At 40.9% G+C, this 143833-nt stretch overlaps 6 protein-coding genes and 4 pseudogenes across 17 annotated transcripts; 6 read left to right on the top strand and 4 right to left on the bottom strand.

Moving 5' to 3' along the window:
• Positions 1-19772: 19772 nt before the first annotated feature.
• On the bottom strand, positions 19773-33458 carry LOC143335258 (ubiquitin-conjugating enzyme E2 Q2-like). The gene is made up of 13 exons (XM_076754586.1): positions 32760-33458; positions 32261-32365; positions 30008-30130; positions 29609-29662; positions 29036-29176; positions 28249-28333; positions 27546-27606; positions 27366-27456; positions 27211-27269; positions 27001-27049; positions 26756-26851; positions 24369-24435; positions 19773-23053 (listed from the first exon to the last, which is right to left on the bottom strand). The coding sequence occupies exons 1-13, from the start codon at positions 32916-32918 to the stop codon at positions 23022-23024; spliced, it is 1122 nt and encodes a 373-aa protein (XP_076610701.1). The 5' UTR covers positions 32919-33458; the 3' UTR covers positions 19773-23021.
• Positions 33459-51289: 17831 nt separating this feature from the next.
• Positions 51290-60798, top strand: chrnb4 (cholinergic receptor, nicotinic, beta 4 (neuronal)). Of its 2 annotated transcripts, none has more exons than XM_076753972.1 (6): positions 51290-51649; positions 54121-54266; positions 55545-55589; positions 55831-55940; positions 56344-57397; positions 60013-60798. In XM_076753972.1, the coding sequence occupies exons 1-6, from the start codon at positions 51601-51603 to the stop codon at positions 60175-60177; spliced, it is 1569 nt and encodes a 522-aa protein (XP_076610087.1). In that variant the 5' UTR covers positions 51290-51600; the 3' UTR covers positions 60178-60798. The 2 variants fall into 2 exon arrangements, with proteins under 2 accessions (XP_076610087.1, XP_076610174.1); XM_076754059.1 differs by lacking the exon at positions 51290-51649 and adding an exon at positions 53040-53049.
• Positions 60799-63374: 2576 nt separating this feature from the next.
• Positions 63375-71411, top strand: chrna3 (cholinergic receptor, nicotinic, alpha 3). Of its 4 annotated transcripts, XM_076737215.1 has the most exons (7): positions 63439-63518; positions 64004-64143; positions 66680-66724; positions 67363-67395; positions 68590-68699; positions 68964-70164; positions 70286-70804. In XM_076737215.1, the coding sequence occupies exons 1-7, from the start codon at positions 63458-63460 to the stop codon at positions 70412-70414; spliced, it is 1719 nt and encodes a 572-aa protein (XP_076593330.1). In that variant the 5' UTR covers positions 63439-63457; the 3' UTR covers positions 70415-70804. The 4 variants fall into 4 exon arrangements, with proteins under 4 accessions (XP_076593337.1, XP_076593330.1, XP_076593346.1 ...); XM_076737222.1 differs by lacking the exon at positions 67363-67395 and having other exon boundaries at positions 63375-63518; positions 70286-71411; XM_076737231.1 differs by lacking the exons at positions 63439-63518; positions 67363-67395 and having other exon boundaries at positions 64080-64143; positions 68969-70164.
• Positions 71412-78348: 6937 nt separating this feature from the next.
• LOC143334676 (UDP-glucuronosyltransferase 2B17 pseudogene) lies at positions 78349-80174 on the bottom strand (annotated as a pseudogene). Its single transcript, XR_013078347.1, has 2 exons — positions 80137-80174; positions 78349-79964 (listed from the first exon to the last, which is right to left on the bottom strand). The product of XR_013078347.1 is annotated as a UDP-glucuronosyltransferase 2B17 pseudogene (transcript).
• A 495-nt stretch (positions 80175-80669) lies between these two features.
• chrna5 (cholinergic receptor, nicotinic, alpha 5) lies at positions 80670-89276 on the bottom strand. The gene is made up of 8 exons (XM_076753833.1): positions 88932-89276; positions 88421-88561; positions 84767-84918; positions 84551-84595; positions 83586-83695; positions 83151-83328; positions 82389-83066; positions 80670-82204 (listed from the first exon to the last, which is right to left on the bottom strand). Exons 2-8 carry the CDS (start codon positions 88506-88508, stop codon positions 82046-82048), a joined length of 1410 nt encoding a protein of 469 aa, XP_076609948.1. The 5' UTR covers positions 88509-88561; positions 88932-89276; the 3' UTR covers positions 80670-82045.
• A 1422-nt stretch (positions 89277-90698) lies between these two features.
• Positions 90699-93389, top strand: LOC143334759 (UDP-glucuronosyltransferase 2C1 pseudogene; annotated as a pseudogene). The gene is made up of 2 exons (XR_013078368.1): positions 90699-90784; positions 91374-93389. The product of XR_013078368.1 is annotated as a UDP-glucuronosyltransferase 2C1 pseudogene (transcript).
• A 917-nt stretch (positions 93390-94306) lies between these two features.
• On the top strand, positions 94307-97788 carry LOC143334480 (UDP-glucuronosyltransferase 2A2 pseudogene; annotated as a pseudogene). 3 transcript variants are annotated; one of them, XR_013078340.1, is made up of 2 exons: positions 94307-94334; positions 95720-97788. The product of XR_013078340.1 is annotated as a UDP-glucuronosyltransferase 2A2 pseudogene, transcript variant X2 (transcript). The 3 variants fall into 3 exon arrangements; XR_013078342.1 differs by lacking the exon at positions 94307-94334 and adding an exon at positions 95109-95167; XR_013078337.1 differs by lacking the exon at positions 94307-94334 and adding an exon at positions 95140-95324.
• Positions 97789-98809: 1021 nt separating this feature from the next.
• Positions 98810-100384, top strand: LOC143324573 (UDP-glucuronosyltransferase 2A1 pseudogene; annotated as a pseudogene).
• A 5935-nt stretch (positions 100385-106319) lies between these two features.
• Positions 106320-133570, top strand: LOC143335032 (neuroplastin-like). Of its 3 annotated transcripts, XM_076754254.1 has the most exons (9): positions 106324-106977; positions 117857-118204; positions 122712-122886; positions 123914-124008; positions 127102-127235; positions 127424-127697; positions 132153-132174; positions 132290-132363; positions 132456-133570. In XM_076754254.1, exons 1-8 carry the CDS (start codon positions 106902-106904, stop codon positions 132348-132350), a joined length of 1185 nt encoding a protein of 394 aa, XP_076610369.1. In that variant the 5' UTR covers positions 106324-106901; the 3' UTR covers positions 132351-132363; positions 132456-133570. The 3 variants fall into 3 exon arrangements, with proteins under 3 accessions (XP_076610283.1, XP_076610369.1, XP_076610458.1); XM_076754168.1 differs by lacking the exon at positions 132153-132174 and having other exon boundaries at positions 106320-106977; XM_076754343.1 differs by lacking the exon at positions 117857-118204 and having other exon boundaries at positions 106349-106977.
• Positions 133571-133799: 229 nt separating this feature from the next.
• Positions 133800-141404, bottom strand: rec114 (REC114 meiotic recombination protein). Its single transcript, XM_076754473.1, has 6 exons — positions 141321-141404; positions 138777-138866; positions 135961-136044; positions 135391-135564; positions 134182-134262; positions 133800-133964 (listed from the first exon to the last, which is right to left on the bottom strand). The coding sequence occupies exons 1-6, from the start codon at positions 141402-141404 to the stop codon at positions 133800-133802; spliced, it is 678 nt and encodes a 225-aa protein (XP_076610588.1).
• Between the last annotated feature and the right edge of the window lie 2429 nt (positions 141405-143833).

Raw genomic sequence — 143833 nt, 5'->3', positions numbered from 1 at the left:
AGGACTGTGGTACATAGCCTGTTGATAAAGGCAGATTGATCATATATAAAGAACTGTCAATTACGGGTAGAACTTCTTTAAGCAGCCTAGTTGGGATGGGGTCTAAGAGAAAGGTTGATTGCACAGATGAAGAAATTGTTGTAATTATTTGGTGAAGGTTGATGGGAGAAAGGCAGACAAAATAGATACCAGGTTTAACAGCTGTTTCTGAGGTTCTTGTGTTTGAAGATAAATCAGTACCACCTGAGGGCATGTGATGGCTACAGGATTACATGGTTCAATATGGAAATGAATCTAAGGCTTTGAGTTGGGTCTCAACTAGAAAACCAAATGGAGTCCAGAAAACTGTCCATCAAGCCTGTGGCCTAATGGCTCCATGTCTGTCTACCCATGTTGATCACTAAAGGAGCCAAGGTGGGTTCAGCCATGGACTGAAAAAGGACACAAAATACCTATTTGGGACCTGAAGGTTATTGCTCATGGGCCCAACTTACAGGTCTCCTTGGTCAAGTCATTACCATTATTCTCACCGCAAGGGACCCTTGTGGGGCTTGAGGATGACTCCTCGTATAGGCCCCGCTTGTATCCTACTGCTGCAATCCACAAGGTTAGACACACATGGGGGTTTTAAAGGACAGATGCTCAATTTTTTTTGTTGTTCCTGAAATGGACCCAAATGTCAGCCCATTGCTGACCTATGTGATATAAACAGGGACATGTTTGCTAGGCAGCACATATTTCTTTCCTGAAAAGATGTACCGAACATTGAGTGATAAATCAAATTTAATGGTGCCCTGTAGAGTTTATTTTTTGTAAATAAATGAATAAAGACTGTCATTTTATATATCAAATGATATGAAATATTCATTGTTTCTGACTAAAACACATATATATGTATGTGTGTATCTTTGAGGTCTAACAAACATTTGGACTGCATTTCCTTCCTGGTCATCTTCTTCACTTGGTGCATTGCTGCCACCAACTTTTGATCAGAATAGCATTAATTTGACGTGTGCATCCTCATGTGTGTGCACAATAAGAAAAAAATAGGGACCCATTCTTAAAAGCATTTCTCCATACAATGAGTGGTCAAAAACTCGGCCTTTCTTTCACTGGTTGAATCATTAATGTGCTGTATCATTCAGCTATAGACAACAAAAGAAAGAATGAACACATAATAATATAAAAATGTTAGAGTTCACTGCTTTAACCTGCCATCTTTCCCCACTGACTCCTAATCAGAATGAATAACTGCAATTAATAGTGTTCGAGAATCTCAAGCTTGAATGCCAATTCTGTGAAACCAGGAGTGGGTGGAGAGATTTACATGTCACTGCACAAGGGAGGATATTAGTGAAGAGGAAGTTATATAAGGGCTGGGTGTGTTCTGTTCAGATCCTTTGTTCCTTTGTCTGAGACCATGCTGTCACACCAGTAAGTTTCATTGAAGTGAATACCAATTTGTTCTAGATGACTTACTGTATGTCCTTTGAATTGTGTCTACATGCTATGCACCCTAATATGTGTATGTTATGTTTGGGTAGGATTAGGACTCAAAAGCTGACACGCAGACAGGGAGTAAGGGTAAAAAATAGAAATATTGAATGAGCAATGAATGGAGACTCCAGGTACACAGGAAACTCGTAGTTGGGAAGTCCTGAGAACAGCAGGTGAGGCACGAGGTACTGAGGTAGTGAGCAGCTCATAGATTCGCTGGAATTCACAGCGCTCAGGTGGTGTGAGTGCTTGCATTGAGGGCATGTGGTGACACAAGTGAAGCAAGGTGGTGGTGGTTGAGGGCTTGAGGCTTGAGGCCAGAGGCTGGGTGGCGTGGTCGCAGAGACACTGGAGCTGGAGATCAGTGCTCACTGATCACAAAAAGGAAAACAGACACAGGAGATCAGACTCAGGGGATAGACTCAAGAGAACACAAAACCAGATAATTACTACAACTTGTAACACTGGTTAACAGCCAACAATGCCACTAAGCAGCAAAAACAACCTGACAATGAGTCTTCAGCAGTCCACAGTCTTTATGCTGTGCTTGATTGTGATGAGTGCCAGCTGTGTGGCAGCCAGCTCCCAGCCACCTGGAGAACCACACCCAGCCTCTGCCAAAAAAAAGGAAACACAGGAAACACAGCGCCACGCCTCCACAGTAGATCATGAATGTGTTCAAACCACATAGTATATGTACCTGCGAGCTAAAGTTTAAATCAGTAAGTAAGGTAAACTGTTCAGAAGAGAAAGTTATATTTCGCTATCCTGTATTTACTTATGTTTTCTCCGAATGAGGGCTTGAAAGATTGCTTCTTAAACTTATGAGATGCATCAATGATGTAGCTTAAGCACTTTCATTTACTATTCTTAGTTATGGTATGCCGCTATTATATTGAGTTATGTTTGCTTATTGTACAGAAAATCATCCATTCAGCCATTCCTACATTTTTTCATCTAGTCACTGCTTCACTCAATAAATGGCTAAAAGGTTCTTCGATCCTTGTGTGCACACCAGTCAGGGGCTCTATGGTCCAGTCATCTGTCTACTGCTAAACAGGAAATAACAATCTAATTTACATCACATGTCAAGTTTGATAGTACCGTAGTGGTAGGTAGATGGAGTAGAGGTAGACTCAGGCAGATAGAAACCGTAGATCTGGAGGTAATACATCCTATCATTCTTGATCCCAAACATCCCACAACCTGCCTCCTGATTAAACATTATGATGAACAACTCCTTCATCCTGGACCAGAAAGAGTCTTTGCAGCCATCTGCCATACTTATTGGATTTTCTGTGGTAGGCAAGCTGTGAAAAAGTGGGAAAGTGATTTGGCTCGTATCACCTTTTGTATCATTTGCAGTCACAAAGAGAGGATTTCATATTTTGTGACATTTCAGAGAAGGCATACAGTTCAGTGACATATCTGAAGGTACAGATGGACAAAGATGGACAGATCCATGTTTCCTTTGTGATGGCTAGATCACGAGTAGCTCCGTGAAATCTCTGTCCATACATTGTCTTGAGCAGCAAAGGGAATGAATGCTCCATCTCCATCAGACGATTCTGTGGACAGACTCAATTGGCTGCATTCAGAATCATGTCAATAAAAAGTCTTTGTAGCAGCAGATGACATTGATATGATGACATCCATATTACATAATATCCATGTGCTTCAAAGCCCGTCAGTTTCTATTGACCACTGGTACTGTTGTCAAACATGCAATTCCATGCCAGTAAGCCAAATCACATGTGCTGAAATCAACTGATTTGGCGAAAATCCGCATCTTCAAAGCACCCAGAGAAAAAGTCTTTCATTCGGCAGCCTTCACGCTCAGTGCACCAGTCAGGCCCACGCAGACCTGTTCAGAGTGCTGGTCTCCTCTTCCTGTTATCTAATTTGTGAATCATATGAACTGAATGCCTGACTAATGTACAAACTGTTGGCTTGCTGTCTCATTCTGGATATTATCTGGATACGTTGCACAGCCCGGAAATGATAACAGCTCTCAGTGTGTGTGTGTGTTTGTGGGAGACGTACTAGGAGAGACTTTAATTGTCCCTTGCTCCGAACACAATTATTAATGAGGCAGGACAGTGGTCTTTTATGCCATCTGTTTCCTCAGTGCTGATGGAATAGAGTTTAGTCATTCTTCTATGTCAAGCTATGCCGCTTCACTCTTGCCTCCTATGAGCCACTGTGCTGTCACAGAAAACCAAAGCCTCCATCGAACAGCGGAGTGTTTGTCATTCCTGTCACCTTTATTTACTCATATTTATAACTGTCTGTCTCTCTGTCATATCATTTATTTATGTAAGCTTAGATTTTAAATATGTGAATAATTTATCGATTCCTGAAACACTCTAAATCAGCTGCTGAATGGCATACATGTACAGTTACTAGCTCCTACTTTCATGCTCCCTCAAGCACAGCGGTGCATCTTTGTGAGTAAGTAATGCTTCATCATTTCATGACTGCGTTATTAGTCTTGTGTCCTCTTAATTAAAGTAAGGCATCATCTTACCCAACTGACAAGCAGTTTTTACCGGGAATCTACTGGTCCTGGTTTGCAGTTATGGTCCCCTAATGACATATAAAAGATTTGTAATCAATCGATTCATCACATATTACACTCAATTTCTCGCGCTCATCTTCTTTTCTGCTTCTTTTTTCGTGTCCCTATCACTTGCCCTTTCTCTCACTGCCCTTCTCTCTATATTTATCTCATATCCCTTTAAGCTCACTCATCTGTCTCTACACTTTCCTCTTTCTCCCCTTTTTTCGTTTTCTTTTTTTCTTTCATCCTCCCTTTTACTCTTTCTCTCTGTTTTTCCCTCCATTGTTATCACACAGCCTCACTGATGTAAACTGACATATGAAATATAGCTAATTAGACGGTCTGGCGCTACTTAATCCCATCTGACAAAAAATCCATTTCTCCCTTCGCAACATTCATCAACTCAGAAACAAACTTGTTGCTTGAGGCACTGTATGGATCAATCATAAACGAGTCAGGGGCTTCCTCTTTCAAAAGGAGAACGACAGTATATTTCCTACAGTATTTTTGAGAGTCAGACCACATTCGTGCTGACATGTGTGACGGATGACCAGGAATGTGTTGTTATTGATGTGAGGTAAAAATAAACCACTTTATTTGTGGATATAATGGAAGTATTGAATACCATCTGAGAGGACGATGGTCCATTATCTTAGGGGGAGGAGAGTGCAGCAACCGTAAAGGTGACGTGTGAAGTTCTCGTGGAAACAGTCAGATTTTTTTTATAGCATTTAGTGTTACTCTCCAAAACTCAATGTGTATAACCTTGAAGTCTAATTAAACTGCTGAATGCGCTTCCTTCCTCAGAAAACATTTGCAAAGCAGATAAATTCATGTTTATTCATTTTAGCTGGTGCATTGCTGCATTTCTTGGCATGTTATCTCCACCTGCAGTGAAATCATGTGAAACCACTGGCAGACACACGCATGTGTCGTACACACACAAGGACATTCTTGTCCTTGTGTGTGTACATGAGAATTAGAAAAAAACAAGGATCCACTTATTTTTCTATGATGCACTTAACAGTGCTCCATGAAGAAAGAAAAATACATCCTGTAAAACATTATTGAACAAATAGATTTGAATCGGAAACATGTCTACATTTTTTTTGTTTCATTTAACTTTTGATATCTGGACATTTTGCTGATAATGCAAAATTTTTTAATGTTAGCATCATTATTTTTATTTTAGAAATACATCTGAATACTTCTGCCACGACTGCATTTTTCTGTACTGCTTCCTGAGCTAATGTCCATGCATTGCTGTCACCTTATGTCAAAAAAATCTGAACTATCCTTTTACCATATTAATGTTTACCCCTTTGACCTTAACTTTTAAGATAATGTGACTGGTGGGAGAATTCCTTCGTGTAATCAGAGCAAAGGCACTTCCAAGCTCCTCTTAGCATGTCATTTTGTCATCCACCATTGTATAATCCTTCTGTATCTCCACAGAACGGGCCAGGGCAGTGAATTAATAATACTCTCTGAGGGCTGCGGCTCAAACCTCTCTCAAAAATGAGGTCTGACAAAGTCTCCGCTCTAATTGTATAAGCATTGCCACTTTTTGTCCGCTTCCAGGCACATCAGTGGAAGTGATGCTTGCAAGAGCTGCCCTCTTGGCCTTGGCGCTGCTGTCATATCTCTGCCCTGCCAGCTACCCCCTCAGCGGGAAATCAAATACACTTAATGGAGAGAGGAAACATTACGACTGTAATCGAAGCTGGAACGAGATAAGTGTGTCACCAATCACCACCTTCCTGCATATCTTTGCTGTTGTGGAAAAACCTTTTACGGTAAATCCAGTGTCAGCGGTCTTCATCATTTCTCTTGAATGGTAGGATGACCTTCAGGGACATGAAACCCATAATAGAATTTAACCAATGTGCAGCAGGGAATCCTGGAAGTCAGAAAAATTACTATTAAAAAAATCTATGGTTTTAATGTCTCAGTCGCTAGAACAGTGTGGCTACAGAATATGTGAAGTAACTGTTTTCACCGAATACATGCTTTTTATTCTTGTGTTTCATATGTTTGTGTCACACACACACACACACACACACACACATTGAGCCATGCATCCATCCACTGATGGACTAAGCAGCTCCTGCTGGGCTACAGAGTGCATGGCCAGTGGATCAAGTTCCCCTTTTGATGGAGGTCAGTGTTCCTGAGAGCAGAGGCTTGGTGGTGCTCAGCTCACCACAATCCAGCTCCTGTTTCAGGGGAAATGGGCAGACCTCAAAGGACAACCTCAAGGTGAAAGACATGATAAGTGTTGGGGAGCACTGGAGGACTGATGCTGTGTCCACATCAAAGATGCAGATTGTTTCTGTTGAGTCAGAGGACTGAGGTTTCTGAGAGATGCTGACAGACCTTGAATATAAAGTTACTAAGAGTAAAAATGCTTTGCATCAAAGCAGTTCAGAAGGTTTGTATCTTAGGGTTTTCCAGATGAGATGTGCTACTGGGTTGAAGACGGAGGGAAAAAACAGGCAAACTATTGCTTTTTCACATTAGTTAGAAGAGGGGTTTCTGTCCAGATTGATCGTGTTTTGTTCGATGGAACCCTCCTTCATCTCATCCATACAAATCTTCAGCCATTGCTCTTCATCACTTCGCCACATGTTGTGCAATATGTAAGAAAAAAAAATCATTGTTGTAGACATGTCTAAAAAGTTCATTTAAACAAGTATTGTAGTTAAAGGGATAGCAGTCGTTTTTCTTCTTCTGATCTCTCTTGTGTTTCTTCTTGAAACTTTTAAGTCAAGGCGCTTAGTCAGTTCTTTGTGAAAATAATACAGCCGATGCTTAATCCCCCATCTTGGATGGAAGCTGGCAAATGGGTCAAAACAAATCTGCAGAACACGGTGAGCAATGAGGACCTCAATTACCCTGATAAAGAACAATTGCACGGAAATATTCGTGGTCCCTTGTTTTCACTTCAAAGTCTTTGACAGAATCTTCTTCCCACATCATCCTCATTTGTAATGATTAATTGTTCTCTAAATATTGTGAATGTTCCTCACATACTGCACATCATCCGGTAGTTTTCTATCTACTACACCCAATGATAATTTCAGATCCTAATCTGTGATGCAGTATTTTATTGATACTGATGACATATTTTGCTTGTACTTGTTTATACAAACTAACAATTAGAGGTTATTCATAATAGTGTATCATACTTTCAGAAATAACATCATTATAATGTGGTATTTTTCAGTAATTACTTATCATAATTATTTACCCCGCAGTACTGCCTCACATCTGCGTCACAGTCTAAAGCTGCCTTGTAGTTTGCTCTATTCAAACTGTCTCACGCTCTCACAAGGCAATGCGGTGCAGAACCAACAGCCTTCTCTCCTCATCATGGCGATACAGTAATACATTAACAATAAATAATGAAGAAATTCATCAGAAGAGACTTTGCATATAGATAGCCTACTTAAGGAGGAAGCGACCATTAACATAACTTGCGGGGAGTGGTGGATAATTAGAGTGGCTCTCCTTCTTTCCCTCCCTTTCTGTGACTAATAGAGAGGCCATGGTGACAGAAGGAGGACACGGTTCTCTCAAGACTGTGGTTCATCCAGCAGTTACCAAACTCTCTACAAAGTGGAGAGACCCCAGAAAGGCTGCAGACCTGCACATTGCATTAACCAGTCTTAAAACCCAGAGAAAGGATTAAAAAGAAGAAGATAGAAGTTTGATTGCCGTATGTTTTAATGCTTTCTTATGGACACATTTAATGGATCTTCCTATGAGGTGGTTCTGGTAGATCTCATGTGGTTTCTGCTATGAACTGTGGACTATGATGAAAAACTATCTGAGTTAGGAATTCTTTTAATAGAGATAAGAGAAGTAGAGGAGTTAGATGTGTTGAGAGTCATCATCCCTGTTCCACCCTGAGGATTTTAATTTTCCTCCAGGTTCAAGCAACTTGCCCTTTTCTTTTTATCTATTGAGCCCTCCTTAACTCAACCTTTAAGCCACTGCCCCTCTGGCCAGGCTCAAGTTCCGGTTCACCCAGGTGTCCCTGTGGTTTGATTTTAGGCCAAACATTCACCGTAATCCTTAACCTGCATGTAAAAAGGGTATGGCGGAGTGATTAGATGTAGCTGTGACAGTTTCATGTCCACCCATGGGCTCCTGACTCCACCTGTGGACCTACAAATCCTAACCTGATAGATGGAGTGCTTATCCCTGCTAGATCCCTGCCAGCACTCACCTAATTATACAAATCTCTGGGAACAGGTCATTAAATACAGGACATATTAAATATCATCAGGATTTGGACCCCATCCATCAAACATCCTGTCTTTACTCCCTTCGGCAGGATGGATCTTATGCACATCAATCAGAGCAGGACTATATTATTTATATGAAGCAGGTGGAGGGGTTGGGAGGATATGCTGATGACTTGGACTGAGTTCCAGAGTTGTAGTGTGGACTGCAAACATTGCCCTTTGTGTAATTAATGTTGGCAGCATGATAGCATTTTTTTAAAATATGCATGCAACTGCCTGCCTCCTTTCCAATCTGCTGTTTCCTGCTGTCAAAAGCCTCTCACTGGCATTAACAGCCTCAGTTGTTATGGAAACTCTGGCTTGTTAGGGATGTTAATGCTCTAAAGCCTGGTGTTTTAACAATCGCTCCTGGTAACATATGACTCTTTTTTTTCTTGCTATTTACTGCAACACACATGAACCCCCCCTCCCAAAAAAAAGGCCAAATGGCGCTTGGCTTAAATTCGGATGATGCTGCAAATTAAGGGATGCAATACACACCATAAATCTGCTGAGGCATTGTTATTATGATGCATGAAACTTTCTTAAGGGCACCACCCGCAGTGACAAGTGATATTTAAACAGCTGGAGATACCGCTGCTATTATTTCACAACATTTTTTCATAACTTTGGATGGCAGTTGCAAAATAACACATTTTCCCAGGATTCCCATAACTGTGAAACAACCTGCAGGTGTTCTCTGGGACATTCGAAAGAAAAATGCTGTGCCTATACTTTCTCACTGGCATTTAGGCTACTATAACATTAATCAGAAACAAAGAAAGAATTGGGCTCTTTGTCAACAAATTATGTTTTTGGTAGCGAGGAGTAGAATGAATGTGTAAATATTCCTTTTTTTTCCCCCATAAATCTTCACTGGACACTTGCATCATTTCCTCACCTTAACAGTGGGAAAATCCCTCAGAAATTTGACATCACCGCCGTAGCATGAGCCGTATGTTAGCAGTGCAGCCCATTGATTTGAAAAGTGTCGTGTCAGGGACCTGAAAATTGATTCAAGGACACAGCAGAGCCCTGAAGTGCATTACTCATGAGCTTGACTGCTGCTCTCGAAAGGTCTGCTCAAGGCTGCCACTCATGCATGTCAGGCTGCGAGTGAGACATCAGGCTGTGAAAGTAACACATTAAGACAGAAATAATCTATATTTAGTCCTTACATACAGTCTTACCCTGACATGACATGACATGACACCGCCAGCTAATTGTTGAGTCATCACTATCATGTATGGGAATGTGTGAGTGCGTGCGTGCATATGTGTATGTGTATATGTGTGGCATGCAAATGCAAATTTAATCTTCAGTTGATGTAAATCCGTGACAATTTTGCTGTTAACAAATAGCAAATTTGACATGACATGACAAATGTAACGTTCCTTGTGAAACAAACTATTTGGCTGCATTGTTTTCACATATTCTGGTACTGATTGTACAGAGAAGAGGAGACGGATGAGGATATTACTCTGATGTCTTTCTGTTAAATCTGCCTTTATCCAAAGCTTGCAGAATCCGTCCAGCAGCACCTCTGAAACTCACTGATTAACCTGTTTGTTTAGTCTGTACAGAAGTAGAGTAGACTACGCTAGCTGTTTCCACCTGTTCCCAGTCTTCAGGCTCAGCTAAGCTAACCATGGCTGTGGCTTGATGAGGACGAGGCAGGAGACCGGAAATAAGGTGGATCGTCAGCAGCGTTCATTCCCTCCTCTCTCAGTTGACGATGGATGGCTGTACCACTCTCATTGCTGTTGGCCTCTGATAAGCCCCCTTTTTTGAGGCCCACGGTGGAGGACCCTCTTAATGGAATTGCTCTCATCCGGGTAGCAGTGGTCTATCGACTGCTCTCACCAGTGAAAGAAGACCCCCTTTGTGAACCGAATGAACTGGGAGATTGATGAGGCTTGACTGTGTGAAATCTGCCCAACCCCATCTCCTATCTAGCCCGAAGGCTCCAAAGGACGTCTATTTAGGGGGCATAATTCATGTGTATGTGAAAATGAAATGCCTCTACTGGGTTGTTGGAACAGCAATGAAATTCCAACATATGTCACGCTCAAGTGAAACAGCCTGGAGATCCTCCATGCAATTGGCAACAGAAAACACAACTTAATGCATGTCTCTGTCTCAGCATTGTGCCTTATAAGCCTCTAAAAATATAACATAGACAGTAGAACAGTGGAAAAGGATGAGAAGTGGTTATGTAATAGTACAATAATAAATGGCACTGTATAAACTTTAAACATGACCCACTTTTCCTGAGAGAAATGATTCATGAGTTAAGGGATTCACTGCCAAAGGTATGTTTTTTTCCTAAATCTATGCTGTGCAAAGGTACAAAAAACAGAAGTGTCCTTTGTCTGCATGTAAAAGCAGCTGTCTAACACTGTAATACAACAGGTATCCTCTGAGAGTTCAGGAGACAGGCGACAGGCTGATAAGATACTTATCACGCCAAGGCTCTACAGCCTTATCTCTCTTATGGAGGCTCTTACCTTTTGGCTCTCACACACCCAGACGATGATCCATTCTCAACAGGAATTTCAGCTCTGTGTGGAGGAAACAATGTGTTTTCTTGATTTCTTTCTCAGTTTTCTGTGGTTTCTTAGAAACTGTCTGAAGTGTCTGTTACTTCACATATGTGTACAAAGAGGTGGAAAAATGTGAAAATTGTAAATGAATATGAATGGGTCAGGAGCGTGTAGTCTTTCAATTGTAAAAACCTGTTTCTAAGTTCTGTTTTTACTCATGTCTGCAGAAAATAGAGCTGTCTCTATGTTTTGGCCATGATTAACACCAGCCTTAATCCTGAAGATGCACTATACTCTCGTGCAAATAGCAATTCAAATATTACCCCATGGCAAAAAGCCCATTTTGTTAATGCAATTGTCCGCCAGTAATGAGGAGTCCTTTGTCTTTTCTGTTGGCCGCTGTCACTCCCATGGTGACGTAACCATTTAGCCAATATAGAGATCCAATTCATCAAGTCTGTGAGTGCCCTCATGTCTGATCATCCGTCACCGGCTTCCTTACACCGTCGCCATCCCTCCTGCTGCTTCTCAAAATAGAGCAGGAGATTAGGAGGAGAGGAGCATTTTAGCCAAGTCCCAGGTGTTCCGTCATCCCCTTCATCCCTCCTTCCTGCCTACTCTCCACCCCCTCCTTCCCCAGACCCTCCTTTAAACATCCACATTCTCCACCCCGCCTCCTCTTCCTCCTTCTCCTCCCCATTTCCTCCAGCATCTTCACCTGATGGAGCCATCAAGGGAAATCATTGTCCAGAAGATGTGCTGCGTGCTTCGGGGGGCCACCATCAGTCATGGGCAGACACACTAGTTCAGACATGGACACACACTGGTGGGGCAGAGAGGATAAATATTGACTAGCATCAGAGACAAAATGCACTGCCAATCAAACGTTGCCGAGCAGCCTTTATTTTAGAATTACTGGTCAAATTTTAAGCAGAGTAAATGTGAATTCACTGGAAATGGTCTAAAATGAAAAAAATAATGTGTAGATGAGGTGAACTGCTTGTAATATTGATTGTGTGAAAGTGGGCTGGAGCTTGGGTGATTTCTGTATGCTGCAGTTTGTCACTAATTAGAGTAACGTAGTGTTCCATCCAAACACATCATTTTTTTGCATTATTGACTCTTCAAGTTTTAAGAAGTTCCCCAGATAATAAACTCTGCCTTAACGAACAACATTAATATGACTACGACTGCTAAAAGGCCTTTTTCACAACAGACATTTTGACTCGTTATAGCAACAAAAGCACAGGTGTAATTAATAATAACAATGGCTCTGACCCATTAAGAGTCACAGTTAGTCGTGAATGGGACATCTCCATGGCGTGCAGACACAATTAATGATATTAATTACATCTGGGTGACATCACATGTCAAAAGGTCTGCTGTGGAAAATTGACAGCGCGTTGAAAGTATTGATGGTCAGGAGGTGGCCAAATCATATTAACACCAATAGCAGGACAAATATTCAGTGAGATCGCTGGCGGAGACTGGACCTCTCAATCAGTGTCTTATTGAATGCAGGTACACTCTGTGAATTCAGATTTATACATCTCTGTGCATAAGTTCACACTGAAGTACAAACTGATGTTGTGAATGCAAATCTTCATTTGTACGTATGTGGATTTTCATGTGTGTGTGTGTTTGCCAGGTTGTTATGCAAGGTTGTTGTTGATGTGGCTTGTAAGTGTAGTATAGTGTTGGAGTGCAGGTCAGCACAGAGATCACTGGAATCAATGTTGGATGGACAGTAAGTTTCACAGAAGTTCATTGTTTCTGATAATTGTTGGATCAAGTATATAAAGAGTGCACAGCCTACACAAAGTTCCATTTATATTGTAAAGTATATTGTATACATGACCAAATACGCTCAGTATCTGATTGATTAAACTGTGTGTCCATTGTGGAATCTATAGTCTATGAGGCTCACCACAGCTTCAAGGTGGACACCCAAGATTAGTCACCAATTGTGAAATATGGTCACAATCTGCCCTCCTGTTCCTGAGTCGTGGTGTTGAATAATGGACAAAATCATGCAAACAGTCAAAGCAAAAAATTGTTTGTCTAGTTTGATGCGACACTAACCAAATCTAATTTAATGCACTAATTTAATCACTTGGGATTGTTTGACAAAAGGCAACCTGCAATCTGATTTGTACATTTTAAAATATTAAAACTATTAATGTTACAAATTTGACCTTCACACACAGCGCTGATCATTGTGAAATGTTACAATACTCCTCTTCACCAGAGATGATACTTTGAGCTAGTCTTTGTCTTAAGAAATGTGGCCTTGCTCTATGCCCTGCAGAGGTACTCACACTGCAAGAATACTATTAAAGAGGCACCATACAGAGCTGCAAGACTGTGCATGATAATAACTGTTGTGGAGGTATCTACAGCAACAACAAACAAACAAAAGATTATCCTGCTTAGTGTAACATAATGAAAAAAAAAACTAACTAGACTTTGCATTCATCAGTCTGTGCCTGCAAAACTCTGCACAGGTCAGGGAAATCTGATATCAGGCCAGGACATCCACGCCAGCTGTCTTCAAATGTAGACTCAAAATGACAAAAGTTGGATTTTCAGTTTAGATGGCTTCATCCCTGCAGCAGAGGACGTTTTTGGGCCTTACAGCTGGCTGTTTCACCACCATATGTCACAGTATGCACTCATCACAGGGGGTGGTGGAGCTTGTTAACTGTAGGCAGCTGCAAGGAGTGGTGCAGCTCCAGCTATAGTGGAGGTCCCATATCAATAAACTGAGCTTAATGCAGCTGACAAAAAAACAAAACAAAACAAAACAAAACTAAAATATTAATGAATTAAGCCATTAATCCAACCACCATATATTCTGAGCTACAGAGCAAATTGCAGGTTTAAAAAGATGTGTACCAACTCTAATTCCCAATTATTCGTATCTACTTATCTTTGCTAAATTCTAATTGATATTAAGATGCCACAGAACTTCTGACGAGAGATGAGAGTGCTGCTTCTATAGACAGCTTTCAATCGATGCTTAGACAATAATTCAGTTCCATCTCTTGTCTAGTAAGGGGGGGGGGGGGTTATATATGGGAATCACAATAAGATGGATGGTCCATTTCACTGAGATTATTGCTTTTCCTATTGATCGTCCAATGCAGGTCTTGCCTCAGTCCAGACATGGTGCTGAGGAGATATATACATAGGAGGAGAGGAACATAACATGCACTCACTGCCCTGAGCTCTCTCTCTCTCTCTCTCTCTCACACACACACACACACACGCATAAATAAACAGATGTTGATACAATGGGTAATTTCAGCTAAGCAAGCTGATGGCTCATGGAACTTCGCCATCCGTCTTGTTTTTGGTGTGTTTTTCTTCTTGTGTGTGATGCTTCTTGTTCTCTTCTTGGTCTACACACCACAATTCTTGTGACAAGCCTCTGTGCTGTCATAACTGGCACACTAGTTAAGCACAATGTATGAAACACAGCCCTCTCCGGACACTATCTCATACAAGAAGGTTTGGTTTTGTTGTCCTTTTTGTTCTGTCTGGAGGAAACTTTCTGCTACAGTGCCCACACAGTATTGAGTAAGCATCTGGAATGAGTCATAGCCCCTCTAATGGAAATCCATTTAGCTTGGTCTGAAGTATAAGTCTGCGCAGGGAAGCATATCGTCACGCTGAACTGAACCCCTGGCTATCTTTCAGCAAAGGGAGGACAAGCCGGCAACAGTCAAGGTGAAAAGACCGAAACAATCAACAAAGAAAGGTATTATGTGCTCATTTTGAGACCAAACAAAGAAACAGAGCAGACGTGTTCGCATCTTTTTCAAGCAATTTTCTACTTTTAACAATTTTCTCCCCTTACTGGAGCGAGCTGATGATCATATTCTTATGCAGTCAATGGTAAGCACCAAGCCTTGGGTGATTGCAAAGTGAGTGTCCTCTGTGGACAAATTATCTGATCTGAATGACAAGAGCCATGAAAGCTCCAGAATATGAGGCAAAATACAGATCCATGGATCATTAATATTTACATATACTTCAAGCCAGGGAGAATTGGATTGTGAGGCAGGCCTTTTAGTGTAATGTATGCGCTCTGGCTCTTGATTGTGACGTTGCCGCAGCCTGAGAGGCAAACTGTGAATACATTTGAAGTGAATCTTTTAATGGAGACATGAAAGAAGGCCTGTGAAGGTCAGGCTCTCGGTGGTGCTGCGAGCAGTTGTGCTCTCTGAAAGTGTTTGGGCCACTCAAAATTAAAGACTGGCTTCCGGTCCGAAGTGGAAGCACTGTGCTGTATTTTTGTGCATTCTTCTTCTTTACCAATGGAAATATAAAGCTTAGTGTTGATCAGCGTTGTAATGTAGCACTGCTGCTGGGGGATAAATGCGCTGAATCTCTAAAAGCTCTTTTCATAAATTAAAAAATAAAAGCACTGATATTCTGTGTGTTATGACAAATAAAGAATGGTTTTACACTCATGGACTCACTATTCCGGATGCATGAGACTTGTGCGAGATACAAAACCAATCAAGTAAAACACCAGAAGTGAAGTTACAAGGTGATGTACACTATCATCTTAATATTCCATTTGCTCCTGCAGAGGTGCTGTGAGTGTCCCTATTAAACGACAATGCAGCCACTGAATGAGTAATGAGCTCCGTCACTTTTTTCATCTCTTTGCTCATCCCTCTCCTCAACTTTAGCATTTTGTTTTCTGTGTGTGTGTTGCTTCAAAAGATGTTATGATTCATTTGCAATTCTGTGCCCCATCTCAGCCAGCAATTTATTTTCAAGTCCTTGAAGGTGGATCTGTCACTGTCTGGTGATGTGCACCGAGACTTTCACTCCCAAGGACAGAGTGGCAATTAGAGAAATTTAACAGAAAGATCAAACTTTGCCAATTCGGATCTCGTATCTGTTCGATCCAGCTGCCATTCTGTGATGATGTGTACCTTTTTGGAGAAACTACGGTGTGTAGGATTCTGGGGCTCTTACTGTAAAACCCCCAAACAGTCCACTGTGCAAATTCAGTTTGCTGTTGATTCGAGTGGGCAGGCCTACTCATCCCTCTCGGAAAGCTCCTCTGAAATACTTAAAGGATAAACGAGTTCCTCACATATACAGCATATTTTATTCAGCAGCCATTCACAGCGCTCTCCCCGTGAAAATTATTATACTCCACACATTGCCATTCACCACCAATGGAGAATCTGAATATATTATAACTTCTTTATTCACTATCTCTGCTGATTACACATTTTCCCATCCTTTTCCCAGTTTCTGAAAAGGTTTCAACCTCTGCTATTGTGAGTTACCCTCTTAACTCCAATTTCAACTATTTCCTTTTTTGTTTCGACTGAATATAAGTTTTACAGTCGGTGTAAAGTATCATCTTGGATCTACGTTAAAAAAAAAAGACTGGCCGGCAATGTCAGAAGAAGCTGCACTGTTTTGATCCAACAAACAGCCACAAAGTGTGAGCTGGCTGTGGAGACTTTACGGCTGTGTAGTAACAGAGTCTGCGGGGGACGACACCTGTCTTATTGCTCTCCAGATGCTCTGCTCTAACATCAGGTCATTCAATGGGATTGTTTTTTCTTCAGCCACTGATTCTGCCTCGTCTTTCAAAGCCAGACGTCATTACGGCAGCTCTGCGCCTGTGCTCCCTATATACTCTAACAAGGCTCACACAGACCACTATAAAAGGGCTGGCTGTCTATTAATATCAGGAATCACCTGCTGTCTGTAAAAGCATCTGGTTTTGTCTCTGTGCTGCAGCAGTATTTAAAGCATCGCTGGGACGCTGACCAGAGGAGCTGGAAGGAACAGACTGCATTAATTAAATTAATCCGGTGAAAAAAACAGATATCTGCAGGCTCTTGCAGTAAGTTACATACTAATGAGACTATATAGTGCAGATTCCTTCTTACTCCAAGCATCCACACAGTTTAAGATCATAACAAAGCTATTCATAAAACACACAGCTAAATGCTGGAAAAGTGGAAATGGCTTTTTCTTCTCAGTTGTGCATTGGATGGATATCTTAGTGGTTTAGGACTTCAAGCTACTTATTACAAGCCTTTTAACAGCTGGTCAGCTTAGTTTAGCACAATAAGTAGAATATGGGGCGAATGTCCAGCCAAAATCAGCACCTCTACAGCTCACTCATTAGCATGTTATGACAAGTATGGATCTTTATCGAGTATGTATGTGCAGAAGCCTTCTGTTTTTTGGCTGGGATCAGTTGAGACTCCAGGAAGAGAATCCTCCCGCCAAGAAACAGAAGCCCTTAAAATGGCTAACAAAAAAAAAATAAATAAAAATACTATTATTATGATATGTATTGTGTTTAGTGAGTTTAGAGGTGCTGGTAGGTGGATCTTGTTGCCTTTGGATGGAGCCAGGTGAGTGATTTCCCCGTTTCCAGTCTGTATGCTAAGCTTAGCTGGCTGTAGCCTTAAATTTAACAAATATGAGAGTGGTGTCAGTTTTCTCATCTAACCTCCAGCATGCAAGTGATCAACTGTATTTAACAAAATGTTGATCAGTCCGTTCAATATAACTGCAAAATTAGCGGAAGTGGAATCCGTCTGTATCACATCCTTGCAAATGAAAATGAGGAATGTCAGTTTCACACGTATTAACTCATTTATCTGTAATGTCAGACTGGTCGGTGAGAGGAGGATGATCAGCAAAGCAAAAGGTTAAAACCCTTGCGGCTTCTCTGATGCATTCAGTCTGAATCTGGGTTTACGCTATATGTTATTCATGGAAGGCAATGAAAGTCAAGCTCTGATGGACGCAGTTAACCGCAGGCTATCAATCAACTCCAGCTGATTCTGAATGCGGCCCCACCGTGTGCTGTGCTCTGGCCCAGGGTGAGGGAGGAAAAGTCAGCTACTTCTTGCTGTCTCAGTGTGGGCACCAGCAAGTTAATCACAGAGATGCACAGCCTCTTTCCTCAGGCCCGGAGCCTCAACAGTCTCCTCGCAGTGTTGTGTCTGAGGCGAGCGACAGGCTGGACAGACAGATTGGCTGGAGCTGGATAATGAGGCCTGCTCCTCTCTGGCCAAAAGGCCAGCCAAACCCACACATAAACAAAAATAAAAAAAGGCTGCAATAATAGGCAATTAGCTTTTCATTGGCAAGCTGCTGAGTTCCACTTGTCGCTCCCCTCCTCCTTACTACAATCTGCCCTTTGACTTGACTCATTTTCCTGATCTCATGAAAAAATACTTTCTGGTTCTTGGTTCTAGTGATTTCTGATATGCTTAACTATCCAGGCTGCATCCACACGATCGACCACAGACTCAATAGGTCACCCTGCTATCTACTGCGAGCCTCCTGCTTCTCAGTGATGGGGATTGATTCAGCTATTTATCACAAACATGTCATCTATGAGAGCGGCGCTTGCCATCCCACCATAACAGTATCTGACTCCAACACACTGATGGGAGAATATGAGCATGTCCATATCAGATTGTGTCCCATCAATAGCAGCCCTCTCACGGAAATAAATGACCTTATTATTCATTCATACGACCTTGAAGGAAATGAACCACAGAGATGGTAAGAGGAGGGATGAGTGCAATAATGGAGCATCAACTGGTGACTGACATTAGAAGCAGAGAGAAGTTCTAGACTGGCACCAGTGACTTCAAAATAATAATAATAGCCTGGAGATACAAGAGTGCTGCCATACCATCTAGTGGTGGCACACACACAGTCATGTTTCTGTCACTCCTGGAGGCATAAGACAGATGAACATTCATTTCCTGGAGATTTACCTTAACCTTAAACCAAGTCTTCACCCTAAAATGTAATGATTTACATCATGGGGACTTGTGTTTTGAGGAAGGTGAGTCCCTGCACTGGGGCTGTGCAAACAGATACAGGCACACACGCAAGACGCCAACAAACCTCGAGGAAGTGGTGGAAATGTTGAAAGGAAATTTGTTGAAAACCTTGGTAGGATAAAATCTGTCCATCCCACTCACAAAGGTCAGCACTCTTCCTGGGGGTAACCCAGCAGTTACCCCCAGGAAGCTGCCATAAATCACTGGCCGCCAAGTCAAACCTGTTCAAAACAGATTTTAGCTCCACAATGTTGATGTTTGGTTTCAATGGTCATACATGAGTCGTAAGGCTTTGGCTTCAAGCAGTTAGTCAACAGCTGGTATAATTTGAGCCACAAAGATCCTTGAATATTTACACAGTTTAAGTCAAAATCAGGCAGAGTAATACATATCAGCAGCGAGAACAGGCTCAGGGTCGGTGGGAAAAAATGGAAAAGTGAATCAAAGTTTCACCCTCAAGTCAAAGAGGCAAGTCAGAGGGGCACTGCCTCCAGTGCATTAGCTCAGTTCGTGGGTAAAACAAGCAGGCAGCTGTCCACCTGGATGTTGATGGCAGCACTGGACAAACACTGATGTCTCAATCTTTTGGCAAAGAACACCATCTACTGGAAGACACAAGAAATGCACCATCTGGAGAGGCAGGACTCACATTGGGCTCTGTGCTTTACAGTGTAGGTTGGTGGTGCAATTCCAGGCGCCTCCTGCCCATACTGATGTGTCCTTGAGCAAAACAGTGAACCTGGAGTAGCTTCCTATGTGGGAGGAAAAAATGTATGTTGCTTTGAATAAAAGCCTCTCCCAAATGAAGGTAACATGATGCATGAATGAGATGCATTTCACTGCCAAAGGTCCAGTTTCACCCATTTATGAGTTTTAGTGCCAAAGTCAGTTTACTTATCAATACTTTCCACTGTTCCTATTTAGGAGTGATACATTTTCAGTCAATACCAGGGAGATCTGGATGTATTGCAGGAAACAGTTTTCCATTGGCCACTGATGAACATTTTCATTTGAACAGAATAAAAACCTATTTCATAAAATTCTTTATTCATAAACTTGATGCAAGTTTACAAATTATTTTACATGGTCAAAATCACCCTTGCAATGGAAAAAAAATGAAACCAAACCAAAGCATGCTAATAGTGCATAACTTTATAACCCGGCCACTGCAGTTAACAAAGCAAGGTAAAGAACCCAGAATCAGGCTAATTCAGACCTCAAACCCGATAGGTCGCTCGCCAAAGCAGAGAAGAAATTTGTGAGCCAGACAAACACGAGTTTGTGTCAGAGAAGCTGTTATTCAGTGCACAACAGACTTCTGTACACCATTATTCCAAAGGTCAGGTTAAAGATGTGGGCTTACAATTGTTCTGATGGCACGCAAATCTGAACTGCTACTTTTGTGGGGTGTCCTGGCATCTTTGAAAGGTAATCCAAGCAGGTAGGATGTCTTCGTAAGTCCATGTGTCTCATATAGGGTCCGACCTGGTTCAATAGGTACTAAGCGGCACACAGGGAGAAATTATCCTGTGCACTAATGTAAGGAAGTTAAGTAAACGTGTCATGAAAAATGGATACATCTAGTCTTTTAAACCGCACTACCCGACCACTCTTTGCCTTCAGTAGCTTGGGGAAAAATACCCATTGATATATTGACATGCAAAATACAGCAATATCAAAGAGACAGGGTAGACGTGTTCTGAACCCCTCATCGAGCGCAGGGTAATGTGGGGACGGGAGCAAAGCCCTGCTCCACGCATCTAATCATTCCAATAACTTGCTTAGTAATTATCAACAGCATTCAGAAAATCTAAGTGTGTGCAAGTGAACAGCAGAACACTCTGCGCTGCTTACTGGTAAAACAGGGATGTCACTTTAAAATGGACCAAAAAAAGATTGACACATTCAATCTTGCATTTCATAATGATATTCTGAAGCAATCCTTTGCAAAGTTGAGTGTGCAGTATGTATTCCTGAGTTTGCTTCTCCAGAGAATGCAGCGGTGGGCTCGACGATGTGACCAGAATGAAGTGATTAGTACGTTACTGATGGCATCACAGCAGCTAACAACCATGCCGATGATCCGTAGGCATGTTGAGATTTTACTTTCGGTGAAACGATAAGGGAGGGTGATGCCGGTGACGCTTGTTCTACACACCCCGCAAGCCTAAAGAAACGTCAGACATATGCTGAATGTGAACGAGCGGCACGTTCTATACCAATCTCTACCTGTTTTGAAGGTACTGGTGTTGTGACTGAGGTTAATATCACTGAGAAAACTCTAAAATCAACTCAAAAATGAGGAATGACTGTATGAATTAGCATAACTAAGCTTTCTATGCTGGTTTTTCAGGACAATATACTTAAAACAATGCAAGTAACCACACAATAGAACACCCACAACAAACGTGTAACTGCATTAATTGGAATGCTCCACACAGTTTTCTGCATATTATTCACATTACATCAAAGACCCAGCACGCTGAGGGGTACAGCAGCGCTGAGAGTGGTTATGAATAGTAACCAGAGAGGTGGAAATGGGAAGAGCTGGGTCCTTCCTGTGGCAAATCTGAACAAATATTTATCAAACCTACGCAAAGCTCCTGGAAACGGAACAGACTCCAGTCGATCTTCCCAGGTGTGAAGCCAGAAGGTACATGGTCAAGACTATTGCTGTGAATTTGAGACTCGGGCTGCACTTGAAAAACCAGCCACGAGGTCAAGGAAAAGTCAGAAGGTAAAGGTCACCCCCCACCCCCGCCCCGACTGTTACGACTGCAGGATTGGCAAAGTGCTCTGGATGTGAACCAGCTACAAGAACTAAGCAGGTGACTACACGGTTAAGCTGTTAAGACTAATTTTCTTCAGTACAACAAAACTCCACAAGACTGTGTCTTCACTGCATAGCCTTACTGAGGTTCATCCGGTTTGAGTGATTAGATATGAAAAGCCAAACCTCTGGAATGCCAGAAAACAGCTGTGTCTACGCCGATACTGTCACGGCCACTGAAGTTAAGAGGTGCCATCAAATAAGGGGAATGGTACTGCCAATGCTGCCAATAACATGAGGATTACAAATCAATATAAAAAAAAGAACAAAACCGCAGTAGTCATTAAGCTTACATAAGAACATGGCGTACTTTTGTTTCCTTCTGCAAGAGTATCCATGAAGCAACATTTTCTTATTCTAAATGGGTCTTGCAGTGCCCCTGCTGTTAATAGTCAAGGGTATATAGTAATACAGTCTCTGCCCAGCCAAAGACCCAGACAAGGTTACATTATAAACAATTAAATCCTTTTGCAGAAATACAAATTTACATGTTTACACGTGGAGTTAAAATCAACTACATTACAGTGTGATCAAATCCAAACCCGCCCGTGCTTCGCCTGGCCATGTGTCCAGCCTAGCCACACACCAAACCTCTGCTGTCCAGTTGCTGGTTGTGACGATGACGACAGTGGTCTCCGACTTTGGAGCTCAGCAGGATGCTGTTCTTCGTTGTGGGCTGTCCCACTCCAGGCTGCAAAAGTCTCTTTATCTTCCTCCCCACCTCAGGGATTCAAGCTTTAAAAGATAAGAGGTTTGAAAGCAAGCTAGCCTCAGAAGCATGTTATTCCAGAGGGGGGATCTTGGCATGACAAAGATAATACATGAGCACAATATTACAGAGGCCGTCCATGGAGAGAAAAGGCAGTGGTTCTTCCCACCGCCAACTTTAAATATCCTTCCCTGCCACCACTGAATCGTATCAGGGAATGTCGCATGCCATTCTCAGATCCAGTCTGTGGTCAGAGAGGCAGTGTCTGGCGACTGGAGCATCAGCCCGCTGGATAAAGCCATGCCGCACCTTTCAACTCACAGCCAGCGAGTAACCTTGGCATGCTCAACGCCAAAACCAAAGGGTGACTTTATATTTAGTCCGCCGTTTTCCTGGAGTATGGGATGACTGTCGCCATGGAAAAATTAGATTGTATAAGACAAGAGATGTACAGAGATAAATATCTGAAGAGAGGACACCCTTGCGAGTAGCTGATGACCTTGGATGAGAATGTCAGGTGGGGGTCTGCGCGTGTGTGTGTGTGTGTGTGTGTGTGATTATGTGCGAGTGTCTGGGTGGTCACTGGATGAGGAATTTGGTTTGGATTTCGAACTCTCACGTAGAGAACACAATGGTTTAGCAGGATAAAAAAAAAGGATTGGTCGCAAGGGGTATTTTTTTAAAAAAAAAAGGAAAAACAAAGACATGTGGTCCCAGTGCAGGAAAGGCATGAGTCTCTTTTAGCCGTCCTCCTTAGGGGGTGTGTACCAGCCTGGAGGGGGGGGGGGACAAAACACAATAGCAAAGAATGACTAAACGGTAAACATCAACAATCTACAGTCACTCGGCATCCACAACCAATAACATGAGGGTTAGATTGATGAATTTTGCATATCGTCGTCGGCCCCACAGGCTTGTACCTGCATTTCTAACCATCTCGGTTTGTGCAAGAACCAAAAGAGCAGGCAGAAAGTGTTCAATGGTGAGACCCAGAGGCACGCGTGGCTCAGAATTTTAAAAAAGGTTCAGCCAGGCTTCCAGCTCTCAACTTTCATATTCTTCCACAATTAAATATAGCTCGATGTAGCCGAGAGTCGAGGGAATTAGCATATTTTCACCTGCACTTCTGGTTTTAAAATGCAGCGTGGTGCTTTCACAGAGGTCAAGGACAACAACAAAAATTTACATTAGTGGTCATCTTTGAGCAACTTAGCGCTGAGCTTCATCTTCTATTGTCAATTTCATGTTCAACTGCATATTATTTGGATTTGACTGGGAATAATATTCATTTATTGTGCCGTGCTTTGAAACAGCCGAATATCAATTATAATGATCAGAGAAACAAAGCCTTTAGCTCCTAAACAGAAATGTGATACATCTGAACTAAAAAGCTTGCTGGGTCTGAACAGGACATTCTCAATGACATGGCGAGTTATATAAATGAATGCAACAGTTGTTCAGACCATTATTTAGGTTGTTTGTCTTCGAGAACAGACCGTGTGTAATCTTCTTTCCTGACACGGCATAACCAACATTTCTACACCATTCTGATGTCCCTTAAGCTTCTACAAAGCATTTACTATCTGAATCTATAACAGGGGATTTAAATAACACGGCACTAAATACTACTAGCAGTTAATCTTCTCGTGGTTCTCATTACAAGTTCATATTAGCAGAAATTTACTGTTAAGATTAAATACACACATGCAGAATCATTTAGACTTTTGCTGTCAAACTCCTACATTACACATAAGGTCAATGCTTTTTCAATACCATGACATGATCCAGGTTAATTACTATGGGTTACTGTTAGTTCAGTAAGCATCCACCTAAGTGTAAATAAGAGCAAATGTGAGATGTGTACATGTACTTACAGTTTGTGTGTGGATTAGTGTTATCTACAGATACCATGTTAGTTTCAATCCCTAACAGCACAAATTAAGCATAACAATACGGGCTACATGTTTGGTACATACACAACACTACAAGTACTAATTGTGCTCAGCTTTGATGTATGGGAGGGATTTGGTTTCAGTAAACAAGGTCAGTAATGCTCCCGGTATGAAACTGGAGACAGAAACACTCACCGTTCTTTTCGTGGATCTGAACCAGGGATTTGTAGGACTGCTGTGCTCTGGCAAGATTGTACTGGTTCTGCATTAAAAGATGAAAATGAAGTCAACCTTAGAGTGTGCGATGGGTTTATGATGACAGTACAGAACAGGAAACAGCAAGGACAGCTGTTTTCTACGTGAGTGGGGGGGTGGGGGTGGGGGGTTATCTTACATCTCCAATTTCAAGAACAAAACCCAGTGTGTGGTGCAGGACAATAAACACACACTCTCCCCTTGTTTAACCATTCATCACACTGCTTTCATGCACACCTGGCCATCACCCTTCACAGCAGACCCGGCTCTTCACCTGCTCGTCTGACCATTAGTTTGATCAAAGCTGCAGTCAGACATCTGAATTCATCTATTGCACAATGCTGTCTAATTTTTGACTACATTGGTTTGAACTCATTTGCCGTGACTTCTGGGTAAATTACAGCCTTTCTCAAACTAATCAACACATCTGACCGCTGAAACCCGCTCATCCCAGTTTGCCTTATGGAAGAATTCAACAGTCAACAGGGCGTTTGACAGGGAAAATTCAGCAAAGAGTGTAACAATAAGAAACACTGAAATAAAACCTCTGCTGTAGCAGAGCTTAGCTGCTGTGGTAGGGCTCATTACCTCCGTTACTCCTCTGTCAGACTTCTTAGGCAAACGACAATGACTCCCGCTGCTCTCACTGGATGTTGCATGTATATTTCATATGTACTATTACAGCCTCTCTTAAAACTTCCCAACCTTAATGACAATTTCTTAGCAAACCATAAATTATGAGAGATTGTTGCTGCTTTTTTGACATTTGGTGCCACTGATCAGCAGCTGTCACCTATGGTTACCTTGGAAACGGGACTGCTAGTTCTGGGGTAGCTCTGGGGGTAGGGGGGCCAACTTTTTAGGCTTATAGGAATTTGGTCGTTATTTTTCTGACACTGTCCTGCAAACATGCATCTGACTAATGTAAGAACTAAGTTTAAACTGGCCTTTATGAAACCATAAAAAAAACACTGATGGCCAACAGGGCTAAAAGTTGCAGAAAACGTCTACAGTAACTGCTTGTCTGCACAAGCCACATTTTCAGTCGTTCTCACGTGTGTGTGAAACAGATACGCTTCTGTTTCAATCAATACATCTGTCTACATATAGGCCATGTGATGGCTCGTTCTCACCAACAAAATACACACAAAACTGCAAACCAAGACGTGTGTTCTATTTTCTTCTGTTTGCATGTGAAATTTCTGTGGTTGTGTGTTACGCTCTAAGCGCTGCAAAATGCAGGTGGCCTACACTCAATACTGTGCCTGAATGCATACTGTGTAGACACAGGAGGGCAGAAGCTGCTCTGCTTCCATGCTCCTTTCACTACCTGGGTCGTGCAGACACTGTAAGACTGTAGAAATTTTATAGTGACCCTCTAGTATCTCCAAATGTTTTTAAACAAGCTGCCTGTTCACCTTTTCATACTCAAGTGAAGTGGTTTCAGATTAAGTCGTGTGTGTACAATATATACATTTTTCCCCTGACAAACTCTCAAAACAAGCATTTTGACCTCGGGCATCACACAGACACATCACTCCTGTTAGACCTTGAGTGAAAGTCAAATTTTAATACATAATGGTTGACAAATAAAACCAGAGACTAATCTCTGAGTAAAAAATAGCTTCAGACGCTCATTATGTTAACATTGCGCAATAAGCGCCTAAAAAAAGCTGTGATCCACGTGCCAATGGTTTCCCCAAGAAAAAAAACAATCATTTTAGTAACTGCTGTGAGAGGCATTCAGAAGTCAGCTGATTAAAATGCCTCCTGCACTGAAAAGATGTTTTAAATGTATGTATGTAAGTATGCTTTCCAAATTATCTTTATACCAGTTGCACATTACGCTAACCCAGCATTTAACAGGAAAGGACGAAATACATAAAACTAGGAAGATGAGAAACTTCAAATGGGATTAGCATCTGTGAGAGCGAGCGTCTGAGAGGGACGTATAAATATTAATGTTTCTTTGATACTTTACTATCAAACTGTGAGAGAAGCCTGTAGCCAGATCAAGTGTCATTAAAAGAACATATTGAGTTCAAGTGACAGCGAATGCAATCTGCAGCATGCTGCACCTCCCACCTCACTCCAACTGGATTAAAAATAAAAAAAAAAAAACAGCCACAGAGCCTGTCTGGCAGCAGAAGAAACAGGAGAGTGTCACACAGCACAACAGGCCAGAGCTACAAGCCAGAGAAGCAGGCCTCTGTGTCAAAGCACTGTCATCATGGTCCACATCATTCATTATGTTCGTTATGTGAGCTCCACGTTATTACAGGACATTTCCTGACTTGAAATGAAACCTCTAGGGTTTCCTCACTTACTTTATTGGCTCCAAACTGCACTCTGGCTTTTCCTTTGACTAAAGTGGCATTGATCTGCATGATGACAGACTCAATGGAATAGGCACTGCTCCAACCCTGCCATCAGGAAAGCCAACGTCAGTGAGAGCAGGTTTTAAAAACACATGTCAATGTAATGCAAAGTATTACAATAATAATAATTATTATTATTATTGAGTGCACATTCAAATTAATTTAAGGCTTTTTTAAAAAAGTGTTTGACATACCTGTTTTGTGAGAAGTTCCATGCACAGGGCACCTCCTCCAAGAACATAACTACAGCAAGGACAGGAAAGAAATGATCAGGGCATCATCAAAATGAAGTCTTCTTCCAAAAGACACTTTTTAATTTAACATTTTGTTCACAAACTCAGCCTCAACTTGGACATGGTCAATGGGGATGGAAGAAAGTATGAGAAGTGGACCAGTGAACTCACCCTCCAGAAAGCACAGGCGAGACCACCCGCACAAACGGAGGATCAAAGGGGAAATTATCCTGTCGAGACGGCCAGCAAAAAAATGTTAATTTACAGGCTTCAAAGACTCCTAAATGGTGTTTCGTTCTCATTAATGCAGAGTCAATTTTACTCACTTTATATGAGAAGTTTAGTAAAATGTAATCCATTCCTTCCTTTTCCTTAAGGACTTGTAAATCACTGTGCAAGGGGCTATCTGGATCCACCCTGTTGGTCAGAAAATGATGCAGTCTGTGTTTATGCGAACATCGAGAAAAAGAAAATAATATGTGACACAAGATCCTTAAGTTACTTACGTCCTTAGTTTGACATGCCATTCATACAGGCTGTCGTTAACAAGCTCGACTGAGTAGATGCCTGCAAAAGAAATTGATTAAATGAGAGTTACTCAGATGTCTCAAAAACCAAGGTCCAGTACAAACTGACAAAACATGTACTGCAACTGGTATCTCAACACTCATGCTGTCAGCAAATTCTGCAACAAATATTCAAAGTGTTGTTCAAAATGTGATGAATTTTTACAAAATGAAAGATTTCAAAATGGGGTTCAGCCTAATCTTTGAAAAAAAAAATTGGTTTGTGCTTCACTTTCTAACAAATATCATTTTCTCTGTTAAGCTGCTGTGGAAAGCATGTCTATGTGCTTTTCTCGCCTGTACAAAAGCATGCAAGAGACATTTGCAAACAGCAAAGGGTGCAGTAACCTACAGTGACGCCTCCACATCCACTGGAGGGTGGAGCTGACCTCAAAAACAGTCTTAAAGAGTTAGGTACCTTTTGAATTCTGCACACTGAACTCACTCTCAGATGTTCATGGTTCTTGTTTTGCAATACTTGATGTTCATCAATACTCATCTATCACATTATAGAGAATAGAACTGATTATTATTGTGTGTGAGGGCTTGTGGGAACATGTGCTAGTTCCCTGGTAGTAGCAGATATTTGTAACTGTTCCTTCCGATCCGCGACAAAGAGTAGACCTTTGTGCAGTGTGCATACCTGTCTTGTAACTCTGAGACCTGTAGATTTCTCTAAGCTCCTTCATCAGGCGGTCAGAGGCTTGCACTGAACCAGACACAGCTCCCTAAAAAATACAAAACAACCACTGTAACAATAAAGACAAACAACACAGTGACTCTGCAATTTTATTGTGAGGGTAAACCTGTCATCTGTACTTAACGTGGGCACTCGAAGAGAAAGGTTTATTCTACTGGACATCAATATTTACCATGTCACAACAGCCCCTTGAGGGAATGTTAAACCAATCCTCAAAATATAAAAAAGTTAAATAAGTGCATGAAAAACATGCAACACTGGTTCCATAGTTGGGTTGTAATTGTATCTGAGGCACTTCAGATACCAAGACAGCCCCACAGCTGAGCCATTGAACAGGATGATGAGCAAGCTGAGAGCCCTTCCCAGAAGAAAAACAAATATTTATACAGGTTTATGCTGCCTTGAAGAGCAGACGCTAAGAGGAACCTGAAGATGAACTGAATATGGGCGCAAACTGAGAAGCAGGTTACATTCCCTATTGTCAGCTATGTGAAGGGAACGCCTCATCGCTGCTTTGTTTCATAGCCTGTGTGTTCAGAACCTTTGTCTGTTTGTGGTTCACAAAAGAAATCACTGCTGACAAAATGAGCAAACAAAAATTCTACGTACATTAAATGAAGGCTTTAACGACATCTACAAAGGTGTGAAGTTGGGTTCTAGATGAGATGTTTTATGAACCATTAGCCCCTCAGCACCTCATAATACATGTGTTTTAATGCGTTAGACTTACATTCAAGTGGTCCTGCCTCTGGTTCTTTCGGATCTTCTCCAGGATGGCTAGATTCTCCTTCTCAATGCCGTCATCCTCTGATTTCTTCCCATCCACAGGCTCCTCCTCTTTCATTTCATAGTGGTCCAGGTCTTCTATGTCCTGTTCGTGCAGATTTGGTATTTTAAAAATCTTTTCTGGTTGACCAGCGATACATTAACAACGTTAACAAACAGCTCAGGGATCAAAGCCAGAGCCAAGTCCAAAGAAGTGATCAAGCTTTCTAGTTCACTAGAACATTGAAAGAAAGAAAACATTAAACATGTCAATATCCAGGATGAGTCGATCAAATTAACTCAAACCTGCATTAATAATCATGTGCATGTGTAATCATGTGTAACATTGGCATCTTTATTAAACAATATGCTTTCCAAAGCCATGTATCATACTAACATGCAATACCAGCAGCATAGACATCACTCTGGATGTGTGACCAAGACGGGAGGCAAATACACAAGTGTTTCATTATTAAGCACTTAGCACAACCTCTTAAGAGCAATACATTAGGAGTTTGGACCAAAGATGATAACTTACTTCTCCCATCTCCTCCTCCTCCTCTTCTTCAGATGTGACCTCCTCTGTCCCATGCTATACACACATACACACACGACAAACATGGCATTTAGTAAAGCTGCATAAAATGATCTGAAAGAGACTCACTGAGCTCCTTTTATTTCACATAAAAACATCTTCCACTGACCACAGGAAGAGTCTACCGATCAGCTTTAAGACAACTACTTCATACAAGGCCTTCTGTAATGGCTCTTTCAACACTGAGCAAAACTGGTCTGGAAAGTGCATAATTAACCATTAGAATTTAAATATGCATGGAATATTCCTTAAAAGTAATCAAATACTGGCCGTGTCCTAGCTGTGCCATTCCATTCCATGCCACAGGGAGGTATTTGACAAGAGCTAACTAGGCAGCCTTGCCTTTCGGTCTTGTCCCGCAGGGCCTGCAGGCAGGGGCTGGTCCAGCATCTCCACATCTGGATGTTGGGGAAGGTTATACAGCCGACAAAGGTCACAAATGAGTTTCTTCAACTGCTGCAAAAGCTAGGAAAGACAACCACAAATAAAAGGAGATATAGAATTAGATAGACCATTTAATACTACAAATGCAGATACACAGTAATGCACAGTAGCAGGTATGTGACAGATGTGGCAGAAACACTGCTGGAAACATGAACAGTAATAGATTATATACATCATGTGGGCATTGTCAAAATGTGATAATTTTTTTTTATACATCACAGACACACACTCTTGAATGCAAAACTAGAAAATCATGACTGTGTGAGACAAAAGACGAGGAATGACAATGTTATTCACCAAGCAGTGTTTTGTTTACAAAATCTGTACCGGTAGCAATAAAGTTAGGACCAATTACTCACATATGATTTCAAACTAAGCATTTCAACATACAACCCTGATTCCCAAAAAGTTGGGACAATGTGTAACACAAAAATAAAACAAAACGTGAGCATTAACTGATCCTTTTTTTATCAATTGAAAATAGAACAAATAATGTATTTTATGTTTTACCTCATCAACATCGTTGATTTTTGCAAATATATATTAATTCTGAATTTGATGCAGCAGCATGTTTCAAACAAGTTGGGACAGGAGCAACTGAAGGCTGGGAAAGCTGTGGAATACGCAACACTTTCCTGGAACATTCCACAGGTAAACAGGTAAATTAGGAACAGGTGATAGTATCATGATTGGGTATGAAAGGGGCATCCTGGAAAGGCTCAGTCGATCACGAGCAAGGATGGAGCAAGGTTCACACATTGTGAGGTGAGCACATGATTGTATGAAGGATATTACTACATGAGCTCAGGAACAGTTTGTTGCAGATCAAGAATCAGGGCCGTAAAACACTGAGTACAGTAACACTGCAAATAAATGCAGGAACACTGACATTGTGTGCACTCATACACAAAGAGGTCGCCGACATAGTTGTTAAGATGCCATCAGCTTGTATGTTCTGTCTGCAAATTTGGTGTGATCCAAACATAACACTAGCACTGAAACATCTGTGCAACAGTAAGAAAATAGATTGATCTTATCTATCCACAGGAAGGCAAGGTTTATACCTTGTAGATAAGGTATAAACCTTCTTTATCTGAATGTAGAATAATGTATGGCACAGACTGCAAACAAACAAAAAAAAATCTTCCTTCTAAAAAAGCTGATAGCACTTCTATAAAAAGCAGATTTTGTGTCCTACAAACAGAGCAGCATGAATAAGTAGGCTAACTAAGCTCAGGATTTCACACCACACGTAGGATTACATAAGAATCTGCCAGTCACAGCCAATTTGCCCTCAAAGGTTGTCCCAATGATCTAATGACATGACCACTTGGTCTGCTGAAAACCTGCATGTCTGTACTTGCCAGTTATACACGGCCAAAGTCACACACATTTATGCAGCACATGCAAGCTGTTTATGTCTGAAAGCCCATCAGACACTCTAAGCCCACTGAGCACTAAAATGGCAAAAACACACCCTTTGACTAATTCAACCTATTAAAAATCTTGCGAGAATGATGGCACAAATGTTTCAAGACAAATACTTTATGAAATGTAGTCTAAATTTTTAATATACAATCCAAGTATTTCACACTACTAAATAATAGCTGTCCAAAATTAAGGAGGAGGGCCAAAAGATCATTTCACACCACGATTATCTGCCAGCTTCTCATGAAGCTGAACACAGCAGGCTGACATTATTGAAGAATGATGCAAAGAAAATGCTCCTGCTCAGAGGCAGTCTGGTCAATACTTGTTTAAACGGCGTGTAGTCTTTTCATTCAGTCCTATGGCACATTCCTGCGACACACTATGAAAGCATATTTGCTGCAGCTACATCAGCTCTGTTTTAACATATCAGGACACTTCAAGAGGAAGTGAGCTGGGCATTAAAATGATCTGCTCATTGTTCATTTTGGTTGACTTGACTGAAGCATCACAAGACAATCTGTCTTGTAGTAAGCTTTTCACACCACCAGCTCCACAAATCCTAGCGTGATGTTATGCATTTTGTCACTTCCAGTAACGCGGGTTTTGAGGTTAACCTTCACTGTGAATAATAAAAATGTCAGCAGATTCTCACAAAGTATAGAGGAATCGTTATGTTTCATTCAGTGTCACGTTGTGAAACAAGCAAGTAAGGACAACTACCAGGGTGCTGCCTTTTCTCACATCTTCCAACCTCTCCAAAACTTGCGCCAAGCTCGGGTCATCAGAGTCCACAAACCATATTGGCGGCGTAGATGGATAAGATTCCTAAAGACAGAAGATGACAACAAAAACAAGACATCACCATATTTGACCTGTTTACTTGCGTGTCGCAGGGTTAAACGGAGTCAATAAATAACGTAAAATCTGGGTTGACTACATTAGCATTCAGAGGCTGCGTTAGCTAACAGCTATGTTTGCTTATCAAAACTGTTTAATAATGGATTGTCAGTCCAACAAACCCCCTACCATGACTGCCTAGCTCCCACTGACATTGGCTTTTGAAAGTACGCATAACCTTTCCCGCATAGCATCAGATTGTACAGTTGTTGAGGTAGCCTGCTACCTGGCTAGCAAGTGAACCAGCTAACTTTAGCTCGCTAACGACCAACAAGGGAAGTGTATAAATCCCGGTCCGGCACTTAAGTTTATGTACCCTTACCGTTATGTTACAGTGGATAATTAACAGCTTCTCCCCAGTTACATTAAACTGGCAGCTCAGCTCGTCGGGCTTCCAGTCAATGATCCTGAAGCGTTCGTGGTTTGGATCAAAAATGGACTCCAAAAACTTCAGTTCGGCCTTCAGCCCCGACACCGACATCTTCCACGCATCTCCGGCTGGGCCGCTGGGGAGGGGGAGAAGTCGGGACTTAGCTTTTAGCTAGCTAAAGCCACAACGCGGATTTCAAGATTAAAATTTGTTTTAAAAAGTGGCAAAGAGATGAAGGACCGCCTCGGTGGATATAGCTGGATACCCAGTGCCAGCTGCAAACGGCGTCCGGTCAAATTTCAACGCAACCGGACAGATTTGCTGATGAAGTAGCTAACGTTAGCTGGCTTTCAGTTAGCATCTGAAAACAGCGCAGCGCTTGGCGAGATGCTAACTAGCGAGTTAGCGAGCTAGTCCGTTGTTGTTGTCTTTCCGTCTATTGTTGTTGCCTGCCTATGATAACAACAGTTTAAGGCTCTCGGGGTATCCCGTGGTCGTCTCCTTACAGTCCCATCGGACAGTTCCTTTTGGGTTACTTAACAACAACAATCACACCATCTCCACGATCTGCACTTAAATCCCGCTGAAGGGACACTGTTTTTCATCCCGGTGTGCAACTGTAGCTGGCCTCTTGTGGGGTTTAAAGATGGCGTTCTGCAATCTCCCCGTTCCCGCAGAATCCCAGCATTCACCGCGTCCTCAATTTATTTGAGGTTAAAGAAAATAAAGGAAAGTTTACAGCATTGGATTATTTTGTCAGACATATATGTGGGACAGTAGCTTCAATATGATTTTTGGTTATTTTTAAGAGAGAAAAACCTATTTCCTGCTCTGTGCTACAGAGTTAAACTGGTGCCCAGAACTTGGCTAAAATTGGCCCTTTGAATCATTTTTGCTTTGGTACCACAAAGATGGCTGAAATGATTTCGATTCCGTTTCCATGGAAATGATGCTTGATGCAGTGTCAATCACAAACTTGGACTTTGTTGGTATTATAACTCAGTAGTAGTGTTCAATAATATCTACAACGCCATCAAACACAGTCCTCATTTAAAAGTGTTTACTCACAGACAAAAAGTACAAACATTGACTTTGTTAGTGGTTGTCTTAAACATCTTAACAGACTGGTATCAAGAAAAGTGTCTGTATCATTTTGTTTTCAATAACCTGGACTAAACAGGTTATTAAAAAGGGGAATGTGTGTGTATGTAAGGGGTCATTTATTTATTTTTTTTTATCAATAGAAATATGTGCAAGATATAGATGCAAGCAAGGATAAAGAGGGTGATGTCCAAGGATGGCCAGATACTACAAAACAGTCTAGTTAGGATGAATACACAGGTGTGATGTGAAGCACATCCACCTGCATGGTTAATTCATCACTTGTGCCAGCCCAGCCATGATTTGTGTGTATAACAAGCATCTGTTCTTCTTTTATCAATAGAAGCCATTTATCAATTATATGCAGAATGTACTGTGTGTGTGTGTGTGTGTGTGTGTGTGTGTGTGTTCTGGTGTTGTGTGTTTTTAACTAAACAGTATAGATCATAATTTATAGAAGACTTTTTGTAAAATATTACATCTTAATGAGCATAGAATGTACAGTAGTTATTAATAAAGAATTAGTCCCTCCTGTAACATTCAAAAGTGATTTTAACGTCCTCCTCCTCGACCTTAAGAGGACCAATGTACATTGCTAACTCCCTACTCACTTTCCCAGCAGCAAAGAAAATCCATCTTATTTTCCATTCATTTTCTATCATTGTTTTTTATGTTCATTCTATGTCTCTTTTTGTGATTTCATTTACTTGTAAAGCACTTCTAGTTTCTTTTCTTGCATGGTGCTATACAAATAATGTTGTTGTTGTTGTTGTTGTTACTTTCTTGTCTGCTCAGCCCATTTCCCCACCACCTGGTGCATACTTGGTTGTAAGAAGAAGAAAAAACTAATCTCATCACAGGGATCCTATTTGTACAATCACCACTGAGGTTATTGGCTGTATCTTCACTGAATTGTTCACCACGTTTATGGCTTTAGACATGGGCATGTGAGCACAGTATTGCTGTTATGTTTATTACACAAGTTACAGTATATATTTTTTAAGATTTCTCTTATTTCTTATTTATATGCCATATTATTGTACTTTACTATTATTCTTCCTCGTATTTGTGTCATAGCACCTTGGCCCCGTGAGGAACGACATTTCATTCAGCTTTGTACTATAAATGTGGATGAATGATAATAAACAAACTTGAAAACCACAAACTGTACAGAGTAGTAAATACTCGCTGTGGTGCCCGGTGACCACTAGGGGGTAGTGTTGGCTCAAGATTTGAACCACTACGGTCAGGGTTAGAGTAAGGTAAGCTTGTGGAAACACCGTTGTTGGTTAGACTGTCCGCAAAGCGGAAGTTACTGTGTTTCAGGTTACATAAATATCTATTCTGTTTCTGTGTATATATTGCAAATGTTGTCATAATTTTAATGGTTGAACAAATGCCAGACGTGTTGAGATTATTTGCATGTTTGCCCGGAAACTACTATTTTGATTTGATTGCTATCTCTGTAAAACTTGGAAATATTTTGACTTTCAGGTTGAGAGCCAGACAGGCTCAATAATAGGAATATGGCAGAAAGTCTTCAGGATGCAGTCCTTTTAGTCTGAAATTCAATTAGACAGATAGTGTGGGTTTCGGGGGGCACACCAAACCTTAAAAGCAAACTTTAAAAGCCATTGCCTTTGTGAGTGAGCCTGTTATCAGGAGAGATTTGGGAGTAGCTGACTGGCCCAGAATAGTGCTGTGCTGTCGCTTCTAATTATGCTATCATAAAGTCTCCCTTTCAACAGGGATAACCTTTCTTTTATTTCGGCCCGTTCCAAATTAGTATTCCGTGATCGACAGTGGAGGACACAGGCAACTCACTTGAACATTGCTGGGAGAGGTTCAGTGCTTAGTGTCTAATTTAGCCGTATGGTATACGTCAGACTTGTCATACCTCTGACATTCAGTGGATTGAGCAGAGGAATGCAAAATGTAGCTAAGTAACCCTTATCAGCGTGTTGACGTTGTTAGCTATAGTGCATTCAGTTATCGAGCTGTGTTGCAGTTTGAGGTTTCAGTGTTGAGGACAACATATTGATTTGCTCTTTTAAGGGCCCATAAACTAAAAGAGCGGGGGAGGTTGACCCTGCTGTCCAAAGCTGTGCATGCCACTGGTGGTGTGTGTGGACCTACAGCTGCAGATCCGCACCCTGCCGCCCATATTTGTCAGCGTTTGCATAATGTGAGTTTACAAACTCTTAAATTCGCTGTGTGAAATATTGCAGCGGTGCAATAAACTCTTACAATCTACCTGAGCTCACTGAGTGTGCAGTGAGGTCAGGGGCTTTGTAATGAAATGGTTCCTCAGGAAAGGTCAAGGTTCCACTCAAGCAAACACTGTAATTCTTTTTTTTTTTCTTTTTTTTGGGCTGGCTAGCAAGAATGGAGGTGGTGGTGTATAATCAACAAGAGTAGATGTCCAGAACACAAACTGCAGCTAACCTGTCTTTCTCTGACCTCACTCTTTGTGTTTTTGTATTGGTCACGTATGCGTCTGTATTAATGTGTGAGGGCTCGTGGCTGCCTCTGTATGTGCACTCCTATGCATTTGTGGTGGTTTGTGCAATGGATAATGACATTCAGAAGTCAGGGTATTAGCCTGACGATGATCACAGTAATTCATTTTGGGTAGGTCACAAAGGTCTCAGTAATTATGAAGGGATGTTATTTAGTTCCCTGTTCAAATTACAATAGCACTGCCTACATCCTGATATGAAGAGAGGCTCGTTGGAAGGGTTGCAAAATTAGGGAAACATGTCATGTGAGCTGAAAGTAATAACAAGCTCAGTGAAATAGATCACTTCTTGATTAAAAGAATCATTTTTTCCACTCATTTTACGAAGAGTAATTCTATAACTAACACACCCGATTATTAAATATGAACAGAACTGTCCCTTTCCGTGTTATGTTTTAAGGGTTACTGTCACACACTTTCAGCTCTTCCACATGGCAGCCTCACTTGGTTTAACTGCTGCTGACCTGTACAACCTCGGCTGACTTGTCACTAGCAGGTTAAATCAATTAGTATGCATTCTTGTTGGTGTGTCATTACCCTGCATTGATTGGTTATTGAGGAGACTGTGTTGAGGGGATTGTCCTTTACGTGTGTCAGCTGTTACTGTGTCATGTTACAGAAGACAGCAGTTGTATAACATCCTGCCAAAGGCAATTAACCCTCCACACTAAATGTGTTGCCTCCTCCCACAACAGGCAGCCACAGAGAGATTTACTTTGTACTCTTAAATCATTAATGACTGATGATGTACTTTGCACATATATGTATTTGCTTGGAAAATGTGATCATATTTCATGTTGTTTTCCATATTCCATGTGCAAATTAGATAGTGCTGCAAGGAACAGATATTTTCTATAGTTCATCATTGACTGGACCTATATGACATCCTTTTCCCTCATGAAGAGGACATGCAAATGAAGCAGAGGACATGGACCTCTGAGAAATGGATTGCAGACCCCAGTGCTCGAATTATGTGTCATACATTTTAGGCTGACTGTATATAAAACATTCCTGGCAGAGCATATCTTCAGGGATGTCTAAAAGGCAAGTGCTAGACTCGTCAAGGGTCACAACAATCTAAAACAAATGTCTTTGGCTGAATCCTGATTGTCTCTTCGGCCTTGTTTTATGATTGAGCAGCTGACGTGTAGTTTGTCACAGCGTGCCTGCGTACGCACTAATAAAGAGGCAGACTGCTGTTGTCCTCTGTGATTTAACCCGCTCTTCTGCCCTCCATCTGCACAAGATGAAAAGTTAATTAAAACCCTGCCTTGTCTCCTCATTCCATCCCAGACAGCAAGAGCAAATCATCTCCCACCATTTACAACATTTTATTATTTGTCCATGAAAAACACCAGAGCTGAAGTCAGAGTGGGCAGCATGAAGGCTCTACATGCCTCCTTTCTTTCAGCTTGAACTTCAACCTCATTATAAGATGTAAATGCACAACTGCTAGCATGCTTTACTCTCGTCATTTCACTTAGATTGTCTCTTGCACATTGTTGCGTGTGAATAATAGGCAGCACTTTCCTAATTAATCGTTTATCTGCCTGGTTTTTCTGTGTACATCGAATTAATAGTACAGCAGAAGCAAAGAAGAAGAGTGTTCAGCTCCTTCGTGCACTAAAACTGTCTTCATCAGCAGTGTTAGTGAGGAGAAGTGTTCAGAAACAGCTGCATCTGAGCCACCGTGGTGTTAAACCATATGTATTGTATATATTTGGAGGTGTTTAGATGTTTAGCTTTGGATACCTGAAGCCATTCCTCAACCGCTCTGCTACTACTGCTGATTCACCACATACAGCAGGGCCGTTTGTCAGACGAGACTGCACCATTCCCGACAAGGAGGAGCGAGATTCAGTTTTCTTCGAGTGTATGTGCAGAGGCAGAGAGGACAGTTCACATCCAGGATACAGAGACTTCATAGTGAGTGCAGCATATGTCCTCGCATCATTAACACAACGGACAGATATTTTAGTTCATTTGGCTTTTAAATGTTCATGCTGCAAGCACTGATGACGTACATCAGCCCAATATACAATAATATGAGAACTGTCTTTAAGACCAAGAGATTAAGCTGCAGTCTGTGCATGGTCCAGTAAATGTCAGTGATTTGAGCAGCTTTATTTTGTGAAGGTAGCAAGCACGAAACTGTAAAAAGATCCCAATTTATGTTTGGTGGAGCAACGGCACCCTGCAATGCTCTTGTTTGTCTCTTTCTAAAATCTCGGATGCGTCATTCCCATAGCTGGAATTGCTGGAACACTCAATATATTTGCCTTGGTGCTTTTTGCTATTTCTGTTGAACGCAATCAAGATAGGCTGCATCGGGACAGCTGGTCATGTGTGTCAAATTGGTGAGAGTAAAGGAGATACATATAAATCATATTCCATATTATCAAATCTTGTCATGCACTTTAACATTATAGACATATATACAGCACAGAGCATCAGCTGCAGTTTTCTGAGTCTACACTGTTTATGGCAGGAGCGATTGGGCCAGCGAGTAACACCTGGGTACAGGCCTTATTTCCAGTATCTAATGGGAGGCGTCCTCCTGATACTGACAAGCATCTTGAGAAATCGTCACCCAGAATACCATGATAGTTTTTCACTGAGGTTATTTCAAGACCCTGCAATAGGACTGCAACACACTGATATGAGACAGCAAGCAACGCGCACAGAAATCATTTTGGGGCAAAAAGTTTCAATCCATGTGCTGCTGTGAGAATCTACTTAAATGAAAAACTCTATTCAATCTTTGTGTCAAGAAAGAAAGAGATACATTAAAGGATCAAGGATATTGTAGATAAGGTATACAGTGTATTATACAAATCGGTTTCATACCCTTTTTACACCAGTGTCTTCCAAAACATAATTACATTAAAAAGGCACTTGTCACTTCCATGGGTCTTAGTCGACTTAAGTGTTTCTCCAACGAGCCCACAGAGGGCCATTACTTTCAAATAGTGCTGAATAAAGAGCAAATGTCACCTTGAACTGCAGTGGTATCACCAGAAGTGTCTCACCAGTCCCTTTACTTTGTCTGTAAGAAAGTTAAAGCTGTAGATGGAGTCAGGTTTGAAGGAGAAACGTACCGCTGTGACACTTTGTATTCAAAAGCATATTTTATGAAAATGTAGGACAGAAACAGACACGTCACATTATTAAGCTGAGAGCATCTACAACACTATCAACTTAAATAATGTAATATATCTCATCGGTGATGCTGTGTGCTGTGTTTGATAGCTTGAGTTCTGATCAGTGTGGTGTTCATACCATGTTCTTTCTATAATAAAGGCATGAATCCAGATTAAAGCCATTACAAATATTCATATATAGAGAAAATGTGCAGGAGGAGGCAGGTTAAAGAAGAACTTTATTGTGAACCAGCAAAATGAAAGCATTAAAGGACGCAAAGAAAAACTGTCTGATGGCAGTCCTAATGTTTTGTAAAGTCATGTATATTTCATAAGTTTTACAGTGTAATGAATAAATGGACTGTGTTGTGCCAATCTAATTGGATAAAGGTTATCTGTGGGGCATCACTGTTCAGTGGGATCTGTTGTTCCTCATTTGGCCTAACCGAGTAAACTGCTGCCTAATCACATTCAAGCCAAAGTCTATTTACTATCTGGGGCACTGCTGCTCTGGCAAGAGGCAAAATGGGCTGGTGGAAGGGGTCTCGTAAACGACCGCACCATTGCCAATCTATCCGTCCTGATGCTAATACAGTTTACAGAGCCAGCGAGAGACCCTGACAGGCTGACAATGGGGGAAGGAGGACCAGCTTAAATCAATTAGCTAAGAGGACAAATATCATCTAAATCATACCCTGCCTGGCCCTGGGCAACAGGCCTGAAATGGAAGGAAGGCACACGCAGGCAGAGAGTAGCACTTACTCAGTCCTGTCCAGAGTTACGATTGAGGCGCAGACAGTTAAGCATATACTTACTGTATCAACTAAGTCAGAGCTGAGCAGGCCCCACAAGTCGAAGTGGAGATCAAACTTTGAAAAAGTCTTTTGAGTCATCAATCAGCTGATCATTTCTGCTGCATCAAGTTAAGGTATAGTGCATCCACTAAACCTTCTGACATTGTGAAAGCAGTTTATAGTTTATATCTGTAAGACTTCAAAATGCTTCGAACAGTGTGTGTCCGATTGTCCAACAGTGTCCAAATCCTCATTTCTGACAGCAGACTTCCAAACAATTTTTGTGACTTTCCACAACAGATAATCTGACAATGGTGCCCCGATTCCACATTGGTTGAAATGAAGCGTGAAAGTACAGTAGGCAAGCTGCCTTTCCGTGCTTTTCTTGTGTTGTGTACAACCGAGTCCAGCACCAGGCTTTGCTTTAGGGACATTTTATATGACATACTAAAGCCTTTATGTGCATCTCGATGAGCTGACACTCAAAATGTCTCACCTGGGCTATGGGGATATTATAGTGGAAATACTATTTGTAAATTTGTGTGGAGAGTTGTGGAACTGCATCTCAGTCTTAATATATGTACTATGTTATTATGATCTCCCTCCAGGAAACTTTGCGAAGAACTTTCAACTGTTTAACAATTTTATAGAAAGGGTCAGAAACCCACCAAATCCTGCTTCGTGACACAGGCTACTTCATCCTATCACTTTCTTTCAAAGGAGAAATGTGAATTAGTAGCAAGACAGTCTGGAAAGTTCCTGTCTTCCACCTGTCTAACTGTCTGCCTGTCTTGTCCTTTGAGTACGGGCGGGTGTGGAGAATAGCGAGGGATATCATACAACGAGGAATGGTGGGGACATATGGTGGCTGTGCTGAGAAGCTGTATGTGGCAGATAACATTTTCCACCAATGATTCTGATCACAGTGGAGACTTCAAGAAGGAGAGGGTCTCAAAGGGAGCAACATACCATCTGGAATCCTTCGAGTTGTGACACATCCAATTTACCTCTACCTGTGGACCAGTCAGTAACCTCTCTGTAGTGCTCACCAGGCCAACGGCCCGAGAGATTAGATGTAGTCTGACCTGACAAGACACACTTTCCCGACAGGTCAAAACACACACACACACACACACACACACACACACACACACACACACACACACGGAAAAAAAAAAAAAAGGGAGAACCAGCTATCTTCTTTTGTTGGTTATCTGCATTGCAGAATGAGTTCATGTACTCTGCAATGTCTTGATTCATCCTGTTAGCCTGTTGGAACTAAATATATGAACAGTGTTTGCTATGGTTTTTATTAGTCCAACATTTCTTTTGAATGTCCTCCACATCACGACCGTGCTATAAATAAACAAGGGCCTAATTAAATTTAAGATTAGTGGTCCAGACTAAGTTATGCAATACTATACAACATACACACCATCAAGCCAAGGACATTGCTCTAACCTCACTTTCCGGTCTGATGCCAAGAAAACGCTCATCCATTCATACCATCACGTCAGCTGGGGATGGCAAGCCATCATTTTGTAGCAGAAATATCTCTATAAATCAATGGGTTTCTTTCAGCAAATGTCTTCATGGCAGACAAACAAAAGGAAACAAAAGCAATAAAATGTCAGACATTGAAAAAATACATCAACTCATACCTTAGACGTCTCAAACATCTACTTAACACTCATACAATTTGTTTTCATGTGATTTCTAGCCAACCTCAGCATGTAATCTGAGGTTGGCAGGCCACTTGTGTTGATTTTGTCCCTCACTTTTCCTATTTCTACAATGCCTTTTTATATAACGGTGGTCCAATACTGCAGCTGAAAATAAAATAGCAAAGACTGGACACGTAATGGATGTTTAAAAAATTGTTTGACATGCTTGAGTATAATCGATACTGATGATACTTCACTTCATTGATTCATTTTCTGGTGGAAACTTAGATGGGAAGATACCACTACCTACCAGTAAGATAAATATGAAGTTTACCACAATGTCTGGAAACAGGGAAACAGCTAGTCTCAAAGGCTAACAAGAGCTGCTTACTAATATCTAGTTTGTTTGGCCTGCCAAAAAAAACAATTTGCCCTTTTAGACAGAATTTATGTGTCAGACTTTTTCTTGCTCATGACCAGTAACTTTCTGGATTCTGCTAGTATCCTGGCAAGTGACTCTGAGCCTAAAAAATAGTAGTTAGTAGTACTTTTCATGCAATCAGATAAGTCACCTTATAAGGTATAATTTGCACAGAATGTTTGCAGAAAATGACAGGTGCTGATAAAAGAATTTCCATGAAATTCACAGAAATTATGTCTTCTATTGCTCTGGCCTTTCATTTCTAATACAGCAGTGGCAGCTGGATGGATGGGTGGGGGAACAATATTCACTTATCATGGACTGCCCAAGCCACACATGCATCATTTGTAGAAACAACCTGTAGTTCCATTTTTCTCTTTCTCATTTTTGACAAAAATGATATTTTCCCCACCGTATCTTCTGCAACATTCAAGACAGACACATCTCATTGTTGTGGGTGAAATTGAAACAGCTCCACCAGTAACGAACTATCCTTCTCTGCATGAGGGTATTTGCTTTCCAGCTAATTGATGGATGGTTGGATTTCCCTGTGTGAAATGCAGCTTCACATCCAATCTGTTTCACTTATTTTGGAGTAACTACCAGCAACGCTGCCTGTGGTTAGTTGATTATCTCTGCCCTGCATCATTAGCAGCCGGTCCAGACAGACAGTCTGCAATCAGTCACTTCACCATCTGAACCCAGCCCCCCAGGATGAGCTTTCCACAATGATGTGGTCTCTTGGGTATCATGGATGACAGAAAGGCTTCATCCTGTCCTTCCTTCTCCCTGGAGAGTTTGTTTGATGGCAACACAGAAACCAAATTGAATCACAGAGACATAATTCGGGCCAAATGTAACAACATCATTAATCCAATACTGTATCCACCGAGCAATGACTCAGAGGATACAGTTGCATCATGAAAGCTCTAGTCACATACAGGTCAGTAACATCAATCACACTCCTGCTCATTCTATAATGAGGTTTTCAGGTGCTCCTTATTACTTCAACTCTCTGTTTTAGTGACTGATGTTTTATGGCGGTCATGCAAATGTTCTCATGGATCCAAGTTTTGAAAATGAATGCACATGAAATTCATGCACAAAAATGCAATTTGTGATGGCAGCTTCAATTTTTTTCTTTAAAACTGGTTCATCTGTCTACCAGTAAGACTCAAGTCATATTTGTTCTTTCCCATCTATGTTGAGCAAACAGATAATGAGTTTCCCACCTCATCCAACAGAGGACAAAATATTCTAATAACAAAGATGCGTCCTTGCACTGGGACCACCCTGATAGTGGTGTATAACCCATCTCACACTCCTGGTCAGGCCCAGGTGGGTCATTTCCATGTCCAGTGTTGATAGGCATTGATTGGATCTGCACAGCTCTGACCCCAATATGAGCCTCAGGAGAGGATTTCAGCTTCCAAGGTTCAATAACACCAGATCTGCACTGTCAGTCCTGCTCCATCATAATTATGTCCAGCCAGGACCAATGTCTCCCGTTCTTCCTGTTCAACACAAATGAGCTCAGAGGATTGAATGGAGCATTAGGATTTTTAATGCTGCAATTTCAATGGCAGACAGGAAATTTGATTTCCAAAATGAACAGAAATAACAACATGATTGCTTGCAATGTATTACTGGAATGTACTGTAGGACAAACATGATAGAATCGTATGCGCTTTTGGAGAACCGGGTAATACATTTTTATGATAAAACTAGATGCCAAAAAGATAAATGATGACTTCAATTTTTTTTCTTTTTTTTTTTTATTTCCACTCTTAATTGAAAATTTTATCTTACTTTTCACCAATATTGGTAACAGGTTATATTTATGGGTAGTCATAAACTACCTCTGCAATTTTGGGTGGAGGTTTTTTTTAATACTTTTGTCAATTTTTGTGCATAAGGTGAGAAACAATCAATACTCTGAATCTGCATCATCAATCAGCATCTCACTCAAATGTCTTACCACTCACTAACATTTTGTTTCCCTGCCTGCCTATTACAGGCAAATATTAAAACAAAAGACTTGCCACATTGACTTGCATAAGAAATATATCACTAGTATTTTCAACCATGGCTGTTATGATGTGTAAATTATGCACCAGATTTGGCCTTATTTTATAATCATGAGACCGTTCTCTTTCAAGGTGTCAGACATTTTCTCTTGCCACGATTTGCCCTTTAACTCACAATGTCTGAGAACTTTGACGGAGAGGCTTTTAAATCATTTGGATTTTATGAGGCACTCACGGTTCCTCAGACAGCTGAGGCTATGCAGTGTTGACCTGGGTTTTTTAGCAGCATCATCTCTCTACCTACCTACCAAGCTAGCTACATTCTTGTTTACTTGTTTTTTAATATTGTTTGCTACTGGCTGCTTCCTTTGTCTGCGTCTGTGCCAGCATTCGTTCTGTTACCGCCGTCTAACTCCTTCCTTGTTGTGGCCAAAGAAGCGGAAAGAAAAGATTTACAGATAGACACAGTTTGCATGGCTTCGCTTCGATCGGGCTCTTGTCTAGGAGCTCTTAGACACACCTTTCTAAGCACATTAAGATCTCATCTAGAGCAGGAAGAATTGATTCCAGTCAGCTGTGATTGTGGGGATCCATGTCAGTAAAGAGTGCTTGTGTAAGAGACTGCAGACTGACAAATGGGATGAACTTTACAGTTCTATTAACACAGTGGTGTCTTGTCCTTTAAATTGCACACATGCAGAAAAGCAGATGCAGTTACACCTGCACAGATACAAACTTGTGTATGTGCACATACTGTTACACACATACACAGACTTTTGGGTGCGCAGCGAGATCTAAGACCCTGTCGCCTTGTCTTCTTTCTCAATGAGTTTTTATTTATTCTGGCTCCAGAGCATCATTTAAAAGTTATAAATTCTTTCAATATAACAGCCAGCAAAGCATGACAGCTCTTTATTCCAGTTCCCGGTCTGTCAGCCTCTCGGTTCCTAATCTGTGACATACAATTTGGTAAGCCAGCCTTTCAGCTTTCAATCCACTTTGTTGAAGGCTTTGATGGCTAAAACGACCACACAAGCTCCTTGACTGTGGACATTAGGAGAAGGCCACCTCTAAATCAGACTTCTGGGAGGAAGAGCAGATCGGGGATGGCCAAGACCAATTAATCCCTTCAGGATTTGTGGGGCTGCGCCTCAAGACAGGTGTGGTTTAATACCCCTCCCTGAGCTGTAAAAAATGGCACTGCAGAGTACATTGAGGAGGTGACATTAAGTCCTGCTCTATCTGCAGGTGTCACGTAAGACCATTTATCTTCCTCACTCTTGCTGTATGACATATTAGACACTGCACTTGGGAGCAGTCTCACCTTCCTGTCTATCACTGAGAAGCTGAATACATTAATGAACAGGCTAATCTGTCTCCTCCAGAGACTATTCATTAACCGCTCAGTCTGCTGCAACAGATGTGGACTGCTAAGATAAAAACCTCCCTCTGGTCAACTATTGCGTTCTTTTGCTCTGCCTTTCTATTTCTTTCATTTTTTTTTTTTATTTTATTTTTTTTTTTTGGAAAAAGCAAAATCTTGGCAAAAATGTTCCCCAAATGTTCCTAAATAGTGCTTGCCATCCTTCAGTAGTACATGGCAAGCGCAGTGAGGATGTGGCATATGCAGGATGTAGCCGAGTTCACCCCATGCGCTACTGCCCCCACCACACTGCCTTTTAAAAAACAGCCTGTGAAAATGGGTTGCTTGCAGAAATATGAATCAATGAACAGTAAGTAATTATTTTTGTACTCGGCGTACGATGCCTTTTTTGCCAAGAAGAAGATGCAAAGTGGAAGTGCTAAACATCAGATGCCTGCCAGTGACACTGACGAGCAGTTCCAGTGACAGATTTCAACTACATTTACATTTGGCTTGTGTGTTAAAGCTCAGAGCGCCACATTTGGATCTCTGTTGAAGCACCATTTGCTCATTTCTGACCAGTGGTGGAAGATGTATTCAGATCCTGAAGGAAGCGAAGCCACAGTGTTAAAACATGACATGCGTACTTATCAAAATGTATATAATGTATGAAAAGAAACAAAATCTGGCATGTGTGTGTATCTTAATCTTAGTAAATGCAGAAAAACAAGTAGTATAGCTTAGAAAATTTAGTGGAGTGTAAGCACAAAGAACCATTAAATGGAAATAGGATTTCGCTGATTTAGTAATTATTTATTTATTTAGTGGGCAGACTGTCTGTAACAGAAAATGCAATGCACGTTAAATCCTGCCAGATGATAAAATATACACCCAAAATATGAGTGGCATACATATATGCTAAACCTAATGTGCTTGAGTGAAGCAAGATTCAGATGAAACATTATAGGAAGCCATAAACCTACACAAACACACACACACACACACACACACACACACACACACGTATATGCATATACACAAAAAAATCTCAGCTGTATCTATAGAATAACATCATAACACTAAATCATCTTGCATGAAGTAACGGAAGGGGTTGGTCCCCCTGCAGGCAGCATGAAGTGAGCGATCGATATCCTCACATGAGGCGTGCAAGTCTCTGGCACAGGAGCCAAGCACTCCAGGTAATGAACTGCCTGCTTGATATATATCCCTCACAGGGCCCGATTGCAGCGGTGCAACATGGTACTGCAACAGCAGCAATTCTTTGATTAGCCATTTCTCCTCCATCACGCTTCTCTGGCCCGCAGAGAAATCGCTCACACACATACGCTAAGTGTCTGTCGATGTGTGAGCGTGTGCCAAGTCAAACTGTCGTGTGGCTCCTGCAGGACGCTCACAGAGGTCATGCCACCTTTCATACTGCAGAGGCAAACAGAAGTCAGTCATTTCATTTCATGCCTGATTTTAAATGACAGCTGCAGGGCTATTTCAACATTTAAAGAAGTTCAGCCCAGGTTGTTGTTATTCTAGTCATTTATCTTGGGGTGAGATGTTTTAAATAAACTTGTTCACTATTTAAATTCATCTAGATAACATCTTGCATGTTTACCTTTGTGTTATGTTCTTTTGTGTGGGCAAATGCACAAATTAATTAAAAACAGAGAATGAAGTTATGTATGTGGAGCCAAAATGAGGGTCTCCAGGGTTTGGGGCTCTCTTTTCATAACGCTGATGCAGACTGTAACCCCAGCCTGGCGTGACACCATACTAGGCTAGTGGTAATGACACTCTTAAATCAACTGCCTGAATCATCAATGGATATAACCAATGAGCAGCTAAATACTTTTGCTTAAGTCTATTCAACTACACTGAAATGTAAAATACTAACTGGTTGTCAGTCTGCCAGATGTGTTTGGATCCTCAGAGCGGTTTCCTGTTTTTATTGTGTCCACTGAGAATCCAGACCGGCTTCCCACTGAAGTGAACTTGATTAAGATGATTCAGGGAAGTAAGCAAAAGGCTGTTTAGACTGATAACAGAACACTTCACGTCCAGAACAAAACAAAAGAGCCTCTACAGACAAGAGAGCTCACCCGCCCAGACATCTGGTCAGCGTACCCTTTAGATACATGCTGTGACCCTGAACTTCTTATTGGCTGCTTGCCATATTGCTGAGCTTCATTCTGCTCTCCTCCATGCACATATGATGGATTAAAGAAGTTGTGTTTAATAAACCTGAAATACATGATATATAATAATAAGTTTGAGAGTCTACAGCCAGCCTATAGGCTCTGTGAGTCTCTGGCTATATGGTCATAATGACAGCGCTAACATGTTTAGCAGGTGGACTGTTTACCATGCTCACCCTTTTAGTTTGGCATATTATCATGCCAAAATTTGCTAACATTATGGGAATGTTATTAGTATTTCGCATTTGGTCATGAAGCAAACTGTTGCATTAATCAAAATTTTGACCTGATGTTGGTGCTACATGAAGAGTCAAAATCTTCAAATTGATTACATTTGAACCTGCAAGGGACATTAATGTCTGCACCAAGTGTCAAAAAGCGTCTAATATATCTTTTGCATAAAAGCCATTTAAGTGCTAAGGCAGTGAATTGTGTGGCGACAAAGCTTTGCTTTTTGTGTCTGGGCTTTTGCTTAGTGGCACTTAATCCTTTAAAATACTGCACCTTCCTGATGAGAAAGGAAAGCTCGCACTTCATGATTCAGAATGACCACAGAGAACTTTTCCCCAGGGCCTCATTACTGGAGTGAATAAAAGAGACACGTCAACATCTCACTTGATTCTCTCATATGTGCGTTCAGATACAACTATTTAGAAGACATTATCAGAGAGGTGAGCAGCTTGGGATTGGGCAATTGAAACATAAAAATCTGTTTCCAGCATCACACTTGTCATCAACAAATAATCAAAAGTACATTTTCAGCTGTTATTCTTCCAAGGATGATCTTACTAAATGTCTTGTTTGACATTTACATGCATTCACACCTGGGAGCTGCTTAGTGCAACCTGCATACTGAGCAGTTACTGAAGCATATCTCCCTTAATTCAACATTTTTATTTTGCCAATCAAGAAGTAAAAAAAAAAAAGAATCAAATTGGTGCCAAAGACCTGTGACGGACCGTCTGCAAACCCCCTCTTTGGAATTAATGAAGTATTTATACATGTGTCCACTGAGATATTAGGGATGCAATTATGGCTTCAATCCAAAGTCCAAACTACCTTCTTGCTCTCCAATCAGAAATCCTATTGTACACATTGAACCTTTCACAGAATGTGTCCCTGTAAATTGTCATCACTGTGTAATATGATGAAGTAGGTGGCCATTTAGGAAATGAACTGGCACATGGTTCATTTCTGAGCCGTCATGTTTCACCACTCATGTCTGTACTGCAGTTCATTGAATATTCAAAGTAGAGAATCAAGGCTGCTTGTAGGATCAACCTTCAAATCTCTGGTTGAATCTAAAAACATTAGAGCTGATGGTGTGTTTCAAGCATTTTTGCACTTTCATTTCAGAAAACATTACATACATTGTCTTTGTACTGTTCTCAATCGACTATATATCCAAAAGGATTAGCAAATGATCACATTCTGTTTTATTTGCTTTATACAGCATCCTGACTTTTTTTTTTGAATCGGGGTTATATTAGAATTTGCCAGCATTGACATTTATTATTTAATCATGAGCAATCTTTTTTTATGTTTAATCAAGCAGTTTTAGTTTTCCAACATTACCCACTGTATACCTTAAAGTCCACATCCACTCTATCCACTGAATCTGTTTTTCTTTTCTTGATTGTTCGCTTGGAAGTTTGAGCTTCACTGTGCAGGTTGATGTATGTGCACAGTCAGAAAGCTGTTTCACATTCATCTGCTGAAAGAGGAACATTTCTCTGTGCTGATCTTTAATCTGACTTCACTCCACACACTTACAATCTTTCAATCTTTAAACATATTAAACAACACTCAGGTAATAAAGTGATTTCTGATGATGACAGTTAACATTCTGTAAATGATACCTTGAAGGGAAACCCTCTCCAGGTTCATTTCCACCAAAACATATTTCACTGATGCAAAACAATGCAGTTGAATACAGTATGACCTTAATTTGTAGGAGCGTGTGCTTTTTTCCATCTTCAAATGAGCCTTCGCTCTGCTTTCATTTCCCTACAGTATGAAAATAAATGTGCGGACACTTGAGACCTGGTATTCAATCACAGTCAGCGTCATGTCTGCTTCCATTGCCCTCAGTGAGAGGCAACTAAAACATCAGTTCAGACCTAATTGAAAAGTCTGCACTGAATAACACTCAACCATAAGGTAGCGCAAAGGTGAAAGAAAAGCAGTGACATAATGTTCACAGTGATGGATCCTCTATAACTCAGTCTAAGTCTCAAGGCTATGCAAGCAGATGTACAGTGATATTAAACAGAGGAAACCAGCTACACTGGAAAATACACATTTATATGATCCTGTCATGTGCTTTGGTGTAATATCAACAAAGTAAAGATAGTTGTATAATCTTCTACAATGTTGCTTTGAATATGTGATTTTTATGCCGTTTTCCAGACAAATGCACAAACTGTGCAGTCCAGAGTTCTGTCCCCTTTGACCTGATTAAAAAGCACAAGTGAGGGTCAAACCTAATCAGCTCCCATTGATCTCCTCTCCATGATCCAGAATAGAAGTCTTTGGACGTCAAATTTATAACCTCAGGCGAGTCCTTGGGGCTGCCCCTCATGTCTGATACAGTTCCTTTACTGGCCATTATAATGAGGCTTTAAGCAGCGTGGAGACTGTAAATCTGCTATGCTTAGATTGCACTGCTCCTGGTCTGACTGGACTTCACCTCACTAAATCTCACTTCCAGGTCCATGGAATAATTTATTGTCCTCTCCCGAGCACGCTCACCAAAGCAGAGTGAAGACAGCAAATGATCAAGTCACCAGGAAAGTCGACTGTTTGTTGGTGGGAAGAGATTTAGGCAAACGTGACTTTATGTGAACATCTATGCTCAGACGTGTGGTGAGGATGCTGTTTGACCACAGCTGTGACGACAGAAGACTTCTGCTGACATGTGACTGATGGTTTCAAGACAATTAACATGACATTCTTTTAAAAACCAGTATGACTATTGTTTATCTTTTCTGTACTTAAGATGCTGAATTTATTCACATCCATAGATCATGTTTAGCTTGCGAGGACAACAGGAGTCAGGGAAGTTAATATGGGCCAAACTAAGTGCACTGACAGCATGTCCTCACCAAACAAAAGTATATATTAAGAAATGAATAAACTCCAGAATAACATGTTCAGTGGCACATACAGCTTAAGTAACCCACCATCTAAAAGAGCTGCTGAGCTGGTGTAAACTTGACTAGCTGATTGCAGACCGGGTACAGGACCTGCGGGGCTTGCTGGGGACGGAGAGAGCAGCGCGCAGAACAGGCTGCTGCGCGCTGGCGGAGCGTAAAGACCGCTTTTCCTGGGGGACACGCTGACTTTCATGGGGCGGACTGTTGTAAAGTAACGACACGATGAGGCAATAGACCTTGTTATTCGGTAAATTATCTATTTTCAGGCATCAACACAGTGTTGGTCAAGTGTCCAAACCGTGAGCGCGCAACAGTCCGGCATGTCCGAGAGGAAGAGCGCTGGACACCGCAGCTCCGAGGCTTCATCATCGACAACTCCCGCGGATCAGATGGTGCCGACAAAATGACTCGGGCTCTCTGCGTTCTCGCTTGCCTTTTCTCTTTGATCCACTGTAAGTGTGTCTTTCTTTACCTTGTGTGACTTCTCCTAATTTAGGCCGTTCTAGCATGTGCGTTAATCTGTGTCAGCTTCAGATTTATTTGGGTTGAAGTTGTGCGCTGAGAAGTGATTGTCTTCCTTTTAGTGTCCCAAAGTTGGACTGCGGTTCAGTTTTCAGTGGCTCAGACGATGATAATGAAAATGCAGATACCCCCCAAATTTTTTGCTTTATTTTTTACCAATAAAACTTGAAATTTTAAAGTACATTTACTGTAAATCAGAAACACATGCATGGATAGCATAGAGGCAATTTGATGAGTCAGCCCTGCAATAAATGTGGCCTGTATTCACCAAATTAGCAATCAGCACTGGTTTGAGATTTTTAGTCACAACCAATAGGCGCTTACACAATTGGTAAGTGTACACACATGTCACAAACAGCTTCCGAAACATATAACATTACAATTTCAGGAAGCCTTCATGTTCACCATCCTTCTCTTAACTTCTTCACTGTCATCACTATTGTGTGTGTTTAGTTGATCAATGAGTTTACTGAGGTTAAAAGGTAAAGCACTTCATACTGTATCACTCCCTGCGTAAGTATTTTGTCAGTCCATTATGGCGTTTATGTGATGAATCCTAATGTGTGTCACAAAGACAAAGCTTTCTACTTTATTCTCCATAGGGACCTTTGCCCTGCGCCTTGGCTCATTCGCACACTTGATTGCACTCATGTCTCCAGATGTATTACATTTTGGTAGAATTATGTTTTTCAGTGTGGAGGGTGCAGAGTGACCTTATCAGCTCCACAGTGGCTGACTAGCATTGTATTAGCACGCCTGACCTCACTCTCAATCAGGGTAATGTCAACGCAACACTTATGAGATGCTGTTCATTTTACACATTAAACCTACACACACAAATGCACGGACACACGCACCAGTGGCAGTTCACAGCAGGTAATCACAAGTTTGGTTGGGCCTTCACCTCTGAGGAAGGCAGAGCTTGTTTGACTCTGGTCTCCGAGGGCTTTGACAACACACCATCTGTTACAGAGCGCTGCGGAGGTTCGACCGTGTTGGGTGGGACCTCAGCCAATTGACTGACAAAGGCACAGTCATGGCAGCATGCGCTGACCCATGGGGCTCGGCTGTCGGTATGCCACGCCCTGCAAAGCTCCAGGAGTTTGTGGGCCAATGATGACGCACATAGTTTGATACTGAAATTGGAAGTCTGACATTTTCTTACTTATAGTACAAGGCATCATCACATAGCTTCACGAAAGGCACATGAGATGCATCTCTGGGGTCCTGCAGCGATGAATATCACTCTGCAGTTTATTGACAACAGCAGCGATTCTTCTTCAGCAGGCCCATCAGTACGAGTCTCACCTCATTGGCGTGTTTCTCTTGAGTAAGTTGACTCAGCTACTCCCAGCCTTGTGGGGGCATCAATAACCAGCTGCATGTAAAGAAAATGGAAGAGGTAGTGCCACATGTATTCATTCTGCTCCAGATGGGAAGCACTGATCATCAGTTTCAATCAGGCTTGTATTCACCCCATGACATGAGCTTCATTTATCAGGAATGGATGTGGAGAAAGAGGTGGGGTGTACGACTTTGTATTCATAGCTTATTCTCAATTGAAAGATGCATCCAGTGGTTTGGCTTTAGGCAAAGACAAAATTATTAACATGCTGTGAAAATATCTGCCCTCATCCCAAATGTAATTACTTATTTGAAAATAACTGTGGGGCCGACGTAACATTTCAGCATAATTTCCACAACACAGCCGTCTCTGGCTTTGTTAACTGACAGCTGCTTGTTCCCCTGAAGACTTGAAAAGTTGTATGAAGCAGTCTGGGAGAAAGCCTGTATTGTATATATCAAGTCTGCAACAGTACATCCAGAAGCTTCAACAACTGTGCCATCCCTGTATTCCCTGTATTCCTACGAACACTGATACTGGACAAGTAAGGGTGTGGTGGATAATTGTCTGGCTTCCAGCTTTTGTGTAGCGCACCGTGAGCTCATGTGTGCTTTTAAATGCCTAACCTTAAAGACACAGTGAAATTAAAAAAAAAAAAAAATGTTCTAATTCTGTGGCTCTCAAGATTCACGTTCATTAATTGTCATGTGCACAACAATCTCATTGAACCAGTCATTGGGAACGAAATTGTCATTCTGAGGCTACCTTCAGCCATTCAAAGTAAATGAGAAATGAGTAAAGAGAATCTAAGACATAAGGCATCATGTCTGGCAATAGCAGTAGATTAAAACAACCCTTTTATTGCACGTTTAGGTAGACCTTGTTTTTAAGTTCTTATCAGGACTTCTCATTTCTGAATGCCCAGATTGGTCAGAGAGCAAAGCAGCAGTAATCTGGACTGTTTGGGTCATAGTAGGAAACCGCTGCAGTACACTTTGTCACTGACAACCCCCTCCGTGATTTAAAAATAAGTATTGAATAAAACTGTGTCACCAGGTAGCAGCGGCGCTGATTCAGAGGAGCGTCTCATGAACTTGTTGCTGGGAAAGAATCGCTACAATCCGCTGATCCGCCCGGCTGTCAACAGGACCGAGAGAGTCACAGTGAAGCTGCAAGTGTCTCTGGCTCAGCTCATCAGTGTGGTAAGTCACCACATAGTCCTGTCCACCAGGAAGATGTGTGTGTGTTTATTTATGTGTATGTGAGGGTGCTGGGGAGACAAAGAGCGAGACAGGGAAAGAAAGACAGAGCAAAAGAAAGAGGATGATAGAAAAGACAGAGGAAGAGCCACAAAGCTTTGAGAAAGCAGTTAATTACAAACCTGCCTGTGTAGAGAGGCTGTAGCTCTAAAAGGATGGATGAAGTGGAAGATAGATGTGGTCAGCTGTGATCTCTGCCTCTGTCATGTCCAGATTGAAACTTCAGCACATTGGATTAAAAGGGGCCATAAAGCTGTTTTAGCCACAGTGATAGAGGCTCTCCTCTGATTTACAGTGGAGGCCACTCCTGGCTGCAGACCAAGGCAGCAAGGCTCATTCACAGCCTCAGTTTATGAGTTTGCATTGTACCATTTGGACTAATTGCCATTTGCTATCAATTTATTGGAAGTGTATGTCATGGTAGTGTGATGACAATGCCACCAACAAACATGTTAACAAGCAGTCTGAGAAGGATTTAAATGCAGCCATTTTTGACCTGTCTTCAAGCTAGTAGCCAGAGCAAAGATGACAGTAAGGTTACAGCAGCTCTGCCCTCGAGTCTCCATGACTTTTGCTTTGCAATGAAAGTGAGAGTCAGAAAGCAGCTGTTTTGATGCTGACACTGTGCAGTCAAAGTGGTAATTCATTGTGTATGCAACAGCTTACTGTGTGGTTGTTACACCAGCAGAGACTACCTTCTTCTGTTGGTCCTCAGGGTCTTCATTGACTTTGACATCATCTGTAATAAGTAGGTCAACAGCGTTGACCTGTGATCGAAGGCCCATTAAGTTTCTCATTTTAAGAAAATATTTTGTGAAAATGTCTTTGGTTAGCTCTAACTACTCACATTAACGCTGTTGATTAAGTAAAAGTTGATATTGTTAATAATCTTTCATACAATTGAATTGTCAGTGTTGGTTTGATCAAGTTTACATTCAAACTTCATCTCCTCAGACTGACCGTTTCAACCATTTACCCATTACTTTTTACTATTTCCGTATTTAAAATAGCAATCTATTTCAACTGTTCACTAGTTACTTTTAGCTATTTAAGATGATAAATGAGCTACCCCACAATCCTTCCACCCCCACATGTACTGAACAATCCACATCTTAAATCAGTGTACAGTAAACACTGTTAAATCTGTTAAACTTTATTATTTAGTATTCTTGCATGGAAACTGCTCTGAATGTAATTCCCACCTCGCTTGTACATTTCCAGAATGAAAGAGAACAGATCATGACTACAAATGTCTGGCTCACTCAGGTAAGTGTGATGAAGCTCAGAGTCATATACTCTCAGTCAGCCTATGGCTTGTTAACTGTCCTTTCCCCTGAACTTGAATTAAACCATATCCCGTCTTCTTCTCTCGATGTGGAACAAACTGCCCCTGTAATTGTGCTGCAGTCGTATTCCACTGATAATGAAGCATGTAATTAGAAATGAGCTGGTCTTGAGAAAGTGTGCAGAAGTCAGACTTGACAGCCTGCTCTCTCCGTTTCTCCAGCACTGGGTGGATTACAGGTTATCATGGGACCCTAAAAAGTACGAAGGTATCGACAAGCTGCGTATTCCCTCCAGACATGTCTGGCTGCCAGATATTGTCCTGTACAACAAGTAAGCATCACTGTCATAGCGTTATGTTACAGAGATTTTATGTCTTAAAATTAAAATGAATGGTTACTCTTTAAAGAAACTGTCCATGTTTTCTCTATATGGCTCAACCTACATTTTTCAGATAGGAAGATGAAACTCTCTCTTGTAGCCAGACATTTGAGAATGAAGATAAATCACTAACTTCCCACGTGATTTATGTATGATGAAGTTTTTAGTCTGTCCTCTGGGATGTTGGATTTTGGTTTGATATTGATTCAACTGTCCTTGGCTGTAGACAAAAAAACAATACAAATTTTCAGTCTGACTGTATCTTCACTATGATTTCAGGACTGATAACACAAATCTCAGAGATTGATTCACAGGCTCTCTAACGTTTTCTTTCTCTTTCCTCCTCTTCTCACAGCGCTGATGGTACCTATGAGGTAACAGTCTTCACCAATGTCATTGTCCTTTTCAACGGCAGCATCAACTGGCTTCCTCCAGCCATCTATAAAAGCGCCTGTAAGATCGAGGTCAAGCATTTTCCCTTCGACCAGCAGAACTGCACCCTCAAGTTCCGCTCTTGGACGTATGACCACACAGAGATCGACCTGATCTTGAAGTCTGAGGTGGCTAGCATGGATGATTTTACTCCCAGTGGTGAGTGGGACATCTTGGCGCTGCCAGGCAGGCGGACTGTCAACCCCTTGGATCCCACCTATGTGGACCTCACGTATGACTTCATCATCAAGAGGAAGCCCCTTTTCTACACCATAAACCTCATCATTCCCTGTGTTTTGATCACCTCTCTGGCCATTCTAGTCTTCTACTTACCTTCAGACTGCGGGGAGAAGATGACCCTCTGCATCTCCGTCCTCCTGGCTCTCACTGTATTCTTGCTTTTAATCTCAAAAATTGTTCCTCCCACCTCACTGGACGTGCCCCTGATTGGCAAGTACCTGATGTTCACCATGGTGCTGGTGACCTTCTCCATCATCACCAGTGTGTGCGTGCTCAACGTGCACCACCGCTCTCCCAGCACCCACACCATGCCCTCCTGGGTCAAGCTGATTTTTCTTGTCAAACTGCCTGCCTTACTCTTCATGAGACGCCCTAACAGTAATTCTGCACGCCAAAGACTTCGCCAACAGAGGTGTCTACGTGCGAGGAGAGCCATTTTGGGCCTAGGTTACCCAGTTGCATCCAAAACAGGTATCAACTTGTCATCCTCTGCCCTGCTGTCCTCCGACTCAGCCTTCTCCACACCAGGACACAAAAATGTAGCTCCTCCACTAAGTTACAGCCACTCCAACAGGAAAGGGGACCTGCGCTCCACTGATTACCTTCCCAGTAATTTGACTTCTACACAGGACCTCCAGCAAAGAAGCAACTCAGACTGGGCTGCTGACGTCCAGGAGGCGGTGAACGGGGTGCGCTTTGTGGCTGAGCACATGATGGGAGATGACGATGATCAGAGTGTATGTATACACATTTAAACCAAATGTTTCACTGCCTCTATATGGTGCTATAAAAACAAAAGTTTTTGCAAAATTCATTGTGGCATTAAGGATTCACATTTGTTAAATTTAAGAATTTACTAACAATGGATGTTTTTGTCTGCGGAGAAAGACTATACTGTTAAGTTTATAAATTTAAATAGATTTAAAAAATATGTCGTACCAAAGCACAGTCCTTGCTTCTTTCGTAAGTGTCAGACAAAATTTCTGCATTTCTGATTTATGCTATTCTACTCAGATCTAATGTTGAGTACATTGTATATTGAATATTATATATATAAACATATTGACAGTGTCAGAAAATGTTTCAGAACTTGACTGAAATTTAAAGAAATAGTTCAGTGATTTGGGGAAAACATATTGACTTTCTTTCTGAGAGATAGATGAAAAGATTGATGCTACTCTTACATCTGCGTATAATAAGGCAGCTCCACCGATCTTACAAACCAAAGTCTGTTTACAGCCTTGAGGAGCACAGTATGTCTACATACGTGAAAAAACTTGTGTAAATCCTTTTGTGACTCCATGGGGATGAAATCTGGGATTGTGGAGTAAGAAAGAAGTGTCAAACTGTCAAAGCTCAAGTTGCATGGTGGATAATTTTTGGTGACAGGCTTTAAGCTAAGAGACAAAGACAAAAAGGCAAAAAGTTAAGGATGCAAAGACGTTGGTAAAGAAACACTATAGTTACTGCACGTAAAGTCTTTCTGTTTGTTTGCACATGGGCTAAACAAAAAAAATGTCTTCATTTGGGAGTTTTAGAGGTGCTGAGAGGTGGATTTTTGAACTTTAGAGAGAGGGAGACCTTTTCCTTTTCCAGCTCTTCCAGTCTTTGTGCTGAGCGAGGAGAATCATTTCCCACGGCAACACAATGAACAAAACAGAAACAGAAACATGGACACATTATCTGTCCAACATCAATCAAATTAGGAGACAATATAATTTGAAACTTCATTCCATGCACTCATGTCATGATAAGGTTCAAAGTTAGCAGTTAGAATAGCAATGACTAAGTTCAGAGTTGATATATTTTGCCACCAAGGCTACATCTGATTAGGTGTTGGCAAAATTTTAACAGGCGCCACTGTCAGCGCCCTGGTCGTCCATCTACCCTGATCCCAGTGAACTGGATCAAAGGTGTTTGTATTGACGCGATAATATTTACTCTACAGTCTGTGACCCCTGAGGTCCACGAAGGAATACCACTAATCTTGAGTATTGGCTGTGACCCACAAAATTGAAGGCTCGGGGTAATCAATTGCTTTCTCTGATAAATCAATAAAATAAGGTGGGAACAAGGAATGAGAAATGACTCATTTCAGAAGCTACCAAGGCCAGCGTTGAAAATGGGGTGAAAGGGTCAATAGCTTTTTCAGTACAGATCTCAGCAATGTGGAAATTGCCCTAACTTTACTACGTTCCCATTCAGATATCACTCAATCGGCATCCTAAGAATAAGCTTTCCGAAACTAAGCAATATTATTGGTATGAAGGGATGGAACACATATGAATAAGTGTGTTACAGAACTCTGTACTTTCCAAACCAGTCCAATTGCAAACAAACACAATGGACTACAAGACATTTAAGATGTGTCATCAGGGTTTAACAGTTTGTTTACATACAAAGAACCTAGATTCAGAAAATGAGAGTACTCTCACACTTATTCACTCATTCGTTCACTCAGTTACACTCTCTGCCTCTAGTGGCTGCACAGAGGCCGTACCTGTCAACACTGGGATTTGAAAAGAAGAGAAATTTTCTGGCGTCCTGCAGAGCCGTCCCACCACCCTTACCACTGTCCACATTCCCCTCACATTTAGACGAGGGTACACACAGTGAATCCTAAACTCACCAATGGGCAACCATTTGCTTTAAAATACAAAAGCACCAAGGACTGGCTTTACTAGTTCCTACAAGAAATAACAACAGATAGGAGTTAAGAATCAGATACATGGTTTAAAGTGAAGTGCTGTGAACATCCCTGCATTATATAGGTGAAAGCAAAGAGGTGCAGATAAATTCAGCACTTCAGTTTATTTATCCATTACTTGAAGCACATGTACACATTATTTAGACATAATGCTTCACTTTGATTTTTGGGAGAGGCCACAGACAGGTGAGACACTTGAGGGTGATCATGAAAATGGATGGAGCGTTAGTATAAATACAGTCATTGGTGGAGCATGTTTCTGAGGCTCTTGGGACTCTTGGTTGAACTTATGCTTGGCAGATTTTTTTTGCAAAGCGTGACTTTGACTGATGTTGCTCTTCATTAAGCCTGAGTAAGCCTTCTCCCATTTGCTGTGAAGACCTCTCGTAACTACTAGCTCATATTCCACATACTGCCTCCTGCTGTACCAGAGGGGAAAATAGCAAACACATAAAACAGGCAGTTATGCCTCCTGTCAACATTACAGACAACCTTTTTTTCCCCCCTTTTTTATTAAATAAAATACGGAGGATTTAAAGAAAAATGTCACTGCTCTCCAATACTGCTAGTTTATTTTAATCAATGCCTGTGTTAAAGTTGTTGCGCATGCTGACTAATTTAAATTTGACCTCTGTGTATTTGCAGGTGATTGAGGACTGGAAGTACGTGGCTATGGTGGTGGATCGAATGTTCCTGTGGATCTTTGTGATAGTGTGTGTGGTGGGCACCCTGGGCTTATTTCTTCAGCCTCTCTTCCAGAATCAGATTCCTAACAACCAGCAGCCCAGCTCAGAAACTCCTCGCATATGATGGGCAACAAAGAAGGCAGGGCAAGTTTTAGGTTTTTCAGCCATTACAGTAAGCTGTTAGGATAAGCATTCTTATAAGCAGATGCTGGCCAGGAGTAGTAGCAAAATCCGGTGTTTGCTGAAAGCCTGTTGTACCATATCGGTGGGCTCAAAAACAGCAACATCATCTGTGCCAAACCGCACCAATAAGGCACCTGAGAGGGTTAAACTAGACCAGAAAGTACTTGCAAAAACTCACTGTGCACAGCAATAGAACAGACAGGATCTTGGTGTGAGATAAACCATGGATGTAATGTCTCCTAATTGTAAAAAACACACTCGGTCTACAGTAATACAACCCTCTACAGCACCCAGTATTTTGAGGAAATGGGACATCTGCATGTGGACTGATGTGGATTCATTACAGGTCATTTCTCTTTGTGTCTAAAAAACAGCTGCACAACTGGACTGCACCTTTCGATTGCAGATTGCAGAAATATAACCAATATGACAGAAATATGAGGAACATCTGTCCGCTGTCAGATGCTGTTGGACTCCTTTCTTGTGTTTAAGTTATATTACCATGTCATTGAAATGTGATGTGTGATTAAAGAATGAGTAATAAAGATAAATCTGTGTCCTCTTTCGGTTTGATTTAATGTGTGAAATCCCCAGTAAAGTCTTAAAATTGTCAAGGTCTTGCCAAAGTGCTTGGTTAATTTACGTTGCTGCCAGTGAGAAAGTTTGTTCTCGGAGCCAATACGTTCGCTGAAGATGTGCCAATGAGAGCATTTCATCACATAGATAAGACAGGTGTCCACTTGAAATGTGAGAATGCCGACCAGGCAAAAAAAAAAATATGTTGATACAACAAAACCATTGGAGATGGACCAGTACTTTTGCTGTGGTTATAGTAACAGACCTGATATATACACACATCTGTACTAAGACTGAAAATGTGTGGAAAAAGAAAAAACAACATGCATTAGCTCCAGGCACTGTAATCTTACAGCCACTCATTTGTGCCTTTACACCAGGGCTGATCTCTGTTAAGTGCTTATTTGCACAGCCGAGCAAGTGCAGACACACACATAAATGATGCTTCATGAAACGCATGCTCAACTGATCCTTCACCCACACACACACACACCCACACACACACACACACACACACACACACACACACACACACACAGAACATTTACTGCTCAATAAACAGTGCTGAGTGGGCTCGTTAGAGATTCTGCAGACTGTTGGTTCTTTTGTGGGACCTTCATTTAAATAAAGAGATAGTAATCAGCGTCTATGTTAATGGCCGGACTTGCTTTGCTTTAATCTCTGTTTACAGTTTTTGAGATCGTTCAACGCTTTTTCATTCACCTGCTCACTCCCTGTCATTAGTTCAGAGAGACAGCGCAGCGCCACAGCATATCCATCAACAGTTCATCATCTGCTTCAAGCCAAACAAAGCAGGGGGAGTCGTCATTCAACGCTCAGTGGAAGGTCCCATAAATCACTCACCATATGTCAGCAGCCTTTTGTCATTAGTCTCCAATAAGATATGCATGGAAAAATCACTCTGAAAATTAAAATTGTCCTGTCACTTATGAACAATGGTTTATACCAACAAATATCTACCCTGAAAATGTGAGGATTAGGATAACCTCTGCAGGATGAGGTGTTTGGAAGCTGTTTGTCACTGAAGATAGTCTTGTTAAATGATTCAAGCATCAGCTGAAGTCTTCAATGTGTTTGTGTACAAACAGCCTAAATTTCCATTCAGTGCTGTCTGAATGAAAACTTTCTAAAGGTCAAATTAACATTTCCTTCCATTCCCATGTGATGTAATCCCATATAACCCTTATGAGAGCGATTGTCTTTTCACCTGTCCCACTTAAAGGAGTTGAGAGTGCGGGGTCAGACACCAAACACCATCTCTTGGCCTTGTGGGGATTTATTTATTATTTGAGGGGCACTTCAGCAGGGATGAAAAGCATTTGGACGTCCCTGTCATCCACCTTCAGGACAGAACTGCCAGCCCACTGGGACACCCTGCTGGCTGAAGGAAAGAAGAATACTGCTCTGAAATGACAATGGAGAGAGAAAGAAAGAGCCAAAGACAGAGCTCTATCCCAAATAGAAGTGGGATTGACAGCAGATATTGACATAAATTTGAAAAAATACTATGTGGAAATTAAAATCGATAAAGAATCAATCAATCCAGAAAAATTTTGTTATGTTCTTAAGGTGAGAGCGAGGGACACCCAAACCCCAACCCAGTGGCAGACAGTGGCTATTGATCTTATTTGATGAACCAGAGGCTATTTGGTGGTTCAATATGGACATCTTCACTGTGAGCGGAAAATTTGCGTGAACACCACCTGGGTCCACATTCACTGCCCATGGGAAATGTGTGTCAAAATGTCTTCATGCAAGAGATTCAAATGGATTAAAGGTAAAGCTGCAAACCTTTCTTTATAACATTATATATGCATGGACAAATACATAACATTTTTAAAAGTAAAGTTTATATGTGGTTCAACACTCAAAAACTTGACTATTTGATTACAATTTGATCAGATTTGAACAACCTTGATCAAACAGCCCACCAACTGTCATCAGATTGCTGGATCCTGATTGGTGCACAAAAGTTCGTGACATCACCTTTTTCCAAGGAAGCCTGATCTTCTTCAGACCAGTGAGATAAAGGAAAAGAAGTACAGAAATCTCTAATGTCAGATGTGCAGATGCTAACCAAAAACTGCTCCAACTTCACTCATATTTAGAAGCAATTTTTGGGTCCTTCAAAAGCACAGATTTTTTTTTTTTCTCATCCTCATACCCCCAGTTTAAGAACATAACGTGGAAAAAAAACGTATAATACAATGTCCTAAAAAAAAAAAAAGAAAAAAGAAAAAAAAGCCTAATCTAGCATCAGTTGGTTTTCAATCCAAACACTGAAAGAGGAAGCTGTGGTGACAGTGAGACCGATCCAACAAAGCAGACATCCTGTCTTGTGTTACTAAAGGATCTAATCAAACTCAGCTACAGGACTGATCTGAAGCCAGTGGAAGCCTGCTGTGATCTCCACCACTTTAACCCTTGTTTTCTTGCACTGGGTCGCTTGCACATTTTTTTTTTTTTTGCAGTGCAGTGTGACTGTGTGTCTCAGTGTGGCTCAGCCTCTCCTCCTCTCACTGGAGCTGCGGACGCGCTTTCACTCTTCCCACTTTCTCCTCCTGTCTGCTCCGCGGAGCTCCGCTGCCACTGACCCTGGATTCGGTTGGGATTCGTCACGCAGGATGAAAGTCAATGTTTGCTTCGTTTTGCGCACATATTCCCTCCTTCTGTTTGTCCTGCCAGGTGAGCAATGACCTCCTACTTGAGCACATCTTGTTACTTGTTGCTTTATATAATGTGATTAATCATTGACGCAATTAATGATGAACATTTTATTGTAAGCTGTACGAAATTGACAAATAGAAATCTTATATATATATTTTATTTTGAAACAACGTCATGCATTTTATATAACTTCAACACTCTTGGAGATCAAGGTAATACATTTTGATTTCAGGCTACTGTTATTCATTTAAAGGAATGCATGTGTGTATTGTCTCAATAATTATTCTTTTCCCTGAGGGAAAAAAAAAAACTGATGAATACAAAATGATAATTTGAAGGCAAGACTGGGAAGAGAAAAAAATGTTTAGGGATTAATAATCAGTTTACTGAAACAGGTGAAATATCGTGCATCTGGCTGTCAGTCACCTTACAACCAAGCTGTGCTGTATAACCATCGAAACCACATTACAGTGACAGATGCCTGACCCTCTGCTCTTATTCAGGAGGCTCCTGCTCAGATGCAGAGCACAAGCTCTTCTCTGTGATATTCTCCAACTACAACCAGTACATACGACCCGTGGAAAATGTGACCGACCCAGTCATTGTACAGTTCGAGGTGTCCATGTCACAGCTGGTCAAGGTGGTAAGTGGTACAAATGTTGTTGTTTTTTTTTTCCTGTTTCTGTGCTGTGAGTTATGGGCTGCTACTTCACACCAGTCAAACATATATCACTGTGCTCAGTGAGCAGAAAACACAGAGGAGAAAAACACCAGGAATAACATAAAGACAGCGTTAAATGCGGAGGCTCTGGGCATGAGGAGAAGCAGCCTGTGTGTCCATCTGTGGACTTTGGACAACAAAGTTTAAGAGAAAGGGACTATTACCATCTGAGACACCTGAGATAGGCTGCTCCATGCCAGTGCACAGGAGCCCCTGATGTACAATCCTGTGGAGGGAACTAGATGAAAAGAGGGGCTGTGTGTCTGGCCAAGACAAGATGGGAAATGTCAGCTGTCTGAGTACCTCTCAGTTTAGGCAGCCTCAATCACTGCCACTTCAGATGAGCTGCTCTAGATTTAGCGGCAGGTTTTGCTGGAGCTTGTTGACTGCAGACTGGCGGGGCAGACAGACGGCTCTCTCCCTTAACTCAGACAGGTCTAGAGTGGATGTCGCTAATTAAGCAAAAAGGCTTGTGCTGGACAGGGAGGACAGTTTCATTCACAAAATGAAAAGGCTTAGATATATTATTGAAGCCTACATGAGTTCTTCTGTCTGTCCTGAATGACAAGAGGAGATGATCAGCAGCTCTTTTATTTTCAGACATTCTGATAGTCTCTTTATGCTATTGACAAGAGAACTTATAGATACTGCGTTACCTCCATGAAACTGATTTACATTAAAAGGAACAGTTAGAAAGGTTTGGAAACCCACTTATTTTCTTTCTGAGACTTAGATGAAACCACTCTGTAGCCTGCAGGAAATAGCCAAGGAGACCTGTTAGTTTAGCTTATCATAAAGAATGAAACCAGGAGGAAAACTGTAGAATAGCAAGGCTGTGTCCAAAGCTATATATAATAATAATAATAATAATAATAATAATAATAATAATAATAATAATAATAATAATTTAGAGGTGCTGGTTGATCCGGGCTAGCTGTTTCCCCACTCTTTATGCTAAGCTAAACGTCTCCTGGCTGTAGCTTCATGTTTAACAGAAAGATAGAGAGTGGAATCAATTTTCTCTTTCTTTAAATTGCTAAATTGCTTTAAAATGCTATCAGCCAACTGCAGCCAATAATATGAAAGTATGCCACTATATGTTTGCAATAGTAGCCTAGATAAGATTCATTATAGACTGTGTAGACAGAATGGGTGATGCCTACACAGTGATGACAAAAAGATAAAGTGTAGTATGTTAGATTCTCCTTAACTCAGTCGATGTAGCTGATGGATGACTATTATTCCCTCCACACACCTGGTGCTCCTAACCCAGATGCAATTGGTATTGGTCAGCCTACACCAATTACAACTGTATGAGCTCATTTAGACCATCAATAGCTCATTGCCAGAGGTGGCTCAGTCATCATCTCACAATTAGGGATCATATCACAACCTCTCTGCTTGAGGGTTTCAGAGCTGGTGGTGGTGTGAATCAGTGGTATCAGAGATCGTTCTTTAAAGAAGCCCTTTGACATTTTGTGCTTATTCACTTTCTTGCAAGATGTAGACAAGAAGCTTGATACCACTCTCATGTCTGTCCATTAAATTCAAAGCTAGTCAGGTTAGCTTAGCTTAGCGTAACGCTTTAGGGCTGTAGCTTCATATTTAAGCACAAACATGAGAGTGGAATCAATTTTCTTGTCTAACTCTGGGCGAGAGAGCAAATAAGCATATTTTCCCAAATTCTGTTCATGAGCGTATGTTCCCAAGAAACAGTCGCTGGTGAAATGGTGTTACTCTTGCATTCTGAGCATTCCAACCATCACGCAGGCAGAGGAAAAAAATACCCAAGCTTTCCTCGTACATCCTGGAGAAAACACCACACTGAATCCTAAATGAATCTCCATCTGATCTGAACCAGAACATTCTGTATTTCCTTTGTGTCTCTGCACCCTGGCTGCTTTGGTGGTAAGATACAGGCTGTGCACCTCAGCTATCAAAGTTCTATAACATCACCTCTCTCTAAGATGTTCCAATTAAGGTTGTGCTGCAGCCTTTTGTACACCTGTGCTGACCAGCCTCGTAGAACCTCTCCTGGATGCTAAATGGTAACATGAATGGTTAATGCTATGCACTGGGTCATGAGATTTGTTCATTCACGGTCCAAGTCACACACAAACCTGACCCCTGCAGTTTGTCCCTCTCCCCTGCTTTAGTCCCTCTGCTCCAGCTTTACCACTCAGTTGTTAGAATAAAAGTTAAGGCTGTGCTGCGACCCCCTGGCTCCAGCCGTCATGTGGGTTATGCTCCAGGCGTGGAGGACTCAGGTGTGCCTTTCTTAATCCTCTTGTCTGGGATGCGCATTGGTCTGACCTTGCAGACAACACATAAGCAATCCTCAGCAGTGAACAGGATGATTGCCTGTGACTGTGTTTTTCCTCTTTTAACTTAAACATGCTAATATATATGGGTTTTCTTTGCTTAAATGTCTTCATTATCAATTCTGCTCTGTTCTCAGGATGAAGTCAATCAGATCATGGAGACAAATCTATGGCTGAGACATGTAAGTTTATGATGCATGACTGTGTAAATGGACCTTGAGCAAGGACATTGAGTATGGATCCAGCCCTCTGTCATATATGATTCTTCAGGGCTAGACTGACAAGTTGAATTATTCATGGAGGAGAGCTTTTTAAACACATTGATCCTTCTAGTTGTTTTTTTTTTTTTTTTTTTAAATCCTAGAAACCAAATGCACTGAGATTTCATGGTCAATTTTATAATGTTTTTGAAATAATTTGACAGTGGTCTGGAATTGATCATACTTGCCAAAGTCCATAATATTCCTTTTGACTGTGTGACAGAAACCTCAGAGCCTCTGCAGTTTACTGAAAATGAAAGATTAAACCAGTTTAACCTCAGCTGTATTTCCTAATCATGCCCTTAATCTTGTCCATACATGCTTTATGGCTTGATGGTTTTGTCATTTATTTAGGCTCACATAATGTGTCTGCTGCCATGATGCAGAGTGCAGTGCACCAGTTTTGAATCAAATGAGGCAGGGCAGTTCTCCAGGTCCCATATTACAAGTGCTCATCTGTGCTGGAGCCATGTTCATGCTAAAGGGTTGAGCTGTAACTGCTCTTTGCTGAGAATTGAAGCACTGTTGCACTTACTTTAATGTCATCTGTTGTTTTACAGTCGCTCCAAGCAATGTACAAACAACAGGGTGAGGTAAATATCCCCAGCTGGCCATACAAATCTAACAATCCACTCTAGATTCGTACTGGTTATTAATTAAGTGAAACTCTCCGAGCTTTCTGTACTATTGTTGCTTTATGAGTCTCATGAGAATCACTGGCTGTTCTCCAGAGAGGGTAAAAAACAGTGGCCAAAATGTCCATAAAACACACAATAAACTGTGGTCCACTATATCTCCTCTTATACTACATACTGCACTGTATAAACTCTGTTTATATGCCACAGTTGGAGATGATGACTTCTCATTGTTTTTATGAGGGACATTTCTCAAGAGAATGTGTTTAAAACAGTAGATTTGTATAGTAAAAGATAATCACCATGAGGAAACAGCTGCTGTCCTCTTGCATTTCTATAAGGCTGTTTACAACAAACTTGTTTCATCCAGTTGGATTGAAAGAACGCATCATGCCAAAATTATGCTTGCAGAGGTGGCATCCTGGTAATAGCTATTGGGTTTGTTTGGAATGGACAATTTGCTCTAGGAATGGCCATGAAAGTGATGAAATTTTATACAGATGTTCATGGTCTCCAGAAGACACACCCTTATGACTTTGGTGATCCTCTGGCTATTTGTGTTTTTGAGTGAGATGTGTTAACAAATATTAGATGGACTACCATGTAATTTGGTACAGACATTCACATCCCCGTCACATTGAACTGTATTAACCAATTTAATCTGACTAAGAATTTGCGATGCTATCACAAGCAAGCTAAGCAGTTAAAATAAGAGGCATGTTAACATACTGATGTCAGCATTTAGCTGAAACCACCATTTTGAGTACAGAGCTGCAAGCATGGCTATAGACTCTTAGTCTTGTACTTTAGACTGGTGCTTGGATTATATTTTGAATTTTATCTTGGAAGTATTCCTGTTCAATATATCTTATATTTTTTTGTCTGTGAATCAGAGGTGGAAGATTTGTTAATGAGTACAAATTTCTGTGGTACTAGTGATTTTTTTTAAGACGAGTGAACAACTTGATTTGTAAGATGAAGTCAATTCCAATCCCTGTGGTAGACAGATTCATGTTTAGTCCAACCAATTTACAACCTCATCTATGTCTCAAATCGACTTGAAGCGAATTGTTAGCTATTATTGTTTTGTCAGTCGTTATGATTTCTCTGACTTGTTTTGAATGTAAATGATTTGCCTGCTTGGATTTTCAGATCTGGAATGATTACAAACTCAGATGGAATCCAAAAGATTTTGGAGGCGTCGAGTTTATCCGAGTGCCGTCCAACAGGATATGGAAGCCAGACATTGTGCTGTACAACAAGTGAGAGTGACAACAAATTAAAAACCTGGCTTTTTCATTGATTGTTGGGTGCATTTGCAACAATGTCATTTTTTGTTTTGTATTCTCTGAAGGAACATCGAAGGATACAATTACTGAAACCACAAGTCATCTTTTTTGATTAATATCTCAATTACACAATGGACAATTGATTATATCCTTCAATTTAATATCTGGGTCAAAATTAATGACTCAACCTTCACTCTGTCTTCCTCTTTCATTCTCTCACTCTTTCTCTCTCTACAGTGCAGTTGGAGATTTCCAGGTTGATGACAAAACAAAGGCCCTGCTTCGTTACAATGGTGATGTTACCTGGATCCCTCCAGCCATATTCAAGAGCTCCTGCAAGATCGACGTGACTTACTTCCCCTTTGACTACCAAAATTGCACCATGAAGTTTGGCTCCTGGACATATGACAAGGCCAAGATCGATCTGGTGCTAATTGGCTCAACCATCAACCTCAAGGACTTCTGGGAGACCGGGGAGTGGGTGATCATTGACGCCCCTGGTTACAAACATGACATTAAGTACAACTGCTGCGAGGAAATCTACACAGATATCACTTACTCTTTGTACATCCGCCGTCTGCCACTTTTCTACACCATCAACATGATCATCCCTTGCCTCCTCATCTCCTTCCTCACTGTGCTTGTCTTCTACCTGCCCTCTGATTGTGGTGAGAAAGTCACTCTGTGTATCTCTGTCCTGCTGTCATTAACTGTCTTCCTCCTCGTCATCACAGAGACCATCCCCTCCACCTCTCTAGTCATCCCTCTGATTGGCGAGTACCTCCTCTTCACCATGATCTTTGTCACCCTCTCTATTGTTATCACTGTTTTCGTGTTGAACGTCCACTACCGCACACCAAAGACCCACACTATGCCCTGCTGGGTGCGGACTGTGTTCCTGGGACTATTGCCTAGGGTGATGTTCATGACAAGGCCAGAGAGGGACCCTGAGCAGGTGACAATGGCGGGCAATGTTCAGACCATGCATCCAAGGCCCTGTGCCATTCATTCATCAGGTACTTTGCAAAAGCAGCACAAACCTCAGGGGCTGGCCTCCAGCGTGGTGTCCAGCCTGACAAAGCGCCAACGGCTTTTCAACAACACAGAGCTCTCCAACCTCAATAACTTAAGTGGGGACCCGGTCAAAGGTGCAGGCTCTGCGTTTTTGTGCTGCGAGGGCCGTTGCAACTGCTGCTGGCGCCAGAAATCCAGCAAACTACCTGCAGACTCTGGAGGAGGAAGCGGAGGACTGGGCAGCCTGGGGACGCTGACCGGAGGTAGTGCTGTTGGGGTCGGAGGGGAGAGTAAGTGCTCCAGCTCTGAGTCTCTGGACGGAGGCATAATTACCCTGTTGCCACTCTCCCCAGAGGTCAGGGAGGCCATTGAGAGTGTCAAATACATAGCAGAGAACATGAGACTACAGAATGAAGCCAAAGAGGTGAGCGCTCACAGTCACAAAAGCATTTTAAACTGTAGCTTTTATCAGAAATTTGTTCTCAAGGAAACTATGACAATGTCGCCATATCGATTAAAATGTTTTCACTGCGATCCTCTTGCAGGTTCAGGATGACTGGAAATATGTTGCCATGGTTATCGACCGGATCTTCCTGTGGGTTTTTGTCCTTGTTTGCATCCTGGGAACAGCTGGCCTCTTCCTCCAGCCTCTATTACTTGGGGAGGACATTTGAATCAGTTTGACAAAACTAATACTCCAGACTGCTGAACTGTGCAGCATTCTTTATAAATAAGATTCTTGCCACGACTTAGGCAGAGAAAATACAGAGGAGATCCAAAGTCAAGAAGAACAGATGACTCTGTCTGCCAAATGTTGATGCAAATAGAGTATTGACTGTTTTTTTCACAGATAGAGTAGATGATCTTTGTTTGACGAAGTGGTTTAAGGACTTTCCAGTGCTGAGACCATGGTTGTTAGTCATTTCATTGTGTACAAACTCCCTCTGCAGTAACTAGCAATATAATCTATAATGCCAAGGCAGCACCCATGCCCAATCTAAGATGTGTAATTCTTATTTTGATGAGTGAGAAATGGGGACAGTGATTACATTTATTGAACTTGAAGAACGTAATCTGATGTTAAGCAAGTATGTAGAGGCGTTCACAATTGCAACCATTATGCTGCTGGAAGAGGAGAGTATTACCTTTATGTTCCATTACAAGAAAATCTCAAATATCTTCTTCTTTAAAACTTCATTCTTTACATTCTTTAAAAGTGATTTTTGAGTATCATGCCAAAAATATACGTGTTTATGGAGATAAGAGGAAGAAACTGTTCACGCTGTCAACATATTCGACATTTAACATGGGTTTCCATGTTTCTGAGAACCAAGGAAGGTTTTTGTGTTCAAAGAGTGACATCATGTGGTCATCCTTTGCCACTACAAAAGTATAACAAGGTTTTCTGATAGTTAAAGGGTTAAGTCACCCAGTTTGTCATTGTCCATGTTGCATCATTTTCCCAGTTGTAAAATGTTCTGAAAAGTTTTACTTTATTCCTTAAATGCATAAAGATGCTGCTGTTTGATCAGCGTAGCATAACCTTCTGGACTGGGTGACTTGAGAAGAATTTTTGTGACCATTCAAATTGAATATTGTATCGTTTGTTCTGTTTAAATCACATGTTTCTGTAAATAAATCTTTAAAATAGTTACATAAAGGTGAAAGGAGGACCTCTAGTGCATCTGTGGTTTGTCTGAACTACCTGTATTTCTGAAACTGGAAATATGGGGTGTAGCTGTAATTTCAAGGAGGCCACTGAGGTTTATTACTCTGTTCCTCTATGCCCCCTTGGAGCTAACTCAGCTTATTGGATCACAATCAATACAGAGAGCAAGTGATGAAGGACCTTATTGGATTCCTCTATTTTCTTCATCTAACCGTTCTTCTTCATTCAGGGCCAGACCTGTGTGACTCCTACATGCACTGTTAGTATCTGTGCTGAAAGGGTCCTGCATGGGGTCTGACCATCACCATCTGATTCTTATTATACAGCTAACAATCAGAGCAGATGGCGAGCCATGTCATTACAAGAAAATCCAGCCCATATTAATTGAATGCAAGCAGGGGAGCACAGACAGACACAGTATTAGCTCTCTGTCACATCTGATAAGAAACCTCTGGCCAATGAATTTAATTAAAGCTCACTGAAAACTCATGTGGCTGTTCTACAGGAGGGCAGGAGATCTCCCAAACAGATACACTGTATGATGTACAAAATAAATGAGCTTTTGCAGGTGTAAGTGAATATTCTCTGATGTGTCCTATTGAGAGGCGACGTCCTCCAGAAACTGACATCAAACAGGGGAAAAGGAACAAAAATTATAAAGATGTACAAGGACAAATGCTCATTAAAAGCATGCAAGGGCAATTGTGAACTGGTGATCAAGTGTTCAAATGTCACAAGGCGCCACAGAATGCACAGGAAGTGGTTCATTATAGTTACTACAAATTCACTCATCTAGCTGTGTAGAAGTGAACAACTGCCTGTGCAAGGTTTGACATGGTGGTGTGAAGACTGTCTATGGGTGTCACACTGCTTGTAATCATGAAAATAATCACCGTTCTTCTGTGTAAGTACAATGACAACTGATATGTTTGATGCTAATTGTATTTATAATTAATTGTGTGCAAGTATAAAGAAGAAGGACCAATTTTGCTTTTTTGTTTTCTTCAAGGTGCTTTCGCAAATCAGGTCACAAGCCAAGCTAATGGTGAGCTTTTGATCATGAGACGACATCCATGTGCTGCGTTCTCAATGCGATTGTTTTGCATTGTATCATTTATCAATGTCTGTCTCTGCTTCAACCAGACAGCGATGCAGATATTTTTCCCGCGAGGATGCTGGCCCAGCAGAAAACTTTAAGCGAGAACAGTGACCTTTATCTAACCTGCAGCACATATGGGCTCAGGAGAGACACCATGGTTTATCTTTATATATGTAAGGATGGCCTCGTAATGAAAAACACAATGGCGAAGTCAAATCAAGATTCCGTCCTTACCATACACAGGGTTGGTCTTAAGCACAGTGGAAATTACACCTGTGTTTACTCCATGAAGGAATACTTGCTTTCCAAAGTAGCCAAGAGAGGATCCAACATCATTCAGATTACGGTTATAGGTAAGGATTTTCATTCCTGTCAAAACGTTTTGTTGATGTTAGCGCCCTCCACTCATGTTGTCCCTCTGCCACACAGCCAATTTTCTCCCTGCAGATATTTCACTAGCTGGACCGTCCACTGTCCATGAAGGAGATGATGTTAAGTTGAGATGTACCGTTTCTGGCACCCTGCAAACACTTGATGACTGTCAGCTTATCCACTCTTACCTCATGACGAATGAGAGCATCCTCCAAGTGCAAGCATTTAATGTCATGCAGAGGGAAGCAACTTTCACCATCAAGGGTGCCGTCACGAGGGATTCGGGTTATTACAGCTGCGTAGTGCTGCCATCTAAATGCATCCAAGAGCATGAGAAAACACTCTACGGAAATAACACAGTATTACTCAAGGTCAAAGGTCAGCGTGGTGAGGTGTCACAAATGGAGTTAATCAGATTTTTCGTTTGAGATGATAATACTTGAAAGACAATCATGTTCATCATGTTGGGGCTGACGTGTCTGTGTTTGCTTTCCAGAGAGTTTGTTTCTCCGGGTGATTTTGTGTTGTGAAGCGATAACCTTGATGTTATTAGTGCTGTGTCTGTGCTGGATCTACAAAAGAGGTCAGATGATCAGTCACAAGTCAAAATCGCTCAGTTTCAATCTGTAAAGGTTGTAGGAAGCATCACTTGTGGTTGTCCTGTATAATCTGAATATATTTTCTTAGTATAGTATGCATGGTTTATTTCACCTCAAAATTCTCTTTATTTTCTATTTCAGCTCTGTGCAATCCATGGTGAGTGTTAATCCAGTCTGACCGATGCTGTCTGATGAATTTAACAGCATTGCCAAATTAACATAGCCTCATCAACAGGGAGTCATTTGGGGTTTTTTTCTCTCAGTCATTCGTACTCAAAGATTTCTAGATGCATGATGCTAACAGTGGATGGAAATATATTTGATGCACAAATGGACATTCAGACAATGCTGAGTTGATTAAAGTTTGAATTGTGTTTTCGAACAGTGCGATGAGTCAGCAGACAAACACTGTCATGCTGGAGGAACAGCAGGAGCAGCCAGAGGGAGAGGATCAGGAAGCACTGGATGGTATGTTGAAAATGGAATTACAGTAAAGGCAGACTCTGGGGAGATGATAATGACATTTCCTATGATGAGTTAGACAGAAAATATAATCAAAATAACAGTAACAGGAACAACGATAACTATCTTTTATTTATTTGTTTTACATTTTCTACCCGAAATGTTTTCTGCCTAACATGGATCCAAACCTAAAATGCATTAGAGAGCTGATCCGTGCATGTGGTCATCGTAATTCCTTAAGAAGAAGAATTATTTGTATCACTACATGTCTTATGGTCATTGTGACTTTCTTCAGAAAAGTGAAACCATTGCAATGAACTGATGATTAGCGTAATTCAAAGGAAAACGCAGAAGAAATGTATTTCTCTCTTCTCTCCTTTGTATAATCTTTTCTTTTTCAATTATCAGGAGACTCTTTCAGCATGGAGGAGGAAGAAGAGTAAGAATCTAAATTAATTCAAATTACTACTTCAGTGTTACTTTTAAACAGGTGGTGAGTGAGATATGCTTCATCGTGTTATATTGGAAAGCTTTAATATTTTGAACCACATGAGAAATGATGGAATTTGTTAAAGGAAACCAACTTACAATGAAAAATTCAGATATGAACTGATTTATCTTTAAAAACTTTACTTTTACAGTTCATTTTGAGAAAAGAGAATCAAAATTAATTTTGTGTAATCTTTCAGATTTAGATTTTTCTCTGAAGAAATGTACAGCATCTTCTTTAGTGTCATTCTTAATATAAAGACATGTTTATCATTATTATTGCCAACATTTTCCCAGATGCCACAATGACGTGGATGTTGAGGACTCCACTTATTCTGACGATTGTGAGAGAGTGTACAGTGTTGCAGGTGAGTGATGTGCTACCACAGAAGTAGTTTTTAATGCTTATTGAAGGTCACAGAGATGACTTTGATTTCTCACATGCAGATGAGACAGAGAATGACTACGATGACGTGAACACATGTGTGCCAACTGACAAATTTTGAATGCTAAAGGTACTGTAAAATGCACAGCTGTCTTTACAATGAATACATAGTGACTTAAGTACAGCTGGCAATGTGAGATGTAGTGTCACTCATCAAATGCACTATTTGTTCTTGGTGTTTAGATGCAACAAGGTGACATGGACAGAAAATTGAGATGAGCAGGTTTCACTGCGAGTGAGTTCAGTGTACATTACAGGAAAACCACATCTTCATTTGCAGCAGCAGGGCAGATGAGAATAGCATTTTGTGGCAGGCTGTCTGACTCACAAGAGCTGAGTCTCTCATGAGACGGGTGATAGAAAAAGATCTGAAATAACCAAGAAAGAAATGTATGGGTGCCAAAGAGCAGATCACGCAGAGCCCGCTATTTAACTTTGAACCTTTCAACCACAGATGATCCACCTGGACCAAGTCCATCATGTTTTTATGCCACGTCCACACGGAGAAAACACCAGATCCAGGACTCAGCTGATACTACTGTCAATTAAATACATAACTGTGATTTATGCCTGTTTTGTTCAGTCTGTGTCACATTTCATGACAGTCGGATAATGTCCATGCTTAGAATAGGTGAATATAGCTGCAAAAGGAATTGCTCCTCATGGCAGAGGGTAAAAAAGGTCCTCATTCATCTCATTGTTACATGGATCCTTTCTTTGTTCCAGAGGGATTAAATTCCCTATTCCTGCCACTTATTTGTTTGTTTGTTATCAATGATCAAGACTGTGAGTGTTGTTGTTGCATTGATTGGATGTTCTTTGTATTAACAAGTGTAGAGAACAGATACTTCCTCGTCCCGCAATTAATCAGATGTGATGTGCTTGTTCTTTGTTGTTTCCACTGTCCAGACAAGGGAAGCACATGCTAGTAGAATTAAAAGCTAAACAAATAGCTGAGTTTGACACCAACATAATTTTAAGTTATACATTTTTGACATACTGAAGATGCATGGTTCAAGAAGAAGATGAACAGTTAGTATATTGACTCCTTTACCTCAGTAAAAGTATCAGTACAACAATATAAAAATATACCTCTACAAGTGAAGGTCCTGCATTAAAAATCCTGCTTAACCAAAGATACTTAAGTGTTTCCAGGAAAGTGTACTGACGAAGAAAAGGTGAATAGTGGAAGTACTGGTTCTCTGGAAACAATGTGTGACCGTTCATCAGGTTGTTCATACTGATGCATCATTGCATAAACATGATTCTACTGTTGTAGCTGCTTGGCTGTTATTTGTGACTTATTGGAGAACATTATGACGATACTAATTTAGAGTTTTATTTTATAAACATAAATGGAAATATTAAATCCTGCCATTATCAAAAGAAATAGTTTTCATTTGTTAATCTTTTTTTGTCTTGATGCTGAACATCAACGGTTTTAGTGATAACTCTTAGTAGCAAACGAGTGATCTTTTTTTTTTGAAGGTCTTTGTTTTAGTAAGTAGGGAGTAGGGTCTGTGTATGAGGTGCAGGGGTAATTAAACACGGTGTAAAAGCCCAATATTAATCACACATAATCAATTGCACCTCATGCCTGGACCCTCTGTCTTTATTTTCCTTTTTTGTCATGATTAGACACTGTCTGATCAGTAATCTCCAGCAGCTGCCAGAATCCACTGTTACACAAGTGTACCCTTGTGAAAGCTCAACCTAAGAGTTCAGTGACCTTTTCTGACAAGAGAGACACTCCATCAGTAGCACTGACTGTAATGGCTTCCCATGTTCTTCAGCTGATGAGCTACCAATCAAGAGGAGCATCCAGTATATTTGTCACTGCTGCTTTCCTCCTCTCTCTCATTACTGCTGCAGCTCCCGTGGGAAATACAAGAGGGAAGCTGAGGGAAAGAATGGAGTTACTACTTTGTCATCAAAAACAGGGAGCAAACGTGTGCATTGCTGTAAATAACTTCTGCACACTGAGGCTTTCTCTGTGAGCCATGTTAACTTTTTTTGTTTGGTTTTGCAGCCATGTTCTCTCAAAGTTGTTCACTGTAATTTTCCATTCTGAAAGTGTGAGGTCTCCTGACATACCGAGAATTTCCCTGGGAGGAAAAACTAGCCCCCATATTACCTGCTGTTCATCTAAAAAATGTCTTATAGTTAATGTCTGCGGTATAAGCAACCTGCATTGAAAACAGACTTATCAGCGGACCTGCACAATCTCTGCTGGGCTGCCTGTCTGTCATCAAAGACCTGTTTGATATCCAGAATCAGTGGGTTTGTTTTTCTGTGAGGAAGTTGTCAGGTACAAGGGGCCAGCCCAAACCTCAAACCAACATCCTGAGATTTAAGATATACCAATTTTGCACACAATGGATAAGCTTTGGTATCACATCATATTCTTTTTTAAGTGAAGGATGGAGAATTGATAGACTTCTAGTCTATGTCTGAAAAACATGGTTTAGAGAGATTTTTATAGATACTAAAAGGGGTGAAGGGGCTGAGCAAGGAAAAACTCTCTGATGCGACACAGACGTTTATCACTGAACCCTGTGTCTATGTAAATATATTACTGATCAAGAACAACTCAAGAGACCACATGAAGCAAAGGTGGCAATGAGAAGTGGACTCATAATCCACATCCAGATGACTATTACGACTGTGACTGTCCAAATCACAAGTATGGAGAGACTTTTGGGGGAAGAACTGTGGGAAGATTTCAGAACCAATACTGGAGACAATGTTAGCACTTTAATGGCAGATCACACTCACATCTTGGGTCTTGTCCCATCATCATCTCTGTTCAAGCTGCCACTAGATTTGATATTGACTTCTTTTGCGCCTCTCTAAGGAACTGGATATCACAGAGACGCGTTTACTAAAAACTATCATGGTAGCAAGCAAGAACCCTTACAGAAAAACCACATGAATTTCACATGTGATTTTGCACATGTGTGAAACCCATGTGTTTCACATGTGGACACATGTTACCACATGTGTCCACATGTTACCACATGGGTTTCACACATTACACCACCAATGTTCCAAAACCACATGTTTCCCATGTTTAACATGTGCAAAATCACATGTGAAATTCATGTGGTTTTTCTGTAAGGGAAGGCAATTACAGGATGTTGGCATCATAAGGAGCCCCCTCCCTGAAACAATGGATAGATATAAATGGATGGATCATGTCTGGTTTTCACCCTGTCCTTCCTTGGAACAAGAACAAATTCCTGTTTTTCAGTGAAAGCTCAGATATGTAACCCAACCATAATTACTCTGCTGAACCTTAAGGTGGACTATGGGGTATCTATTTTAGTTTTGTGTTTTTGTTGCATGATAATTGTATGAATTGATGCTGTTGGGGACAGCTCTACAGATTCATCATGAAACAACCAAAACTAGTGAGACAGAGGGATTTAAATGACTTAATCACTTAATTGAGCTATAAAAAGAGCAGGACACAGTTGAGGGTCTTGTCATTTTTTAATTTGTTTTTCTTTTCAAGCATTTCTCAAGACACAGAAATCTGAAAACCACAAGTGGGAGTAAAGTAATCACTACAGTAGTAGCCAGAAAAGACAGAGCAACATCCACAGAGTAGTAGGAATACCAGGGCAGTCTGTAGGACTCTGTTCTCAGGTGAGCTGCTCCTTTGTGTCTCATGACAAACTCTATCCAGAAGAGGGCGGTATCCAGCGGCTTCATCGGCTGATCTCTGTGCAGCCTGGAGAGTCTCTGAATGTTCATCCTGTAGGAGGGCTCATGCAGGACTTCCTGTACGGCCTTCAGGAAGTTGTCGTCTTTTTTCACTGTGGCTAATGTAATAATCTGAGCTGCTCCTCTGTCTTTCAGACGCAGCAGGTTGTCATATTGGTCAAAAAACAAGGGTACACCCACAACTGGGACTCCATGATAAAGGGCCTCCTGAACTCCGTTTGTTCCTCCATGAGCCACAAAAAGTTTGACCTTGGGGTGTCCTAAAAGATCATTCTGCGGCATCCAGTCGACTAGTAAAGTGTTGTTGCCCAGAGTAGTTGGTCTGTCACCTTTATACCTCCAGATGACTTTCTGAGGTAATTTGGCAAAAGCTGCTGCAATTGTGTCTGCTATATCAGCAGGAAGTTCACTCACAAAAGTGCCCAGAGACATGATGATGACTCCATGATCTCCAGAACTCTGCACAAACTCCTCCAGGTGTTCAGGTAAAGGTTTGGCAGGTTTACACTGGAACCCCCCCATGTAGACAACATTAGGCATGGTGGGACGAGGAAACTCAAACACAAAGTCCACTCTCATGAGCCAAATGTCTGCTCCCTGTAATAGCTCATTATATCTGACTTCTGGGCCAAAGAACTCATCACAAACAGCTTGATACTGAGGGCTGATTAAAAATCTGTCCTGAGCTTGCCACATGATGTAAAAAATGAGATTTTTGACCCTTTGCATGAAAGTCATTTTGTCCGACAGTCCTAAGCCAGTAATTGGGATATAAGATAAAGGAGAGGGTGCAATGGCCAAATGTCCCTCTCCGCTAGTTATCCACCGCACATTATAAACAAGAGGCAGTTTAAGAGCGTGAGCCAACAATATACCTGCACCCCATGCTGGGTCAGTAAGGACCAGGTCATACTCACTCTCCTTAAAACTATTCATTAAGTCTTTATCTTTAAACATGCTAGCAGCCATTTTGGACATTATTCTATGCACGTTAAACATTGCATGAAACATCTCAACCTGCAAACTGGCAAAAGTCAAAACTGTGCTCTCTCCCCTTTCTATATCAATGATCTTATCCAGAATCGGCCTAATAAAGTCCTGATTAAAAGCTTCAGCGACAGGAACTGTGATTGCCTTGAAGTGCGGGGAGTTGTCCTGGATGTACCAGCTTTCACTGGTCCGTAACACGTCGATAGAGTGTCCTCGAGAGTGGAGAGCTTTGATCATGATGTCCATGTTCACCCAGTGGCTTCCCTCTAAGGGAACGACCAGAATCTTGCCTCCATGAGAAATTCTCCATGAGAAGAACATGATAGATAATAGGAGAAGAAAAGCTGCATATCCATGGTGCAGCATCTTTTCCCTGAAAGGGAAAAGAAAAACAAATGAAACAGTATTCATAAGAAAATTAGCTGTAAATGCCATAAAACACATTTAAATGAATTATTTTTTAAATATAAAGGTGAATTCGCAGACAAGTGTGAAATTACACGTTTAAGTACATTCAAAAAACTCAAATTTGATTTGTAACACACCTGTTCGAGGAAGCTCCGTGCCTGTAAGTGCTCAGATGTTGGAGTGAAACACCAAAGGTACTACTGAATAAATAAGGACAAATTCCAGGAAAGCTTACACAAGTGGATTATGGGTAAGCTTTTTTTCTTCACGAATGGACAACACTGTGGCCTCTTTGTTGAAGCTGTGAACAGAAATGTGCTACAGCTGCTTATTTTTTACATCCTTGTGTGAATTCTGATCTGATTATATTTCTTCTAATTAGCATGTTCAGTGTTTCATATTTCAGGTCAATGACATGCTCTTATTAGAGGAGCATTTTCAAAGGTATGCTCACACAAAATCACCAATAAGATTGAAAGCCAGTTTGATCCTTTGTGAAAGAGCTATACATACATACTTTTACATGTATACATATACTGTATGTAGCATTGTGTGCGTCAGATCAGCAGCAATAGTCCTGACAAACCAGGAGCTTCTGCTGGACTCCTCTGGACCTACTTTTATTTGTCTCATCTCCATCTTTGTTTGGTTTAACAAAAAAAGACAAAAAAAAGCCTTACATTCTTTATTTACAATCTCTATGATTACCATAATAGTGACTGAAACTGGAATGTCATTGAATTATCACTACAGTCACCAGCACGCTCATGCTTATGGTGCCTATTTGTGTGTTGTTGTTGTTGTTGTTGTTGTTGTTGTTGTTGTTGTTGTTTTTGTTGCTTTTTAGCTGTACTGTGAAGATATGGACAGGTGGGGGCAGTGCAAGCTCAGCCAAGGCTGTGCTGCTCAGCTGCTGGAGCACAGTCTTCCTGATTCTTGAAAATGTTGAACCTAATGCCTTTTGTCGCATTTATCTAATCGACATCATTTTGAGAAATCTGCATGCAAGACAGATTTTTGAGTTGTTACTGGACCTGTTTTTCACTTCTGATGGGGCTAGGTCTTTGTGCTCGTCCACAGTCGGCTAAAAACATCCTGGACTCACAAGTCTACTAATCTGTTACCAAGGATCGTCTTATAACCTCATAAAGAATGTGGGATTTGTCCTCAGGCTGCATCAGAAATTCAAGTCCTGTTACAGGTCTTTTATTCGAGGGAATATGTTTTTCCATCCTCACTCCTTTGTCCTTGCTCTTGATCACATTTCATATGTTTACCTACGAGAGTGTTCTACAGAAATGTTAAGATCTCCTGAGGCTGATACTGATGCCATGATGTGTAAAGAAGATTTGTGAAACTAGAATTACAGAAAAGCAAAGCTGAATCATCACATTTATTTGAATTATGCCTCACAGATAAAATAGTCATCTTTCTAAATGCAACTGATAGCAGACAGGCAGACAGAGTACTATGTAAAATGAAAATCGTGTGTGTGTATCTGCTGATCTGGTGGCAAGCTGCCACATAATTACCCACAAATTGTTGCTCAACTGAATTGAACTGAAATGGTATTCATCACTGTAACTGCCCTTACATACATGTAAGGGTAGTTAATGAGACATTTATTCTACAGTGATCCTGTGAGGACATGTGTTCTTGCCATTTCATATGTAATAAATCTCTATAAATCTAAACTCTATGATGCCAACAAATGAAATGAATATCTTGACATTTATTGATGTGTGAGCTGTGGGAAAAAAGAATGCATTTTCTTATCATGTGTAGTAGTACATCAATGGAGTCTTTTCATTTAACTTTAAACTCAGAAGTGCAGGATTCAAAATCTCTCTAATGATACTTTGCAAACAAGGTCCTAAATCTGCAGCTTGATCTCTGTCACAGCTGTGGTTTGCAGAGTGACTGCAGATAAGCGGGAGCATAACTGAGCGGTAATCTCAGTATCTCAGTCTGTCAGATCCCAAATAAGACCCATAACGAGCTGTTAATGTGCTTTGCCTCCATTTGTGTTTGGTTGAACTGCGGTTCTTAGAGGGTACTTCCAGCATGCTTTGGGACAATGATGCTTGCCCATTTGTAAATAACCGGGATGAAGAGGAAAGCAGAGCCCAGGATCGACACCAGGAGGAAGGCCCAGAGGAACATTCGGTCCAGGACCTGGGCGACAAACTTCCAGTCTTGCACGACCTGACACAAAAAAGATGCAAGACTAGTTATGCACAGAGACATAAATAAGACAGATTTTGATCCATGTTGTGATTGATTAACATACAATTTTACAGACTTTGTCATAACTTGTTATTTGGGCTAAAAATGACAGTTAATACTGCTTCCTATGGTTGTATAAATACACTAAATCCAACATACTCACCTCTCTGACCTCATTTTCTTTAACCACATGCATGGTTATGTAGCGAACAGAATCCAAGGCTGCTTGTAGGTTATGTCTGGTATAGAGGAGAGGTGTCAGTTCAGGCGCAGAGCCCTTCATCATGCCCACTCTGGCAGCTCCAGCTGTGGCGTAACGGTCCACATGGCTGCGCATGCACAGCAGCTTTGGCAGCCGATGAAGGAAAATCCTCTTCACCCAAGGTGCCATGCCATTATGGGTCGAAGAAGAGCGATGGTGGATGTTGATGGCAAAGACGGTGATGATGATGGACAGTGTGACGAAGATCATGGTGAAGACCAAGTACTCCCCGATGAGAGGGATGGCCTTCGAAGAGGAGGGGATGATCTCCTCAATGACCAAGAGGAAAACTGTGAGTGACACCAGGACTGAGGTGCAGAGTGAGATCTTCTCGCCGCCGTTGGAGGGCAGATAGAAGACAAGGATGGTGAGGAAGGACAGGCCAATGCAGGGGATGATGAGGAAGAGGGTGTAGAAAAGAGGCAGCCTGCGGATGATGAAGAAGTAGGTGATGGTGGGATAGAAAGAGCTGCCGTCTGTCCTCAGACTACGGCTACCTGTGGCCTTTACTATTTCCCATTCACCGTTGTCAAAATAGTCTTGTTTGTCCACATGGAAGTCCTCCAGAATGATGTCCACCTGTGAAATACAATGAAATGTTGATCAATGGAGGTCATGACTGACACTAATGTACTTTGCACGTACCGTGGAGCAGAGACTCACCTGTGAGCCATCATATGTCCAGGAGCCAAACTTCATTGAGCAGTTCTGGAGGTCAAAAGGGAAGAAGGTGACATCAATTGTGCAGGCTGACTTGTAATTGGCTGGCGGTGTCCATGAAATGGTTCCATCATACTTAACAACAGCCTTGGTGACAGTACCCTCAAAACGCCCATCTGAACTGTTGAAAGAAATGACATTTATTCATCTAAAAGTTAACCTGTTAACTACATTATCTTATTTTATAGTCATTGTTAGAATGTCTATATCATGCAGAGCTGCACGCTTCTTTTGAGGTCAACATAATTGCATTTTATTGAGAAACATGTCATTATGCTTTTCAATTTTTAAGTTCACTTTATTAGACTTTTGTCTGTATAGGTTTTTAAAAATCCTTCAAAATCCTTGGCATTTCCTTTCACATATAATGACACATACTTATCATACAGTACAACATCAGGGAGCCAGATCCTGTCAGATGGGACTCGGATTATTGTGATCCCCAGATAGTCATCAGGGTTCCATCTGAGTTTCATGTCAATCCACTCCTACATCAAGGTACAAATGGAAAGTTAGTAAAATAGCTTGGTGATAGCTTCCTATTTTCCGCCAGGATATGAGAGTGTTATTAACCATATCATCTTACACTTGGCAAGAAAACAGATACGCAATTTCTTTTAACAAACAATATATCTCCCAGCTCCAGTGTCCATAGAAGGTACATGTTCAAGCTAATACAGCAAAACTTCCTCTTGTTAGATTGTTAACTGGCAAATCTGTTAGACTTGGCTCAGGCATGCTGTATTTACATGTTTTTTTTAAATACAGCATTTAAAATAAAACAGTTTGGACAGTAAGCCAGTGTAAGAAACAAGCTGTAACTCAGTATTCATTTTCAAAATCAAAAAGATGACCTCCAAATGAAAGAGATAATATCCATTTATAAAATGTCTACTTGACAAATGATCTCTAATATGATAGATAGACATCGCTACTGGGGTCACTGCCCTTCCAGCTCTCCTTTTGCATGATGGCAATCCATCACAGTGAAAGGGGACAGCTGACCTGAATGGCAGAGCCTGGAGTGTGGGGATAATTCATAGGATGCATGACAGACAGGACACCCAAGACCATGAATAAGGCTGACAGGAGCAGGAGTGAGGAGGAGGAGGCATGAGGAGAAAGGTGAGTTGGCACACAGCCAAAAGGATTCATGTTTGATAAGGCCTGTTGGTGAAATGTCACCAGATCAGATAAAACTGGGTGTATAGAGGTTGACTGGCTGTGTCTGAATGTCATGTAAGGCAGAGGTTGTTTCAGACCAACAGCCATACTCTAACAACTTGTAACACAATGTGATGTTGCATCAGTTTTTTTTAGGCTTGATGTCGAGCTCTACTTGCCTGTTTCATCCACACGTTGGTCGTCATTCGCTGATTCTTCTCATCCTAGAATGGTGGAACAACAATTTCTTGAGTTGAAATTTTTTTTCAAGCAACAGTTTAATTAGCATTCTGTCTTTCAGCTCTACTACGTTTTACATGTGGGTGGTGTAGCCAACACCTCAGCTCCACACATTCATATAACAATATCATTAACCAGTGCTGTTGTGTCCTCACCACATCAACTAGCTGGGAGATGGCGAGTCCAAACTTCACACGGATCGTTTGGTTTAGGTATTCCACTGGACGAACCCATTTCTGGTAGTTTCCAAAGAGGTATTTCAACAGCTTGTCCTCTGCTTTTGCGTAGGAGGAGAGTTTCGGAACCCCTAAAAGAAATACAGAAAAACTGAAAGATTAACTTTGACTTGTCTTACTACAGCAAATGCAACAGCACCTCTGATTTATTCAGTGGTCCCTTGTAGAATCTGTGCTCAATAAAACCTCTGTTACAAGCATTGATCTCACACAGCGCTGCAGTCACCTCTCTGACCTTACTACAGTGTTTATGGCTAGAGTTTCTGGATATGACCTCTGTGGTAAAGCTTTTGTTTCAAGAGACAGAGAAACCAAAGCTTTGTCCCAAACACATGCAGAAAATACAATGGCATTAAGAATCCTTAAAACAAATAATGCGTGAAAGCCTGAAAATAAATGCTAAAATGACTAGATTTGCAATCTATCTGCCATCCATCAGCAACAGAGATAGCAGGTGACCTTTATGCAGTTAAGTTTCAGTAATGGAGCCATTAACCATAAAAATGTAGCAGTAGGTAGGTGTAGGTTGGTATGTTTTTATACTCTATCATTTGGCTGCATGTCTGTCAACTAGAGCAAACATATTTAAACATAATTCTGTGCTATGTCCAGCTAACAATGTACAGTATGAGACTCAAAGGACTCTCATGTTTATGTTGTCACATTATCCCAGAGTACAGCTGCAAAGCAGTTATTCCATGACTGAAGAAAGCAGAGATTTGGCCCACTTCCTTTTTGCTGCATGTTCTTTCTTCATTCACAGTGAGATTTTGATATGCCTGTTTATCTGCTTTGCACTATGACTCATATGCGTTGGTGATTGTAAATAATGCAGGCACTCTCAGATCATGGGCCATCATTACAAAATCATTCCTTTCCAATGGATCATGGGAGAATAAGTGTAAATGCAATAATAGGTAAATATAGGATACTGTAAGTGGGACAGTGGAGTGTGTTGATGTGTTGAAAAGGTCAGATGTGTGAAAATACTTCTTGGACTGACATGTAGCAATGTGCCGATTTTCACCTTTTAAAATTGGCAGTCGGTATTAATTGGCTCACAAAGACATACATCAGGGAAAAAAGACAGAAAGCCTATGAAAACCATATGCTGCTAACTCAGTCAGTGCTTGACCACTATTTCTTTTGAGTTTGAGCTTCCTTTAGCTTCTGCACAATGTTGAAAAAAGTGTGCAGAAACTATTTTTTCTATTCATACATGCATGAAAGCATGTACTGACTAGGTACTGTAGTTATGACATTGAGTGCAGGTACAAGATGAGTGTAACTGACCACTTTGTCTCAGGTTTACGTAGCTCTTTTAATCACAGTCAAGCTGGTGCATTGTTTTGTTGAAGCAGGGCTCCTCTACAGTGTAGAAAATATTGATTTCATTTTGACATACACAATTTCATTCATCCTGCACTATTAAATCATTCACCAACACGGTTATTAACTCAATTTATGGATGGAGAATGTGGCTGGAAATCTACCACAAGACTGACCACAAAGGCATGGTGTCACCCTCTCAGTGTGTGTGGATCAATAAAAACAAGGCTGCAACACCCTCAGTCAGTAATGACTGTGGGATAAGCAAATTCATCATCTCTTCAGCCTCTCCCTCACTATCACCAGCATCTTGCTCGACTGAAAGGCAAACCGCAGAATCTGCTGGATTCTACATTAATCTATTTTGGGGTGTGATAAATGTCATGTAGAGTTAGGAATATACTAATCCACAAAGATATGCATGTGCTAGATAGTAAAGGGAATGCTCAATTACACCTCATACTGGAGTGCAATTAATATTTGATGTTAATTCATTCCTGCATTTTCAAGGACAGCTCAGTCAGTGCTTGCTGCTATCTGCGGTGGGAAGCGTGACAAAAGCAAATCATCATAAATGAAACATGGGATATATAATGTATATGCGGTATGCTGCCGCACAGATGGTGAGGAATTACAGCGAGAGCAAACTAAGATGACATGTTGCTACAACGAGCCAAATATGCAAAACATCAATGGCAGACCGGGAAACCAATAAAATGTACAGCAAAAGGTGAAACAATCCTGAATTGTACACTTGATGCACACACACACACACACACACACACACACACACACAACAATATACACTCTGTCATGGTAACAGTGGTCCCTCTCTTTCCTCCTCTCCTGCTACAGTGCACACAGTAAATACATACCATACAAACCTCTCCTGTCATTCCTCACCTGTCCACATGCTGTTGCTACAGAGTTTACTGCTTCATCTCATCACCTCACCCAGTCATTCGTGCACCCAGCTGTGCCTGATGCACCTCAGTGTACACAGCATAAAGGATAGCTCTCAGTTTCCTCCTTTATTGAGTTGTGCAAATTCTGTTGCTGTTGTCCATGTTCTGATGACCTTTTGTCTGCCTTTATGCTTTCATGTCATGTTGGAGTTACCTTAATTACAACTTTCAAGGTTCAAGGTTCATTTTTTTATCATTCTACAACAGGGCTCTAAAATGAAATGCAAGCTATAGGCCCTTTATGCTATTCATAAGACTATAAAAATGATTATTATGGTGGAGAGCGGTCTAACAGCCTGAGGAAAGGAGCTGCTCTGCAGTCTGGTGGTAAGGCAGCGGTTACTTCTGTATCGCTTGCCAGACGGCAGCACGGTGAACAGACTGACTGAAGCGGGTATCGTAGATAGTGTTTGCGTCAACATCCAAGTTGTAAATACGACTGGGAAAGTCAGATTTTTCTGAAAGCTTGCTTATATCTGGCTTGACTCATGATAATAGGAAAGGGTTTGATATATCAAGGCAATGATTGAACATGGAAACCTCAGGTCAGCCAGAAGTGAGTCAGTCAGTTTGAAATGTTATGTTGTTAATGGACATTATTCTTAACACTCACATGAACAACTCTGCCGTCCCACAGCTGTTCTGAGTTGTCCTGTCAGATGAACACCGGGAGATTCTTTCTCATCTTTCCCATCGAATATGACCTGAACACCACGGCATTAGCTCACAGTATTTTCCTGGTTTATTGGTTATTGACTCTGCATTGTGTAGCATGGAGACCTCATGCTTAATTATTCCCTCTCAAAATTAGTGAATGAAGTCTAACTTTTCTTTGCAAATTTTTGACTATTGGGTTTCTGGCTTTTAGGAGAAATCGCAGATGTTTAGTTAAAATTTTAGGTGGTCTTTCACTTATTAGCGAGTAGAAAGGTGCTGCTTGTCCAAGAGCTGTATCGTTTTCTTACTTTTCAAGCACTAATCTGAGTTTAGTTATCATCTTTTCTGTGCAGCTAAAATCATCATTTGCCAAAAAATGGAAATCAAACTGTAAAATGTGAGAAGGTAAGCAGTCACACTGACACCAGTACTTTTTGCTTGACCCAAACTTGGCAAGCTCTCCTCACTCCTCACTGACCATCTGCCAATTTCCTGTTTGTCCTCTGTTTCCACATATCCACAAGAGTCCAGCTTATCTTTGACTATGCCATCTGTCATACTGACGACAGTACATTTCACCGTGGTAATTTGATGAGGCATTCCCGGTGCTTAGGAAACTTACGCAGTGAGTGGCACAGGTGGCAGCAGCACAGCAACGGCAAAAGCAGCAGCAGTGCGAGAGAGGTGGCTGCTCCTCCTGCTCTCAGCATCGTATCAGAGGTGGCACTGGATCCACTCAGCTGCTCCCTTTGGCCTCACAGAGCTGGAAAATAAATATTAAGAACGGTGGTTATTAAAGACAGCTTTTGTGTACACTGGGCATACAGCTGAGCTTTCAGAGCATGGCTTTAATCATGCCTCGGGTTAAGGGTTCAAATCCTAGTTGGGTAGCTTGCTCTACTTTGGTAAAGCTATATGCATTCACAGTTACAGATTTCAGTGAATAGGCTGTGTATAGCTAAAAATGAATGTCATTATTCAAACTAAATAAGGAACTGCATTAATCACACACCTTTAGTAAACAACATCACGCACAAGCCAAGAATGCAGCCTCCCCTCACCTTGCTAACCTGACCCTCTGCAAGGCAATGCTTCCATTCCACGCAGCAAGCATGCAAACACTGTATACATACCACCTCTAAGTCTCCTCCATTAATACACAATCCAGAGTGGTGCTGATGGTGGAGGCGGTGGCAGTCTTGACGACAGCGACAGTGCTGCTCTATTCCTGCTCCTCCATTCCATGCAGGTTCCTTCTCTCGCCTCTCACAGATGCTGCCTCACTCCCCGCTGCCTCCAATTGTGCACAGGCAATGCATTCTCATCTCCTCCTCCTCCTCCTCCTCCTCCTCTGTCAGAGCCCGCCCTGTTTCCCCCACCTCCTCTCCTTCTTCCAGAGCATTTCTGTGGTCACTAATCATAGACGGGGACAGTCGCCCCCTCCATGCAGCCACCTCACTGCCTCTCCCTCGGGGAATAGCAAGGACAGGTCTGCCACTGAGATTCTGCTTCACATTTTCAGATTTCAGGTTGCTATTTGGTGTCCACAGCCAAATGTGATGCTACACTTTGTACCTCTGGTTCCTCTCAATCCCTCTGTTCGCATCAGTGACTGTGCTTCCATGGTGACAGCGTATTATGGGACCCAGAGATTGGGGGCGGGGGGCAGCTATTCAGCTTGTGTTGAAAAATCAATTTTTACAGTCACTTCTGAATATTTCATTTAGATTATTACCTTATTTTTCACTCTTCTTTCACTTTTATTTTTATCTGTCCATGACAATGTGTCCCTGAAGTAACCTTTGGAAACAAATCTTGTAGCATCGATATAACAAGCTCACTTTTCAACATTGCATGCATTAAACAATATTCAATTTTAGCTTCTGTATGTTTTATAAAATGTGAAAATGAGTGGAAGGGAACACACGGCAACAAAAAAGAAAAGGAAAAGAAAAATAATGAAGCTGATGATTATAAATCAAAACATCAAACCCCATCAAAATAAATAGACCTACAGAGGAAATATACTTTAAACAGACATAATTTCTCTATGAATATCATACAAACATAATACATACAATGACATGTCCATGCCCAGAATGCAGCTTTTAAAGAGGAGAATTGCTAACATGAAATCTAATTTTAAAAAAAATAAAATAAAATAAAAAAAATAAAAAATCCAACTATATGAGTAAAAGGTTTGAAAATAAAACGCCAGCAAAAAGTAGGGTAGCACTGTGACTTTTGCTCAGAATGAAATGCCAAAGAGTGTATGCCTCTGTATTGATTTCTAGTTGAGTGGGATCACTGAATCTCAGACATAACGATGCCCTCTGCAAGAGCAGTATGCAGCCCATACAAGGAATCCTAATTGCTAATTTTGCAAGACTTTCCAGACACAAATCTACAGCAAGGCAACAAGATGCGTTTGTCAATAATGATAATTACATTTTATTGTCATTACTCAATGAAAGCTATCCTACAGGAGGCTGCAGGAGTGAGTGCAGACAAGAGCATCCAGACGCTCTACTGCGTCTGGATGCGTTGTGGACTCAAATGAAAGCGGTCAGTGCAAAGACTGCGCTGGAACAAAGAGCAGACTGATAATACCACGATTTAGATTGCATTTCAAATGCGGCCTGTGGTGTAGTCCTTTATTCATGCCAAGTACCTAAATTACAGTAAGCAGACGAGATCTGAATCTTGTGTTAGGCTGGTCTAATAAATGGTGAGTGAATGGATGAATAAAAGCACGCTGAATCCGGACTGCATTACTGACTGCTCCTCTGTGTTATTTTACTGGGCCCATTTATCAGTCACTTCCTTATAGGCAGTGCTTCCTCGCACCTTATGGCCCGTGATGGCCCGTTTGTCCTCCGGTGCTCCACCTCCGTCCTCAGCCGCTCCTCCCCGGCGGCTCTGGAGGTCTGACGCTGGGCGAGGCGGTTTTTCTGTACCGTGGTTTTGATAGTGTGGACTGTTAACAGTAAGTAGATTAAAGAAAGTAAAAACGCTTCGTGATTAGTTTGTTTGACCGAAGATGGGCTTGCATTTTGTACGTTTGACGTTGCTGTTCACGTCAGTGGAAACGTTAGTAACGTTAGGCGCTGAACCTCAACTGTTGCGCGTTGTTATGCAAGAAGTAAATGGTTTTCTACAAGCAAGCTTTAAATGCGCATCTGATGAACAATGAGGGTGAAGAAACAGCCAGAGTAATCAAAGGAATCGACTGCAGGCGTCTGAAAAGTGCGGTTAACTGAGAGGACTTGTGCATCGAAAGAAGCGACTTTTACGCAAACCAGAAATGAAAGTGTCTGAGCAACAGATTTTAAAGCGTGAGCTAATAGATGTTGCAGTGGGAAAGGGTGGAGGTGTAGCCCACATGGGCTATGTGGAAATAAAAAATCCTGTGAAGAAGCTCTTACTTTTCAGTCAGGTTATCATCAGAACATTTTGTGTTAACTAAGTTTTGAAGGAAACGTTAGTTGAAATGATCACAGTGCGTCTCCACTGTAATGTTAAATGGGATGTTTTCTTTCACCTTGGTAATTGATTGTCCACTCTTTTGCCTTCAGATGAAGCTGATCTGTTGCTGCAGTGCTCTGCTGCTGCTCGTCCTCACTCCCAGAGACTGTCAAGCAGGCAACATCCTGGTGTTTCCTATTGAAGGCAGCCACTGGGTAAACATGGATATCCTACTTCAAGCTTTGCACTCCAGAGGACACAATGTAACTATAGTGCGTTCTAGCAAAAGCTGGTACATCAAGGAGAAATCCTCTTATTACAACAGCTTTACAGTTCAAGTGGAGAGGAGCTTAGATCAGAAATTCATTACAGAGATCGTAGCTAAGACCATTGAATTTGAAAGGGGGTCTCTTCCCTTGGTAAGTTTTCTCCACATGACGTTAGGAATGTTCGGCACATTCCTTGATGCTCACGCAGCTATTGGTGAATATGTGTCAGCGATGCTAGATGACCAAGAGTTGATGAGGACTTTGAAGGACAGCAAGTTTGATCTGGTGCTCACAGACCCCTGCTGGGGTGGAGGAGTCATATTGGCCAAATATTTGAACCTCCCTTTGGTTTATAATGTCCGCTGGATACTTTCTGGGGAGGGTCATTTTGCTATTGCTCCCTCACCTCTGTCGTATATTCCTATTACAGGATCCGGCAACACCGATAAGATGACCTTTTTTCAGAGAGTTAAAAACATGGTTTTGCATCTAATAACCCAAACACACAACTACCTGGTGGCTGAGAAAATCTACCAGAAATTATGTGACAAATACCTCGGGCCTGGTAATGATTATAACCAGTTAGTGGTTGATGCAGACATTTGGCTCATGAGAGTGGACTTTGTGTTTGAGTTTCCTCGTCCCACCATGCCTAATGTTGTCTACATGGGGGGGTTCCAGTGTAAACCTGCCAAACCTTTACCTGAACACCTGGAAGAGTTTGTGCAGAGTTCTGGAGATCATGGAGTCATCATCATGTCTCTGGGCACTTTTGTGAATGAACTTCCTGCTGATCTAGCAGATGAGATTGCAGCAGCTTTTGCCAAATTACCTCAGAAAGTCATCTGGAGGTATAAAGGTGACAGACCAACTACTCTGGGCAACAACACTTTAATAGTTGACTGGATGCCGCAGAATGATCTTTTAGGACACCCCAAGGTCAAACTTTTTGTGGCTCATGGAGGAACAAACGGAGTTCAGGAGGCCCTTTATCATGGAGTCCCAGTTGTGGGTGTACCCTTGTTTTTTGACCAATATGACAACCTGCTGCGTCTGAAAGACAGAGGAGCAGCTAAGATTCTTACATTAGTCACAATGGATAAAGACGACAACTTCTTGAAGGCCGTACAGGAAGTCCTGCATGAGCCCTCCTACAGGATGAACATTCAGAGACTCTCCAGGCTGCACAGAGATCAGCCGATGACGCCGCTGGATACCGCCCTTTTCTGGATAGAGTTTGTCATGAGACACAAAGGAGCAGCTCACCTGAGAGCAGCGGCCTACAAACTGCCCTGGTATTCCTACCACTCTGTGGATGTAGTTTTGTTCCTGGCTGCAGCTGTGCTGCTTGTGCTTTGGACCATTTTCTTTCTGATGAGGTGTTTGTACACTACAGTGTGTAAGCATAAAGTCAAACGTGACTAATCATTCATCAAGCCATATGTATATTGTGTATTAAATTTATAAAAATAGGATTGATTTAGTTAAATTAGAGATTAATACAACATTCATTCAACTGCTCATTTATGCCGCATTTTGACATTTTGTTATTAAGCAATGGCATTATTTTGCAGTATACTTTAATTTCTTTCATAATTGTATTTTATTAAAGTATTTTTTAGGAATTAAATGGATATTGTGTCCCTTTTCACTACCAACACTGTACAAATAAAACACTAGGAATGAATGTAAGTGTGCCAGCAGTGTTATTTAAGCTCTGTGTCTCAACCCCTGTTGTATTGTACTACTTGTACTTATATTCTTACTGACATCATTTCTGTTTTATCCTTCTGCTTTTATTGCTGTAAAGTTCTCTCTGATTTTTATCTGTGAAAGGTGCTCTATAAATAAACTTACATGATGATGATGATTTTTCTTCTGTAGTGAACATTCTCAGTTTGTATGCATATTTGTTTGTGTTTGTGTTTACACCTCCAACCACCAGGTGGTGCATCTGTATCTTGACATAGCTGCTGTAGGTGTATACTGGGAGATCAGTGCAATCACCTTCAGGTGTTGCTGCTCTGTGTTGTGTGAGAGGAATCCAGTTTTTGAATGTGCTCGCTGAGCTGCTGCCTTTTGTTTATGTCCAGCTTCATGGTTTGTGTTTTTCCTGAAACATTTGACAAGGACACATTTGACAATAGTGGAACAGCAAATGGTGAGCTGTAAAGAGCATTGCAATACTTGTGAACTGTCTCTCTTCAAACTGAGCATTTATTGCAAGCACACATCACCATTAAATCTCACAGTAACGACCTCTCAGTGGCTTTTTAGGAGGCGATAATCCTTTGTTTTTCACAGTAGCATGTTTCACTTCCTTTATCATGACTCATTTGACGACAATAAACATGTTTCCCAAGAGGTGGAGTCTCTGCCTCAAGGGTGTGCACAGGTCTCTGCACGTACCATGATTATATAGGCTTGGTCAGTGCCTGCTTTTAAATGCAGATCCAAAGTTCAAGAAGCCATGTTAAATCTGAGGCTGTGTCAATGTTTCAGATTCAGCTGATTGAGTGCTGTTCATTTTTTTCAGTTTTACAGCTTGTCAGTGTTGCCTTGTAGTTTTAAATAACCTGTGACCATGGTACAGAGAAACACTTTCCTGTACACTACTTTGTAGTTGTGCCTAACTGCACTACAATTAGTGGACTTCCCTCAGTGAGACAAGAGTTGAGTTTAATGCTGTTGAGTTCAGCAGAACTGCTGTTAGGGGTGAGGCAAATGTTGCAAAAATAAAACAAAAATGAGGAAGTGTTTTTTCAGTCCCACTGGTTTGAGTCGAGTTCACAGGGTTTTAATGTAAGTTTGCTAATTATAGATTTGCTTCATGTTAATATGTTGCCTGTCAGCGATCTTGTCAAAATATTTCTAAATGTTTTGTTACATGGTGCAACGTCACTGCTGAAAGTGAATGTCTTTGGTCTGTTTTGTAGCTTTTGAAAGATGAACTTTATCATTTTACCATGTCAGGTCCACACCTTTGAGGACTATGTGAAGAACATGTAGAACGATGAATTGTGTTACTTTTTTTCTTAATTACTGCTGAGACAGTGTGATACATAATGCATGCAGTATGCAATTTAGAGTCCTAATTTTACATTGAACTACCGGCATTCCGCACTCACTGCTCTTGAGTGTTTCATGAAATGTCTGTATTACCACAAATGTCACACTTGATGTCTCATCGCAAATGTTAAAGTTTCAATCAGTTAGTGGCCCATCCAAATTACACAGAAAATTAACTGTTTTTTAAGGGACATGAATGTTGCTGCATAAATCAATGTTTTTCTTTTGTTTGTTTTTCTTTGTTGTTGTAGTTTAAGATTTAGTACTTCTAACACATCAGGTCCCACTGCATTTTAAAAGGATATGGTGTACCGACTGTGTGAAAGGTCAGAATATGAAATAGACCATAATGTTTAACCATTACACAGTAACTACTTCCTGTTAATAACACCACTGCTCTGTGTCATTGCACCATGAGGAATGAGGTTCCCCTGGAAGAGAAAAGAATGTTGCAGCAATGGTCTTGAGGGTGGGACAAAAGAAACCAGGAAGTGTTTTACCGTCAGCCTGATTTGACTTTAGCTCTTCACTGGTCTGTTTTGTTTGGTTTGGGTGTCAACTTTCTAGTGAGTGAGTTTGTTGACAGCAAGGTTTTCTCTGTAAGACTGACATTTACAGATTTTGTTTTCAGGTTATGAGAAAAGAACAAGTGATGTTTGCTGAGAGAGTTGTAAGCAGCAGTTCAGTACTAAAAGGGGAACATTTGTTTCTAGCCTCACTAATGTAAGTAGAATTGAGATTTTATTAAGTCTATTGTTGAAGGATTAGACATTTGAGCAATAGGAAAATAGGTGCATGGGATTTGTTACACAGGGATTATGTGTTTTCGTAGCTGGACGCTCCTGACTATTCTTTTTATGGAGAATGAACATAGTTGCTGTTGTGAAAATGGGGCTCAGGACAGAATGCATGCAGAGCTCTTGGCACTGATCAGCATTTCCTGAGAGAGGCTCCATGTGCCCCATCCACGTGATGGAATTTTCTCACACAAATAGAAAGACTATTGGAAGGAGCTTCACTGTAGCCCTCTGTTTTGGACATCCTGATGTATCACCCACCTTTCTGCAAGTTTCCTGGAATACTAAAGTACCCACTTTTCTACTGTTCTTGTATTTCAGATTGTACCGTTTGACAGGATTTGAAGATGTTTCTGCCTTTGGTTACCATCGTCTCTGTTATGGCAGTCATTCTTCCAGCTGCCCACAGTGGGAGTGTTCTGGTATTTCCACATGACGGCAGCCACTGGGTGAATATGAAGGTACTTGTAGAGGCGTTGCATTCAAGGGGACATGCTGTGACTGTCATTCGGGCTGCAGACAGCTGGTACATCAGCGAAACGTCTCCACATTACAATACTGTCACAGTGGATATTGCTGGTGGTGCAGATGAGGATTTCTTTCGTCTCTTTGTCTCTGAAGTTATTCAAATTAAACGAAGCAAAGGGTCTGTGTGGGCTCGTTTTGCTTTAGACATGGAGTTAAAAAATAAGTTCTTTGAATTACACAGGAAAGTGTGTGAAGTGGTCACGTACATATTTGAAAATAAAGAGCTAATGAAGTCCATTCAAGACGCCGAGTATGATGTGGTTCTAACAGACCCCGCTAACGGAGGAGGAGTAATGCTGGCTCGCCACCTTGGATTGCCGTTAGTGTTTAATGCTCGCTGGACTGTTCATGGTGAGGCCCATTTCGCTATTGCACCTTCCCCACTTTCCTATGTGCCACTTCCACCTTCAGAATTAACAGATGAAATGACTTTCTTTGAGAGGGTCAAAAACATGGTTTTTTACACCATGAGAATGCATCTGTACAAGCAGGTAGTTGGGCCACACTATTCTGCATTGTCCAGCCGCTACTTTGGCCCACATGTAGACTACTTCTCCCTTTTTCAAGCTGCGGACCTGTGGCTCATGAGAGTGGACTTTGTGTTTGAGTTTCCTCGTCCCACCATGCCTAATGTTGTCTACATGGGAGGGTTCCAGTGCAAACCCTCAAAACCTCTTCCTCAGCATTTGGAGGAGTTTGTGCAGAGTTCTGGAGAGCATGGAGTCATCATCATGTCTCTGGGCACTTTGATTGGAGAGCTTCCACATGACCTTGCTGATGAGATTGCGGCAACTTTTGCCAAGTTACCTCAGAAAGTCATCTGGAGGTATAAAGGTGACAGACCAGCCACTCTGGGCAACAACACTTTAATAGTCAACTGGATGCCACAGAATGATCTTTTAGGACATCCAAAAGTTAAACTATTTATAAGTCATGGAGGAACAAATGGAATATATGAGGCTATATATCATGGAGTTCCAATTGTAGGCATTCCCATTGTGTTCGATCAAGCTGACAACCTCTCCAGACTGAAGGCAAAGGGTGTTGCAAAGGTCATAGATGTTTCCGAATTGGATAGGAAAACATTTCAGAATGTCATACAGGAACTCCTGCATGAGCCCTCCTACAGGATGAATATGCAGAGACTCTCCAGGCTGCACAGAGATCAGCCGATGAAGCCGCTGGATACCGCCCTCTTCTGGATAGAGTTTGTCATGAGACACAAAGGAGCAGCTCATCTGAGAACAGAGTCCTACAGGCTGCCCTGGTATTCCTACCACTCTGTGGATGTCATATTATTCTTACTAACAATTGCGCTTCTTATGTTATTATTGCTTGTTGGGTTTGTACGGTCATGCTTCAGATTATGTTTGAAAAGAAAAGTGAAATCTGACTAACCAAGACAGATGGATTGATCACTGTCATGTTGATCAATAGATAGGACAGTCAGTAGATTACTGAAATGAGTAGATATTTTACTTTTTAGTTGCACTTTGAGTTGATGAAGTAATTTTTCTAGAAAGATACACTGTAAGAAATTACATGTAACTGCCAGTGACTGCTAACTTGCAAGAGTGATGTCTGATTACTTGTTGTTTGACATTTTGTTACTTAAACTGAGCTGCATGCATACATTATTTTATCTTTACTTTTGCTCTGAACCAAATGAAAGTCTGAGAGTTCACAGCAAATGTAAACTCACACAAGACTAGTACAGCAACTTAACCAATGAAATGAGCCAAGATACAAATTTTAGCTCTTCTGTACTCTATTTTGTTGTGTATATACTCATTATACTAAAAGGTCACTGTTGAAGGATCCTGAAAATAAGAAAGGCTCATTATGTGATTGTCAATAAAAAAATGTGGACACTAAGGCTGGAGAAATACAGTATAATGCTGTCTTATTTCTTTTTTTTTCCAGGCAGAATAAGTTTTCCCTGCTGAAAGGCAGTCCTCTAGGTTTGTTGAAATGGATTTATTAAAAAGATCCAAGTGAGGGGTTGCTGATTTCTTTACCAGCCAGCAGGGGATATTTTTCAGTCATTTATGGTATTTTAGGCCATATAACAAATGAGTTGGTCACACCATCAAGGTGTGCTGCTGCAGCTTGTTTCTGGTAGACTGAATTATTGACCTGCAATAGAATTAGTAATTTAAACTGATATGTTACCCCAGTCTGAACCTTTTATGTAACTAAACACCTGTAACACAGGAAAATAATTCATCAGTCTCCAAATCATTTAGTTTTATCTCTGATAATTGTTTAGCAGGTAAGCACAACTGATAACGGACAGGCTGCTCTCCTTTGTACTGTATTACGACATGTACCTTTGAACATGATACTGCAGTACCAAAGTCCTACTCAGTCTGGAACATAAATTCTGCTCTCTCTCTGTGGCAAAGGCGGGAAAATATTGAACAAAGGATACGTTGGATACTAAAAAAACTAAAGGTAGTAGATTTTTTCAGTCTCTTTCTAATATAAATGACTGTTAGCTATGTTGGGGTTTCAACTTCTGCATGGTTCCAAAATGTGCACATTGTTTGCTAGTTAGCTGTTACTGTACATGTTAAAAGGGCTTGCATATGGACAAACACTGTGCTGCTGTATATAGCACCATACACTAACAATTAGGTTAAATAAAAATGTATTTTAAAAAAAAAACCTTATTAATCTTAGATTTGATTTTCTGTGACACACATACTACAGGAAAATTATTGAAAGCAAACCCTAACATAACAACGATAAAACTTTTAAAAGATCAGTTATATAACATGTATCTTCTATATTTAAGTAAATGACAATAAAAATGTTACTTGTGCAGAAAATTCTGCATTTGAAAAGATATTAAAATGCTTTCTTTCCAACTACAGAATAAAAATGCAATGGCCCTGGGTTTGGATCACTCTCTGCTTGCTCTGTCCAGCTGTGGTTTATGGTGGCAAAGTTCTTGTTTTTCCTGTGGACGGAAGCCACTGGGTGAACATGAAAGTCATTATTGAGGGACTACATTCAAGGGGCCACCAGGTTTCTGTTATACGATCATCGGACAGCTGGTACATCAAGGAAACCTCCCCATTTTATACTTCAATTACACTCGATATGGACTCTGGATTTGATGAAGACTTTGTGACTATGTTTGTGGCACGGTTGCTGGAAATCCAGAGGGCAGGGAAGTCTTTCTGGACACGTTATAAACTGGAAATAGAACAAGCAGAAAAGGCCACTGAGATGCATGAGAAAGCATCCAAAATGCTTGAGCGTCTTTTTGAAAACAAAGATCTGATACAGACAATACAGGATGCCAAATATGACCTTGTCCTTACGGACCCTGCCTTTCCACTGGGTGTTATATTTGCCCACTACCTCAGGTTGCCTCTCGTTTTCAATGTCAGGTGGACTAGTCACGGTGAAGGCCATTTTTCAATCGCACCTTCTCCTCTTTCTTATGTTCCCCTGACGGGGACCGAGTTTTCAGATAAAATGAGCTTTCTTGAGAGACTTCTTAATGTAATCGCTTTTGGCTTCTGGCAATTTCAGACAGTACAGTATATCTCACCAAGTTATGCTGGAATTATTGAAAAATATATAGGTCCAGATGTAGACTACTCATCCCTGTTTCAAGCTGCGGACCTGTGGCTCATGAGAGTGGATTTTGTGTTTGAGTTTCCTCGTCCCACCATGCCTAATGTTGTCTACATGGGAGGGTTCCAGTGCAAACCCTCAAAACCTCTTCCTCAACATTTGGAGGAGTATGTGCAGAGCTCTGGAGAGCATGGGGTCGTCATCATGTCTCTGGGCACTTTGATTGGAGAGCTTCCACATGACCTTGCTGATGAGATTGCAGCAGCTTTTGCCAAATTACCTCAGAAAGTCATCTGGAGGTATAAAGGTGACAGACCAGCCACTGTGGGAAACAACACTTTAATAGTTGACTGGCTGCCGCAGAACGATCTTTTAGGACATCCCAAGATAAAAGCATTCGTGGCTCATGGAGGAACAAACGGTGTTCAAGAGGCCCTTTATCATGGAGTTCCTATTGTGGGACTTCCATTGATTTTTGATCAACGTGATAATCTCCTCAGAATTGAAGCAAGAGGAGCCGGGAAGATAATTGATATTTTTACAATGAATGAAGACATCTTCTTTCAGGGAATTCAGGAAGTCCTGCATGAGCCCTCCTACAGGATGAACATGCAGAGACTCTCCAGGCTGCACAGAGATCAGCCGATGAAGCCGCTGGATACCGCCCTCTTCTGGATAGAGTTTGTCATGAGACACAAAGGAGCGGCTCATCTGAGAACAGAGTCCTACAGGCTGCCCTGGTATTCCTACCACTCTGTGGATGTTCTGCTCCTGTTAGGTGGAGTTTTGCTGATTATTCTGGCCTCCTTTGCTGCCTTGATAAGATGTTTATGCTCTGTGTGTTTGAGAACAAAAAGTAAACAGGATTAAAATAAATCAAACAATCAAAATGAAATCTCAACCATAAATAAGTTTCGAATATATACTTTAAATATCTAATAAATGAAACTGTCTCAATTATTTGTACTGTGATTTGATGTGAATATATCTATCTGTATATATCTATATCTATATCTATATCTATGTATATTTTTTTTCAAATAATCTGCAATAAAAAAGACAACAAACCAAATCATTCAGCACTTTGCAGTTTATTTTATCAACAAGGAGGAACTCAAGTTTAAAAGATTGACTATATTCTTAAACTATTGTTATTTTACAAACCCGGTACTCTGGCTAAACAAACACGTCAAAGCCTTGACATGCAATGATTCTCTGCTGATTGGCAAGTACGTTATTTTAAAAAAACAAACAAAAAAAAACCTTGGCCTGGTTTTACATCGCACATGCAATACACCTTTAATATGTGACCCCTTGATCTTTGTCATCAGAGAGCTTTAATCTTGAAAAGCATTTTAAAATTTTTCAATGAGTTTTATGAGCCCACCGTGGAAATAATGTTTGCATATGCCTTTGCTCTTTGCCCAGCTTTCTTGTACACTGTAGCATAATACACTTAAATCTGACAGTTTGAAACAACTACCTTCTTTTCTCAGTGTTACCCAGCATTCAGCTGTGGCCTTAACACATCCAAGACAAGTGTATTTCACACAAAAAGATTAGAGTGACACATGTTTTACCTGTATGATTTTGTATTATGGGCATGAGAAGATTTCTCATGGCTCAATCTTCATTTTTTCTTATAGAACACATAAGATGACATCAATTTCAGTGTTGATGAGAAGCCTCTTATTCTGGTCTGACCATCTGATTTGGAGATTTCAAACAAATTGAAATGTGTGATCAGTAAAAATATATTTGTGTTTTACAATATACTGAGATAATGAATGCTGAAATCTAAAAATAACCTTTTTCCACATGGATATAATCACTTTAAAAACGATGAAGTTCAAGTGGTTTTATTCACTAATACAGTATTTCTCATTTATTCTTGCAATGACCCGACATGGCGTGCACCCTGCAGAGAATAACTGTTTTACTTTTGATACAGCTCTCATCCCTCTTTGATTATCCTCTCATGGTGTATGAAAAACAGTTGAAACAAAGAGAGCAGATCTTGGTAATGATTTTTGCAAGTTCACAAGTGGGAATGTTGTCTGCAACATTTCACAAGATGTGCAAAATAGTTATAACACATTTAGACTCGGCTTCATTAATAGCATAAAGGGCATGCTGATCTTTACTTAACCAGTATGGGCTGTCGGTATAATATCATATATATCTTGAGCATATTAAGTCAGAGGAAATGGAGCCATCTTTGCCTTTATGTAACACAGGAGCAACTCAGGACTGTCAGACAAGACAAATTTTGCACTAAAGGTTTAAAAGCTCCTTGCCAAACAGTTGCATGTTATTTGTGATGCATACACTGGACCAGGAGCCTTCTCATATATAGTGGTATCTGTGGCTTAAGAGAGTCGCATTTGTGTTGAAGCTGTCCCTTAATAAATGGATGAGGATTGGTCTCTGGAACCTTTTGTAGCAGAAATCCCTGCTACAAAAAAGTAAGATAGCTGCAGCATTTGCTAAATTAGCTCTGAAAATCATAAGAGTGATAGGCCAGCTTCTCTGGACAAAAACAACACATCATCAAGGCCATCCAAAATCAAATACACTCTCGCTCAGAAAGAAAGTAAAATAGTTCAAGACTCCTTTGAGTCCCAGTGGTGGGTCAACATTTGTTTGCCCATGAATATGACACCCTGCTGAGTCCAGAAGTCGGGGGAGCTGAGAGGATAAAGACGACAATTTCCTCAGGGCCATCCAGGACGTCCTGAATAAGCCCTCCCAGAGGATGAACATGCTGGATCTGCCCTCATTTCTACACTTAATGGGCTTAAGTGACACTCGGATAGTGTTGTATATATCAAAAATAAATAAATAATACAAGTTTGAACTACACTACTGCTGTCGGATTTTGGCAGGCCTGCAGAGAATCACTCAGGCTACAGAGATCAGCCAATAAACTCTCTGAACTGCAATTTTTTCTGGATAAAAGCGCTCTTAAGACACAAAGGTGTGGCTTGCCTGAGAATCTACAGACAGTCTTTGTGTTCCTCCATAGACACCATGCATGACGTTGATTATTCTGCACATTTTTTAGTGAAGGGCCCCTGTTTCAGCTGTGCTAAACTACGGAATGTGTGGCATTTACTATAATCCCACTAAACATGGAAAGGATATTCACAGTGTTACCACATGTTGCTGTGAATGTCAAAACCAGAGTATCTGCAATTCAAATGATTATGTTTTGTCCAACAGTGTATTGGTATTTGCAAAATTCACTTGCTAGAGAGATGATGCAGAGAGAAGTTTCACAACTGAGTTGATCACACATTTGTACAAAGACTGCTGGTTTGTGAGCACAACACGCCATCAGGACATGACTGTACAAAATCCCTGAGGGTTTTACTTCAATAAATAAATTCTTTTATTACAAAACAATAAAAAAAAAAAAAAAGCATACCGCAAATACTGTTATAGAATTTGTGTCTACATCCTACTGGTGGCTGGTTGCAGCCATGATACAAATCATCACGTACAGTACAAGGTTTTACATCTATAGCTGTCAAACAGGTAAATCATGAGGAATATCAGTTCAGTCTGAATCATCGCTGTTAGGTAGGATTAGACATGATGGGGGGTCCAACCCTGCACCAGTCTGGAGACAGGTGGTACAACAATAATCGTTCAATTTGATAGAACACTTTCCTTTCACCTCAAGTCAACTAATATAAGTCAGATCAATATTAGCTGCCTGGTGGATTCCACTTGTGTCAATATAGCTAATACAAAAGGCATGAAAAAAAAAAACTTCCGCGTTTAAAACATGAAACACTATTTCAAGGTATGAAAAGCTCAAAGTAAGACAGCAGAACTGACTGTGTTTCTCAGAGCTGCTGGCACAATTCATGTCCATTAAAAACTGAAAAAAATGTGCCAAAGTGAAACGTCACTTAATAGGAATAGTTTTGGGAAATGTTTATTTGCCTTCTTGCGGACAGATGAGATGATTGATACTACCATCATGTAAATATGAAGCTGGATTCAGCAGCTAGGTGGCAGAACTTAGCATAAAGACTGGAAACAGGAAATTCATCATATTATTGGGGGTTATGCACTGGACTGTCTCTTGCAGTAACATCCTGGCGTCTCTGCCTGGCTGACTGGTTACTGTGATCTTACAAGAAATATTCTGACAAATAACCCCCGTAAAACAGCAAATTATCATTTTTATACTGGGCTTTTTGTGCAAATCAAACAAACTGGATATAATAGATGAATTAGTGACCTATAGAGGTGGCGGTAAGCTGATTTTGTTACCTGTGACAGAGCCAGGCTGGCTGTTTGGCCCTTTTTTTGAGTTCTTATGTGAAGCTAAGCTAACCTGCTGCTGGCCGTAGCTTCATATTTAGCACACAGACATGAGAGTGGCATCGATCTTGTCATCTAAGTCTTGGCAAAAAGTGAAAATCATATTTCCAAAAATATTCAAAAAGTCCTATAAAGTCTTGAATACGGGCACAACACCGATTACATATTCACTGATAATACAGGAAAAAAACAAAAGCACTGTTTTCAATTACTTCCATATTTACAGCAACTTTATACGGCAGCATCATTGACCATATGTCCAATATGTATACGGGAAAATACTTTCAAACGGCAGCTATTGACATTAGTTCTGAAAACTTGTAGTAAAGTCTGTTCAAGATATTTACAAAGTGTCCATGCCAGCAGGGCAGGTGTGGTGGGCGGTGTAAGTCCTCTCATGATGTCCTGGTCCGTAGAGAGCTCATCCTGAGCACGGTGAGCTCAGCTACATCTGCATCCTGCATCTCCACCTCTTGTTGGCAGCTTTCTCTGATTACATACACTACGAGACCCACACAGATGAAAATGAGGAGGACTATGCCTATAACCTGGGGTGCAGAAGAGTGAAGCAACACTTTAGTAAGCATCCACAGAAAATGTGTATTTTTGATGAACAAAGTCTATTAACAGAACCGCATAATAGTTTCCAAACTGTAATGGCATCATGTTCTCTGCTGTGCATGCTCTGAGGGGGAGGTGTTTCCACTCCAATCCTCCAACAAAATCTTCTGTAAACTAGGAAATATTCAACTCACCTGAGAAAAAACAAACAGCTGCTGTGAGCGGAGCATTAGTTCTTGTGGGGTGACATCTCCCTCACTAATTGGCTCACACCACTTCTGCGGAGCTGCCTTGTCAACTAGTACAAATCTACCCTCCCAGTCTGTCATAGCACAAGCAAAGTATTGGCCATCGAGGAACAACAAAATCAGCCACACGATAGCAGGAACGAAACTGGAGAGGGAAACAGTTTTCCTGCACCACGAATCACATCTGCATCCTTGAATGATTAGCATCAAGGTGAAGGCCATGACGGCAGGAATGATGAAGAATGCTGATGAAAACACTCCGTTCCATGTAGGGTTGCAAGGACACTCAAACTCCAGCTCCACCAGCTTCTCTAGTCCCATGAGGATAAAGCCAAAAGCCACATTTGATACCAGAGGACTGTTGCTAAGTTCATTTTTCAGCCTGGTAAGCCATTGTTGTCTACTTTCCATACTAGATTGACCGAAAAATGAAGACAATCGTTGTAAAAAGCCCAAAAGAGGGTCCACCGTTGTGAACACATTGGCAACAGCTAAGTGATGCGTAATTAACTCATCCAGGGGTAAGTTTTCCCCTCGGGCAAAATGCCACACTTCCACTCTGATTGGTTTCGAACAAAGGAGGGTGTGCCGTCTGCTCTGACATTGCTCTAGCTGATTGGCCTGGGCGAAGTTTCAGGTGGGGTTACATTTTAAATGTGGTCTCCCATGGACAAACTGGAGGGAGGGCTGTAAAGTGGAGGGAAGTTTGTTCTGCAGCTGTGCACAGACTGGCCATTTGCAATTGTGCAGCAAAAAAACATGCATGGAGGTGCAGGCATGTGTCAAAGGGCGAGCCTTTACAATGAAGAATCGGGTTACAGGCCCAGATTTTCACACAAAAAAACCTAAACAAAAAAGAGAAATACAAGTTACAATTTACCTTTACACTTTACATGTAAGACAGGTCACTGGATTGAGCTCATGTGACGACAAGCCTCGTTCTAAGCGTATTAAGTCCTCAGGTGTTTTTGGTTTATTTGCTGCAATTGTCTGCAATTTGAAAAAACATAGATGCATGCTGACTCTGTTCAGTTTACCTCAACTGGCCACATGAGGTCGCCCATGTAGCAGCACAGATTAAGGACAGAGGGGATTACAGGAGGCCATGTTGAACTTTCAAGGGGGATGTACTACGTACAGCTTGAGAACACCCAGGCCACTGATGTGATGACATAATTTATAAATGACCTCAGTGAGCTCAAGAGCATCACCATAATCTCCTCACATTAAAACCTGACAGGAGAAAGTGTTTAGGCACTGTGAAACAGGCCTGGAAAGATGGGACTGGACTGCATAACCACTGCAAGTTTTTAAATGTTCCTGCCCACATCTGGTCTGGAAGGAATGTCTGTCTTCTGTTGTGCTTAGTTTGCGACTAATCTGACTTGAGTTCTGATGATAAACGAGCTGAGAGCTTATATTTACATTAATATTGCAAGAGCTGTTGAGAGCGAGGGAATCATATGAGCCGGGCTCTGCCTGCAGCCAGCGACACTCAGAGCAGAACAACATCCTGCAAACAGCAGATGATGAAAATGAGCACCTGTCACCTTGTAAAAAAAAAATAAAACGGAAGCGACAAGGAAACGAAGACTGACGAGGCACATAGTAACTGCCTGAGCTCACAAACATCAATTTCATACGCGCGCGCGCGCGCGCGTGTGTATGTGTCCACGGTCGTGAGCGCATAGGGCACGCGCAGCTCGTCGTTGCTGCTGTTGGTGTCCTACCAGCATCTGTCCCTCTTTTTGGACCAGACTGATGTTTCGGCTACATCACTTCCTGTCGGGAATCGTTTGTGCGCTACTTTCATTTTAATCACCGAGCCGTGACCGTGAGAGCGCAAATGCGCATCGCTCTGCGCATCTTTGAGTCTTCAGAACCACACTGTGGACAATCTCCCTGACATCCAAAGACCTCTCCTCCGCAATCTGACGAGGCTTCTTCACCGCCTATGGCCGCACATCGGCATCCGTGAGCCGCTGGCCTCGTCCCGGACCTTTCACTCACCGCTGTCCTCGAAAGGTCTTTGAATCAAGGGAGACGTCTGCAAACATTTTGATTCAATCATCCTCGGCTAGCTGTTTGTTTTTGTTTTTGTTTTTGTTTTTTTCTTTCTTTTTTTTTTTTTTTAAGAACCCGGTGCTATGCTGGGCCCATCTCTCTAGATCTTGTGATAAATACACGATCTCTCCTCCCACATTCGTCCGACCGAGACCCTGCTCTCTCATCGAGCCCCGACAATGCATCCTCACGCAGCGATGCTGGCGGTGGTCCTTCTGGGGAACTTGATGCTGCCTTTCACCTCGGCGCAAAACGGTAAGAAAGCAGATGTGACCATGGCACGATTGTAAACAGCGCACTGAGGGAAAGTGACTTGACTTGTGTGAAGACGCCCGAGCGAGATGTTCCTGCGTGGATTCTGAGAATGACTGCGTTAAGGCTACTACTATAGTTTCACGCATCTCGACAACAAGGCCAGAGTGAGACGCCAACTAATCTGAACCCATAGCTGACCACATGATTTAACCTTTAGGGAACCCACAAACTAAGAAAACAGGAAGAAAACTGACATTTTTGCGAGGTTGTCAGTCAGCTGTGCAGTGCAGGTGTGTCTGTGGGGGAAATTGCCACTTTACATGAATACGCTGTCTAATCTCTGAGGTGTGTACCTTCATTGAACTAGTTCAGAATATTTACACATAGAAGTAGCCTATGGGTAGCCTCAGGCTGCAGTTTGTTAACAGGGGCTGGGTAACAGAGCGTGTCAAGCAAGACTAACTTGCTCTGGATGCTGATCTAGTGACATATTATGAACACCAAACAGACTAAAGGCTCGTCCACTGTGTGCTGAGTGCTGTAAATACAAGGCCCTTCTGTATCACAGTTGCTGGCCCTGTGCATCTATTTGACAAAACTACTCCACTATTATACCACATTTCCTGTCATGCCAGCTTGACTGGACCATTCTTTTTTGCCCTACTGACTCAGTCTGCAGTTATTGCAAAACTAAATGCACAAGTAACATCCTTATTTCCTTTTTTGATGACCACTTTTGGCATGTTTGAGTGCCAGATGTTTCTTTTTTTTTTTTTTTTTTTTTTCCAATTTTTCAAAGGAAAGGAATAAGGGATTTGGTTGTCAGGGATTCATGTGACTTTCATTGCAGAAGTTCAGTGTGCATTAATCATAATAAGACTGACATGATTTGGTTTAAGTAAATGTCAGTAAGATGCTGTTGGGTGTTCCAGGCTGTCCTCTGATACAGCATGTCCTGACTTCAAATTCTGTTGAATCACATCAGCCAGAGGGCCACACAAATCAGCAGCTATTCATACAATGCAAGTGGAATCTTTTGAGTCTTTATTTTTCAATTTTTCAAATAACCTCAATAAGTCCCTCAAGCAACTCTGACTTGACTGTGAAGATGTTGGTGCTTTAATCACTGCCTGTATTCATATCACTTAAGAAGCTTCTGTGCCCACATGTCAAGGGCCCTGTGTTGACGAATCAATATCCCTGACATGATCTAATCTCCTTTTCCGATTTACTCTGCATACTTATAATTTTAATGCTTAATGTCCACCTCGGCCTTTCTGTGGGATAATCAGACACCCACTGAGCAAGACTTAATAAGACACGTGTTTTGATGGTGGAATGAGGAGGTTGCATAAAACGTCACTCCAGCACCTTTTAAGGATTTATTTTTGAAATGGAAAAATGTTCAAGATTAAGTCTAAATATTGAAAGAAGTAGAATATATGAAACAGTTTGCACTGTTTTCATGTTACATTATGTTGAAGTAAAACACAATATTCAGAAATGAAAGAAGTACAATAAGCAAAATTTAGGTCATTTTACAACAAAGTACGGAAGCAATCAACGTCTTCAGCTTGTAAGGAGGCAAACAACTAAAATACCACAACCAAAAATACCAGTTATGTAACAAAATATTATCCCCTGAATTCCTTTCTTTCTTCTTTCTTAATTTCTCAAAGGCACTTTAAGTATGAGTATGCACACCGACGTGTTCTCTGATCTTGCAATCTGGAAAATCAAATACCCAATAAGCCCTCCATTGTGTGATAAAGTTCGAGCTAAGGCATTCCAAGCACTTCCTGTGGTCTTTGCCCAGTGTCAGTGCCCACTGAATGAGGACTGGTTCACACACAGACACATAGAGCCAGGGGTCAGTGGGAGACAGACTGGTGCTGCAGTCACTAAATGTGTCTGTGCTTTGTCTGTTTTGTGCACAAATCCTTACTTCATAGGAAATCTACAGAGACCCGACAGTCATTGCAGGTTTGATCCCGCCTCTAATAAGCCACAGTTAGTGCTAAACACTGTTGGTGATATTCAGATGTTTGCTCACATCGCATGCATCCAAAAGCCATTTCAATTCTCTCTCTCACAGTTCAGATTAAGGGTAATCGGTGCATGGCTTCTTATGCAATCCTAGATTTTCCTGTGATATTACAGAGTTCAAGCAGTGGCGTGGGGAGAATAATAATTATAAGTGCTTGAGAAGTAATCACTGAATCCGAGAAGCAGTGGGAATTCATGCCATCGTTTCTTCCTGTTCAGGGAAAAGTAGGCCTACTATAGGTGGCTTGTTTCTGCGACAGATATTTGGAGGACTGTAAATAGCATCCGTCCATTCTGCCTCGTTTCTATTTTTACCATCGAGACACAGCACTGAGAACTGTGGCTTTAAGGTCCTTTTGTGAAAGTGAATTCATTAACTCTTAATGGACGGCCTCCTTGTGCACAGCTGCACAGTCTTCTAAAGACTCGCTAGGTGGCTGTGAACTATTTAAGCTGAGAGATGATGTGATCTTGATGCAAAGACAGGCTGTTATGAAGGTGGCTGGGGCTGACCTGAGGAAGTGCATTAATGTCTTACATAATTTCCCCCTACGAAGCATGTTGCCTGCTCTCCTGCTGCCAATGTTGTTGTTGTATTATCCCTGCCTGTGTAAATCTAAAAATGCAGACCATGTCAAGACAACCTTTATCTGGCATAATTACTGCCATTTCATTAAGGTTAGGTTAGTGGTTGCTTAAGGCTGAGCACAACCAAAGCAAAGATAGGTTCTTGTTAAGGTTACACAATTTAAGTATAAGACATGATGTAGAGGACATGTATTGCAGTATGTGCAGCAATAACGATATGCTGTTTTTTTTGTGAATGTGTGGCCCTTTAAATCTGTTCTTATGTCACTTCTGTATTACCATTAACAGAGGCCAACACTGCATTTTAAGTGACATACCATTCAATCAGTAGACCTCTGTGATGTAGCAGCTTGTCCATTATCACATTTCTGTCCAGGCTCTGGACAAAGGTACATTCGTGAGTCTGGAAAATATGCTGTAGGACTCAAGCCAGCACTTACACTGAGTCATGCTTGCCCACTGTGAAATCTGATATGGGCTGCACTGATTAGGAGCAGCATCACACAGTACAAAACACACTGCAGGTATATACTGATGCACAACTGTACGGTGAGCAATGGTTTCTCCTTTTTAAAGTGATATATCTGCGGAGGGTTTTTGCTGAGCATGCATGCCGTTTTTTTTTTTTTTTTTAGCACCAACCTGCTTCACATTCATACAGTTATACACATTCACAGCTGGAAGTTCCTCAATTTAGCCGCAGCCCTGGCTGTTGTACCAGAACAGGTTAAGAGTGCGGCACGAGAGCAGCTCAGAAACAGGATACTCAAAGAGGATACTCTCATTTATACCTGGCCTGATTTGTCCCAGCGGCCTGAGTATTTTAACCAGTGACCCAGCAGACACAAGGCTGCTTTTCTCACTTAGAAGCTCATGCCAGCTGATATTCAGAAGACCAGAGTAAGCTGACAAATAATAATACTTTGAAGCATGTGGGAGGTTGGGGAATCGAATTTGTCACCCCTGCAGAAAACAGTGAGTAGTGGAAGAGACTCTCCTCGAGGTGTGGTTCTGCTATTTTTAGAATTATTCTTATTGCGATGATGAGTATCACTGTCCCTGTGATGCATCTTTCTCCATGCTTCTCTGGTTTTACATCAAATAATTTGAAGTCCCTTGTTTTGACCTCTGAAAGAGAAATAGGAAGTGCTCTCTGGTTGTGATTAGAGGATGGGATTAGAGCATTTCTACCCAGCACAGAGGTTATTGGGATTTAAATCTCATTAAACTGTTGCCTCTCCTCTGTGATCTGAATGACAGACTCAAGTATTACCAGTAAAATGGAAACGGTCGGCCCAACGCCTCCTTTTTCTGGAAATTCAGCTTTGCAAAGAATGTCAGTAGGTTGCTCCATTGCGGTTACGTCAAATTAGGTATTATCAGTGATGTGATAAAGTCAGTGAGGAAAACTATAACCTCTCTGTCATCAGAGCGTTTGGGGCTATACATCATCACAGCCTCTGACACAAATTTAGCTGCACGCTACATATCACATTCACAAAGTGTATTTCAAGGGTATTGGAAGTTCTTACATGAATACTGATGATTGGCAAATAAGCTTTTTTTTTAATTAAGTTGTAAACAAGATGAATTTTCCCTGTATGCTAATACAAATATTGATAGAACTATATTTGTTCTGTTTGTAGGGGCAGAAAATGGCATTCTAGGACCTACACTTAACCAGAAAGTACCACTACTACTACCATTTAGCAAAGACCTCCTCGCCATGCATACATTGATTTACATTCATTGTAGCATATATGAATATTGACTTGCAGAGACTTGGAACTTGGCTGACACGTGTAATTCATCATCGGAAACATTTAGAACAATATATGTATTTATTCATTTCTATGCAAAGTGAGTTTGGCAATTTGTTGGTGATCAGTATATCTTTCAGCAGCTAGACGGCATTTTAATGTAAGTGTCTACCACACTCAGTGTACAGAGGTATCGTCTGGCTTCTGGGTGTGATTTTCCAGATACAGAGTTTGTGAATGTCATGCTTTTTCAACTGTCGAAAAAGAAAAACTATAAAAGGAGTATAGAAATAGGAAGGACTATGGAGGTTATGCTCTATGTCAAACTAGTTTCAGAGGGCTGATTTTTAAATGCTTCACTAAACACAATAACATATCTGTAAGGCCGGATCAATATTGTGACACAATATCAAGATATTGTGTCTGATCTAGGCACCCATAGTATGCTCACACAGGTGTTCCCACTTCTGCCTAACGTGACCTTTTCTCTGGATTGTGTGGGCGTGTGCAGACTTTGACTGACAGCTCCCTCCCTTGTCTTATGATTTTGTGTCACCTGTTCGGACCGGGCAAGTTACACCTTTGTGATTCTTTGAGGTATTTGGAGATTGGTGACCTCAGCACACTCAAAGGATAGCTGTGCCCAACTCAAACCTGAGTAAGGTCCAAATCAGCTAGAATAAATGAAAGCATCTGTGTGGATATGGGAGGCTTTTATATTTAACCAAGATCAGCAAGCCAAGGGGTTCCAAGATTGCATTCTGGCCAATGTGTTCTGCCTCTTTTGCTCTCCAAACACACTGTTTACCTATACTCAACCAAAGCCTGCTCAAACATGATTGGTCAATACCAGTCAGATTACAAATGGAAATCAGAACCCTTCAGTTACCAAAATCTTGTCCCTTGCCTACATTCATATGCCGATAGCGATTACCAAACCGTGAGTGAAGGATGTTGAAATATAAACTACTGTCACAACTGTGATCTATAGTGTCGTACAAGCGACCTGTCAAGGCACATATATCTGTCACAGTACTATGCAGGTGCAACAAAGATGCCACCGCAAATTCAAACACACAAGCACACACACTGCCGAGCACAAAACCAGTTCAGTGGCCCCTGGGGGGTTTCCTACTCTCTGCATTCACTGTCTGTGTTGTGGGATGCGGATGGGGATCCAGGTTGTATGAAGGCAGCTGACTCACTCTCAGGCTGCATGGTGGTGGTGTGTGGCTTGCTGTCAGTCCTCAGGGGAGCTCTCTTCTCTACCTACATCAGCGGAGTATGGAGGCTGTAATGACCGTGACTTCCATGCAGTCTTAGACAGAGCTTGTCACAGAAAACTGCAGGTTATTTTGCGATACTGTTGTGCACATGTCATATTGGAATAAAGCGGGCTAAAGCATGTAAAGCAAGACATGGCACTGTGAGGGACTTCCATTATTTTGTGTTGACTATTTCTGTTAAACGTTTGACCTCCTTGGTTTGATTACATACATGCTACCATAGCAATTACACCTCTGCATGCATTCAATTGTAGATGGATGCGTAAAGACAATATAACATGTAATATTACAATATAGAACATGAGCAGCCAGTGGGAAGGATTAGCTAAAAGAGATGTGCCCCATGCTAGCTCTGCAAGCATTAGCCACCTTTAGCAGCTTTAGAAAATGGCAGCCAATTTAATGTTGGGAGTATACACGTGAAGGACCAAGCTAACCAGTTTTCAGAGGTACCTTTAAAGCCTGCAGAGAGCAAATATTTGATGCTCACATGTTAGAATTTAGGTGGAGTAAACAGTGAAAGGAGGCCTGAGCTGCATGTCTGCAAGCTCTACAGAGCTTTAAGGTGATCACTTAGCAAAACTTTGATGAAGAGTTCATCTACATGTCTTAAGCTGTTCAAACTGATTAGTTATTTAGCTCTTAAAATCAACTGTTTTGATTAGAGATTAGTTGTTCAAGTAATTCACCAAGCAAAAGTGCAAGAGAAATAAAAATATCAATCTCAAGACATCATCTTAGGCATTTTTTACAGTTTACTGGCATTTTTGGATTAAACAATATATTGACAAATTGAAAAATAATCATCTAATTAATCAGTAAATATGACTTATTGGCTGCTGCAGCCCTTAAAGTCTTTTACTGTGCTCACTATGCATGAAAATACAACATACAATAGTAAAAGTCTGCTAGCACGAGATGATGGCATGCATAAAGATGAACATTTCTCCTCTGTCACCTCTGAGATCTGTCCATCATCCATCGCTCCTCTCTTTGTCACTTCTTGTCTCCTAGCATGCCTTTGACATGAATGAGTACCGGCTGGCTGCTTTGTGTTTTGTTCATAGACTGTATAAAGGACATAGAAGTAGCCTCTGGGTCTGGAAAGAGAAGCCAATGTGGAAGTGCCTCAAACCTGCATTATCTCTAATGGCCAGCAGGAGGCAACTCCTGTGGTTGCAAATAGAAGAATGTAAGCTTATGAGAAAAGGATCCGACTTCCTCTGATGAGTTTATGGTCTCAAACGCTACTTTCAAGTCTTCTTCAATACAGCAAGATGTTCAGTTTTCTATATAGTATATGTCAGAAAGGATTAGCAAATGATCACATTCTGATTAAAAGATGTTTTACAGTGTCCCAACTTTTTTGGAATTAGGCTTGTGAATAGCCGTGAACTTGTTTCTGGGTGTTGTCCGCGTTTTCACCATAAAACTTTGACCCTTCACTGTGTGTCATATTAGTGAGATCCACCCTGGTGTCCAAATAATATTTGGACAGACATGGTCAGTTCTGCCCCCACCCCCCCAAAAAAAACAAGATGGCAATGGCCAAAATACCAAATGCTGTTTCAAAACAGCAGCCCACAGACCAATGGGTGATATCACTTCTTTTTACAGTCTATGGTTTTGTTTTCTCTCCCAGCAGACGCTCCATGTTTAAACAACACAAAAATCAGTCTGCTCATCGGCCAAGTGTTGTCTGTGGTTTGTTCTGTGTGTATATCTCCACAGAACCTCCCTGAGCCTCAATTTAAATGAAGTCATCTGTTCCTTTTTCTGCTTTAATTATCCATCACCTTGGAGAGCATTCATTACTTTTTTAAAGCAGATACTATATTGTGATTAAAAGCACTTGTGCATGACTGACAATAGTTATCTGTGTCATGTGCCAAGCCAACTTACTGTCATTCCCACAGTCATGGTAGAGGATGCCATAGTAAATGTTCTGTCAAACTGAAATATTGCTGTTACAGTGTAGGCGGTTAGGCTTGGATTCACCCTCTGGGATTATGTGGTGAGCTTGATGGGCCCAGATGTTTCCAGAGAAAAGAAACAAATGCTAATTACTCTGCGTATCTCCAGGCATCGCACATAGAAACACAAGTTGTAAGCACCAGATATCCTCAGACACATCGCCTTGTAGGAAGGCTGCATTTTTCACATTTTTTCACATTTTTTTGGCCAAATTCTCCTCACAACTTCTCTTTGCTTTCATCTAATGTATTTTCATGTGGCTGTGAGTCACAAACTGGTGTTGGGCAACAGACTTGTTACCATGGTACTAACTAAAATCTATTTATTGTTAAGTATGCGAAATATTTTGGCTGTACTTTGACAGCCAGTTTGAGTCCAGTGCACAGAGAATAATGCTCCCAAGCTTTCCGCACACCATGCAATATAGTGCTACGGACAAAGGGTACCATAAAGCATGTAAACCCTGTGAACTCTATTTATTCTCACCTGGCAGTTAAACTTTCGATGCAGTTATTCAAATGAAACATAACTGGCTTCGTTGGGGGAGTGAGCTGACTAGCTGTAGTTGTTTACACTCCTTCCTCAGGCTTCCACAGGCTTATCTGTTCATGTGCTTATGATACATTACTCTGAGCAGGGCAGACAGATCTGGGAGGGCCTGTAAGCTGTTGTATTTAGACACAACACAGTCTAACACTCAAAGAGACCACAGGCTCTTTGTTCCCATTTCCTCTACGACAATTCAGGGCAGAGTTAAGGCAGTGTGTTTTGTTTTTTTTTTTTCCTTCTGATTTATTTAAGCACATGTGCTTTACAGCTGACAGGCTGCAGGGGCGGCAGAGAATAGTGTCTGTGGTCCAGGTGATTTGTCATTTGATGGGGTTCATTAAGGCTGGCAGTGTATTGTTGGACTAACTACTGATGTGAAACAGGGTCATGAATCAGGCAGACACAGCATGGTACACTCACAGTGGTGGTAATAATGCTTATGGATCATGTTTCATTATGAATTCCTCAGCATTTCAGCTTCAAATGTGCTTCCTATTCCACCTGGCAGTAAGGTAGTTAGAAAAAATGGGGGTAGTTTTTCAGCTCCCTAAGATTAAATGCCAGTGGCGAGCCGTATTCTGGATATGGGTGCATATGCAGGTTCCTCATGTCACGTAAATGAATGTTGCTTTAAAAGCATGAATCAACTGTGATTCCAAAGTGTCAGCCATTTAGTGTTTATGGAGGAACTGGTTGACCCATCTTATTCCACTGTGACCACATGTGAATTTTGAAAACCTGCTCTTAAAGTCCAGCTTATCCAAAATGGGAGCTGTCTGACCTAATTTCTGTCTTTACCAGCACGAGCTGATATGGATGAAGAGATTAGGTTTACACATACATACATACAGTTACATCTATTTGTGTCGATAGACCATGACAGTTGGTATCAGTTTTTAAATGCATTAAATACATATTTCTATAATGCAACATAAAATGCAGACTTTTAAAATGGACTTTTCAGTCAATATGTTTGAAACATGCCTAGTCATATCACCTAGTAGAATTACAGGGTGACGGTGGTGCAAGAAGGCCATGGGTTTGTATGTGTGTCTGCACGGGTTTCCTCCAGGATCTCCGGTTTCCTCCCACAGTCCAATGACATGCAGGTTATGTGAACCGTTGTCTCGAAATCGCCCGTAGGTGTGAATATGAGTGTGAATGTGTTTGTCCGTCTGTATGTGTTAGCCTTGTGACAGACTGGCGACGTGTCCAGGGCGTACCCTGCCTCTTAACCCATGTGTGCTGGGACAGGCTCCAGTGTCCTGTGATCCTGAACAGGATAAGCGGGTTTAGAAAACGGATTGATGGATTATAGGAAATTGGTGTAGTATATAAAAAAAATAATAGGAAAGTCATAAAGCTTATATGTATACAGTCCGGTACTGAGCAGTATTGAAGGATTTGTAAGTATAGTCATTGCTAAAAACAAAAAACAAACAAACAAACAAAAAAAAACGTGACATATGGACACATTATATCATTTTCAGAGCCAAACATGGATTACCTGCTCCTTTACCTAAGGCTCAACTTTTGAGATTCTATTGATGGCTTATTCTTCTCAACTTTCTAACATCTTTGGTGGAGGCAACAACCTGATACTTGCACGAATGACAACACCAACTGTACTCAGGAATCCAAACGATTGTCCCTTTTCATTCAGCAGGGTAAATGTCCAGTGTGCAGAATTTAGTGGCATCTAACAGTGAGGATGCAGATTGCTCCTCTCCTCACTCTCCCCTACAGTGGCTGCTACAAACGGCCCATTCTGAGCTACCGTAGAAACATAGCGGACCCTGTGGAAGAAGACCCACTTCATCTGTAGATATGAAGAGCTCATTCTAAGCAAACAATGTTAAAGTACACTAATGAAATCATACTCACGAATATCATATTCTGCCAATAGATTCATCTAAACCGTACACACTGGACCTTTAAATAACTCTTGAGTGACATTCATCCTTCTGACAGATTGGTGTGACACTTCAGCTCAAGTGGAACATTTCCAAGCCAGTGATTTTGATGAATCACACGATTTTTCTTTTCCAGGTCTGACAAATATATGGTTCAAATGTATGAAATTTTCTTGTCAATGGAGTCAAGCAGGAGTGGTGCCGCTGATTGCTGCGTCACAGTGAGTCGCTTGTGCGATTGTTCACCTACTTCACACAGCTCTCTGGTAGACGAATCTTTAAGGAGACAGATTAAACTCGGTGAGAATGTACAAATAGCTCTCCCCTTTAACATATATTGAGTTTTTTTGGGACATTTTAAGGTAAGGTTTGCTTCCCATGTACTGCATTTGATTTACTGCAACTAACTGTTTGCATCTCATCTGTACAAGGTTAAGTGTGAGACAGAAACAGACACGACTTGCTGGCATGGACTTGGGACTGTTGACTGTGACTGTCTAACAGCCGAATGGCCTTAGTGGGCCAGGGATCCCTGACGTTGAACAGACTGGATTAAGACGATCATTAACCTTTTTTTCACCTATCAATGATTTGAGGCTTGCTTCTTTTTCATTTGGCTTTAATCATCCTCTCTTTTGTTTGTATGTACTCTGATCCTCTTTAATTTCCTTCTCCATCCCTTGGCCTTTCCACACTTTCCTACTGCTCTAACCCTCTTCTACCCTTTCCTTCCCTGCCATCCCGATACACTTCTCCTCTCCAGCTGGGTTTGTGAAGTCGCCCATGTCTGAGACTAAGCTTACGGGGGACACCTTTGAGCTGTACTGCGACGTGGTCGGTAACCCCACTCCGGAGATCCAGTGGTGGTATGCTGAGATCAACCGAGCTGACTCCTTCAAGCAGCTGTGGGACGGAGCCCGCAAGCGTCGGGTATCCATCAACACAGCCTACGGCACCAATGGGGTCAGTGTGCTCGGCATCACGCGCCTCACGCTGGAGGACTCTGGGACCTATGAGTGTCGAGCCAGCAACGACCCCAGGCGCAATGACCTCCGACAAAACCCCGCCATCACCTGGATCCGCGCCCAGGCCACCATTTCGGTGCTACAGAGTGAGTGGTCTATGTCCTAGATGGTGAACGAACTGCTAACCCCCTGTCCCAACCACTCCAACCCGTAGAAAAACCTCTCGAGCCCACCCTCACCACAGCGGCCACTGGCCAGGCAGAAACAAAACAAACACCAGTTATGTTCTGTATTCATTTGCATTTTTTAAGTTACTTTTCCCGAGTGTTAATGGAAATCATTTATGCCAGTGGTTGCATTTTGTGTTTTGTTTCTTAATTTGATTAGATAAATATTTACATTCTTTCCTAGTGCACTCGGTAAACTCCCTGTCTCTTCTGAAATTCCCTCGAGCATCTTGTAAATGACCACAAACCCAGGAACTTTACCCAGTCTCTATCTACATTTCCCTCTTTCCTCCCGCACCAAACTTTTGTTCTAACTGCCTCATGTGTGCTTTTACAATATTCTAATCATTATCTTTTTCTCTGTATCCTAATTTCACCCATTTCCTATTCCTGGATTTATTTGTGATACTTATTCCCTTAACGTTATGTTGTGTATCTTGCGTTGCGTGGATTGTTTTATTTACTTCAAAGCCCTGCCTGCTAAATGCAGCGGAAACCTAGTGGTGCTTTGAAGTAATGGTGCTTTTGATATGGCTGTCTCACTCTGGGCACAGTGTAAATGGGACTGTAAGAAGACACAAGGAGGGATCCGATAAGGTGTAAAAGAGTGATTCCTGCTGTCAACTCTTTCCTGATAAAAGCAAACATTTTCTACTTTCAAATTTCAGTGTGGTAATCCAATAAAGGATAAGACCACGTGTTGGCCACGAGTGTCTCATTTCTCATTCAGATGAGACAAGAGATTTCACTCCTACAGAACAGTCTCTCTGGACTTGCCTGTGCTCTGCGTAACCTTGTGCCTTCTCAGCCATTAAGTGTGTGAGTGTGAATCAGTAATGACATTATATCCTTTAACCCTCTGCTCCGTGCGCACAAACATTCAAACAAACTGAATTTCAACTGGACCCTTCGAATCTGTGCATGCTTCAGTGCTCTGCCCACTGGAGCACAGGGAGATGTGGAATGTTGTTAGTCATAGTGAAGCTCTCTGAGGAGCTTAGAGGAGCTTGATCCTTGCTGGCTCTTCTGATTGGACTGACAAATTTTGATTTCTGCGTGAGCACGATGTGATTAGGTGTAGGGCCGATGCAATTTGAACGATTATAAGAAGTGCAAAGGACTGTTTCCTACTTTCCTACCGCAACGTGCAAGTCCTCACTAAATATATTCTGTCATTACTGAGGAGTAAATGTTCTTCGCATATACATGTAAAAGTTATTACATGTATATAACAGGCTATAAATAATAGCCCATTGATATGAATGTATAGTTTGTAGCTGGGGAAACATGCTGAAGTCTTGTTTTGGCCTTTTGCTTAATTTAGCTTGTGAATGTGAATCGCTCGAAATCACTATACCCCGAATCAGTCTATTTATATCGCAATATATTCCCATTAACATTTGGATTTTTAAGTAGATGCTTTTTTAATGACAAATCCCACCCCCCCATGCATGCATGGATAAAACCTACTGGAGGTATATCTTTTCATCGTGTACTTTCTACATGTTCTTAAAGTGATATTCTGCTCAAATCTTTTGAATATGAAACTCTCCAAAACATTTGTTTGCTTTTTTAAAAGAGTAGTTTGACAGTTTGGGAAACATGCTTATTAGCTTTGCTTTGTTTTTTTAACCCACTCTCATTTCTATATGGTAAATATGAAGCCATGGCTAGCAGCTAGTTAGCTTGTATTAGCATAACAACTGGAAACAGGTAGAAACAGCTAGTCTGGCTCTGTCCAAGGGTGAACACCGCCACGTATAAAGTTATTTAATTAACATGCTATATGTTAAAAGTATAGTTAAAGTGTAAAAAGGACATGTTGTGGTTTTACAGACAATTTCTTGGCTGAGAGCAGGGACCTCCTGAAGCCAGGCTAGCTGTTTTGCCCTTGTTTACACTCTTTATGCTAAACTAAGATGCTAAGCTGCAGGCTGTAGCTTCATATTCAGTGTACAGATATGAGAAATGCATTGATCTACTCATTTAACTGCCAGCAAGAAAGCAAATAAGCATATTTTCCAAAATGCTGCACAATTTTTCAACAAACAGCAGCGGCCGTGCTCAACTTGGATTCATCTTGATTAAAAGTGGTTCCAATGGTTTCAAAAACATCTGTATAAACTTCCCCAACCACTCCTGCATCTTTGTGGATTGTACAAAAAAAATGGCTAAATACATAAATGCTTCTGTTATGCACTTCTGGAGTTTCCATGAAAGTAGTTTATTTAGCTGTATTTTGCTCAAATGGCTGTCTGGAATGTAACTAAACATACAAAAGAGACAGCAGAGAAGTGGAGCATGTTGCAGGAGCGGTTTGCAAGATTTCTGTGGATGATTTTCTAGTTTTTCCAGCATGGAAAAACTTTTCACCTTTGGAGTTCACCGTGGCCCACATGAATTCAAGCTGAGCACAGCTGGTATCTCAGTGAAAAAGTAAACTTCAAATCTTTTTCAGACACTTTTCAAGCCTCCTTGGGGTGAGTGTTTCATACTCAAATACATACTCATAGATTTTGTGTATAGTATCACAAACGTATAGCATAGATCTCAGTAGATTTTAACTACACTGCACACATTTGTGAGACTTTGCAAACTCACGTATCATTATACGTCATCGTAATGGTATGTGAAGTTGTACTGATTGTATTGCAAATTAACTTAAATGTGTGTTCTAAATTAGACACAAGAATGTACTGAAAATTGCATATCCTTATTAAGAATGAGTGGTTCAAACCATTTAGCTCAACCACGTGCTCAGGAGGCCCACTACTCTCTCTGTGCTTGCACAGACACTCGGACATCTGGCAGTGCACTTTTGTAATGCAATATGCTACAGTATCATGAATTGAGGCCTGCTTCGCCGTTTTCAATGATCTAATGCTCCCCCAAATGTAGACCTTGCCAAGTTGGTTACTATGTCTGACCTATTTAGTTGAACTGATTTAGTACATCTTGGCAAAATGTAACAGAATGCAGCTCTACTTGATATCAACTCAAAACTGGTACTTAAATAACTACCAGATGATGTAAAGCATATACAGCATATTTGTGCTCATAATGAAATAATGTTAAAAAGTAACACCCCCTCATGTAACATCTGTCAGGTAATTGGATACAATATCAATCTAAATGCAGTACTGTATTCGAGTACCAGCAAGAGGAAAGGGGAGATCAGGCTTCACTACATCTTGATCCGTTTAGAGCAACATTCTATATTTGGTTCCATTCTGATACGGCGATACATTATCGAGCTGATTTTAAGCTGTGACAAGGTGTCCTACAAACAACCTTCTGGTTAAACTGCCTGTGGACCACTGTGCCGTGTTTGCTAAATGTTAATTTATGTACCTCATGTTGTGTGTGTGTGTGTGTGTGTGTGTGTATGCATGTCTCCGAGATACTATTAATAGTACATGTGGTTCTGCTTGGTGGGGGAGAGAGAGATGTCGGGGGGGAGGGGAGAGAAATCCCCTTAGCTATTGAGTTGTATACAGAATTGTGAGAAGAAGGTTCCATGAATGCTAATAGAAGTCACTTGCCAGTCTCAGTGTCCCTCCTCTCCCCTCCCTTCCCTTTTGCTTTCCTAGTGGCCTTGTAGCAGCAGCCAGTAGTAGGATTATGATGCTTCTCATCTCTGCTCCTCCCCTCGGGGGCTCCATCGTTGCTATGGTTGGCCCGCCCTGGAGGAGGGAGGTGGGTGGGTGGTGGGCGGGGGCAGGGCAGAGGAGGCTTCACTACTCAAGGCAGAGCAAAGGGCGCTTTGCTCTCAGATGACACCTCCTGCTTCCCTGAACGTCCTTGAGAAATGAACCCTGATACTGTTTAGCAACCAGTGTGTTTAGCAATGTAGAGGGTGAAGTAATTTAGGAGCAGTTATGTAAAGTGTCACAAGACACGTCACAAGTGGAAATCTTCAGCCAAGATCTCCAAATACATGGCTGTTTTTAAACTTCTACATTCTGATGATATTTAAATATAAGTTTGCAAAGGTTGGGTCATCTTTGGGAGCCCGTTCAGTTTCCTCTGTTACAATGACACATTAAAATCAGTTACCAGCTGCAGTATATCTTCTATCTGTCGATATCCTCCAGGAGACTGTGCGACTGTAAGAGTACTCAGAAAAATCATTAATTATTGCATTGCTATGACAGGACATAGGTATTTAAGGGCATCAATCCATCCAAAAATGACGACTTTTTAATTCTAAAGATAAATGGTTGATACAAGGCATTCCAGCTTTCATGTGCTAACTATGTCTTTGTTTATTTGTTGTGTGCACTTTTGTCTTCACTTCATAGACATCCTCCCACACAGATCGTATAAAAACAGCATACAGCCTACAGCTACTGCACCATGGGAGGAAGCATTAAAACAGCTTTGAGCCCCAGTTCTGTGATAAGGTTTGACTGTCTCTGTCTTCCAGAACCAAAGATCAATGCTTCTGATCAGATCATCCTGTTAGCGGACAGCACTAGCAAACCAGTTACCCTGCAGTGTAACCTCACCACTGCTCAAACTCCCCACAAGGAGAGCTTCTGGATGAAGAATGGACAGGAGATCGTCAATACGCGGACAGAGCAGAGGAACACAGTATACAGGTGAGAAACAGCCTCCCCTCTACGTACTAAGTAGGACATATTTTGGGAGAGAGGACGGTGCGGACAGTGAGAGCTCCCAGCAATGGAACGTGAATGAGAATTCATCTCCAAATTATTTAAATGTTTCATTTAAAATGGGGTGCAGGGAAAGAAAAACGCTGCGTTAATCTTGACGAGCAGGAAATGAATATATTGTAAATAGGTCAGACCACAGACCATAGTGGTGCAGACATTTTCCATTCTACAATGAGTCCTCAATTTGCTATAGACATGGGAGGGGAGCAGATTGTACGTCCAGCCATCCTCAAGCTTCAAGTTACGAAAGCAATCAATAAACAATGCACCAAAATGAAAAAGTCTATCAGTTGTAGCTTTTTATGCTGTCAGCAATCAGCAATATACAGAAATATCCAGAAATTATGCAGACCTTGTTAAGAACACTGCTGAATTTGGCACCCTATTCATTTTGAGTATCTCCAAACCACCACTGATTGAGATCAGTACTTAGGTAACTTCTGGCTCTCTCGCCCATTTGATTTTCAAAAAACAATACATTATTTCTGCCTTAATCCAAATATTGAACTACACCTATGCATCTCACTGGAAAAAGAAAGAAAAACAAAACCGTCATAGCCTAAAGTATCAACTAGTTGTTAGTTCCTGCTGTCACACAGTATAACCATTGGAGCACAAAGCTACTGTCGCCCCCGTAGACATACCACAGACTCTCCCTAGCCACAAGATGAGACCAATTGGTCACTTCCTTGTCACATTACATCAGTGATACTCTGAAGATTACAGCTAAAATGCCCGTGGTGCCCATCCCTGCTGCTGTTCCGCAATATAACAGCATAAAGCCAACATTTTGTCTCCCAGGGCCTTGTAGGCCCCTCAAGCTTTCACTGTTGTAGTCCAAACTAATTACTAGAGTTAATCTGAAATTAGTTGACTTTATTGTCTTGACTACATGCAGTGAAAGTTACTGGTAAACTAAAGTTGTGGAATAAGTGTGTTTTGTGTCTTGCAGAATCATTAAACCACGGGCTGATGATTCTGGGGAATACATGTGTGTTTACACATTTTACATGGCACCAAATGCAAATGCAACAATTGAAGTAAAAGGTAAGATCCCTCTGTGACATATTAACAATGAACCTTTGTTACATGAATGACCCAAATATCACTACTTCCTTTAAAAAAAGTCTTGTCTTCCACCATGGTGTATCAAAATCTGAAAAAGCCCTGATATAAATTTGAGGTTTTACCAGGTGGTCTGTGGTTTTCTACTGAGACATGCAGAGATAAAGGTGTCCTAGAAAAGTTAACCACCCAAAGCTGTGTGAAGTCCTTGTTGACAAAGAGGTCTGAATTCGTCCAGTGCAGTGGTGATGACGGGGGAGTCCGGAGGCTGTTGTCACTCTTGGCTTTTCACTGAGACAACACTCTAGCAAAGTGGACAGGCACTGCACATGCTCACCAAAACATGCAAACACAAAGCCCTCTTGAAGCCATCCATAACAGTAGCGATGCCCCTTTAAAAACAGAATCAAAATGATGATTTACGGTTTGTTGTTTCATAGAAATAATAGCGGTTTAAGGAGAGAAAGTTAACGAGAACAGAATGTAACAAAAGAACTACTGTGTTGGTTTCATTCAAGCTAACAGCGAAGCCATCAACTTGAATAAGGAATCTTCTCTGAGAAAGGGCAAGTGGAACCCTGTTCAAGAGAAGCTTGCCTGTGTGTAGTGCTGAAGCCAATTTGCTGTGGCATGGCTATGGTGCATACTGAGCATGCCCTGCCTCTTATTCCGCGGCTGTCTTAAAGCGCTGCCTGATTGCATAACATGGGTGATGACCGTGTGTGTGCTGCTTTCACTGGATTGCGAGATGATGGGACTCATCGCCATTCAAACTGAAGTGTCTTAGGCATAACTCGACTGCAGGCCTGTGACTGTTGAGGCTTGCTATCTGTCCCCTGAAGAAAGAGTCAGTCTTTTAGCTAAACTGATGATGCATGATTTTGTCCTTTAAAGAGGTTCTGGGTCTAAAAAAATGTTGAAACAACAGAATATTTTGACGTTAAGGGTGGGTACAACTGCTGGATCTAAACAAAACATTTTCTTCAGTTCCTAAATGCTCTTGTGATTTTCTAGAGGTGTTTGAGATCTTTTGTGACCCAGGTAGCAAGCCCACTGTTATGCTAGTCAGCTTTGCACTGCGCTACTGGCAGCAGTTCACTGAGATCCCTCGCCTACAGTGTCCTTGGCACACTCATCCTTGCAGGACTCGGCTCAGAGGCAACAGATGGAGGGTTCTGTGATGTTGTAGGATTAAGGCTCTGAATCCGGTTCCAGCCATCTCTGTGGCAGGAGTGGAGTTTATTGTCTGTGATACTAAGCTCACCACAGATACATATTTGGTGCCTCATATTTCCCAAATTTTAGTAAATGTGAAGCATGCTGAAAATGTTCTAACATGCACACTGATATGTCTATCGACTATACAATTATACACAAATTCTCCATAACGTGTATCTACGTTCTGTCAACATAAAATGCGGAAAGCAGCTGTCGTAGGACCTGATTTAATGGCTCTTCAGCATCTCATGTCATCTTTATCAGCTTTTTTCTATTCTGTCTGACAGCTTTGACCTTGCTCCTCCTCACACGTCCCTCTCACATTCATGTGTCACTTCACCTCTGTCTAGCACACACAGATTAATATTCACAGTAATCGTATGAAATGGAGGTTTCTGCTTGTATTACCGCCACTCTGAGGGCTGTCTCTGTGCTGTCAGTCACTGACATTGTACAGTCAGGATAAGGCACAAATGAGCTTGGCCACTCCCCTGCTCAGGGAGCACGTGTGCACCATAATTAGAGTGGGGTGATGTCACCAAAGAGCTCAGACCCCTCCTGCTCCATTATCCATGCGCAGCTGAAAAATGCTCACTCCAGGCCTCTCCCTTATCCTGCTTAATTGCATGGAAGGAATTATTGTAATTTTGGGGATTAGTGGAAAAGCAGGAGCAGTTATCTTCCTGATGCTGTGCAGAGTTACACGGAGAGTTCACCTTTGGGAAAGACTGTTCTATTGATCAGTTTGACTTGGCATCTGTCGGCAGTGCTTTATGACATATGCCTGAATTGATTACATTCATCACCTTTGTGCTGCATTTTTATTATCAGCTATTCATTAATCAGGGCCAATTCACGCTGTCTTCCTTTTGCTCAAAATCTCTTTTGTTGAATTCACTGTGGAATTGATTTGAATGGGAACATCTGGCTCTCATATCACACAGATCTCCGTCTTCCATGACCTCATTATGAATTGTATTGAAATGCTTTTATCTCTTCCAGAGTGATATTCACCATTGCAGGGGTTTGGTGGTAGGGGCTCACAAAATAACTGCACACCCTAAAAGTCATTTTTATTGAGAGCAGTAGTCAACCCTTACTCCTGGACAAGCCTCTGTTCTACTAGACCCTGTTACACAATGCAGTTTTACAGATACAGATCTATCTGATACGAAAAGTCATACTGGGTTATTTGTCTGTATGTTCCGCTAAACAGGTACCGAAAAACTGGTCTATATTACTGTGAAGCTATTTTGTAAGCATTCAACAACTACAGCCCACATGAGACTGATGTCAGAGACTCATTGGAGCTGTAGTTTTTGAAAGCTAACAAAATAATTAGTGCTACATGTTAAAACTATATTAGCAAGTACAGTCATAGCTACCCACTTAAAATAAAAAATCCCCCTGTATCGTGTTTTAGCTTTTTTATTTTAGAAAGCATGATTTTAAAAAAAACCTATGAAATGAAGAAGAGAGGTAGGAAACAAGATACAGCACATATTCAGTTACCTCTATGTGAGATACAGAATGAGGTTACATGATCATACACATGATGCTTGGAAATATCTTTAAACAGCCTACTATGCTTCGCCTTAACTGCAATTGCTTGAAATTATTAACGTTTCAAAGGAAACTGAGCTGCTTCAGTGAATCAGCTGTGCTGCAGAAACTCTTAATTACACTCCTCTCTCTTACACAGTCATCTGAATTACACATATTATTACCATAGCCAGAACAGCCAATCATGCTTTCCTTATTCATGCCATCTGGTAGGAGTTAAAAGGTTCCTTTGAATGTCTTACCTCTGCCAACACAGCTAATGATCAACTTTATTTATTTATTTCACCTTTCCAGCAAAACCTGATATCACTGGCCACAAGCGAAGTGAAAATAAAAACGAGGGAGAAAATGCAATGCTTTACTGCAAGTCTGTTGGCTACCCACACCCCACCTGGACATGGCGCAAAGTGGATGGAACATCCTACACGGTATATGTACATGCTCTGTACTGTATATGCAGCATACAAATATATACATATAAAAACTGAGAGATACAAACATGGATATATGCATAGGCACGGCACAGTAAAGGGCAGGCTGTATATCTATTCCAAGTGAAGCATTTTACCTTGTTTTCAATGTAATTAACTTTGAGCAAATGATCGTTGTGTTCAAGGACATTGACAACTCCACCGGACGCTTCTTCATCACTAACAGAGACAACTACACAGAGCTCAACATATTAAACCTGGATATAAACACTGATCCTGGAAAATATGAATGCAATGCCACTAACGTGATTGGAAACACAGCTGAGACCACTATACTACGGGTGCGCAGCCACCTTGCACCACTTTGGCCTTTCCTGGGTGTGCTCGCAGAAATTATCATCCTCGTAGTCATCATCGTTGTGTACGAGAAACGCAAGACGCCAGATGACATTATTGATGGTAAGAAAACTTTTTCTCTGTTACTAGCGGTTGACACTGATAAATAAGAAACTATGAAAGTAGATAGCACATTATCTATGTGCAAAGTACGACTACAATTCCAAATCCCTGAGACACTGAGGTTTTTTGTCTGTTCTCAGATCTTACCTACTTCCTGTACATACTGCCCTGAAACTGAGACCAAGAGGTACAGTTTTAGTGATGGTAAATCAGTAAAGCTGTGAACTGTCAGATAAGAAAGGTCTGCTTTGAACTGTCAGATAAGAAATTTCAGCAAGTGCAGAAATGACAAAGTAACTCCCTTTTCCAAAAGGACAGTGCCTTTAAGGTCAAATGTCATCGGCAGAGGAGCGCATCAGAGCTTCAGATACAGAGATGTTTACAGATGCAAGTAAAGTACTGAACCAAAAGGCTGCATCTGCTCTCAGAGGACATCTGTAGTGGCCAACTTGACTATCACAAAGGACTTGCCTCTCGACAAGTGTGGTGAAAGGAGGCAGGATGGACGCTGTCACTCACTATAAGATGCATGCAAATATGATCTTTATACATGCTCATTAGGTGAACAACACAGGGCCCACAGCTAACCCTTCCGAGAGCTGGCTATTTGTGTGCTGTGCTAATGCAACGGTAACAGCAGAATAAGTGTTCAGAAACATGTGGGATTATCAGCCTGTAGCTGTAAAACACATCAGTCCGACTATATAACTTAATTGGTTACTATTTCTTTCCCTTCCCCCTTCTTTCCTAATGGCAACATAATCTTAATGGGTGGTAAGTGAGAGATCCTGCATGGTTTCAGAGACTTTTTTCTTTCTGTCAGTTTGTATGTTTTTATGAGCCAACAGTCCATCCACAAACATGATGATCTTTGCTGAGATATTAACACAGTAATTTGCCTTTAAATTGCCTTTTTAAGCTGATTGAAAATCATTCATTTCCATCAGGTTGAACCCAAAACATCTGATATGTTTCCACAGGTGATAGTCAAATGTCTTGATGACTGATTAAACTGTGTTTATCTCCAAAGAGCCATAATCTTTAGTCATATTGAAAATCAGGATTTTTCACAAGAAAACTTTTTCTGTGTTTCTCCACTGACCCTAATTAAAAATGCATGCCTGTATCAGCATGTGAGCAATCCCAATGTCACAGCCTAACCGAACCATGTGAGAGAAAGAAGTGAAAAACAATTAGAACCCAAACCAGATCAAACCTCCAGGCTTGGGAGGATAAGTCTGTCTACCTTGACTAAATTAACTAAATAATGAGCAAATACAAATTACTGAGGAACAATATTTATTGTTCAATTATACTTTTACATATTCAAATACAAACCAGCAGCATGCAATGACTCAGTTTAACACTTATTATTATAATCATCAAGTGCGGCCTCAGCTTCCAAAACATCCTGTTCGATTTTTCTGACATAAATGGAAAACAAAAAATATTAATATGCTCAAAAGCATTAAATAAAAGTGACAAATAATAAAAAGGAAAGTATAAAAATGGGGAGAGACATGAAAAAAGTCACTGGAACTTTTTAGTTTGCTCAAACTATAATTATGATTAAAAATATTCTATGATCACTCGTGTGTGCGTAGCTTTAACATGCCATGACACTGTGGAGCAAACAGGTCACCGTGCTGCCTGCATGGACCAGCATGATACTCTTATGAACAAAATAAGACATTGTCCAATCTAATGTGGAGAAAGAAACACAATAGTAGGAACATAGGAATGAAAAAAAAAATAGGAATGAACAGGGGAAATAATATACTTTAACTAATTTATGCAACATTTCTTTCAACTCAGAGCAGCTTTGTCTATTATTCCTCCATTAGATCATCTTTTCCTCTTAGCAGAAGAAAAGACCCATGCTTTCGGAGGTAGTTCTAATCACATGACAAGAATGTGACAAGATCTAAATGTCTCGAAAGCCCAAAGGCATTTCCAGTCACCAAAGGTTCTGTCTGATCTCCGCTCATGTGGCTTTCTCCTCTTTTCATTATGGAATACACATGAACACCAAACCACAAGTCGCCCCACTAATATGAATCACTCCAAGTGGGCAACGGTTGTACGCCACACTCTATTACAGACTACACAAATAGTGCCTCAGGGTACATCCTGCTTTTCATTTACTCAAACAAATAAGATTTATTCAGTAAAATGTGTAAGGAATATTAAGTCGATAAAGCTGTTTTAGACTTCAGTGTCTTATGGCGCTCATCAGGTTTCATGCTGCTTTCTCACTAACTCAGCGGACTCACTTTACCCATACTTCATGCAATCACATAGTGGGGGTTAGAGTGACAGACTGAAAATGTTTTAATCATTTTATGCTGTCCAAAACAGTGGGTACGGATGCCTCACCATCCACTTATTAACCATACAAATGCTAAAGATATAAGTTTACAACAGCTGCCAGGACATACTTCTTACAGTTCAAAACATAATTATGAAGCATTATTTAAGGCAGAATTTTGTTAGTTTATCATATAATGTTATTTGTTTGTAGCCTGTTAAAATAGTTAATTGACAATCAGAAAAACACAGACTCCATACTAGAGTATTTGCTCAAAACACATGCATGTATACACAAACTGCACAGCTCAAGTAAGCTCTGTGCTTGTCCTCTAGTTTGGTTTCATCTACCGGAAAAATGAAGCGATTAAGGTGGATTATATTTGCCATGTTTACGCCATTCAAATCAGGAATGAGGACTCCCTGCTCATGATGCACAGCCTTTCTAAAATCTCCTTTTAGCATCCCGTATTCCCGGAGGTTTTGGCCCCTGTCTGCGTGCATTATGAATTCTGGTCTCTTGATGGCTTAGCCGTGTTTGAACACTTTTATACTTCACAGGCAAGGGCTCTGAGGCAGAGGCTGACATTTCTATCCTGTGTTTCAAAACCAGTTGCTAAAATTACAGATTTTGCTGTGTGATGATTTGCTAAATAACAATGCACTGATTGCAATGAGATGAATTTTAAGCTAAAAAACTTACATCCACATCCTGTATTTTTTGATGTTACATAAAAAGCCAGCCCATGATGTCAGACTTGACAGTGACTATTATCAGTGTCCAACTATCAATCTCACACAGTACAAATCTGTTATTTGTTCTGTGCTTGCAAAGCCATTATAGTAAACATAGCTTTTGTGGCGTACACATGAGGTGTGAAAACGGAGGGATATGCCGACAGATGTTCCTCCTCCGAGTGATCACAGAATCATATTTTTTGTCTAACATTATAACTGTCATAATCTGCTCCATATTAATGCCATGGAATGCTGCTAATGCTGCTTATCTCCAACTTATAGCTGCATGGAATATACCTCACTGTGACTGGTTACTTACCTGTTGACACATTTTCATCTGTATGCCAAACACCAATCACCATGTCAGCCCCAAGGTCATGGGTTTTTGAACTAACTTGTCACTCAGTGCAACACGATCCACTATTATGTCTTTATTACTGTTACATTGTAATGTTTGTTGTGTATTCCACTGCTGTATGGCAAGAAAAATAGACTATTTTATATGCTGGTCCCACTGAGAAAATTATTACTTTAAATGTGTATTCTTATTGACCTTATGCAAGTGGAGAGTGAATGAATATAGAGATATTAAGCACTCTGTGCTGCAGGGGATTGATACGACCTCTAAATGTTGAGAGACAGCTTTGTAGAGATTCACGTTTTTTTGCCAAGTCAGTCACGACACCACACACTCATGTGCAAGGCTCTTTCAGAATTACTATGAAATTGCTGAGTGTAATTAAAAGATGGCTTTAAGTGAGCCATCTGTAACCCTCCTACACATATGCTCCGTCTGAAACGAACAGGAACCCCATGAGATTCAGAAGCCATGTGAGGTTAAGTTTACAATCCTGGGCGTGAAAGATGTGGTACATTAAGAGACCATACTAGAGTGTGTGGTTTTCGTTTATTTATTTTTTTTTCCACATTTCAGCCCTTGTACTACAAATGTCACTGCTGACTATTTTACACAAACATACAGTTGTTTTTACTGAATGAGGCTTTACCACGTTCCAGTGAGCCTTTAGCAGCCATCAGTGTCCAAAAACCTTCATTACTGTAAGAAGCTACTAAATTCACACTCCTGTGTTTGCTCACTGTTTTCCCTCTGAGTCTGTTTATCAGACACAAAGCTGTTGTGATGTCAGAGCTTCCCACCAGTGCACGACTCACACCAGTGTTCAAAGCAATCTGTGCTTTCAGCTGCATCATCACACAATACTAATGTTCACTGAAGGATTGGGTAACCTATCTAATAGGTAAACTAATGGCTGCCTGGGGAAACAATGGAAAATTGTGAAAACTGTCAGCAAACTTGAATTGAATGTGCTGAAACATGCTACATTTCTTTATATCTTTATCTCACGTTTGACTTCTGTGTTCTCTTTTTGTTCTCCTCTCGTGCCAAAGATGACGAACCAGCTGGACCAATGTAAGTACACAAATATTCTTATTGCTACACCTAGAATTCACACAGAAATGCAGGGTACTGTGATTTGAATTGCAATTACCTTTAGGTCACTAAATCATAACTGCTCCTTTCCTAGGAAAACAAATTCAACAAACAACCACAAGGACAAAAACATTCGCCAGAGGAATACAAAATAAGCAATTTACTCAAGTAAGACACTGTTGTAGGGGATGGAGGCTAAATATAGAACCCACTGTGAGGATTATCCATAGTCACGCCTTCTCTTGATTTTCTCTTCACAGATGAGATGGCTAAACTGCATTTTTTTGACTACATGAAGCTGTCAGAGGTGGATAGAGCTCCGGGCAGTTTGGGAAAAAAGCATATCTTGTCTCATTTTATGAGAAACAATATCAGCATAACACTGGCAACAAAAAGAACATAATGGCTGTCTTAAGCATGCCTTATTCAGTCTTACATGGAGATTTCAGGATGATGAATAATGACTAAAACCACCACAAAGGTGTACACATTTTCAATGTGCTGTTGGTGTCTCCTTTATTAATTTTATCATATCCTCAAATGAGGTGATCCCTTTTGTATTACATATCATGTACAATGCATGCAAGATAATTACGCAATAGGATACTCAGAATAGACATTTTCTGTTGTTATCCCTCGTGTGGCTTTTTTTGCATCTAAAATGACCTGTTTTTTATGGAGTCATCCTTAAAATTATATATATATGTGTACATATACATATATATATAGTTAGTTTTATTCTTAAAAATTTGTACAGCATATCATGTTCATTTAACTGTTTGATTTTGTGACAAGAAGTCCACTTTTAACAGAACTTTTATTGTGAAGCAAGGGCTTCAAGGACTGGCAGTATTTAAATTTAATTGAGAGTGATTACAGAAAATGACTACTGTGTGTTTAACTATCTAAACAAAAATGATATGTGTATTATTTTATTTTCTTTCCAGAGTAACTTAGGTGTCTTGTATATGTTGAAGTATGAGTGTTCAAATGATAGGAAATCTGTAAAAAAAAAAAATATTTTTTTTATATTTCCCAATTTCATTTAATATTATTTGGATTTTTTATTTTTCTCTCTCTTTAACTGTATAGCATGGCTATAATCCTATGCAATATGTATTCTTAAATAGATATATGGAGGGCAGTTTGTTTTACTCAGTGAAGCTTTAATATTGTGGGATCACTTGGAAGCTGGCATAGCAAAATTCACTGCTGTAGCTGCATGACTCCTGTTTCAATACAATGTATCCATGTGTGTTGCGGTGGAAACGGACCTGCATTATGGTGGGAACAGAGGGACCAGAGTATATAGCCACGATAAAACATATGAGTGAGACCAATATTTTTTTTTCTGAATAAAAAGTTTGAAAATGAATCCAGATTTATTTCGCTTTGGCAAGTTCTTCTTCTAATTACCAAAATTCAATAAAATCTTGGCATCCTCTTTGAACCATATACCATAAGAAATGCGCAACAATGTTTCAAACAACATCGGCAGCACAGCAAGAAACACTCCAACACCAGGCACTGCCTACACACACTGTATAAGGAAAAAACCACTGCACTGACTTGACCTTTCTGCCTTCGGCTGTTGTTGAGATTCTTCATTCTTCAAGCAGTTTCTGAAGCTCCCCCTCTACCTTCTCCACAAATGCATGAAAGCTGGGATCCAGCAGACAAATGCGCAGGATGGGCTCCAAGTCACCTTGTGCCAAAAAACCGTGGCGATATACTTGAGGCAGAGTCACAGCACGCTCTCCCATGAAGTGCTGTGAAAGGTCCAACAAATACGTCTTTTTTTAATTTAATTTAATAAGAAGCAGCAGTTATTTTAGTCGCCTATGTTCATGGTCATAATTTGAAGAAGTTAATTAACTTAGCACCCTGCGCCGCATGAAACTCAGTGAAAACATTGTGCTTCTTAGTTTAACGCAATATTACAATGAATATGTCGCACAATGGACGTTCAATTTGATTAGTTGTTACTTTTAAATAGGAGACCTGGGTGAGACGCTTGATGGACAATGATCCTTGGACAACCTCAGGCTCAACTCCCACAGCCGTTCCCTGCCAAGCAAAACATAGTTGTACACAATAGAAGAAAAAAGATTGAAGAGACACGGCATGACACCACAGGGTTAAGAGACCAATCAATGGATTCATTACTAATTGAACGATATCCACCCCTCAAAGCCCTTTCATCTCCACTGTGAACTCCTTCAGTGGGTCTGTTCGCTAAAGGTCACATTCGAGCCCATGGCAGAGTCCATTCCTTTCTCAGTCCTTAAATGTTGTGAGCCAGATGGCTGGATCTATGTTTTACTCAGAATCCAATTTCTAATTAAGAACACGCTCTTCAAAGCATTTGACAGTAAATAAAAGGTCACCGCTGAAATAAGGTACAGCTGAATGACAGCATCTCATTCCTATAGTGTGTCATCGGTGTGTGTTTCAACTGGTGAAATGCTTTGATGGCACGTTTTATTGTTGTTGTTGTTGTTGTTTTTTAGCTTTGGGACAAAAATGTTTGTTTTCACAATCAACAACTTGACTGTTAAGGGCAATATTCAGAACTCATTGTTTCAGTTGATTAAAGGGTATGTCCCTTTGATAGTTTAGATAGTTTAGTATAGCATATAGTTTTATTTACAAATTAATTATATTACTGTTCTACATTCCTGTCTGTGCCTGTGTGTTTGGGGTAGGACATACTGTTTTCTACACCATATGCTGTATTGTGATTGGCTAATGACTCCTGTGCAGTATATACTATCAGTCCACCTATTGTAGCAGCAGTGTCACCTCTGAGACCACTATTGACACTATTGTAAATAGCACCATCTAGTGAGCATAATATGGCCAGTGTTCATGAAGCCAACCACAGCCATGTAACAATACTGTTGATTAAGCAATCATTTATGAATATATGACACCTTCTATTATGGCAGTTTACATTGCGCTGATATAGTTTTTTTTTTTTTTTAATTTACAAAGTACTGTGCAATAAATGGTGACATAGACAAGATCAGTGTCTCATTTTTACCAGACAAAGTCTATGCCACTTAAGTTACCACTTATGTCACTGACCTATTTGGGGATTTCTATAGGCAACACATTTGAAATGTACAAACACCTGATCTGTGTGTTGTGATTACAATAAAGTCATTTTATTTACTGAATTGTTAAGTGGCCAACCTGTATCAGCGGTGCAGAGACCTCAGCGGGGGACTGATGAGGGGGCCGTGGGGTGTCGTCCTGAGTGGTGACAGGCATGTACTCCATCAGTTTTTCCACAGCACTTGAACACTCCTTTATAGCCTCTGCCCTGCTTCCGCCATCAAACTGCATCCTGATTATGCGGCCCACCCCCTGCAGAAATTCACAAATACATTCAATCTATAACTGTCAATCTCAACTGTGCCAGTGAAAACAAACTCTGTGGTTTGTGTGCTGCTTTTGTGAAATCAGCATTTCATTACGCTAAAAAAAAGGCTTTGGCAAACAAGGACACTGTTAAATTTGATGTTCAGGCAACTCATGCCTGAACAATATACTTAACAGCAAATTAGATAATAGTTTCAGTATGAGGAGGCCATTCATCACAGTATCTGAATAAACAGTATAAAAAACCTAGAGTATTTATAGCTTTCCCTTTTCATTTTGAATATATATAATGATCTTGTTCTTGCAAGGGAATTAAGGTATTAGGACAGACCTTGAGAAAATAGTACCCATTGTGGGATTGCAATGCATCTCACGACTCACCTTCACAGTAAACTGAAACATTAGGTTGTCAGATTTCTGGTGTGCTTTGAGAGTGTCAGAGCCACAGAGCAAAGGGATTGTATCCTGAGAAAAGATGAGAGAAAAAACGTCTTCATTAGGCAGGACAGGAGACCGTTTCATCCATAGACTACATTAACTGTACAGAAACCATTTTTGGTGAATTTTAAGAATGTAAAATAATCTTCTTTCATACTATGCTGAGTAAAACCAACTTGATTTCTGCTCATTCACGCATAAACATTACTTGATGAAATTAATGAACAAAAGAGTATTATTCATTCATCATGTTGACAGGGGGAAAAAAAAAAAGTTACCTAAAACTGTCTGCAGGGGTCTCTGTTTACTCAGTAACCTTAGATTTGAAGCGACAATGAGCTTTGTCATACACACAATCAAACAACAGCTTAATACTGCAATCAGCCTACTTTATTAAATGTGCTTTACACATACATTTGGATTGTCTTAAAAATAACAGTGTAGGTATACCAACAAGGTTTCCCTTGGAACAACACCACTGGACCAGGAAGTAGGTGCTCTGCTGGACTGTAGCGCCGTCATTCTACATCCAATGTTGGTTATACACATTTTTGATCCTAACAGCACCATCATGCTTAGTACTTTAATACCAATCTTACTCAAGTGTCTCTGGTGGCATTGCAAAAACATATTGCTGGAAAGAGTACAAAAATGATGTGAATCATATTCTATGGCCTTCACAGCCACCAGCTCCCAACCCAGTTACACACAAGAAGGAGATCTCAGACAGTACTCTCAACCATTATTATCAAATCACCAAATGAGGGAACGTGTTTTGGAACAATTGTGCTTAGTACCTCCAGCGGTGTTCTTCCTTTAAACTGTCACCATGTGTTGCATGTTCAGTGTGAGTCAATGCCAAGTACATATGCATTTACTGAGAACTGATATTTCTTTTTTGGGTGATGCCTGTTAAGTCAGGAGTATCCACATTTTAAGGAGAGCACATAAGGCCTTCAACAATACCTTGATTCTCTACGATACAGCAAATTTCAGTTTTGTTCCAAAGCTTTCCTTCAGACCTTATCATATGGCCTATAGGCCAAAGCTCTCTGTATTGGAAGTTCCTGAGCATTCACTGCACCAATCTATAATAGACCAGTCTATCATCCTCAGTGAAAGCTCTCTGCAGTCTGACCTGAATATCTGTCTGGCTCGGCACCCTGGCGCAGCAAGATAGCCGTGTCACCTGCCAGAACTCCATTAATGAGACACTGTGCAGTCCCTCAAATTTCTGTTGTCTGCAGGACTGAAACTTAACTTTTTGTATAAAGGCCACAATAACTGGTGAAAGCCCCAAATTCATGTTTTACTTTGACTATTTTGCATGCTTAACCAGACTTCAGCAGCGTAACACACCTCTAGGTAACACAACTGCTGAAAATGTTGGTTAAACACACGTGACTTGAGTAATTCCTTGCCTGGATTGTCCACAACTGGCCTACTTATGGAATTAAGATGTAAGTGTCACTCTGCTGTGCCAAGGGTGGCAACAAACCAACACACCAACCGGACAATGAATGTCAAGTCCATGCTCTACAGAACTTGAATCAAGTGATTCAACTGAAACATATAACTTAACGCCCACGCTGACTAACACATAAAATATTTCTATCAAAATCCAAACCAAGGCTGAAAAGAGTTTAAGCTTTATGTGAGGCTGAACCTTAAATATGTGCAAATAATGTTCTTTAACTGATTTGGAATCTGCGCCCAAAAGGTTCTGAGGAACAAAAAGCCCATCGGATTTGAGCAGAAATGTCAAGCTCTTCTGCAGAATAATTCATATAGTCTTCATCGAAGCCTTTTATCTGGAAAGCAGATTTCTGTAACAGATTTTCATCACAGAAAATCTGCAGAGAGTGTTGGGGTCTTCCTTTAGCCATTTTATGAAAGGTTCAAAAATACTCATACGTCTTTACATTAGAATATGAAGCCGTCATGTCCCATCCAGGAATGTCTTTTTGGAGATTACTAACAATTAATAGAATTCACATTCAATGTTCCCTCCATACGGGGGAGGACAACCAATAATAACAACTGTGGTGTGCTCGAGATTGCCAGTGTTGGAGCATGACAACTGCAGCTGCAGGCTCAAATGATTTCAAGCAATTCCCCTATAGCCACTACTTATTTTTTCAATTACTCACTGCAACTCCTATGCAACACAGCGTTTCTTGTTCCAGCATCTGCTACAGTCTAGAGATGAAATATCAAGGTCTTATGAGCTACAAGTCTGTATGTGAATATCAAACTGAAGTGATGTACAGCACAGAACTGCTCCACTAATTTTAAACTGAGGGTTTCTCTGTAGTCATGAGACTAAAGTCTATCCCAAAGGAGACTATTTTCTTTTTTGTCAACATTTGAAAAACCTTTGCTGGTGATATTTTGAACCAAAAGCTTTGCATATTTAAATCTATAATTACTAATCTTTCATATGGAAACCCACCACAGAGGTCTTTTTTTTTTTTTTCTTGCATGTTTGCTTCTTTTTCCCAAAAGGGTAAGAGTCACCACTCAAACAGTCCATTGAAAGACAATGAATAGGGAGCAGTGACATGAATCAGTTTCAGAAAGCTGTAAAGAATCGAAAAATAGGCCTTCTCACCACCAACAAACACACCCATTAGGCTGGATCTAAACATAGAGTACCAGGATCTGGAAAATAAGGCTTTACGTTCAGGTGTTGTATGCATATCATATGGGACCATGCATGGAAAAGAAAAGCAGTCAATATAGCCACACAGTCTTCCTACCAAGCTTTCTTGTCCTTGCAATACCAGCAAGTAGCCAGATTCCACAACTGTGAGGACAATTTCTGGTTTATTGCCATTTGCATCAAATACCTGGTGAAGAGAAAACAATATTAGCCAGTGAAAAGTTATCTTAATTTGTTTTACAGATCAACTCTTGATGGAAATACGTATTTATACATTTTAGAGGATGTTTGGTGCCACACATGTGCCATTGCTTCAAATTAAGGTAAATGAGGCAGTCTGTGAGCGTTGATTTATAAGGGTCTCTCTGTTCTGAGACTATGAGCATGTGATTTGGCAGCCTATTTGGTAAGGCACCGTGTACTTGATAGCATTTTCTTAAAATGGTTATTTCTGTTATTAAAACAGTTGCACTGCCATGAACTATACATCACACCCTGCATTGCGGTGGAGTCCCATAGATGGAGAGTAACCGCTGCTTGAAAAATCATTTGGAATTTCTGCCTCTTCCTGTAGTTCTACTCAGAGTTGTCACAGAGTATACTTGTTGGTAATGTAGGTAGATTTTGGTTTCAGACATCCATCTCTGTCTTCACACTAAACACATGGCTCCAGCTTGCCATCTAGAGTCTGATGCAGTTAATGAAAGACAAACCCACAACAACACTTCTTTAATCTGTTATGCCACAGCTTCCCCAAATCTCAGTCTTCCCAGCTCAGTATATATACACACACTATTCTAAGAACTGGCCATTTTCTACTCTGTGGAAGCAAATAGGAATATAAACATTTAGAATTTTAAGACCAGTCTAATTTATACGCAATATACATGGCTAGCTTTCCTCAAACTCCTTTCAAAGGTTAATTTCCTCACTTTCTTGCCCAAGGACACCCAAAGCACATGCAGATACATTCTTTCTGGTCAAATGGATGTTCTGCAGTGACATGTTGAACTTTTTGGCTACTGCTGATGCGTCCACAAATTTGTATCCCTTTCACGTTATTTTGATCAATCTACTGTTGAATTTTCTATTTCTGGAGATCTGTTTTAATGTCTTGAACTGCATGTGAGGATTGTGTTTTCAAATCAAGTACCATAACTGAATTTAAATCACGGTTGGGAATCACTGCAGAACTGTTTTAGTTGCGAGTAAAACTTCAAACAAAAACACAGTCAACATGTGTTCTCTCCAACATGAACCGCAGACGCTCTAAATTTGTTTGTACGGCTCCCAAATGAAAGCTGCAGACAGTGAAGAGTCATTTTCTCATTTTCAGACGATACTTCATTGTTTATTTAGTGGTTTATTTTATTTATAATTCTCATTTTTGGAATTGTATACACTTAATTATTAATTGATTACTCAAGAATACACAGAAAAAGACAGATCAATAACTACTGAAAATATCTATGACTTGTATATCCAAATGGGAACATCCTAATATTTATTTTGCTCACTTAGCTTTTGTACCAAACCAGAGATAATATGGGGTGCCAAACCTCACGTATTACTTCATTAAATGGAGGCAGCCCAACTGTGGTTGTGTTTACAGTAAATGTGGTCGTTTCTACTGATAAAATGAATTCATCAGTAGACTTTAGTTGACCTTGTCTTGCTTTGTTGAAACTGTTAAATAGAACACAGGACTTCAGCAGGAGGTCTTTCATATCCTGCTTGCATCGATTTGAGCCTATTTAAAGAATCACTGCACACAGTCTAATTATATTAATGGGAAAATAATTTGAACGTAAATACATGAACACATCATTAGAACTTGTATTTTTTATGCATTGTACAAGAATATGTCACTGTGGCCTACAATCTTTGGAATGAATAAATTTTCATTATGAATAGCAAATGGAATATTTTGTTAGTTGCCCCTAAGAGGGGCATGTTACATGAGAGGCAGACACTGGGGCAAGTATCCAAGCTAGCAAGGTAAGTTCACTTTAGGTCCCAAATAAAACTAACAAGACATGAAGTGAGGTTTAATCCATGGTTTTGTACACAATAATGATAAGGTGAGCCATAAGTTATTACGGAAGTGCATTGCATTCACTGGATAAAGTAGTAATTAGGAGATAAGATAAAGAAAAAGGAAACATCTGTAAATCCTCTCTCATTGGCAATGATGGCGCTATCGCAGCTAATCTGCTATTACTACCTTCTCGGTTTGAGACACTGGGAAATACTGATGTTTCTTAAAAATGAGGATGGTATTAATATTAGTTTGTCAACACTGCGCAGGCATCTCAAGTCGTTAGGATTGTTCAGGCGGAAAGCCCAGTCTGACGTACGGTGAGTAGTTATGAGTGAAGCAGTTACGAGATCTTTTCTCGTAATTACGAGATAAGGTGTCTAATTATTTTTTTATCCGGTGAATGCAATGCGCTTCCGTAAGTTATACCTGTAATGACGGTAAATTTTACCTGCCACATTATGGTTAATTGGAACTGAGAGCAGCTAACGTCAGACTATGCTACGCTAAACAGCCGCTAACGTTAGCTTAGTTGGAAAAGTTAGCGAATCGTAGCTAGCTAGCATAATGCACTTGAGTAAGTGTAAAGCAAACACCAGTTACCTTCCAAGACTTCCCCCTGGTTTCTCCACAGCCTGGAACGAAGCGCCCGTAGCGTTTTAGCCTCCATGCCTGACTGGTGGTCATGTCCTGTAATGTTAAAGAAGTTCTCTGTTGATACTTTTCCAGGAAACCAACACCTGACCTGCTAACGTTAACGTTACAGTGTGGGTGAGCGCTGGATTCGAATTCGTCAAATCGGCTAACGTGTGATTTTACGTTACTCCACTGGGTTCCTCAGGCTCCACTTAAGCGGCATCTTCGAATGCGACGCAATAACCTCAATTCAGGACTGCTTTGTGGAACAATGTTAGGGATAAAACTCAAAGGCTAAAGGTATAAATAGTGGAGCGGGTGGCATGGTTTTATAATAAAGATGTTACCTGGCTAACCCATTAGTTGCTTAATGGTGTGCCATGTGGAAATTAATTAAAAATACATTTATGATTTTATAGCAATTTTGAAAACTTGAAAGTCAATGCCATAAGGTAAAACATAACTCAATGGCTACAAAGAGGTGATAAAACACACTGGTGGCGAATGTTTCCACCAACCACCAGCGGAGCAGCACTACAGTAGCAATGAAAATTCTTCACGCATCCATTCTACACAGCAGTTAGGAGTTACCCAGAATTCCAAGGGCTAAATTCAAGGCAATTATAACCAATGTTTAGAAAAATAAAGCAATTTAAACCGTGAACTCTATGTTAGAATTATATATAAAGATATAGATACTAGAAATAAAAGTGTCTGGATTAGACAGGTGGGCACCATGAGACAGATGGAAACCACATAGGAAAGGTCTAAATATTGGAGGAGGTGATACAATTGTATGAAGAAGTTGTCACCTGGCTAATCATGTAGGTGTTTAATGGTGTACCATGTGGATGTTAATTAAAAATAAATTTATGGTTTTATAGTAATTTTGAAAACTTAAAAGTTAATGCCATAAGGTACAACATGACTCAAAAGCTACAAAGTGGTGATAAAACACACTGGTGGCCAATGTTTCCACCAACCACCAGCGAAGCAGCACTACAGTAGCAGCTATGGCTACAATGGGGTAAGAGAGAGTTTATATTCAAACGGAGACTCATGAAAATTCTTCACGCATTCATTCTACACAGCAGTGTTAGGAGTTAGAAGTAGGCCTGTATATGAAAATACTGCTGATTTAAAGAGTTACAGTATAAAGAGGTTGGGGTGTGGTTGGTATAGCAGTGCAAGGAATGCTGGAATACATATTGTGTGCATAATACAGTAGCTAACTTTTCAGTGCTGTCAGGTGAAGTTATTTAAGGTGACACTGTTCACTCAAAACTAGTCTGAAACTTCAAAACTTTTTGTTAGTTATCGTCCGACATATATTGAGACCAGTATATCTACAATAAGCTAATATCAACTGTTAATTTGGCCTGTCCAGTGTGTTGCTCCAGCTCTGTTAGATGTCTGCCACGTCTAACTCAAAGCTGTTTGCTGCTTAGCATCCAGTCTCGTCTCCCTACTGTATTTTTTTCTTCCCAGATCCAGCTGCTAACTTGCCTAATAAGAGGGACACAGCAGAGTACATGTAGGACTTACAACAGACAATGGCAAGAAAAGGCTTGACAAACAAAACAACCTGAATTAATGCAGTTTGTGAACACCCACACTTAACAACTCTGAACAGCGCTGACCCTGAATTTTTATGTCACAATCACCTAGTGTGTGGTCGTGTGGATTATGTTTTCTACATTTGAACTTTTGATCTGCGTTCAGCAGGAGGAGGGAAACATTGATAGCATTTCTGACTAGCACTGTAACCAAACATATGTTGAGTAATACTACAGATTATACAGATGGACTGTTTATTTTGTGACGTGTGTGTTTAATATGGTAGTTATGACCTAAAAGGAGAGCCTACATGTTTTTGTGTATGTCTTTTAATGACACTGGGACCAATACAACAGCTCTGAAATCAAAAAAAGATGATTGTTGGATTAAATGCTTAATCCAATGATTCATGTTCTATTTCAAATAATTAATCATTTGAACACCAAGTGTTCTTCAGCATTCAGCTTCTACTCTTTAACCAGACTGATAATAGACTTTTGAGGCGGGTACCAATATGATATCTGATATCATGGACCGTATGCCATTTTGTAGATATGAACACGTAACAAAAATTTTTGAGAATACCTCTCTGAATTTTTTTTTTTTTTATTGTGACCAAGATATGTGCAAGTACAGTAAAAAAATATCTCCTCCAACATCATCGATAAAATGAGCTGTGACTAATTAGAACATGTTGGGTTTGTTTGCCAACTTATATGAGGGTAGAATGTTGGAGCTAATAGGACTGACTTTTTCTCATACTGAAATGAACAGGAAGGATCTACATACACATAATGAAAGTGTCATGTAGCTACTTTGCTAAATGAAAGTTTGTTTGTATTTGTCACAAATTGTATTTTTTCCACGTAACAGAGAATTTTAAGGCAGCCTCCTCATTCATATTTTCAAGTTGAAACAACTAA

This window comes from Chaetodon auriga, chromosome 1 (genome assembly GCF_051107435.1).
Source record: "Chaetodon auriga isolate fChaAug3 chromosome 1, fChaAug3.hap1, whole genome shotgun sequence".
Lineage (NCBI taxonomy): Eukaryota > Metazoa > Chordata > Actinopteri > Chaetodontiformes > Chaetodontidae > Chaetodon > Chaetodon auriga.
Note: the sequence above shows the minus strand (reverse complement) of the source record. Positions and strands in the feature narration are given on the sequence as shown.

Bases quoted from the DNA above. Each gene is read 5' to 3' on its own strand.
- LOC143335032 (XM_076754168.1), top strand. From the start codon at position 106,902: ATGCATCCTCACGCAGCGATGCTGGCGGTGGTCCTTCTGGGGAACTTG. The intron at 127,236-127,423 runs GTATATGTACAT...GTTGTGTTCAAG, and splicing joins TGGATGGAACATCCTACACG to GACATTGACAACTCCACCGG. The intron at 127,698-132,289 runs GTAAGAAAACTT...CTCCTTTCCTAG, and splicing joins GCCAGATGACATTATTGATG to GAAAACAAATTCAACAAACA.
- chrna3 (XM_076737215.1), top strand. From the start codon at position 63,458: ATGAAAGTCAATGTTTGCTTCGTTTTGCGCACATATTCCCTCCTTCTG. The intron at 67,396-68,589 runs GTAAATATCCCC...TTGGATTTTCAG, and splicing joins TGTACAAACAACAGGGTGAG to ATCTGGAATGATTACAAACT. The intron at 68,700-68,963 runs GTGAGAGTGACA...CTCTCTCTACAG, and splicing joins GACATTGTGCTGTACAACAA to TGCAGTTGGAGATTTCCAGG.
- chrnb4 (XM_076753972.1), top strand. From the start codon at position 51,601: ATGACTCGGGCTCTCTGCGTTCTCGCTTGCCTTTTCTCTTTGATCCAC. The intron at 55,590-55,830 runs GTAAGTGTGATG...CCGTTTCTCCAG, and splicing joins CAAATGTCTGGCTCACTCAG to CACTGGGTGGATTACAGGTT. The intron at 57,398-60,012 runs GTATGTATACAC...GTGTATTTGCAG, and splicing joins GAGATGACGATGATCAGAGT to GTGATTGAGGACTGGAAGTA.
- LOC143335258 (XM_076754586.1), bottom strand. From the start codon at position 32,918: ATGTCGGTGTCGGGGCTGAAGGCCGAACTGAAGTTTTTGGAGTCCATT. The intron at 27,270-27,365 runs GTGAGTAAAATT...CCGTCTCGACAG, and splicing joins TACTAAACTTCTCATATAAA to GATAATTTCCCCTTTGATCC. The intron at 23,054-24,368 runs GTGAGTGTTTCT...CCCCCCCTCCAG, and splicing joins TCAGATCCACGAAAAGAACG to GCTGGTACACACCCCCTAAG.
- rec114 (XM_076754473.1), bottom strand. From the start codon at position 141,404: ATGACCACCAGTCAGGCATGGAGGCTAAAACGCTACGGGCGCTTCGTT. The intron at 136,045-138,776 runs GTAGGAAGACTG...ATCTTTTCTCAG, and splicing joins TGCAAGGACAAGAAAGCTTG to GATACAATCCCTTTGCTCTG. The intron at 133,965-134,181 runs GTAACAACTAAT...GACCTTTCACAG, and splicing joins CCCAGGTCTCCTATTTAAAA to CACTTCATGGGAGAGCGTGC.
- chrna5 (XM_076753833.1), bottom strand. From the start codon at position 88,508: ATGCTGAGAGCAGGAGGAGCAGCCACCTCTCTCGCACTGCTGCTGCTT. The intron at 84,596-84,766 runs GTGAGGACACAA...CCACCATTCTAG, and splicing joins TCTCCCAGCTAGTTGATGTG to GATGAGAAGAATCAGCGAAT. The intron at 83,329-83,585 runs GTATGTGTCATT...TTCTTTCAACAG, and splicing joins GATGTTGTACTGTATGATAA to TTCAGATGGGCGTTTTGAGG.